This window comes from Toxotes jaculatrix, chromosome 15, assembly GCF_017976425.1.
Source record: "Toxotes jaculatrix isolate fToxJac2 chromosome 15, fToxJac2.pri, whole genome shotgun sequence".
Taxonomy (NCBI): domain Eukaryota; kingdom Metazoa; phylum Chordata; class Actinopteri; family Toxotidae; genus Toxotes; species Toxotes jaculatrix.
The window spans coordinates 12,805,802-12,944,808 of record NC_054408.1 but is presented as its reverse complement, the minus strand read 5'-3'; the positions used below and the strand labels follow the sequence as shown (position 1 = coordinate 12,944,808).

Sequence of the window (139,007 nt, the reverse complement as noted above, 5' to 3'; positions counted from 1 at the left end):
ACTTTAAGTGTGAAAGCAAGGCTGGGCTATATCCACTGCATTTTGTATTCAAAGAATATTTTAGTTATTTTTAAAAGAAGGTCTGAGTATGAACATCCGTGCATGAATTTTAATGGAGATACTTAAATGGTAATTATTCCACTCAGGCTCAAACGTAGGTAACAAATGGAATTCAATCAGTGTCCGTGCATAATGATGGTCATTAGGAGAAAGAAAATAATAATGACATCCTATCTGCATTAAACCTGCAGACACTTTACACAATGATCCTGCAGCCATTATTGATCTCCATGGAGATAAGCAGTTGTCACTTTTCAGCATTGTGCCTGAATGTTAAATACAGCTCATTTTGTTTCTCTGCAAACTATTTCAGCCAACACTAAATTTTCATTTAATTTACTTCACTACTTGAAATCCTTGGTCTCGTTCCACATGATTGTAATTTTGGTTCATTGTCAGAGCTGCCTCTCCAGTTCCCACTATGTTTCCCTCCATTTCAAGGTCTCATAAGGCTCGCATGAAATGAACATCACACCTGGATGTGGCTGTAGTCATACTCTATGAGCTACTCTGCAATGTGCTTGATATGTAAGTGTGCTATATGTAATACAGTGCAGCCATAAAGAAATCAATGCACACTCTAACTGCAGCTGCCTCTTCCTTATCACTGCATTATGTTTCACAAAGTAAAACTGAAAGCAAAATACTTCATGATTGAAGCAGCATTCATTAGGTCATAAAATGGAATATAACTGCTACACCAGATATTTCATGTATTCTCCCCAGACAACGCAGCGTCTTATTTTTCATCTTTCTATAACTCGTTATTAGTTGAATGTTGTAACAGTTGCTTACACATATTGTACAGTAGGCAGCATGCATTGAGTCCTCTCCAAGACGGCCACTTGGTTGAATAATTAAATAAGATCTCCAATCAAATGATCCATGATTTGCATGCCTTCTGTTGCCAACTAGCTCCATCTGTTTGGTTTTGAGAGCTCTGACACAGTGGCTCTTGTGAGTGAAACAGCAATAATGTAATTGTGGATGTGACAGATACACCAGATGATGCAGGGACTGTTCGAAAGTCTGGTCCAAGGCATACTGTACAGCACGGTGTCGTATGGTCTGAAAGAAAGCATGACAAAAACAGTTTCATAAAGGCTCTCTACTGTCTCCTCATCACGATTAACTTTAAAGAGCCTCTGCAGTGACTCGCTCATTCATTTAGATACACGTTCTTAATACTGGAACTGTGTTTAAAGCATCTCTTGAAGCATGGATCACAAAGTTACTATGTCTTAATTGAATAGCAGGCTTCAGAGCTTGGAGGGTGAAGGACAATAGTAGCTGGGCCAGTTTGGCTGGGTGCCAGTGGACAATGCAGAGCAGGCCTCAGCTCTCAGCAGCAGGCAGAGCCCATGCCGGAGTCCACATCAGGAGAGACAGGCTCTGCTGCTTTGATTGATCTGTGATAGCAGCCAGTGTCTACCCTCAGCTGGGGTTCAGGTATTCACCACCAATAACATGTTACTATCCCAGCTTAGATTCTAAGTGTTTTGTTTGTTTTTTTTGGTTTTTTTTTTACTTGTGCAAGGACAATACAGTACCTGTGATCTCTTTATTCTCAAGATATCTTGTTAATCAGTTAAAATAATTGCTTAATAACAGTTTTCAGATACTCTTGAGTTGTAAATGACTTATACTGATATTCAACATTATTTTTTTCCAACAATAAAAAAGCACTTAAGCTACAAAAGACCTAGATGTTACAATGAGCTGTATGCTAGTTATATTGATATAAGTCCACTTATTACAACCAATGATGCTAAACTCATTCAGTTATCATCCTCAGTGGTGATGGGCAAAAAGATTCAATGCCACTTTGCCCATTACCAATGATGAACACGCAAGTGCCCTTTTGTGCCCAAAACTAAAGCCCACTAGGATCACACACTTTTCCCCTTTTGTGCAAGCAGGGTATTATTTTAGTATTAATAATATTATCATTTATGAAAACAATTAATAAACCTGATAATTAATTACCAGGTTAACTTCAGACATACAGCACTGAGACGCAGTGACACTTTTTATTTGATATTGTTTCAGTTATTTGTTCATGTTTTTAATTCTAATATGGTTCCATGTTAATTTGTGGTTTATTCAGTATTAAATAAGCGATGGGTCTCCAAAGACCTCAGCTATGTCGGAATGTTTGGCCAAATGCCCACACATTTAAGAGTTAGACACTTTAAACACTTGTATTGCTTGTCCTAATCGACTCTTGTGTAAAGCCACATCCCCATATATCAGTCAAGAAACTGGTGAGTAAAATATTATGATAATGAAAATGAAAAAAACAAAAACAAAATAAACCTGATTTCCCAAAAATCAAAGATCCAGAATGCGAATTTTCCTTGTTATTGTTGATTCTTCTCTTCCCCAGTGCCATGAAAATATTTACATGAAACTAAGCATTAATAAACATTAATGCATATACCACTTTAACACTATGTAGGAAACACCACCATATGTGTTGCCCAGTATAGCGCAGACAAATGTGAGAGAAGCAGAGGCTTGTGAAACACATTGCCTGGAGTTGGATTCATTTTGCAAGCCAATGCTTTTCCAAACAGCTCCAAGACTTCCTGATCGGCTGTAATCCCCAGCTTTCACACATAAGTCATTGAGAGCGATGGAGTCCCCTCTGTTTACTCACTCCAAACCAAATGATCTTTCACAAGTAGACCACTTCAGATGTGAAATGGAATTTGCCAGGGTGTTCTATCCCAAGTCTATTTCTCTGTACGCTTTACCAATTCCCAAATAGGGTTCAGTCGCTCACAGATAATGTCTGTGAGGATTGAGCCTGGCTCCTCTGCTGTTTTAATGGCCCACGGGAAAAGGTATTTGACGGAAGTAAAGAAGTACTCTTAAGCACATTCACAGCACCGGATTTTATTTTGTTTTAGTTGCTGTAATGCATTTGTTCTTTGGATGGTGTTTATTGTAGTGTGTAAATGATTTCGCACTGTAGCAATTGCACTTAAATTACCTAAACTGTTTTGTCCAAATTCAATGCCAAAATTCATACAATTATTAACATGGAAAAAAAGAGGATGGATATTCACATAACAGTAGATGGTTTTAATGCAACACAAAATATAATTTCTTCACAAAAATAATAGCTGCTTACTCTGTCATGAGCTTACATGCTAGAGTTTAAAGGGTGTAGCTGATTGCTTTATCTTTTCAGCAGTTGACAGTGTTACTGCTTTGGTATGTAGTTATGATAAATGGTTGTTTTAGGAGGGCTGCATTTACTTTGTAGAGTCATTATGAGAATATTATGTATGAGAAAACAGTCATTAATATTCATTATAATTGCAAACTACTGAGCTGAATGCTGATGGAGTGTGCTCTGATGCTAACACAGGCCTGCGATTTCTAATGTATCTCTCATGGCATCTGCACAACAATAAATGGAGGCGTTTAGGAAGACGTCTGTAACAGAATCTGACTTTTACTCATTTTTCCACTCAGTCAGGAAGCTCATGACACCCTTATGGGGAGGAGAAATTAACAGTCATAACATGCACTTACAGTACAAACATCACAGTTGTCATGGTAAAATATAAATACAGCGTTATCAGTAAAGTATAAAATGCCTCATTCAGTGTGTATTTGACTCACTTCTGGTGAATTCAGTGCATAAGCTGCCTCATGGTCTCCAAAGGATACAGTGTTCCTATTCCAGTTGATAAGGGCTCCAATTTTGTTTGTGTCTGGTAATTGGAGCAATGTTGAAGTGAGGAGCACTGATACATTTCCTAGTCTATGTGTGAATGAGGCTGGCTATGGAAGGGAAAGGTCAGGCCCCGGACTTGCCTTTCTCCCCCAGGGCTCTGAACAAGAGGGGCCGGAGAACACCACAAACAATTAAACATGTTGCTTCTCAGGGTAGAGCAGCCGGAGTCCTGTTGGTCAGAGAAGTTTTTACCTTAGTGGGTTGCTGTTGGTCACTCTTCAGAGCAATAATCTGCAGGTCTGAGCAATCAATACCGCCACGACAGCTTCAGCTTCCATTAGTGCAGACATCTCTGGAGTGCCTGTGCATGAGCAGAGGAGCACACAATAGGCATCAACAAACACATCCACACACATACACACATACACGTACAAGCATATATATTCAGCCTCATGCACAGATTCACACATGAACATGTACCGATACACATGGCACATTGACACCTATACTGTATGCACAAGGACAGCAAATACACAAACATGAACACATAAAATACATACTCACATATTCACACAAAAATAGTAACAGTTTAATAATACTTTACGGTATTCATTTATTTATTTTATGTTTCACTGTGATTATTTCCAAATATTGCCATGGTAAATACATTCTGAAGGAAAAGTAATGTCACCTGAATAATATTTTATATCTCAACACAGTAAGGAAACATTTCAATTATCTGCTTAGCTGTGGCAAAACGTTCATGCTGAACTTCTCTGCAAAATATCCACAAATTAAACTACAATATATTTAATTTGTTTTACTACAGTATTCACTCTTGGAATACAATATGTGCTCATAACAAATTATGCATGATTAAGATTTTTATAATAATGGCTCAAAGCACTTGGTTAAGGTTAGAGAAAGATCGTTGCCTTGAATAAAGAAGCATGAGGCAGGATACAGTTACTTCAACATCTAACTGAAACCACCATTTCTCCCTATCCTTGGCCAAAGTTGCCTAAATCTGTAGTCCACATGATCTAGGCTGCAAAAATGTTTCTCACAAAATATAGTTGGATAAAACAAATTAATAATGCAAAAAAGGTAAAATCACAGGCAACAGAATACTTGTTCCTCTATGTGTCATTTTCTCAGAGATTAAACTTAAACCAAAATGACCACTAGGTGGGAACTTGAAGGGCACTGGAAACACAAATTGTGCACAGGTTTTTCCTTATCTCTTAAAGAGGCATTCTGAACATGCTTTAATCTGCATGAAATAAGACGTACAACTGTCTTTTCTGCTGTACATGATATATTAAATCTATCTTGCATTTACAGTCATCAGATAAATGTCCCAGAATTTACAGAGCTGTAGTTGTAAAGTATGTACAAAGAAGTCAAAAGCATGATGACAGAACCAGATTTCAACAATGTAAGGATATTGAGTGGTGCCTCACTGAGAGCTATATGGTAGTCATCTGTTGTTCCTGAATAGCAGATAATAACAATGCAGCCCTCTGGGCCTCTGAGACAGTGCTGTGTGTGCTGGGGCTAGTCCATCTGTGTGCTCTTGCTTGCTTTTGAGCTAGCACAGTAATGGACTCAACAAGTGAAACACCGCTGGCATATCTCCAACAAGACATGGCCCCAAGGAAGGCAATGCTACAGTAGCTTTACAATAACACAAAGAAAGAGATACCATGCTAAATGCTTCCTAGTTGAAAATCACAATATGGAATAGGATTTTTTTTTCAGTTATTCCTTCATTTGAAAAACACTAATTGGTTCCCTTGCCAATTGTTTGTCATCAGCAATGCAGTAGAATTGCAGTTGTCTTACCATTCTAAGTTCTTAGCCCCAGTAAGGAAGACGCCTTCTTACCTGCCAGTACATTTAATTTTTGGACCGCTTCATGTTGCAAAGTGCTGTATAGAGATGCCAAGGGTTGATTAGGAAAAAAAAGCAAGAATAAGGTTCACATTCACATAATCGTATATTATACCTAAATAATTTTAAATTGAAACACATTTATTCTTATGTGTTAGTGTTTGGGTAATAGTTTTCTGTTCTTTCTTTCTTTTATCGATGCGATGAGCAGAACATTCCACATCCATGCTGACAAACAGCAGAATGAATAATCTTCCTGTTTGCAAAGTCATTGCAATGATAGTAGGAGAGAAATCCTGAATGTAAAAAACACTCGAGGTTGGTTTAAAAGAGCCCTGTTTTTCTTTTGCGTCCTTATCATCAATACCTTTATCACTGTACTGACAATAAGGTGCTGAATAGCCCTGTGGGAAGGTGATTCACGATCTGGATACACACCACAAAATTACTTGCTTTTGTACTGCGGAGCAGATAATGATTAATAAAATGTTCAGAGTGGTTTAATCCAATCTAGAAACACTTTACACATCTATTGTGCAGAGGAGAGGTGTGACCGCAGCTTCCAGAGAAGCCAGCTCTCTATTTTATGATAATGTTATGCACTTGTCTGTCCTTTCTTTGGACAGGGATCTGCTTAAAGAACCTGTAATGCTAGAATCTCACCAGAAGCATGGGTAAAGGTTTAAACTGATAGTACTGCATCACAAAAAGAGCGAAACAGAAACGAAAATACAATTTAAGTTTAGGTTTTTACTGATCACTGTCCTCATAATTAACTTTTCTCCACTTAATCCAATTTGTGAGATATACTCATTTTCGTTTCTCTTGCATGAGGCAAGTTAAGTTTGTCTTGTGATTGTTTTTTTTGTTTTGTTTTGTTTTTTCTGTGGGCTGTGTGCAGTCACAGTCCCCAGCAGGTTCAATTTCACTTAATTGTTCAGTGACCTTTCTATATACCCTTAGCAATTAGCTGATGAGTTTGTCTGTACTGTGGGTCACTATCATTGAGCTATAATCAACACAAACACAAGGAGGATTTTCAGAGGAGGAACTAGCTTGACACTCAAGCACCCTTACCTTACTGCATTTTATTAATTACAAAACAATAATCAAATGCCATTTGATGAAGGGGAGGCCCATAACAAATGCTAACCTAGATGCAGTTTTCAGGAAGTACAGCAGGATCATCAGAGGTAACTCCAGATGGAAGATTTTCATCCCTGTAAGTCAGTGGTGAAAGGACTTGCTGAAATGTCCACATTGGGAAAGTTATTAGGATACATCATCTGGGAACTGTGAATGTCTGCACAAAATGTCATGGCAATCAAATGTCAGTCTAATCCAAAGTGGTGGACCAGTCGACATTGCCATACCTAGAGCCACGGTGCTAGTGGTGTGGCTAAAACAAAAGCACATCCTATCTGCGCTTCAAGTGAGCATCACATTTTCAGTTGTGTTGTCTGAATTGTTAACATGTTCTGTGAAATTTTATTTTCTTCTCTTTTGTTAATGTGTTTTGTCCAATGTTGTTGTGCACCTTGAGACCAGTGTACTGGCCCCTGGACAGGAAGAGGGAGGCAGAGAGAGAGAGAAAATAGGCTGTATTCATTACTGTGTAAACCAGCAATTTGGTGTTTGTATAGCGACAGAGTTGACCAGCTTTATTCAAATCAAAGGTTTGGCAGTAGAATTCTAGTAATAATAGATTCCAGATTTCCTCTTTGTGGTTCTGAACACTGACCCATACATGTACTGTCACCAGGCACTAGCTTAGTCCTAATTTGAGGGCAGCCCTGTTGGGGGCAGGAGCACCAAAGAACATTGTTATGGTCTTGGTCAGCGAGTTAGGCAGTCATTATTGCGTTACCATGGAAAAGATGTGTTACAAACATAGTTTTAACGAGGGTGCACAGCTCTGTCAACTACTGAGTGAGCTACTGTAACTGGGCCAGATTGCAGAACTGCTCCGTAGCTTGTTTAACGAATTCCTGGAAAATAAAATATGACTGGCTGTTCATAGTATACTGTACAAAGAAAAAGTTGTCAAATATTGTCTTCATTATGTGTTCATATAGCAGCTACTGGCAATTAGACGTTGGAAAGATGTTTATCAACATGACACACTGTGATCAAGCACACCCGTCGTTCTTCCACCACCTGAGTTGTGATATTCCTCTAAAGCTGCAATTATCAGAAGATTAACAAGTTCATGCTGCTACGACAGGATGCTGTGAGAATGAATTTTGGTTCCAAGAGCATTTGGCTGTTCGCCATCGCTGAAGGTGACAGAAATCTTGCCGATCTTGCATGACAGTGGAGGGGGATGGACAGAGCTGGCTGGGTGGAGCTTATGAATATGAAAGTCATTGCTGTTTGGGCTTCCACCCTGCCCTTACTGCCCCAGTCCACCAGGTCAGCTTTACTCAGCAGATTCCTCTCCGGTGGGAAACGGAGGAGACGCGGCAGGCGGCTGAAAGCAACCTAGGCAAGCACGTGGCCAAAGCCCCCATTGTCCTTACACTAATTATTGATCAGATGATTAAGGCAGATGAAGAGATTTTTTGAAAGTGAGAGCTGTGATTGTGCATCTCTGAGTTGTCTAGAGAGAACTGCCAAAAGATCAATACTTTCAATCACGCCAGAGAGCTCTTCTGTCAGTCACGCTGAGTAAGGTGATTACAATTGAGTCTTAAGACAATGAAGAACTTCGCGGGGCTTCCTCAGGCACACTCAGCCTCCTCACAGGGAGTCTAATGAACTCAGACCTGCTAAATAGGCCCGCCAAACCACTTCAGCTAAAGATCCCGAGCGACTGGCCCTGAGGCACCGCTGCCAAACTCAGCAGCTCTCACCTGTGAGCACATTCAGTGTGCATGCATGTAGACACAAACACACACAGGCTAGGAGCAGCAAAACTGAAACCTTTCATAAGAGAAGAAGGAGAAACAGCATTGATGACCACTGAAACCTTGCATGGAGCCCTTATACAAATCATCCTTTGCACTGTGTGGAGTTTTGAATGGGAAGTCATGTGCTGGCAGAAGGTTATCTGGTCAGATTCAGCAGGAAAACCTGACAGAATGATGGCAACCACTACTTTTTTTCTCTTTTTGACAAATGGTAGGTAGACAAGGATAGTGGTGTGTTTTTGTACATACTATTTCAAACCTACAGCTCCTCTGCCTCAGTGTCATTTAACAGTGGATGAAATGTTTCCAGGCGGTGCTGAGCTTTTTTAAAACATGACCTCTGAAGAAAATGAAAACAATTTTTGCCTGCTAGAAGGAAATCAAATGATAATACAAGATTGGCATATTGAAGATTAAATTTGTTAAATTTTATTTTTAATTCTTTTTCTTTTATTCTGATGTCCACCTGTCAGAGAACAAGAGGGAGGAATTTAGCTGAAAATATCAGCTCTATTTAAGGCATAAAAGTTCCATTTAAAAAAAAAATTCTCAGTGCGAACACAAGTAAATGTAATGATTTAACAATGGCAGAATAAATGAAAACACTTTAGCAAAAATGTAGAATTTCTCCTAATGACAATGAGAAGTAGCCACCTTGCCTTGATTGCACCATCATGCTGCGTAAAGACCACCTCCAACTGTGGAACAAAGATCCACTAGTTTTGTTCTGGGGATCTTTCTCTGTCTTTAACAGGCAGCATGTAGCAGCGTCCATCCCTCTGTGGCTGACACCAGCCTTTCAGGGAGCAGGTGACTTGTTAGTACTCTAAGCAACAACGGGAACAGATGTGTCCCTGACAGAGGATGGATGGTCAGGGTCCATCTGGTCAGTGCAGCCCTGGACAGGAATGATGAATACAGCTTCATCAGTGAATAGCTGTCATCAATCGCATGGCGTCGCGATGGCCGGTGACAGCCACACGCCAGCTCCAGGCCCCAGGTGTGGTGAGCAGAGAGTGGGCTGGCTCTGGAATGCAGGTCAATCAGGCAGGTCTGAGCCAATATTATATATCGCAATGTAAAGTGCACGCATTACAAAGCAGATGAAGTGCATTGCTTTGTTGAAGTGCAAAGAATCTGCTGGTTCTTTGATACAGACACAGACTGGGTCACAGATTTATTTCAACACAGGGCGGTTACTGGGCCATCGTGCTAAGGACGAGTACCAGGCGTCTAGACAAGTCATGGCTCTACATTGTCTTCCCCGGCGGTCCCAAATGAAATGTGTTGCATCCTTGTCTGCTTCACTGCATAGACATGGAGAGGTACTAAAACACTGACCTTGCTCTGGACCATTCTGAATATGTTATGGCTCCCGGTTCCCTTGAACTGTCACAACTTTAAATCGACCACTTCTAATGGTTTCATACACTGTGCGGTGATCATTATGCAGGATAGTCCACTGCTCTTGGTCTGGCTTTAAAACAATGATACTAGAAATCACAGCATACATCTCTTTAATTGTTTTCATTTATTTATTGCTGAAGGGAAAAAAGCAAAAGAATAATAGCAGCAAAATCCGGCATGTCCTAATGGTCAGGCATGACATAGTGGGTGTGTTCTAGGACCTTGGTGTCTGGTGAAAACGGGTTACTTGAATCTGTAAAAGGGAGACTCGATAATGCACCCATTTCTGACTGGCAACTGCTGCAAGAATTGTTAGAAGACATAAGAAATCTGCAATTAATACCTTAAAACACATATATAAAATGTCTTTTGAAAACTTGATATTTAACAACAAATAAACACACATGGTATGTAATCTTTCAGAATGAAAAACACAAGAAGTGAACGAGAAAAAATACATTGTACGTAAGACTGAGATCTTTTTTTTTTTTTTTTTTTTTTTTTACTCAATTACAAATTGAAAGTCATCCTTATACAGCTGTCACTGATATCATCCAGACCTCAGTGTCAGGATATAAATAGCCTGCCCATGTGGCACACTATCAAGGAGGGGGCCTAAACACAAGTGCACATGTGACCTATTAGAGAGCAGCAAAGTCTAATACATATTTATTGGCACATTTCACCTCCACTCTCGCTGAACACGAGTCTCCACCACTTCTAATCCTTTCAAGTCTGCTGATATTTAAAGGCCCAATCAATAATTTCAGGTCATTGAAATAACAGGTACAGTACAGAATTTTCAATTTAAAAATTGCATTTTTTTTTTAGTATTTTTAGTTGAGAATTAAACTTATTTGACATTGTATTTACAAATATAACTGATGTAAACAAACCTTTAACAGAAAACACAAACAATAAAGATTTAGTTGTTAGATGTTAGTGTGTGTATGACATGATCTGCTTCGGAGAGCCAGCAGATCTGTTCTAATCATAAAAATGTTTAGTATGTTGATTGCTTGATGTTTGTTTAAAAAATACTGGAAAACGTTTTGACAGTATTATCCGAAAGAAAAAAAAAAAAGTTTAAATCAATGCCTTATCATGTTTGGGGGTATTCAAGCTCAGTTTATTTGCATGACAGTGAACAGGAATGCTTATCAGGTTTTTTTTTTATTATGCCTTTGGCCTGGTTCAAGCATTTTCTCTATGAGCAGAGAAAGGTGGTTTAAGCCAGCAGAGAGCTGGTTTTGTACATTTTTGCTGCCCTGTCGTTTTCTCAGCAGGGTGTCTCTTGGGAAAATCAAGGGGAGGGGAAGGCCATGGGGGGAGGGTCTGGCAGAAAACACACACACATACACACACACACACACACACACACACACACAAACACACATACACACACACACACACAGGCATCACATCTCCAAAACACATCAAGGTGTTGGCTGTCTGATGCTGCTTACATGTGATTAGGCCTTTGCCTCTAAACAGGCTATGTCTGATGACCCTGCTGTTGTGTGTATCCAATGTGTTGTAGTGCTAGCTCTCTCTTACCCCCCCCCCCCCCCCCCCCCCTCCTTTTTTTCCTCCCCTCCGACAGATGCTGCAGATGACCATCTCAACAAGAATCACTCTCATGTTCAAAGCTACACTTTGCTTTGTGAGGCTCCCAGAAACTGACATTAATCCACTTTTTCTTCTATAGACTGACAAGAGCATGGAATGGAGGTGTCACACTTGCAGACAGTGGAGGGGGCAGTTCTGCTTTGACAGCCCAGCTAAAGCACTGCTGCTGCCTGTAACAGTCAGAGCACTGCAAATTGGAAATCCAGAGGAGATCATCTGTAAAGAACACGTCCACCGGTGGTGTAGGATACAACCGAGCCAAAAGAGGTGGGTGGTGGTGGTGGTGGTGGTGGAGGGGGCGGGGTGGGTGGGGGGAGCAAACTCCAAACAGCAAGGTATTCGGCTCACAATCTTCCCATGTGATATTACCAAAAGAATGTAACAATGTAACATAGAACAGGTAATATATTCTGTCATGTGTGGCCATTCAGCTGTTTGTCAGGAGAGTGTGTTTCACATCTTCCTGATCTTCAAACAAAAACCCTCCATCTCTCTGACATCTGTTGGGATGTTGAGTTTTACCAGGATCCCTAGGTATTTATTAGAACATGTGGGGCAAATTGCATTACCTAAAGGAATTTGACCAGGTCATATACAAAGATTAACTGCATGTATTAAAGCCATTCTTTTCTTAAGGAACTTATTGGCTTCTTAGCGGGAATACCTCGTTATGAGTTCATTCAATCACTAGCCAATATCTTGGGATTTCGGTGGCGTTACTGTATTCTCGTAATACGATACAGCTTGTTAGGTTGATATAAGGATCAAAAGCAGTGCTTGTTCATAAGTCAGCTCAGTGATACACTAAATAATTTCATGGCTGCAATCATTTGTTATATTTTAGATTTGTTCAGAAGTAGCCCTTTCTTCGTCCAAAATTTCTCTTGGTAATCATGATATGTTAAACATGTTCAATTTAATTCAGTTCAATTCAATTTCAGTTCAATTCAATTTTATTTATACTGAATGTAAAAGGAGGTTTAACCATTAATGTGCAATTGTAATTAACATGTTCAATTAAAAACAGATTAAGAAAACATCACAAGTTTTCCAGTGTAGCACCAGCAGTTTGAAAGGTTCAGTTTTGTGGGAGCATTCTTCTTTGGTTTTATTTCCCTTGTTCTGTGGAACACCAACTACAGTGACAGCTTTCCTCTGTGATCTAGGCCAGGATCTTTGCTGTTGGGTAGAATCAGTTGAGTCATTTCGATGCCTTGCTTATCTAATGGTTTGGTGATGGCAGAAGCCTTCAGTCTGCATTAAAGTAGACATCAGCCTACGAGAGAGAGTGGCCTGGGAGAGAGAACTACAGTACAAACTAACAGTGGCAGCTCCAGTTTTTTTTTATATTTATAGCGCCCAGCAGGTGTCAGCCACAGCAGTCTCTCTGCCCCCTTTGACACCCCATGGCTGCTCCGCTCCACCGTATGAAAGGAAAGCAAGGGAGGAGGAGGGGGTGGGGGGCAGCTGCCGCCTGGGATTAGGTACCTGAATCCAATCTTGAGGAGCAGTGGGCTCCAGTGGCGTTAAAGTGTTTTCTGGAGAATTTCTTATGTTCCCCACTAGCTGATTATTTCCAGATTTTAGTTCTGCCTCAGCGGAGATGAGCTCCACACAGTCGTGGTTAAGATGTAGCTTGACACTCACTGGCCACACTCAGATGAGTTGTATAATCTCATTTAGATAGCACATCCCACAAAACTGATATTAGTGTTTGTCAACATGTTTAAATACATTAAATGTCGACACTTCAATTCATTCTATGACTTAAGTGAGGTGGTGATTTTTCTTTCTACCATGTGTTATCTTTCTTTAAGCCATCAAAAACAATGGCATTCCCTTTTAACCTCTCCTTGCCTTGTTCTTTCACCACTGTCAGCAGTGCTCTGTCTACTCTTGCTCATTAACCTTGCTTGTTCTTCCACTTCATAGCCCTGCTAGTATAACCATCCACCCCCACCCCACCCCCCAACCAACTCTCGGAAAACTCCAAAACCCCTTGAATAGGATAAAGAGAATGAGAATTATTGCAATGTTACTGTGCAGTGATTGGCTTCCAGCAGAAATCACTTCAAAAATTCAAACTTTGTCTGAACAGGGCAATCTCATCCAAAAAGATGTGCATGGAAAATAGATCACTAAATTTGTTTTGCTGTACTCGGTCATCATAAAGTGGTATGAACTGTTACATGGTGACATATATGGTATGGTAGATTTTGAATTTTTTGGCCTTGACACCATGACAATGAGCCAGCATGCACAATACAAGGACCCTAGTATGTTTATATTCAGTGTTAGCCACAAAAATACACTATATATATTCTTAAGGGAATGAATGTTGAGTACATTTTCTTCCTAATAAATGATTTCCAAGACGATTTTTAGATGAAAAATATTTCTAAATGGTGCAATGTTTACATCCACAGTTGCTTCCTATCTGTTTGTTGCTTTGCTACTTTTTTTGGCCTGTTCAGCACAAAAATGTGAAACCAACTGACTATGTGATATAGTTAAATTCAAGCACTGATATGAATTTTAAGTAAATATGCTGCAGCATTTTTGTACATGCCTTTTGTGCAGTGTGCATTTCTTGCTGATTTGTCTTTTTAGAGTTGTTTTATTCTCTATTGGATGTTTGGATGCTTTCTTTGATGCTTTGAAGGCCCCACTCTGAGAATAGGAGACATAAACACCAAAACTGTCCTCCAGCTTGCACATTGTATTGTGGCTTTGAAATGCTGGTTTGTTAAAAAGGAAAATGCTGTAACCAAAAAAATTCCTCACAAGAAGCAAAATGACCCTTCTTTTTCAACACTGTGTATGAATCATACCTAGAATCATTACATAGTAGAAAAAAATGGTAAAAAAAAAAAAAAAAAAACTTCTATCATGTCATTTACATCATAAGATTATGTCATCACCCGTGACCTCAAGTGGGACCAACATGAGATTTGTGTTTGTTCCTTATTTTTATTGAGGACAGATGACTGTGTTGGAAGATGCACACTTTATATTCTTTTATGGTTTTAAACCTCTCCTTACATAATGGAACTTCACATTGTCTCATATGATACTGTAACACAGGTGGGCAACTGTGACCCCTTGGAAGAATTTCCATGCTTATATTCAGACATTCTAATGTCTCCTAGCTGCATTTCATAAGCTGTAAGCTTTTATTTTTGAACACTTTTTCATCTCTTTAGGTGCTCTAAATTCACAAAGACCGTGGAGTCAAAATTTGGTACCTCTGCAAATTCTCAGTCACTGAATGAGCCATTTCAACAGAACAATGAGCTTTCTCTTCATTGGGAAGAAGACGGGGAATACTGTAAGCAGAAAACTCGCATGTTAACTGTTCTTCAAACCATGTTTTCTAGTTGTGTGAAAAGCAAAGGGAACTATGTGGAGTAAACCAGAAATCATTCATTCATTCAGGCATTATCTGCATTTGCAAAAATGCACATCCTTTATATTCTTAACATCTCAAGATCACTGAGACCTACCGGTGAACCAGCAGCAGCAAAAACGGTTTGTTTGGAATAAGTGAAAAAAGTGTCTAATTTGTTAGCACAAACTAGAGTTTCCATCATGGATGAAGAGACAAAGAAAAGAGTCTAAAGAATCAATTAGTTCTATGTACTGGCTGCATCAATTGATTGACAAGTGATACCAGAGACACTGTATTTTTTGTCTTTGGTTTAGTAGACATACTGTATGTACTTGCTGTTGTTGAGAGATCAGGCACCTTAAATTGTTCAAGCAACTACTGGCTGTCAACATCTGATTTAAAACTGATTATGAGAGTAATCCAAAGTTTTTTTTTAATTTAAAAAGCAGAAATAAAATTGCTGGAGCAAAAAGCTGGATAAGTTATAGTTAGTGCATAGTAGAGCATGGCATACTTCATATCACAAAAATCTAATTACAGACAACCAAAGAGGATACTTTTACAGCAGGATAAATAAAATAATCAAACTCTTATCTTGCTTAAGCATCAAGTGTAAAAAAGCCAAGAAGTGAAACTCTTTAATGTCTCTATGCATTGCACGATGACTGCATATTCAACACAGTAAAAACCTCAGTGTTCTTGCTAATGATGACAGAGGAGGCCAATATGGCAGCAAGATCCAGGGGAATTTAACAAAATGCTCATTAAAAGGTCTAATAATTAAAATATTGATTAATTAGTCTTACATTGATTTACAGTCACACTTTATCAAAGCGTAAGGCTCTAATTACCGTGCCATTATGCCACAGGCTGACCTACTCCTTTTTTGTCACATGTAATGAAAAAGCACATTTCTTTAACTGCCTTTTAAATTTTTGACCTGTAAAATTTTAATGGGGAGTACAGTGGGTGTCGAATCTGGATTGGCAGTAAAGTCATGGGTGGCTAATGTCTGTGAGTCTGGTTAAGTGGCTGTACACACCGGGAGCTGAAACACCTCTCTAGAGGGATTGGTCAGGGTTACTCTGTTTAAACAAAATTGCATTCACCAGTCTCTGCAAAAGCACAATGAATAATTACACAAAACTTGACTTTTCTAGTGTTTCAGTGCACTTTTTACAAAGCATTAAAACATCTGTGAAATACGCCCCAAAATGTTTTCAAGAAGCATGGAAATGCAGTTATCAAAGTTCTTTGATACAAGCACTTTTTGTGGTTGGCATTTGGTGGTTAGTTAATGAAGAGGTGTTGAACAGGAATTGAATCCTATTTTCCACTCCATAGAGTCAGAAAATGGTACTTCAGACACTCAGGAATCCCAATTTTCCTCCTGAAATTGGAAATGTGTAGACATGAGTGTGAGGTGCAAATCATCAACAAAGTTTTGGCTGACCAGTGGCAGGGTGCAGTGCTAGATTCAACTGTCCACATAATCTCTGTCTGGCTACTACTTTGCTACAAATTATGCCGCATACAGTGATTTTCTATACACTGCATAAAGTGAAAATGCCAGTGCAGCTTTGGTTGTTTAAAAGAGTACTCCACTGATTTAGTATTGCTCTCCTATAACACTGTGGAACTCAGGATGGACTGTAAAAAAACTGATGGAGCAGAACCAGAAATATCATCTTTTTTATTCCACACATTATGCTTCCTTGTCAAAACCTTACAACTCTCTGCGCTCTGGTAGGAAAATGGTTATAGTGCATGCCACATGACTGCAACGTCCACAGTTTGATTTCGGGGACTTTTGTTGCATGTCACACCCCGTCTGTCTCCCCCATGTTTCCTGTCTGCCTCTCCAATGCTCACTGTCAAAAAAGAAAAAAAAAATATTAAAAAATCTTACTCAGCTCCACTGCAGACTGTTCTGTCAAACATTTGGTTGTTATGCTAGAGGAGGTATTGATGTGCAGCCGGTCTATTTGACAAAAAAAGTGATGAACCACTGCTGTTCAAGCATCTAGTCATGGTAGATGTTTGTGTGTTTACAGCTGGTAAAAACACACAACACACACAACTGGTAAAACACATTTCTCCATACTGAGTTCACTTTTTCAAACTTCTTCACTTCACTCCTTCCACTCTCGTTGCAGACATGCAGCTCGGGGCAACAGTTAATCTCAAATCTAAAAGGCACTAATGCAACCAAAACACTCCATACCCAGCTCAGGATCATTACACTACGTTGTCTTTGAAGTAGCTTTTATTTATTTTGCACAAACCAAGGTCCTATTACAACAACAAGAAAATGAAAGGCACTTCTTTATTGCACGTACAGTGCTTACATGTACATGTCACAGCTGCATAGAGCAATTCCTTATGTGCTATCTGAGAGAAACAGTCTGCTAAAGAGAATCCCCACTCGAGTGAGACATTCTCCCTTTAAAGACTTCCCCACAGTAGAGTATGTGAGCTCACTGTATGTGAGCATAGAACATTTATAAGAGTATTTATTCCTACTAACATAACTTCTGAACACATGTATAGAGATTATACAAGTAATGATAGGTTAATATAATGCATAACACATAATGGGGCACTTTTCATAAATTGCCTTCATACAATCACTTAAAACCTCCCATCAACCTCCCACCTGATTTCAAATGCTTCTCAGTGGCACAATTATAAGATCTGCTATTTAAAATACAAGGTAAAGGTGACTTCAGCACTCTGTAGCACAAATGTTTTTCTATCATTTAACCATAGATAGATAGATACATAGACAGATAGATAGATAGCGCAGTTGTTGATAGAAATGCTGGCTTTAAACATGAAATATAACAAACTTCGGCAGAAGCATCCAGTATCTGAGTGATGGAAATGAAACACAAAAATGTCAAATCTCATCCCAAAACCCTAGAATCACAGCAGTTCCATTAATAAAAGGCTGAGGGAATGATGTCTTTCATATTTTAATGAGACATGAACAGTATTACACCGCCATGATTTTGCTGCATCAGAACCTATATCCACCCCACCTTTGTTTGCACTCTGTATTTGCATTTCAAAGGGAGCCCCTGGGAAGCCACTTTGCATATTTACATCTGATTAACAACTTTAAATGAACATGTCAAAATCTGGAAATTGTTCGTCACTGACTTAGAGAGAAGCATGATGATTCTGTACCATAAGATGTAATGTAACAAAACGCTGAACACGAACTGTGATTACAAAGATGTGATGGTGGCTAACACACATACATGCTTCATAGAGTTGAATTAAAGCATCTTGTTAATCATATATATTTCAGGGGGAAATGTGGCAAACAAATAAGCAGAATGGAATATGAAAGGAAGAATAATATGTTGTTTCCTCTGGCCACATTTTCTAAAACCAAAAATTTGAAACTGGTAACTAAGTTATTCCATGTTTAGAAGGAGCTTAACTGGCCAAAAACTGGCTCTAAAGCAATGTTTTACTGATTTAGGTATACATCTTATTTCAAGTGTATTCCACCAAGACAGACTCATTCAATTTTTATGACCATCCCTTAGTGGTCCCATTATTATGTATTTTTTACACATATGCCCATAATAGTGAATTAAAAGGAGGGTGAAAGAATGGTCAAGCTACCGCATCATTAAAAAAAAATCCCAAATTCTAGCATTCAGAGGAAAAAGAAAACACAAAGTTCACAGTGTTACAGTAAAGCCTGGTTATGGCTGGAAAAAAGGGATATACATTTCTGATGGATGCTTTGTTCTGCTGAGCTCTCTATAAGATATAAGATATGAACTAACTATGTGATTATTAATTGGGCCCATTGTAATTTGAGGATTCTGTGCTGCATATTGTTGGCAGCTCTCCACGGGGTCTGTCTGTGCAGGAACGTGTCGAGGGGGTACCAGCCTGGATGCCTCAGCCATTTAGAGAGCAGCTTGCCACTCGCACATCGGCATACCAATGAGTGGGGTTAAAAAGGCACGGCTCCTCTCAGAGACAGCCCTCCTTCTCCAGCTCAGCTCCAAAGGGTCTCCACGGACTAATTTCCAAAACCACCTCTTAATGTGGGCTTGTGTCAATCACCTGAACAGACAGCTTCATCCCCTGATATGGAGTAGTCACATAGTAGAGCCAAGCAGACCAAAGGAAATACAATATTGCAGTACAGTAGCAGTCATATGGAAAATAATAGAGAAAATGCTTTAATCCCAGATGGATTATTATTCATAGCTTTTAAAGAAAACATTAAGAAATTAATATTATAATGACAAATGCAATGCTTTTTTTCTTAAAGACTTTTGTAAACTAAAATCTGCTTCTAGGAGATGTTTTGTTTAATACACTTTCATACTTTAAATTCTCTTTAATTTGTAGTTAATTAGTCTTGTCCTATAAACAAAAAGTGCATGTTTACTGATACAGACAAATAAAAGCATGCACAGAAATGATGTGTAATGGATAAATGGGTGACATGGACATGTACAAAATCCACTTTTTCATTTGTAGGCTGTGTTAATTAATAAATGTCCCAGCGTGTATCTAAATGAATCTAAATGAAGGGTAACATGATTGTCAACATCATCTTTTCTCAAATACTACTTGCAAATGTTTCGGTCAGCATTTTCAACTGCTTTCGTGTGAATATGAAAGAATGAATTATAGTGAAATTCATATTATAGCTGATGAAGAATCTTAGAAAATTGCAGGGTTACTGCAAAATTTGCTTGTAAATTGGCTGCTGCATTAATTAACATTTTTAGCGTTTTTCTTTTTTTTTCTTCCTTTCTTTCTTTTTGTTTGTTTGTTAGTTTAGTTGTAGCTGCCTAATCAGTAGATGACAATAACACTGATTGACCTTTGGCACCCTCTCAATAAAGAATATAAATTAAAAAGTCATATATATGGTACAAATAGAAAATTACTGTAGACAAAAGATGAAACACACATTTAGCTAAATAGTAAAAGATGTGGTTTACAGTGGCTGTGGAGCTTGAATAGAGATGCTGTTAGTGATACTCATTTCTGACCCGCAAACATCTACACACTCCTCTTAACTCCTAAACACAACTTATCTCACACTTCTTCTGAAAGCCTTTCACGCTCCGGCTTCTCTGAACATTGAATAGCTGAGAAACCATCCCTCACACTGAGTTTTGCTTTTTGTGTTACAATCCAAGATGACATACGACACGAGAAATGATGAGAAAACTGTGGGGAGGCTTCCAGTAGATTGATTCTCCCATCGCTTCATTCTTTTCTAGTTAGTCTTTTATTGGCTACAAAGGTAGAGTCGTTGTGAAGCCGAGTGAGAGAGGAGTGAACCAGCCTGCCCTGTTTAATCCACGGGGCATTGAAGGAGGGTGATCACTTCTTAAGAGCACAAAGGCCTACAAGGAAATCAGTGCAGTCTATGAGATCCCAAAGCTGATTTAAAGGAGAGATGTCCCAGCTTGGGCTCCAGGCCTTTAACAGGAATAAGGCCATCCTGTACAATAACAATCTAAGGCTCCAGAGGAAAGCACTATTCATGGTCAAATAAGAAGGTCTCAGGTTTGGATGGAAACCCTGCATCGCTTATAGAATGAAGACATTTGCTTCTTACAGAAAAAAAAAAAAAAAAAACACGAAGTGATATCTGAATTATTCACTCAATGCATCACTGGTATTACCTACTGCAGTTCCAGCTTGGTGTAAATCTACTGAAGTAATATAGTTAGATGACGTAGATCTATATGTACAACATACATTTCCAATGGCATGCATGTATTCTGACAGGCAGTAAGGAAATCCAGTCTTTTCTCTTTTTCTCTTAAAGGCAGATCATGTGTCTTTATCCAAAACCCTAATCTCGGCAGAACTACCTTGAAATAATAATATTAAAAAAAATAATAATAAAAAAGCACATCTTCAATTTAAGCACAAAGAGGAAGCAGAAGATAAGGGTATTATTTATTTGGCTATATGTTTTACTGGATAAAAAAATACAAAGCCATCAGATGTAAAAAGATTAGTGAAACGACAGTTGGCTGGACAGCCAGTGGCAATTTTAGGAGATAATCAGTGTTCTGCGTTTTCCTGCGGCTTTGTCATCGTTATTTCAAAGGCATTGATTGCACTTATGAGCTCTTATCTACCTGATGATGTGCATTCATTCACACAATGTTAACATTATCCCAGTCAGTAGTTTAGTTTATGTAATTTTTTTGAAATAACACATGCGGACAGAACCTGCTTTGTTGAAAATACAGGCTGAGGAGCAGAATTTTTTTGCGGTGCGTTTCCAAGTTCTAAAGACTGAGTGCAAAATTAATGAAGGGGAACTCTGACTTTTAGTCAATGTAAAAATTTCATTAATGTTATTATTCAGTCACCTCTGTGGTCTTGAATTTATATCATAGAGACCTCATGTGTTGAATCCTGATTGCATGTATTTCCATTTCTTCAACATCAGGGGACCCTGAGAGCTGAGGGGGGGGGGGGGGGGAGGCGGGGGGGCACACCTGGAATTCTCAGTACGAGAAAGGCATGAGCCACATTAGCGTAACTGAGTCGTGTATATCTTTTCTTTGTGCAGTACTCGACACGTGAGTCATTCATTTATCCAAAACACTTCTTTGTCCCATTTTTATGTTTATATGTCACATTACTTCATTTGTTAATGTGTTTGTTAAGGTGGAATCGATTATAATTTTTGGTGGATTACAATAGAATTGGCAATTTTGTCTTAAAGTAGTTTTTTAAAATACACATCCTTAGAGGGAAAGATTATTCATCAGATTTCATCAGATTACATCAAAGATTAAATTTGTTATAAAATTAAAATAGAAAAAGGATTTTAAGGTAATCCATGGCAACATGTGTGCTCATAATAACTGAAAAGAAACAGACTATTGCCACATTGCCCGACATAATGACATTTGGTATTTTATTCCAGTGGCTTAGTACAACAAGTGCATAGTTGAGGTGACCTTAGTAGGTTTGATTTAAGAACAAATAGAAGGAAAAGGCCAGCAATATGAAGGTACTGTACAGTAGCACTGTTGCCAGGTCCAGGCAGTGTTTAACTGACAGTGGTTTACTCAGAGGACAACCACTTGTGTGTCAAAACTACAGCACACCCCACCTTGCCATGAAATCAACTCAAAAAGCCCCATGGCCTTCAGGTTTTCTATCCTCTTCTGCTTTCAAACGTTAAACATTAAATGGCAAACAATCTCAAAAGCCTTGCCAATAAAATTGAGCTCGAGAGGCTCACCAAGTAAAATAGTCAGATGTCAAATCTAAATCAAAATAAAGACAAAACCTGCTTCCCCTCCTCACAGGACAAATCCTGTTCAAACAGCTGTGTACAGAAGTCAGTTAGAATTAGCGCACAGCAGAATCTATTGATAATAATAGAGTAACATTTTAACCTGTAATTTTTAAACATTATTTTGATGTAACTCATTAAAATGAATCATGATGACCAGATGAAGAAGATCAGATAAAGTCCTTTAATTGTTTTCTCAGGTATCACCTACATCTTTTCAAGCATAGCATAAGTGTTTAACAGCCCAAACCATTAGTAGAAACCTGCAACTGGAGCAGTACAGCACAACATATCATTTGCTCATCCAGCTCTGTGTATAATAATGGAAACTGCTGGTCTGTGCCTTTATTAGGCTCAGTCCTACACAGCTCTGCGTGGCCTAATTTGTCGTGTAAGTACAACATGGCCACATTATGTAGGTGTTTCTTTGTGCAAGATAAAAAATAAAAATGTATACTTTTTGTCAGGTGTACGCACAGTAAATATAGATGCTTTATTTGTTTAATATATACATACAACTTTTTTCCTTTAATACATGTTTTATATCAAACTCATATCAAATTCTATGTACTCATGTGTTACAGAAAGCAGCCAACTTTGCATTAGTTTTCATTTCTATGATCTATGATATACAGAAACAGTTTCTAAATCACCTAAAAACCTAGTTTGACACTTCTGTCGTGCAATTTTTTTGTTACTTATTGGCCAGCACAGAACAATACTGATACATCTGCAATATGGCATAACGACCTGGCCAAGTTACTGATTCTTTTATTTATGAGGAAGAAAAAAGATTCATTAGGCTCTAGAAAATGAATCCTAATCTCTACTAAAATAAGGTGTGGAAATGTATAATCTATCCATTTATTTAGTCTTTTCATTTTTAATGAAAATGTTTCTTATTTCTGACTCTAATTTAATCACACATTCAGAAGAAGACGTCCACATGGGGTAACTGTGTTAATGTGCCTCTTTTCATTTAAGCCACCATTCAGAGGTCAGGGCAGCTCCTGGATTTCAGTAGGCAGTACATAACTGTTTATATCTTGAATGAGTTGAGAAGAAGGCTCACTGAAGACCGTACGCACCTTGTCGGTGGTCAAAATATTCAGAACTGCTGGAAATCAGTGTTCAGCACTGTAAATGAAATGCATGCTTTTACTTTGGGAAATATTCCTTTGCCAATTGTGCTGAAATTGTGCTAGCCTTATCTCAAGTACTGATTCGTTCTTTGTATTTTCAATTTCCTGTGACATGGCTCTCCGATCCATGGAAAGAAGGAGACTGTTTTTGAAGTACCCGTACAGTACTTAGATATGAGTTTGAGCAAATTTATTACACCCTCAAAGTAAAAAGAAGCAATATAATTAAAATGTGTACAAAAGTAAATGCAGCAGAATAAGTCATGATTACACACTATAATCCTCAGTATCAGATCACCTCATAAATGATATCAGTGATGAACTGGCCATCCGCCATGCATAGGCTGAACAAAAAAGAAAAGTTCTGCACCATCACATCTATGAAAGCTCATATTAAGTGAAATCTGGTGTGAGAGTGTACAGCTGCATAAGACTATTGCAGCGAAAAGAAACTCTTCCCTGTTCAGCCATACATAGCTCCCAGCACAGCAGCACACAGAACATACTTTTTTTTATTGACCTGAGCATCTGTATTAGCAGTACAGAGACAGCACCGTGTTGCTGCTACGTATTTTGTTATTTCCATGTCTTCACATTGAGTGCACACTATTGATTGAGTACATCGTATGCATGGCCAAAAGTATGTAGGCACCCAAAAATGATGGACTGTGGATGACTTAATGTCTCATTCTCCCCAAATGTCTATTTAATATTATCATCATAGTTATTACATAGTATTTACAATAAATTTCAGCTATTTCAGTGTTTTATTTTTCATGCCTTTTTTTTTGTTTTTGTTTGTTTTTGTTTTTGTTTTTGTTTTACATAAACAACATAAAAAACATATCAATTTTGTTACAGTTTTTACAGCTATATTGTACACTGGTCAAACTGTCAAGTGATTTATATGGGGAAAGGGTGACTTACCCCACATCAGTCAGGGCAACATTCAGACACAGCAGGCTATGAATTAGATTATATAATTAAATTAGCTGACCCTATGCATGGTCAAATAAAATCTTTGGCCTCTGCATGGCCACCACAGGCAGTGTCTTGGCATTTATGTCTTTGGCAGATTTGGTTTAACAGAGGTCCTCCTCAGGACCCCACTCTGGCTCAGCTTTTTAAACAAACAAGGTTAATTAGTGAGCTTTTAAGATGCTGGTGGGCGGATGCTGTCACCTTGGCACAAAGCAGGGCTAGCTGTTTCCCCTTGTTTCCAGTCTTTGTGCTAAGTTAAACTAACCGGCTGCTAGCCCTAGATTCACTTTAAACAGACATGAGTTTGATATCAAACTTCTCATCTAACTTTAAAGAAGAATGTAGTGAAGAAGGAAGAATGAAGGTTGCCACAAAGCTAATAATCTACAATAGCTTCCAGAATTTTGGACTTTCCGGCTCTATGTTCCTTCAAAAGTCAGCACTGTCGAGATAGCTTGCTCTGCATGTCAAAGTGAAACAAAGCTGGCTACAGGACTTCCTCAGTGGAGTTTGCATTGTTTTCATGGAGAAATCATGTCTTGAACATGGAACATTGGTCAGGTGCGAAGAGGCAATCGTATATATGTCGTACAATACTTTAATCACGTGGTGACAACTGAAGTAGTGATGACTGAGAACTCTGACAGACTGTGAGATGTGCTGGAAAGCTCCATAAAGGAGCTTTTTTTCTTTCTTTTTTTGTTAAATTGAATTTAATTGTTTACAGCAGTATTAACTGATTTTTTTAGCCATCGCAGTGGAACAAGCTGTAAATGCCACTTTGACACATAATAAAGTTGACATGGCTAACATGTTAACAAACAACTGCCTATTTACCTCACCAGAACACACAAAGCAACATTAGCATTCATTTGGTGCTGTGTTTAACAGTGGTCACCTGTCCACTGTTCACTCTTCTTTTAGCTTTGGTTTAGTGTACAGAGGGACACACAAACATGTACAGGCAGCGACTATAGCTTGTAAATTCTTATTGCCATGTTTCAGTCGTTGGAGAAATATGACAGCAATTACTCCACCACCATGTGAGTTGACCACCTCTGCAAACCATTACACATAAATATGTTGTGATCCCTGTGTTCAACAGTCTGTTATGGACAAAGATGCATTCCTTTCCTTTTAGTGTGCAGTCATGTCTGAGGTCATGGCCAGTTTGTCCATATCCCATTTCTTGGTGTATCTTTAGCAAGCCAAGCAAACTGTGTGCTGTAGCTCACACTGAAGTCTTTCTCTGTTGTTGGTATATGTGGGTCAAAGAGGAATCTTTTGAAAACAGGAAGATAGGAATACTGCCCAGTGCTAAATGAAAGGGGTTTATAAAGCTAGAACTATTCTCTTTAATGTCTGACCAGAGCAAACTGATATTCAGTCGAAATACTCTAAGTGCAAATATTGCTACACCTACTCCATCACTTTTGTACCTTTATTCAGAGAGAAGCATCTGGAAGGCAGTACTGGAAAGAGATTCAATTAACTTGTGTTATAATAAGGGGCAAAGACTGGGAGTTAGCAGTACACAACTCCGGTCCAGAGGTATGATTGACGTTAGCCTCCATTCAACCTCGGCATGAAAGGAAGCGCTAAGTAAACAAATAGCATGCTCTCAAAACATTCTCAGTGTATTAAATTGTCCAAAAACCCTCATATTTTTTGGAAACATGAAATGGTGTTTGCACACGATTATGAAGTACCATTCCTGTCTACTGGATCAGTGCTGCAATGGGTATGCATTGTGGCTTGTGGATGAATTGAATAAGTCTGTGGGCCGAGCTGTAAATCTCTGAGTTGAAGGACGAGCTGTATCTCATACTGGCCTCTATCTGAGGGAGAGAAAGCCTCTGGGCAATGATAGAGAGGTAGAGAGGATGGTGGAGGGACAATTGGTAATTTCAACAGTATCTTATTCTGAATATTTTTCTTTACAAGAATAAAAACATTGTCCTTGTTATCTTTTCTTTTTGGTTTTATTTATTTATTTTTATGTCAAAAACGCCCACAAACACTGGTTGACCATGGCGGGTTTGTTTAGCATCATTGCACTGTGCTTGTGTTCTTGTGAGTCTTTACAGACAATACGTCCTAGTGATGCATTTTTATATGTGTTGAATGAATGACAGTGTCAGATCCTGCCTCAAACCTTTCACGTTTCACTTCACTGCACATTTCACAGTCTTTCTCTTTCTTTACGACAGCCACAGAACATTTTAGTCTTATTGTTTGTGCGCTTGGTCATGTTTGGGAGATGTAAACGTACTGTAAATTTAAAGCACACACCTAATTGAAGAGGCGAACACTTTCACAGCATGATGCAAACTTTCCTGACAAGGCATCTGGCACATGTGACACACCAGTTTCATGTAATTTGATTTAAATTAAAGTGACAATTGTCATGACAATGTTGCGAAACCAGTAGCAGCTTGCAACAGAAATACTAAAAGGTCAAAGTCATTTTCTAACAAAGTATGCTAAATATATTTACACTGTACAATCTAAAGTCCTCAGCTTTAACACTCAGCCAGTCAATCAAAGTAAGTGTGGTTTCTCTGTCATTAGCATATCACTGTGAGTCAAGTAATAGCTATTCATTGGGGTTGCGTAATATATGTTTGTGTTACTTTCAAAGTCCCATGTTTCTGTAGAAGTTGTGTGGGACAGTATCCACCCCAACAAGCATTGATCAGCATTAGCTGGTCTGATTAGTCAGCAAAGTCTCAGTACTGCAGAGTATAGACACCGTGCAGCGTGGTACAACTGACATCATGACTCTTATTTTGACATTTTACAATTGTTATAATTATTTGATCTTTCAGTTTTATACTTGCCTAATTTTCTCTTTCTTCCATTTCTAAATTTTAACTTTTGTAAAACATTTTATTTTAACATTTGGTTCTACAGATGGTTATCAGGGAGGAATGAGAACTAAAAATGTTATTGTGTTGTGTAATTCTGACTGACAAAGTAAGAATTGAATTAAGCTTTGTTTGGAAATTACTAAATGTGAAAGCATTTGGATATTGTTTCTGGATGAATCAGTGATGAAGCCATCTTCCCACTGTGTCTAAATTAAAGTTAAACTTACATTTTAGACTTTCTTATTTGCAATTTGTTTTCACTGATGGTGTAACACCACTGACATTTTAGTATTTTTGCTTCAGTTCCAAAAATAGTAAAATCAATCAATCATTGCAAATAATACTTTTCAATCTTATATTCTTTTGTTAATCTTTTAATAATTTGTAATAATTAGTGACATAATATAGAGATGCATTTTTGACAGCAAACTGTGTAACTGCATCGTCTTCACTGCCACATAAAAACACTGAATGCCTCTGCCTGCTGTCTCTCTATTCCGACAAAGAATCAAGGACATTTTCTCCAAAGTACTTCAATGGCAATAACTTAAAATAAGTAGACCTTTAGTGTAAATGCTGTTGGTATTTAATATAATGAATTGTAAATTCATTAAATTGTGTGTGTTTGGATACTTTCTGCCCTCTTGTGGTGGTACTTTGTAGAATGAGGTACATTTCACATCAATTCATCAGTAAGACAATCCAAATGAAAACAACTGTAATAAATAAGTTGATAAAAACATATAGCATGTGAATGTATGCATGAGAAAAACAGCAATGGGGATTTTGATGCATATAAAGCACTTTTGGAAATACACAAAAGAGAAATAAAATAAGATCTCGGATGTATTTACTGTTTAAATTATACAGGCAACTGTCATTTTCATAGTATGCAAATTCTTGCCCTGTGTATGTAAATTAATTATTTAGGTTCTCATTTCGCTAAATTTGTTATACACCACCTTGACTTATGATATTAAAACAAAAGATTATAATAAAGACAATGTACGCGCAGAATAGATTAACATAATTTAGAATCGAGAACATGATACAGTAACACAGATCCTCCCTGACTCTGAGCCAGATTAGACGAAGAGTGAATCTGTTCACAAATGCCCAGCAAAAGGTCAGCGCAGTATTGAATTTTTTCAAATATTTTTCAAAATACCTCCTGGCATTGCAAATATTTTTGACCACTGCGTAATACTTTGGGGAAGAATGAATCCCCACTACTCCATGCCCCCATCTCTCACTCTCCCTCTCTCTCTTTCACACACACACATATAAACACACAGTTACACACAGATAACACTACACAATGCCTGCCAATCTGCACAGAAAAACACCGCTCTGGGTTATTCATCGATTGACCATTCAAATCCCAACATATGCTGCTCTGCTTCTATTCCACTGTGTTCTCAGAAATGGACCATTTCCTAATTCTTCCACAAGGCTTCCTACTCTGTTCAGGAGTCACTCGCACACCATGTTAATGAGAGAAAAAAGTAGGCAGGAATGTAAATTGATCCAATACGTGTGTAAATGTGCTTGTGCACATGCGCACGTGTGTATCTGTGTGTGCCGTTGTGAACGTTTTGACCTATTTTGCAGAAAAATGCAAGGACAATATATCATCGCAAGATCTGCTCTGTAACCTTGAAGTAAATTGCCCTATGATATATATCATGTTGTTTTGAAGTTTCTTTGCACAATTACATGTTAAGGTATGAATGATAGTGAACACAGGAGAGTTTGGATTGGCTTCTAGAGAGTAAAATAATATTCACCCCAAGTACTGTACTGTCAAACATCTCAGCTTTACTTTGCTATTCATGTCTTTCTACCTTTAAAGTCCAAAATGTTTTCCTCTCCAAGACCCCCTCCTGGTTTTACCCCTGTCGTTTTCCTTTTCTTCTCCATCTTTTTGATCACCTAAAACATCAGTCCATCACCACCAGAAGCTGTGGTTTATGTCTCCCTGCTGTCCATAGCTCACTGTCTGCCTTCCAGTGAGAGCTCCTTCCCGCTGAGCCGCTGCCCGTTTGCCAAACTTGAGTGTTTGTGGGAGAAGTGAGCAGGTTTTACATGGAGGACTGCCTTAATGTTGTTCAGTTGGTGGGCAGCCACACAGGGCGCTGCACTTCAGATTCACTGTTTGTTCATCTGTGCGGGGCCAAACTCATTCCTCTCTCTCCCCCTCCCTCTCTGAGTCTCACTCCATCATGTACACACACACATTATATGCACAAACTCTACACACCATTGCAACCTATATCTGTCACAAAGAGAATGTTTCCAAATTAAATGATCTGAATGAAATATTTTGTCTTTTTTTAAGTCAGGATAACATCGATATCATGTAAACACTTGGCCTGCTGGGATATATTGTCTGAGCAGCAGAGGTATGCCTTTCAGCTGGGGATTAGGAAGGGACGTGGCCTCTATAGGGCTCCCTCAGAGCAAAGCCAGTCCTCCCATGTTAATTTCTCAAGGTCAAGAAGAACCTCTGCAATGTTTCAGCTTTGAAGGTGGACTGAAAATACAATAACAGGAACCCTGCTGAATAGGAAAAAAAAGAGCACACTGATTCAATACCACTTCAACTACCTGTTTGCTAAGATCAAAGAGGCCAGTTACAGAGTTGTTCCACGCCAAACGTCAAAAGACAGATAGGTCTGTTTAATGTGAGTTAATACACAACTTCTAGCCTCAATATAATAAAAGCAGTAACTCATAATACAATAAAAAAAACAAGCTGATCTGCAGTATTACTGTAACAAAGCACCCTTATGTTCTTGTCCTTGTTAGCTCAGTTCTTGTGGGAATAAGCATTGATATAACCATTCATCACTCACTGTCTTAAACAGTCATTTTAGAAGCTGCACTGTCTAACTCTAATTGAGCTACTTTACATTGTAATAAGGCAACAAAATGCAGCGGATTAAAGCAGACCCTGTTCCCTTATGTATTTAAAAATAGGGCTTTGGAAAAAGCTCCATTGCTTGCCTTTTGAGATTTAATGACTATCCTGTGACTCCACAGAGAATTACAGCCAGTAATTGATTATTAAAACTTGAAATTGCAAACCACATCCATTATTTGACGAGTGCATGTGTTATCCTTGTAATTAACAAAGCTTGGCACTTACCGTTTGCCAGTTCCAAGACCCCCAGAAAAATATATCAGAGGTTAGAAAGGCGACTTATAGAGCAAGCACTGTCTGGGCAATTATCTGAGACATAATACATTACCAAAGATGCTCAATACACCAGGAAAATCCCCTTCACACCACAGCAAGACCATGTTGTCAGAAAATATCATGCAGTGAGCAAAAAAAAAAATATGAAAGTCGTTAATAGTATGGTAGCCGTAGATTTGGTTTAAAACAAGATGTATCATTATTGTTGCTGCTGTTGTACATAATTTTATCCATTTTACAACCCCAGAGTGTTATTTGCCTAAAATTAACAGTTTTAAAGCATAGAAGAAATTTTGTGGCTGCATATATGACCTAGAGATTGCAACCCCTGAAAATCTTGCTGTAAGAGTATGTATTGAAAGTCTGAGATAATCTGTTGTTTGGCATTTAAAATATGTTGGGGAATTTTGGATTAAACTGGGCATTTCTTGCATAACTTGCAGCCAATACCCATAATGCCTTCATGGCACAAACAGAAAGTACAAATGGGGAAATAAAAACATTCCTGTAATCCAGGTAAACCTCTGGACACGGAATAATGTCTATTTTTTTCCTCTATTCTTTCTCACTCACCAAATTATTGGATGCATAATATAGATTTGCAAAGTACATAAAGATAATCAGCATATTTATCAAATTAAAACATATTACAAAACATACTGCACACTGCTGATGGATCACTGTTTTAAGGGGGAAAATATGTTACAGTACCTCTTAATTCTCACTTTATAGATACATAAAGAAAAGTGGGAGGGGGGGAGGCTTATCATCCACGTGTATAACCTCCTCTGCCTGTTGCTTCTGACAAGGTGATTGTTTGACAGCGAGTTTGACCAACATTTATGTAAAGTGACTGTTCATTGCTATAAAATGAATGAAACAAAAAGAAAGAATGTGCCCTAAAGTAAACCACAGTCCACAGACTAAATAAGATTTAACATAGGTAAATATGTAAACATTTTATTTGTGTTATGTGTGAATTGTTATTTAGGAAACACTGGCAACAGATGAAAATATTTCACACATTTAATAATTTTTTCAAATCGACCTGTGATTATCTCTGCTCCAGTCCACTGTGGCCACTGCAGTTACAGTAAAGAGCTGTTGGATTTGCTTCTGGCTTTAGATACTCCTGATGGGAGAGCCCTTTGCAAAGGAATAGTTAAAGCCTCTAACCTTCACTAAAGTGCATCCCCTAAAGAAACCTAGCCTCATTTCCTCATAGACTCATAACCAAACCCAGATAATGCCCTTCTGTGGATCAAGAGCAGAGCAAACAGCAAGGTCTTTACTTCACTGAAGATAATCAGTAATTGGCCGAAGACATCGAAGCCAGATAACTGAAAACAGACTAGGGGAATACAACAAGAGGGGCATTTATGAACAGAGTGAAGCTGACAACGCTCAAGTACAAAACCTGAAGTCATAAGAGTTTGAGTGCAGGCAGGAGTAAATCCAATGTAGTGGTGTGAAATGTTACGCACAGTGGTGTTGTCCATGAGGGCCGAGACAGAGCGGAGAGAGGCTTTCTTTACTGGGAGAGATTCTGTATCCACAGGCCGTTTGGGCTGGATGGAGCTGGATGAATTCATTAAAGGAAGCGCAGTCTCTCCCAGCTGCCATCTCTCCCCCTGCAGCCAGACTCCGATCAATGGCAGGAATACATCCAAAACAACATTTAGCACAAGACCTCGGAAGCAGGGGTGCATTTAAGACTTCTCTGTGTGCGCACATCTCCCCTGGATGTGAGCACTGTTTCAAAATGTGCTATTGAAGTATTGTAGGGGAGGTATGTGGGGCAATGTGTTTGTATCACAACAGAGATGATTGTTTAACACGGATGCTTCGAGTCGAGACATTGTGCTATTTACTGTTGTGTAGGGAACCGTAACTGTGTATGTTACAGTTAGTCATAGTGAATGCAAAAAAAATGTTTAAATATCAAATGGAGCTAAAAGACAGTTGTAAATGAAAATGTGATTAGCTCACATTCATTACTTGCAGGTGTAATAAAAATTTACTCACCATCTGAGTAAGAACAGGGACACAGGGACTGTGTGTGTACTGGGTGTAAATGGAAAATACACTTTCTTATTCTCATGCATCTTTTCCTGTTTCTTGGTGTATTCTCAGATAATTCTTTTCACATAAAACGTCAGAAGATCAATACCAACGAGGTCTTAGTTGCACAACTTTTAAGTATCTTAACTTTTTAAGTTAACATTAACTCTACTTTCCTCCTTGATGCATTTTATATGTATTATGTAATTTAAATTGCCCTGGACACAATATGATTTCAAGCATAACCCTGAACAAGCAAAAGCAAAATGCTTCTAGTACCATCTAGTGGTTGTAAAAAATATTTATGTGATGGTGTCATGGAGGACACATAAAGCATACAGTATGTATACAGAATCCTGCACACAGACTTGAGTAAATCATACCTGTTGTTATGCTAAGGTGTCCCATACACAGGCTATATAGTGTGACTGAATTTATCTATGTCTTGGATCCCATTAGAAAATCAAGACTTATGTATTCACTATAAGAATCTTTCTAAGAAGCGAAGCACCTCCACTGTGTGCTGATGAGATGGCTCAGGTAGACATTTCATTTTGCTGTTATATTTCACGTTTGTCATTGCATTTATATGATAACCATGTATGCCATATTTACTGAGAAACACACTTACACAAAGACAACAGTATATACTGTTTTATATATTTTTTTTTAAAAAGGCAGAGTTTATTAGCCTGGTGATCTATTACCTTAAGCTGTACCTTACTGTTCACTGAACTACAGCAAACATGAATAACACATTGCTGGCAGTTTTTAAACGTGACTGAAAGCTATTGTAATGTGAGTTAAATGTGACAATGATTTTCTAATAAATATTCTACAATTTTGCAAGTCTTTGGGAGGAAGAAAATACTAAATGTGACAATCAATCATACCAAACCATAAAATACAAACAGACTTTGTGTGTGTGTATTCCACGATATTCATTGATCAGTGCACTCTTGTCCAGCTGAAAAATGAATGAAACAACAAACACAAGATGGTCATTTCAATCATGTCACTGATTTAGAACACTTTGTTTTGAAAAGCTGATGCATTACTGGCTTTTCATAAACAAAACAGTATCTGCCACTGTTTACCCAGAGTAGTGTTAGTAAGATCAATCCAGGTTTTGCAAACTGTGCACCTGAATCTTTGGAAAATACAAAAGCTAAATTTCAATATACAATGAATTCAGACATGATCAAAATCAGCCATACAGTAGTTCTGATTTCCATCTTAATGGCTTATATCTAAAATTGGTGAAATATTTCACTGCCCTTTTACTAGAGCAAGTTCACAACTAATTTCATGTAATGCAAACATTTCATTTTATCACATACATTTAAAATTAATAGACAGTGCAGGAGAGTGAGGCTGTGGGGTCGCCTCTCCACCTGTACATTACCTCTCTTTTTCTCTCTACAGCAGTCTCAGTCCAGCATACAGCGCATGCACAGTGATACTTCCTGAGAGGTTATTTTATCTCTCAAGTAGAAAACAACAATCATTTTTCTTAAAAAAAAAATAATACCTGAATACTTAGAGAGATGCAATGACAATGAAAAGTACAATAGCTTAGTTTTACTCAAATTTAACAGAACAGAGGTGTTGTGTACTACAATCCCCAGCATGATGTGGTTGCAAATAAACCATTATGCCCTTGTTGGGATTCAACCATCATTGGCTTTGACAGACCCTAACTGACAGGTATATATAATTACTGTATACATACTGTTGTAGACATTCTATTGAAATGTTCTGTGTGAAAACGTCCAGCTACTGTTTGTGACTTACCAAGTAAAAACTACTTTTTTTTCATTGGCATCATGAAGTTGTTAGAATCACAAGTTGTTTGCAGTACACATTCAGCTTTACAATATACAGGACAAGAAGTCATATTTGAACTTTGCACAATGGATTTACCGCCACATAAGGGAACACTACAGGGCCGAAGAATCATGTTCACAGACAAAACTGCAACATCTTCAGTGCCCATAGTCTGTTATCATACAGTCCATTGTCAAATTCAGCTTTTTCTGAGAAATTAAAAAAAGGATGCACCATGTGTATGAATGTGGACTCTAGATGGAGATAACAGTGGTTTCAGTTAGCATGGCTGTTTAGTTATTGTGTATATCTTTCTCCTTCAAGGCACGAGAATACTGGGAGTGTTTGTCCACAAGGGCCCTGGAGTTAAGGTGCACATGGGCCCTCAGGGGTCTCTTGGCTCCCTTGTTCACAGGGTGATCCGGGCACAGTGGTGCTTGAGCTTGCAGGGCAGCACCCCACGGTTTAGCTGGTAAAACTCCACCAACTGGATCAAGTCAGTGAATTGTGTGTGACCATCATCCAGACTGTAGAATACATCCCCTTCATTTTCCACCTACATGTGCATACATGTACATCCACACATACAGGAATCATACACAAGAGATAAGTGACTTATTGAAAATGAAGCTAAAATTTTGGAGGATATTTTTGGATGAATGAAAAGGATTTTGGGACTGTATATCTAAGGAGTGGATTGTACTCACAGGTAATATCTGAAAGTGTTTGACTTTCTGCATGTGGCACAGTGACAGTACGAATGTTTTAGGGTTGCTTTGGCTGTCCCTCAGAAGAAATACTCTGAAAACAAAAACAAACTTTTCACTGTTGTTCTAAGTCCTCGCTTTTGAACACATAACGTGACATTTGCTGTTAATGCAAAGTGCTGCAAATGTCTTCAGTGACACACTGTAAAGAGTGCATACTGTAGCTGCTTACCCATCAACAAGACCCTGCTGAGTGATCAGACGCTGAGCCTCATCTCGAGACAGTTTGCTGTGGAACCATGGCTGAGCCAAGTGGATAGCTGAAGAACACAGGGAGACAACATGTTACAAATTATTTACTTCAATTTCATATTTGAACAAAATCAGAAAAACAAAAATGTGTCCCACAAACCTATGTTTGACATTGAACTCTGTGAAGTGGAGGGGCTCCCATGACCACTCAGACGGTGACAGCTTTTCCTCTGTGGCAGAAATGAGTTACAACCACAACATTAATCAAATTATTTTCTGAACTTAGTTAATGTGTTCTGTTTCTTCTTCTCTTCTTATTCTAGTTCATTGATGAGGATTGCTGTTTTTGAACAATACTGTAGGTTTTTCAAAAACATTAGGAAAATTCTTAATACCTTTGTTATGCTGGACATTAATATATAAGATAAGTTTGTAAATTGTTAGAACACATGACTAGAGTACTAGTTGTTCATTAAGTTCACCAAAATGTAAGGGGTTAGGTTTCCAGTGGGTGAAATAACAGTAATATGGCTGTTTACCCTTTTTTCTTGTGTACAATATTGGGAATCTTCACTAACTCTAGATTAAGAAGGAAGAGAGGGTTTTTAAATAAGACTCCTGACTTACCCTCCATGACAGGCCTTCCTCTACAGCCACAGACAACGCCTCAGATGGGTTCTCAATCACCCGGCTCTTTTGACCAGAAAAGTCCATGGCCACCAGTGAGTTCTCTGAGATGCTTCTCTAAAATGGTACAGTTATCATGCTGTCATTTGGGATGGACTATATGGGCTTATGTGTGTTTAAATCATATATAAACACTTCTTGCTTTATTTTCACATGAGACTTTATCACATTTATGGAAAATATGGAAAAACAAAAATATGTCTTATACTCTACAAAATAGCCACGGCTCTTCTTATTTTTGGTTTCCTTTGTATGCTGTGGAAAGGAAGAAGACTGACTTTTGCGGTCTTGTGGTATTGTATTGCCATCTAGTGTCTGAGTAACATGACTCCATCTTCATCATTTCTAAATGATTCCAGACAGAAAACACCATTGAAAAAGGATTAGAGAGGCTTTCAGAAGAATGACACATGGGCACATTTTAGTCCTTTAAGCTGCCATATAGTGAGTTGATCTAAATAACTGATCACACTGAAGAAAGTTCTTCTTATCAGGATTAACAAGAAGCTTTTAAATTACCACTTTCATCCCTCTACCACCTACTAAGCTTGCAATGTAAACAAGTGGGTAAAACAAAGTGAGCAGTTTACTTTGAGGATAGAGGCATTCCAGTTCCTCTTATCTACTCTGCCCCGATTCTAGTGATGTAAAGCTTTCTATAAATGTGTTACTTACAGCTGCACTGTGTTTAAATATGTCTTTTATTTCCTTTTCACCGTGAACCCATGAAGCTGTATTCTCAGGGTAGCATGTACAGCTAAATCTGTCGTGTAGCCTACAGAAGATTCAACAGCCTGACCCTGTTTTTGGCAGATTCATGCTCTCCTCTATCCTTCTAGCTAATCCTCTTGGCAAGGCTGTTGGTCAAATATGACCCTCTGACAGCAGAGAAGAGGTGATGAGTTGTTAAATCTGAGAGCAGCTGATCACTGTGTATTTTTAGAAAGCAGAGGGTTCATGAACATGTCCAAAAGCCATAAATAGATTGTGTTCACTGCCGCAAAAATATTCCCAGTAGAGTCTGAGGCTATTCTGGGACAAGAAACTTACATTACACACTGAAGGTGCCTCATTTGTCCTGTATAATTATATTATTACATTGCTATGTGTTGGCATATGTTAGCTCCAACAGATTTTTAACACATGGAAATTTGTCTTCAAAGCCGCATTAACTGCTTTTCTTTTGGTGGCCTGGGAGTAGAGGAGCTAGATTGCTAGTTCCTAACATTATCAGAGTGTCAATATTTCTAAAGGGGGTTTATCACAGCTTTTTGGTTGCTAGAAATGAGGCTGATGAGCTCAGTGTTTTGTGGGCCAAAAACCAAAACAATGAGCTAATGTTAAAAGGGGCTAAAAAGCTCCCTATAGCTGAAGCGGACTGCAAAGTTGTATGGTCTGTCACTACAATCAGCTGGTTTCATAGTCATTAAATTCACTGCAAATATATAAAATTACAGATTAAAGCAGCTTTAAAATTACATTTTTAAAAAAACAAGTGAGTTACAAGACAACAAAATAATAAGAGCTTTAGCTTACCATTGGTGAGGCTTTTTGTTTCTGGTGTGGCTGAATGAAGTTTTGGTACAGCTGCATCCCATACTGAAACAGAAAAATGTCAGCATTTTGAACTCTAACCTCCTACATATTAACTCTGAAATACTTTCAGTAGCCATGTTGCATAGTGATGAAAAGGGATAGATAGAAATAAATTACAGTCTGCTGTGCTTTACTGTACATTATTTATAGACAAGCAGGAGAGAGACTAATGCTTTAAACTGTATCCAGCAGACATTCAGACAATGAACACATGCTGCTTCTATCAAGAGAGGGAATGCTAATCCAGCATCACTCAATAGTTTCCCTTGACCTCCTCCCAAAGTTAAATCTGATTCGAGCATTGACTCAGCATTCCTCCTTTTAGACACAGACCCAAAGTTTGTGATCAGCAAGCCAACCTTTAACAAGCGGATGGCTGTGATCCAGCAGGTCCTGGTCAGCTCATCATCCGCACAAAGCAGCTTCAAGTCCCGGGCTGAACTACACTTTGTGGACTGGAGAGAGAAGTTACATTAAGACAAAAGGAGTTCAACATACTGGAAATCAATACTTCTGCTCCCTTTGTACAGTTTTGGCATATCTAGAAAGTGACGGTACCTTAACACAGAAGCCATAATCTGTAGGTGCTCCATGTAGTTTTTTGGCTGACAAGACGGCGTAGACATCACTGTCACTAAAGTCGGCAATGAACTGGAGATGCCTCGGTTCCTGTAAAATGAAAAGAAGGGATAATAACACAAGAGTTCAGTATAGGTATGAACAAATCATAAACTTGAGTCTAATATTCATTTCCACAACATGCCTGTAGAATGTGATTTACTTTTAGAAATGAAGAGGACGTGTTTTGTGCTTCTATTATAAAACTAAATCTGCAAGCAGTGGATAAATACCATACTGCATTTGAATTAAACCATGCTTACAGTCTAATCTTCTGGGTAGAAAGAACATAATAACTGATTTAGGCAGGCGGACGTGGAGGCTAGCACACTTGAATTTAAACAATGTATATTTATCTATAAACAGTCTTATCAGTAACTGAGGGTGTGGTTAACATATAAATGAAACGAAAGAGATAAGGATACATTTAGAAATATTGATAGGGGCTGTACAGACAGTATGAACAGCCACATTGTGCCAGAGATAAATTTCCAAGGAAAAAAAAAAAGCACAAGGACAACCATTGTTCTGCTTTCATGTGACACACCGTTCCCACTTCCTGTAAAGCCACAGCCGTTAGTGTCTTTGCTGACTGACTAGCAGTGTGTCTGACCAAGACCACAGATGAATGGTAAACCTGCTAGAGTAAAAGTGGGCACCATACCAAAGCCTTCCTGTGCTCGACAACAAAAGGTCTACTGTTGTAGGAAATGAAAGCAGTTCAGAAGTGGTTGTGTTGGCATAGCTGGTGCCTAGGTATAAGGTTCACTTGTCAGCAGCATTGAGAGCACTGTTTCTGCCTGACTGCTGTGCCAGCTGACCTAAGGAAAATCAAGCTCAACCTGTTCCACTGCCGTCTCCCAACATGAGTGAGATACAGTATATACAGAGGATGGAACTGGTGAACCCAAAGTGTAAAAACAGGAACAGGATGTATCTTCATAGATTAAGTCAAGCATTTTAATTTTGCAACTGGTGCAATGGATTTTTTTAATCCTCTGAGCTAAGGCGTGTGTGCATTTAATTCAAGCAGGGAAAATACATGATAGACCACTGTAATGCAATTATATACCAAAACAAGACCGCATGCAACTGAATGGTTTTAGCTGTATGCAACAAACAACCCATTGATTTTTTTTATTGCTTTTGATTTTGCTAAAATGCATAAAACATTCTGTGGACAATTTTGTTTTACTGACCTTGGAAGTTCCCTTATTGGAAAAATAAAGCCCTGACCTCCGCAGGACAAAGTAAAACTTCTTCCAAGACTTCCTGCTTTGCTCTTTGGCATGGAGGTGTCCATGTATCTCTGGACAAGTGCTGGAGTTGAGAAAGGTCTGTGTTGGGTAGAGAAATATTTGTCAATAGATGGGTGTTGTGCAGTAGATTCACAAGGTAGCACAACACATTTAGACATTTAGAGGTTGAGAAATTCACAACTGGCACTCAAGGGCAAAGAGAGTTCACTGTAAACAGAGAGAACCTGATACCTCAATAAGCTGAGAGTGATCCACCATCCCATTGGTTTCACTGGATATGGAGACCATGTGATTTGGGAAAAAGTCCTACCAGTATGAAAGCAGCATCAGTATTACAACATTCTTTAACCTCCTCAACCCACACCATGGTGGGAATACAGGTGTGTTAGTTCAAAGACAGGATATATCAAATGCAAAGTTACATGAAAAAAGTCGCCCCTCACCATGCCCATAATTTCACCACAAACTCACCAGGGGGTTCCTGAAGAATTCATATTTTGCATAATTCTTTCTAAAATACAGCCGGCTGTCTGTGTCCATCCCCCAGCCTGATAGCACCTCCATAACGGACTCATGGTCTTCAATGGTTCTCTCTGGTGAGACAAGGAAGAAAGAATATGAACGACCTTAACCTTAACCTGTTTTTCACTCTTCTGTGGATAAAAGATGGCAACCCAATAGAATCAGCCACAATGCCAAACCAAAGTTAAAGATACAACTTTAAATGCTCTTAAAATCAAAGAGAAATGTATGTCCTCAAAAGCTTTTCCTGCAAGAGTTCTATTGCTTAACTTTGAGGCACAGAGTTTGATTATTAACCTTGCATCAATGTGTAACCTCTGGATAAGAGTGTGGCTCTGAAGTGAAGAAGTACAACATAAACATTAATTATTTCCTAGAGCTAAAAATGATTGTTAAATTAATGGAAAACCTTTTTTTTTGTTCAGACAGCCATGTGAAGCAGTTGTTGAACAATGAACTATGAACAACATCAGGGCAAATAAGTCACCAGGCAAAGAGTAACTAGTCATGATTTATGTGGCTTATAAAATAAATGTGCAATATTACATATGCTCTGCTTTATAAATGATTTATTTGGATAAGCATTCATAGATATTACCCATAAAAATGAACTATGAATGTTGTGCAAAAAAACCCCCACAATAACTAACTCAATAGGTTCTTACTGGGCTATATTAGCTCAGCAGAATTATGTCAGGCCACAAAGGAGAATTTAATTTATTATTTTATCTAAATAAGTAAATAAGAAATATCTAGATGCACAATTTTCTCTTGAGAGCAATGGCATGTAGTTTTGACAAAAAAAAAAGATGACTGGAACAGAACAGATGGACATATTATATAATCTGTGCAGTAGGGTGAAAATGCAGTTGAGAAATGAGAAACCGTCCCCTTGCAGATCAGTGTTAATAGATCATTGACAAATCTATGCGTTTTTCACCATTGGCTTACTAAGAACTATATTTTATGCCATTCATGCATTATTATTAAATGCAAATGGAGGCGAAGTCTCTTTAACTTACAAATACAGACATTACAGTATATATTACATAAATGTTTACAGTTAGCAGCAAATCCTTTGAGAATGTACATCAATTCAAATGTTAAATCGACAGCAGCAGGTGATGCTGCTTAGAAATTCAGACCTTACTGCAACCTCATGCATTCAACAACACAAGCCAAGCAGACAGTTGCTAGTAGGGTTGAAAATGATACAATGAGAGAAAATCTATATGTCTCAGTGTAGACAGTGATGTCTTCATACATGCACTGCACTACTGTCTACTAATGCAACTCCAATAGAGGATGAGTAATAATATTTCACACAAGAAAGCTCTATAATTCTCACAGTGATAAAGACATAATCCAACATCAGCTCCCCTCACATTTCACACCACATGGCTTAGGATTCAACAGAAACAACCTGCAGAGGACAGTGCTTTGCTCCACTCTCATACATTTACACATTTCACCACCCCACTACCTACAGCTTCTCCTCCCCTCAGATCAAGCAAACCTCGCCCACTGGACTAACAACATTAGCATCACATGATTAATACTAGTACATACAGTACATTTGTCAAAATCAAAGACATACAGGTTTCATATATATTTAGACCAAAACCTATAACCTAAACATGCTCAGAACATTTTCTAAAACTCTCATAAACATTATATGAAATTTTGTCCTTTTCAGTTCATCATTTCTTTCAGTAAAACTATTTTAATTGCTGAAAAATATCTGAAATGTGTACAGTGATTCAGAGGTGTATAATCAGGCTAGGACGCCAAAGATGACATTGTAACATAGCAATTTGGTTTACAGATTAAAAAATTGTCTTTAAAAAAAACTTTGCTTTGTACTACAAAAATTATGATCAACACTGACGAACACAGCAAGATAACAATGACAATGAGAAGTTTATGTCAATATGGCTGCGATGTACAGTACAGGGGACCATGTGGCTCTGACTGCAGGCTACAGTGGGACCTTTTGATTAAACGCAACTTGAGCATTTTGGCATCTGATTAGGGTATTGACCATGTTGTTACTTAGATTTTTACATTCTCAAAAAAAAAGGTGATCATTTTGCAGAAAACAAAATCTTACCTATTCCCAGATGGGAGAGGTGTTCAAAAAGAGTCCAGCTGTGGTCATCAATGCAGTGGTTCTTCAAGACAAACAGCTGGCATATGTCCCGGGCAGTGATGTCACTGGGAACTTCTACTGCTCTGCTGGTGTTATCTTCATTATAAACTTTGATTACCTGCAACAGATGCATCGATTTAACAAACCCTTCACCAGGACGAGACACTTTTTACCTTCAAGGAGTCCAAGCAGACTGTTGTTTTTGGCTTGAAGTAATGCAGTGACCAGCATTAAAAGTGAGGCAAAGTATCAGACAAATTAATCAGTTTGACCCACATACAGCAGTTTGGTACCTCCTGTGTTCTATTACAGCAACAAAATATTCTGCAAATATTCATATTCAGAGTTACAGGATGTAAAGACTTCAGCTTGTGAAGAAAGGCATGCAGTAATATTGCAATACCACCTTGAGACATCAAACACTTTGTGTAGCAAACAAATTAATCCATCACAAAGTATAACTTACCCCCCTACTGTTTGGAGCCAAGCAGGGCTCTGAGGTTGGGCAAGCTCTGTAGCCTGTACATGGCTGAGTACACAGCATTGCAAAGCAAAGCTTTTGTAAGAAGCATAAAAACACGTATCAGACGGCACAGCAAGTGTCAGCTGGGAGGCAACGAGTCTCTGTCTCTTTCTTTCTCTCTCTCTCTCTCTCTCTCTCTCTCTCTCTCTCTCTCTCTCTCTCTCTCTCTCTCTCTCTCGTTCCCTCTTGCTCTGTGCTGCAGTGGAGCTGAAAGGAGGCAATTAGACCAAACTCCCTCTTAGCACAGCGCTTTTCTCACTCTACATATCTGTTTTGCTGGGGCTCAATACCAAATCACCTGCTAACTTTCCTCATCACGCAGAGTCAAGAAGCTAGAGATCAATCTGCTCATTCACTAGTGGGTGGAGAGATAGAGAGAGGGACAGGGAGAGTTGAAAGGCTCCAACCACCTCTCTATTCGCATTCACACCCATGGCAGGCAGAGATCCCCACATCATGCCTGCAAGGGCCAAGAGAGCAATTATAAAGGTGCTGGTTAAATGTAATGCTAGTTGGGTCAACTTGCCCTAAAGTTGACAGAGGCTGGTATGGAGGGGGGTGGAGGGTGGGGGCACAGTGAAGATCAAATGGCTGTCTCTTTTCTCTCAGTGAGTTCTATTGGTAGTTTAAAGCTGGCCAGTATAAGCCTGACTCCTTTTGTGGAGATAAAAGGAGGTCAGAGCTCTCCAACTGGGCTGAGGTTTGAGCCCTCAAGGAGCCATCAGCAAATAGGAGCCTTCAGCTATGACATCACCCTCTCAGTGTAAACCATTTAGTGTTTAATCAGCCCGCGTGGAGCCTTACAAGACAAATATCTTTGTTTGTCGACGTCTAACAAAGACGAAAGCCTGCATTAAACGGATTACTCCAGCAACCAGTGTGTAATATATTTAACCCTGCATCATAACACTGCATCACAACACTGCAGGTTAATTATCTAAAACATTTTGTGAAGAGACAGAGACAACAGCTGCGCAACTAGCTGATAACTTTGTCACAACAGTAGTGCAAAATCCTATTCATCTAAAACACAAATAACAGATAAAAAAACAAAAAAAAAATATGTATTCACTGCACTGTGGGCCACGGCTGCATGTAGCCTGGGCTTCAGTGAAGTTGCTCTAAGGAAGTGGCTCCCTGAGAATTGGCCAAATCAAATCACTGAGGCATCAGATTTCAACAGGAACAGGGTAGAGTTTGTCAGAGGGTGAGGAAACCTTGCAGATGTACTTCATGTTTGCATTACTTAGCACAGACCAACTGAAAATATTAGAGTTAGTTGTGTGCAAAGTTTAGTTCGGATGTCGAGAAGATGAATGCCCATCACAGAATAATGCTGTGAGGTTGCACCTTTGCAGCTGAAGTGTAGAGGATACCATTAAATTCAGCGCTAGTTCACACCTTTCCAGATCATTACGCAATTTCTAATTTTCATAGGGATTCCTTGAAAAAAGAAAATTTTATAAAGATTCAACACTGTATTTTAAGGATGTTGATTATGTTCGTGAAAATTTAGAAAATGGATAGAGACAGTGAAATGGAGTAACATGTGATCCTGATGTGACACATAGGGTTCTTGTGACAATATTTATAGTGAAAATATCTGCACTTACAATTGTTCAACCATGCTAGAGGCGTGGTTTTAGGGATTGTAAGGTCGGTCTGCCAGATGGTCCACCACCCTGATCCTCTGATTTTCCATCTACAGCCACAGCCAGGTCAAAATTTTAATTGTCTGTTATTTTGATTCATGACAAAATATCTGCAAAATTAATAACATTATCAGCCTCTGCTGTGCATTGTTAACAAATGTTACCACATGGCAACATGCTAAACCAAGACGTGGAAAATAGTAAATATTAAACCTGCTAAACATTAGAACATCAGCATTATCACAGTGAGCATGTTAGCATGCAGACTGTGGCACCTAGCTTAAAGGACTGGTGTACCAAGGTACAGCCTCAAAGAGGTGTCGACACCTCTTCTTGTTTTGGGAAGTGCTTTAGCACCGTGATACTCATGCTGCAGAGAGTGGACATCAGAGCAGACCAATTTCCTGTGCATGTCTCCATGGTTACCATAATTGCATTTTTTTTGGTACATTTGCATAATTATCACCAATTATTTGATGTCAAACAGTGGGTGTATGGCCTAAGGCACCAAAATAGTGTTCACATGGTTTGCTATCAAAAGCTATTAAAAAGCAAGGCACAGCACCAAGGAGAAGTGATTTCCGCTCTGCAGGTTGTTTTAGATTCACTAATTAGTTGATGTCTAAGTCATGCAGAAAAGTACCAGATGATATTTCCAAACATAAAAAAATATTATAGCATTATAGTGCTGTATCACAAAGATGTATAAAATTATATGTAACACATCCAGGATTTTCCATTTTATATAGGCTAATGGTGGTGTCAGAATAGCATCTTGTGTTTCAGTTTTTAACTTACTGTAAAATAAATTTCACATTTTGACCTTTATTATTCAGTGATATAAATAACAGCACCAAATCAAAGTGGGCCAAGAGCTTGACTGGCTTCTATATTTTTTCAGATTTGCAGACTACAGATACTAACTCTTTTACTGATGTTAGGTTTCAAATCAAAATACAATTTTCAGCAAACAGTTGAGAAATACATACTAATAGACTGTTCATAATATCAACATATAGGTCAAATAATTATAATTACGGCACTCAAGGTAACTTCTCTTGAGCTCTACAATCTAATTATTGTATCATGCATCATCATTTCACACAAGGCAATTGACAACATTGAGTAGATAGCGTGGTTAATCATTGTTTAAGAGTTTCCAATGAATGGCAGGGCAAGGCAGCACGCTGTGTAATCTGGTGATGTCTTTATCAGTCAACACAGAGCGGCATTCATCAGCAAGTAGCCCTGAACCAAATGTAAACATGCTTTCACCTGAAAAGCATTCATGCCCACCTATGTCATGTCAGTCATGTACACCTATTATGTTGCAACATGCAAAAATAAAGAATTTTAGCTGGAGAGTTACTTCTCTGATAGACTGTGGTTCCTCACTTTAAAGAACGAAACAGCACGTTGGCTTCAGCTGATCAACTAAAAATATGAATTTCTCAAGAGCTGAAAATGATTTAGAATGTGCGGATAGTTTTTTTGATTTGATCTGGTTTTGCCTAAATGAATTAAACAAATCTAAACATCTGCCAGTAGCTACTATTATTAAAAGTAATAGCATTAGCTGCTGTTGTTGTAGTAGCATCACTGTATCTGTAGTAATTATACATGCATTTAAGATATCATATTTACAGTGCGCACCATTTGGTTAGTTTGGTACAGTTGCTTGTGCATGACCAGAAAAAAAATTAAGCCTCCTACAACCCAAAGACTAAAAATGGCTGGTGATACAAAGTCTGCTGCTGTGGCCAGAAACTTTTTTCCTAACTTTTTCCTAACCCAGTAGTGGTGGAATATCCTCTAAACCAATACTGGTCTTAAGAGGATGGTACTGATCTCATTACTCAGGGGATTTAAAAAAAAAACTACATATTGGCCAATACTTGATTTTTACTATGACTATAAGTTAAGAATCACTTATTTGTGTACAATAGAATGGTGATGAATTAGTATACTGAAAGGGACATTTTAAGGTCCCATACGCAGCAGGAAGCAATGCACTGCTGTCTAGGAGTACCCCAGAAGGTGCTCCCACAAGCCTTACTGTTTCCTTGCTGTTTACATCTACCCCTTGTTTTTGGCTCAACTTTGTATACTTAAACTGGGGCATACTCTATGTGATAAGCTGATAGTTGCCATTAATGTTGACCCAACAGTTCAGGGTCTATTGCTACAACTGCAAGCCACATTCAACACATTTTGATGCTAATTGCTGGAGCACTGTATCATACAAGCAACGGGTAAAACATCAGGAAGAGCAACGTGCTGTGTTACAAAGGGCTCTTAATGAAGAGCAAAAAAGAAACTAAGAAAGAAAGAAAGAAACAGTCTACACAAGGCAGATTAAATCCAGACATGGAATATGCAGGACAATATATAGCTTTGTTGAATATAAACTCTTCTATTAGACCTTCTTATCTCAAGGACAGGACAGTGTGAGCCATTTTGCCAATTAGACAACTATGGTTTAACCTTGAACTCCCCTCTCACAGCTGCAGCTCAATCACCAAATGGTGGGGAGGAGGCCTCCAGCCTTGTCTATCTCAGAAAACCACTGAGAAATGTCCTCCCAACTCTTCACTGTTATAACACTGACAGGCTCAGCTTTATACAGGACTTTCTCTTTAATGGCCAGACCAGGTGCCAGATACACTGCCTACTGCATTATTAGTGGGTTACATTTGTTGACTTCTAAACATTAGCTAATCAGAATCAGAATAACTTTATTAATCCCCGTAGGGAAATTCTTACTGTTACTTACAACTCCCAGTAGAAAATGAAGAAAAGAGGAAAATTGCACATAGTGTGTGGCAAGAATTTTAGCACACACTAATTTCTAGAATAAATAAGTGAAGTGAAAACAAAATAAAAGTATCGTATAATGAAAATCAAGTAAAAATAGTGCAATATTATGCAAAAGCTAAGTAACAAGGGCTCTGAGTACTGAATCATAATTGGACCAATCAGAAATACAAAGTAATAGCCCAAATATCATTATCTTGACAGAGCATTCACCAATGAGGAGGTGGGATACAACAGCAGACAATTTTTTTCAAGCTACACTGATAAGCATGCTGTAAACCTAGTTACTACTTCATATAGTTAAAACTATGGTTGAGCTGCTGGGGGGTTTCAATTGTATATATATATATGCTAAATAAATGAGAAATAAGAGCAAGCCATCAAAAGATAGAAGGCAGAATCTTATCAATAAGAAATAATGGAACAGTTATAAAGAGACCACAGAATTTACATTATGTTGTTGAACAGACCAGCCGATGTTTTGAACATGAACAAGTCTTAGAAAACACACAGCCAACGCTCCAATTAGGTATGTCCTACCAATGTTGAGCAATAAAAAACAATCTACTGATATTCTAACTTAAAATGTGGGTTTTCTTTGTTGAGCATTTATGCTCCTTATTTAAGTGAACTGTACATTTTACATTTCCGTCTACTTCCAGAGTCCAGTGAGAGCTGGCTGTTTAATACAGAGTTTAATACACCATCTTTCAAATGATATCTTGCATATACATATAGATAGCCCTTACATAGTGCTCATCCAGCAACATCTGGAAAAAAAAACAGCTTAAATATAGAACAATCTTTGATCAGGAACAGCAGGCAGTGCTTCACTAATAAAGAGGAAAAGGCTTTAATGTTAACAAGACAGTACAGAGGAAAGCCATCTAAGATTCCTACCCGCTTCTGCAGACAAAGTGGGGTGATGGCAGGCAAGGTGATTCTTCTTGCGTGGAAATTCATGCTTTGGAAATTCTGCTTTTGCCTTAGGTGCACAATTAACTACATGAAAAACATCCATACATAGCAAATTACAATAAAAATATCGCACAAATTATGGTTCCAAAGATAACAAATAATAATGTATAATATGGTATTTAAGACAAAAGCATTTTAGGTAGCCCTGTTGGATACTACGGAAAACCAGTTTCAGTGAGATCCTTCACAACGAGTGTGAGAAACTAAGTCATGTTGCCTCCCCACAACGCAAACTCCTCCTTTGTCCTTGGGAATGTAAAAGCTTTTTCCTTTTCTCTCCTTTTAGAAAGGCAGTTCCAAAAAAAAACAAAACTGAAAGCGAAAAAAAAAAAAAAAGATTTTCTCATGGTGAACAGAGTTAAAATATACAGTCCAAGGCCAGAGACAGGTAAAATACCTGGAATCAAAGTAACAAATTCTGCCAAGTGATAATGTCAAAACCACAGCAAAGGAGCTGAGGATTTCCCAGAAACTACATGGAACAGATTGTTTTTGCTGACTTTGTAGGCAGACACTACATTGCTATTTTTAGTCCCTGACACATAATACATTTTACTAAACAAACATTTATAAGCATATTCATGAAAATCTTGCATCAATGTTGTATACTTTATGAGTGATGATATTATTTAAGAATAGTGGCATAAGGTCATCGCTAAACAATATGCAGTTTAATAACTGTTGTGTACTGAGGAAAATCAAAGAGTTGTATTCTTATATTCTTGCAATCACATTAGGGATACTCTCTGAACACTTAGATGTACATATGCCCTCACTTTACTTATTTATTTATTTAGTATCTTATTTAGTACTGTTCAAAATTGCATTTATTTATTCAATTTACTATCATAATTGTTTTTATTAACACTCTCTCTCTCAGTCATACACACACATAAACAACAGACATACACACACACCAACACACACATCTATCTCTATCTCTATCTATAGATAGATAGATAAATATATAGATAGATAGATAAGTATGAGCTATTTGTGGTTCCATGTAGGATGGGCCAGAGGTTTAGATAGAAAAATAAACTAATTAACACACTAATTATGCATTTTACTCTATACAGTGCTGTTAATATAATGGGCGTTTGTGCCAATATTCATACAATCCTTAAGCACTGTATATGGTGAGAGAGAGAGAGAGAGAGAGAGAGAGAGAGAAAGAAAAGTAGACATCCAAAATAGCCCTAACTCCCAAAGCCACAATTCACAACCCACATCTGTTTTACTGCAAGACTAGACAAAGAGGCCTTGTGAATATGAGTGTGCCATCTTTACACGACATAGCCATTTTCAAGCCTCAGCTTTCACCATTTGAGTATTATAAATTAGCGATCGCTGTCAATGTTTTAAAGGTTGACAGGTTTATTTTAGGTCAAATGTTAATTTTAATAGTTTGCCTCTATTTTAACATACTACAATGCATCTAACTTTTCATTTTACTAGTACTAACACTAGTACTACTCGGAACTATACTAGAGGAACCATTTCACAAGTTATAGTATGCAAAAGATACCAGATGCTATAGAGGCCAGAAACCATTTCCATAAAGCTATTAATGCATTAATAAGAAAGAGATAGTTGCAGACCACAAGGAGCTTGAAATCCATTGTCTGATGAAGACCACACACAAACTCTTTCAGCCTTGCTATGGTAATACTGTGTATCTGGTTCATTTTAAGACACTGTGTATAAAGTCAGTTCTCCCAAGATTATATAATAGCTGTGGTGTGAACACTGCCTGAATGAGAATATTTTGGCTTATTCATTTAGCTAGAAGTGAATCCCAGAGAGATAGAACAGCTACACTGCAAAACATCTCAGTCATCAAAACAAAAACTTGTAAAATTGCTGGAAAAGCCATTACACTGAATTTCAAAATATGCATGGATCTATATTTCTTTCATCTCCTTTCCCTATACACTTTCGCAGTATATGTTATTATATTTAACGCCACAGCACTGAATGTGGAAGTTTGGCACCAGTCATTGTCCTCTCTTTCAACTCATGAGAACAGACAGGAAAATAAGAACCTCCCACAACAGGGTTCATGTTTATCTGGAAACACAGCACACTGACTTGTGAGAGCACAGACAAACAGACGCTGCTAGTTATCACACAGCTAAAATGAATTGGAATTAATGGAGCCAGAATGATAACAGAGTCTCCTCAACTCTCATAACAAAGCCAGCTCCAGACACATTGTCCTTGACCACAGTTGATTCAATCAAGACCCCCTTGTAAGCTCTGTCAAAGAAACAAGACAGCGACCAGAGGTGCACATATGCAACTGTACAGAGCATACCAACCTCTAGGCAGGGGGTTCACAGTATACTTACTTAAAAACAGCCAGAGTTTCCATCTTGCAGAGCAAGGACAGTAGATAGTAATGTTTCAATCCTATCTGTAGAAGACTTTAGTTCCCCTATTTTAGATGTAAAGGCTGTGGGTGGGAGGTTATAAAGTGAATGATTATAGAATTATAAAAAACAGTAAAACAATAGTAGCTATTGTGCACATACATAACAACCAACAGAAAGCACACGAGTAAAGTACCCGTAAATTATGACATTTGAATAGATGTACTTGTTGCTTTTCCCCACTGTATCCAAGAAGAGCTGAATTGAGGCCAACTGGATTAAGTTGCAGATACTTGAAAACGTTTCACCTCTCATCCAAGAAGCTTCTTCAGTTCTGGATGAGAGGTGAAACATTTTCAAGCATCTACAGCCAAGCCCAGCTGCCCTTGATTCAACTCTTCTTGGATAACGATGACCTGGATGACTGAGAATTTTCAAAGACATCTTTCCATCATTGCCACTCACTGACATCCTGGCCATTACTCATGCCAAAAAATCCAAATTCAGTTAAAGGGTAGAACTAGGAATGAGGTAGTGGCAACCACTGTCCAGTGGTCATTAGAGGAACTGCAGCTTTATGCTCTATGGACTTAAAAACCTTGTCCAAATTGTTTGGCACAGGGATAGTAACTGTGCTTGAGAGGTGTACTGTGGCATACACAGATAACTGGGCCAACCTTCAGTCAGAAATGGACATTCATTTAAATATTTGACAAAATCTGAGTGAGTCTGCATTTTCAGTTGCATTCACACTGCATTTAGCGCTGTCTGGTTCTGATAAGATCATAAAAGAGGATGAATACACTATACTTGTCTTTGTGTTGTGTGTTTGAGTTTCGGAGAGAGACAGTGAGAGGGAGGTGCTACTTGTGTTTGACATGTAGAATGAACACACACTCTGCCACTGACCTATTCATATCACACTACTCTCACAATTTCATCCCTGCTTGTTGGTGTTTACATAAGACCCGTATCTGCAGCTGTCATTCCACAGACCACAGTCAAGCCAGAGAATAATACCACACCATGCATATTTGGTATGCATAGCTGGTAACATCAATGGTAACAATGGTAACATCAACCTCCATCAAGACAAAGCAGAATAAGAATACCTGGACTAAAAGCTGCTTCCAGTGTCTACTATATGTTTACTGAGATCCTTAAATAATTTTGCAGTAACTATCTAGTAATCCTATAGTTATTTTGCAAGACTCTGTTTATTCCTCTATAAAAAGCCAAGCAGTCTTAGATCTGTATCAAAGCCTTGATTAGAGAAGGTTTCTGAAGCCAGACAATGTGTTGATCCATTCAGACCAACAAGAAACATGATTTTATCCCACAGAACAGTCAGTCTTAAAAGGGTAAGAGAGACACATGCAGAGAAATAAAGGGGCAGAATGTGCATCTAACACCAGATGACTTCCTATATATAACACATACTCTCTGTTAGGCACAAGGAATGAAAGCTATGCCACTCCTCTGATTTTAACTCCTCCAATTCTCACTTTATCTACTGCATTACAATGAATTACTGCATTATTCAAGCACTCAAATCAGTGTGTTCAGCATCTTATGAAAAATCAGGGAAAAAAAACAATGAAATTGTTTCAAATGTTTTAATAAACAAAAAGTCGGTTGCCATCTCCTGAAGACTGTGGTTGTAACAATATTTCTGACATCAGTGCTACCAAATGTTGATTTGAGTTTGCAAAATACAAATTACTCATCAGCATAGCTCTGTTTTGTCGTTAAGCAGCTTTCTAACAAATGATTAAGTAGTACAGGGAACATGTAAAGATGGTTTATATCTGTTAAGTGTGACCCTGAGGACTGTGTGGCTGAAACTCAGAGTGAAAAACGTGGACATGATGCATGTTGCATCTGAAATAACATCTCTAAAGGGGCAGGCATTTCCTCTGAGTCATATGGTTGAACTGAGCACTCATCACCGTCTGGACACAGACTGTCTGTGTGCTTCTGGTTTCTGGTAAGAGTCCAAGCATGACTGCCCACTATATTCCTGGAGAGTGGAGGCGGTGCCAGGTACTTGAATTTCCCCAAAGACTGTTTATTTTGCCATTGTATTGTGATGATATACTAGTTCTTCCATGATGTTGTACTGAAAGTCATATTACACTGCCCTTATCAACAATATCAACATCAAATTGTCTGCACAATGACAAACTGGTGGAACAAAAGGTTTCTGAACTCTACAAATATTTACAGCACTATCATGTCATGCTAAAGTTTGTGTTTGTGTCTGCGGTGATGTGGTGCTGTGGCTGAGCCGGCAGTCTGAAAAGCTGAACCCTTGTCGTTGCCAGTGGGCTGTTTTCCTGAGCTGCAGCAGGATTTTATTTCACAAAGTAATCTCTCATGTCACAGTTGTATGTCTGAAACAGCTGAGGTTAATATAGGACACACACGCTGACTTTATTCACCATGGAAACCGATCTGTCCCTACAATCAAGTTGTTTTGACCTACTGCACTTATAACAATGCATTTCTATTTAGAGATCACCTGACTACACACTGACTTTATGTGCATCTAGCTATATTTTCCTGGAGGCTGTTGTGCTGTCTTCAAGTCTAAGTCCCCTCTTGAGATAATGTGGCTGTCATGACTCTGCGGCTTTGTTATGGAAATGAACCGTGACACTGCAAACACAAGGATAACAGAGGGCTGGGATAAACCAGTTTCTCACAGGAGAATTAGCTTTAAAGCCAGTGTAAAACTAAGAAATGTCAAGCAAAGGGTCCAAACAAGACACTGAGTGGCTTGAGATACTATGACGACAGAAATCAATGCCATTTTCCTAGCCTGCTCATTTCATAAACTAAGCTCCCTAGTCCCTAGTAGCAGATTATTACTTTCAAGTTATTGCAACTGATGTAAGAAATACTACCCAAAAACACACGAGTAAGCTAAATGGACAATTTTCTTTTATAGAAAAGTTGAATGGGCGAGTGAGGGACGAGTGCTTGGAACAATGATGTCACTGGGTTCTTGAGCGCTACTGAAATGAGGTCAATACTGCTGCTGAAAACTGCTGTAAGAGGCTGTCAGGCACTGGGCTCATCAACAAGATACATAACTATCACTTTAAGATTTGCTAACAAGAAAGCCATGTTGTTTCAGAGTGAGGTCAACTGGATGTCACTTTGCTCCTTCGCTGAGAAACCTAAGGATTATTCTCGCACTTATCAAAGAAAATGCCAAATCCGTGCAAATCCCTGACCTGTCTTCACAATAGACTGGTGAGCGCACAAGAGAATTGGCAATCACTCTGTAATTTTCTGATGTGAAACCTTGAGTTGAGTGTGAAGGGAATGGAACAGAAGGGCTCATTTGAGACGCTTCAGTGTTAGATAATCAAGCAAGCTTACCACAGTGCATGCAGAGGAACAAATACCAATTTGATTACATTCTTGTGCTAATCACAAATATACTACTTAGTACAATGGAAGCTTCAGAAAAGGAAAAACAGAAAACTCAGCTCTCTGTATGCATTTTTCATTCTCCACCCGAAAGCAACACATGAGCACAGAGAGGTCTAATACTGCTGATAGTCACTGGTAACTGCTGAGCTCTGTAATTTCTAGCTTTCCTATGAGTCATTGCTTTGAGCTGCCCCCTGCTGCCACACATGCACACACGAATACACATACACACAGACCACAAAGATACTGAAAAACCTGAAATCAACGCCAGCATACATTACAGGGATCCACATCCAGGAAATATCTAGTGGTTAACAAACCAGACTAATTTAACAGCCCTGGAAAATGTATAGACAAAATCCATTTTGAAACCCATGCACTTTTGAAGCAGACCCATAATTGTTAGCTTTCCAACATAATGAATGTGCTCTCTTTTTAGAATTTGACTGTGAGTTCTGCATAAACGTACAAATCAACTACAGATCACAGGGTCAAGTTAAATAATTTTTTGCTGTACATAATAATACATTTTCTCCTGACTTGCACTAACTGGTTACAAAAGAGAAGGAAATAAAATGAATGATTATTCATCATCACTTGCGAATCATCTGCATTTTGTCTGCCAAAATTAGAGATCACTACATTTTAGGGGCAAGCTACAATATCTGTAAAATTAATTGGAAAAAAGAGCAAAATATTTAAAACTGCGATTTTTCATGCTCTAATGCACTGATAATTGATAATTCACTAAACCCCTGTCCCTAAACAGCCACTGTCCAATCATACCTTAGAAACTGCAACGAAGCTTAAATGGCAAACCTGATAATAAGAGTGGTACTCAGTCTTGTCTTTTTTTTGGTAAAAAGTCAGCTGGAAACATATTTTTCAGCCAACTCATGGACTTACAGCTGATAAAGTCTGCGACAGTTGTGATTTCAGCTTACAAAAATCAACAATTGTGGGCTAACAATGAGAAGCCTTTTAACTTATGTGTGGAATCCAAGAGCCATCGTTTCCAAAGTCACTATACATTTCAGGTGGGAAATCTGGTGCTGTTATTGTCAACGGCATATGTGCTTTGCTAGATTAGAAACCCCGATGGGCATAGCCACACTAACTAAAAGGGCAGGGCTTAGTGAAGGGTAAATTGGTGACTGAAGTTTTTATTTTTTTATCAGATTCTGCACAAGTGAAACTGAAAACATTGGTTCAGCAGCTAGATTGGAATCCAGCACCAGTAGGCACTTCCCTACATTCAGTGCATGACAAATCACACACCTTGTGCTAAAACAAACCAACAAGAGTGGCTGTTGGGCACTAGGCCAGGTGTTCCTGGGTAAACCAAGAAGTTATAATAAAATTTCAAATGCAGCATCTACAGGAGGTATCATACTTCACACGTATAGCCTATATTTATGTTTTTTTAGTGGCCACTGTATCATATGCAGGCAAAAATGTGTGATCTCAGAAGTAATAACATTGTGTCTGTAGATTCTCTGAGCCTGCTGACACAGCACTTTCATCTCCTCATTGCAACTCATTTCCATACTCGCATAACTGGTTTAACCATCCATGTGCCCTGAAGTTTCAGACAAATCACAAGCCAAACATCATGTAACTATGCATTTCTTTAAATCTAAATACTGTATGTCCTGTAGCTGTTTTTCTGGCACTTGTTTCAGTTAGTTCGCATGACTTTGCTGCCTGGGGTAATATATAGAAAAGGTTACAACAGAGGCCTTATCTGTTTGTGTCACAAACACCCTAAAGTACTGTAAATGGAACACTCACCTGAGTAGCACTACTTTTGGTCCATGGTAATAAACATTCAGAGACAAAGGGGGAGAGGGTTGAAGGGATAAGCTCGGGAAAAGGGTTTGGAACGGGAGAAGAGAAGGACTCCTCTCCCTCTTTATTGCTCCTGAAAGACAAAAAAACAAAGACACAGTGAGAGAAAGAAACAGATGCTGCATAAAATGAGCCAAGCATTGTTCAGGGTTGATTTCAAATTCTATTTGAGATCCAATAGTTTTCAAAAGTACCAAGTATGTCAGGCTGACTTTGCCTGTAAGAGTCAGTCTAGACTGTGACATTGCAATGATGTGTTAGACTTTATGCTAGACTGATTTCATAAGTTGCCGCACAAAGAGCTGTTACAACGTATTGCTGGTTTTTCTGTTGCCTGTATCCCATGCACAGGAATGTGGAGAATAAATGGAGGAGAACACAACAGAAACACAAGAGTCTCTACTTGGACCCCTTGTGCTCTCAGCTACCAGATGACACACCCCAATCACCAACAGACTTTTGATAAGATGGCAGATAATGCCCATGTGAGCTGCCCCTGATTTCACCACTATAAAATACAGAAGCTGCTAACGTACATAGACAGCGCTCAAACTGCTGAGTGGAGGATAGCAAGCATGGTTGGAATCAAGAAATCTAATAACCAACATGTAAAGGAATTATTTTTTATCATAATCACAAAATATTATAATCTTCTGTGACCATTTGCAACCAATCTGGGATGCATCATTCCAACCCATGAGTGTTTGGCAGTAAAGAGTCAAAATGATCCATGTTTATTCTTAACTTCTAAAGTCAGACAAAACTGCATGAACACATAACCTACAACACAATATTCCATTACCTACATGATAAGGTAAGAAAGACCGAGATTTCAGTACACGTGAAGATGAGAAGGCCTCAGTTTCTGAAAAGCTGCTGTTCTCTGACTGACGCTTTCTTTACTGCACTTTAAAAACAGCAGTTACTGAGTTACTAATTATCTCCCACCAACTAACAGGTGCTTGATTTGATTCCAGGTCTTTAACTGCACTGTTGAAATCATACATTACACTTCATTGACAGCTGCATTCGGGTCGGGCCAACTCTGTTTACAGGTACAAAGTCTACACTGCAGCTTTCAAACAGACCTCTGTGTCTCGCTCCTGCGAATACAAAGAGTGTACTATTCTTCTGCAAGGCAGCTCACACTGTAAAGTGCAGAGTAGAAAATACTACCTTCAGTTTTAGTGCAAGTGTTTTTTTTTTAATCTTATAAACAGACTGGCATCATTCATGCCAAGTTTAAAGAAAAATGAGTCATACCTGTTCCCCTTGCAGAGCGTAGTCCTGGTCTTCTGGGCATTTGATGTTAGTAAAGGAGCTCGCAAAGGGATGAGGGCTGGGCTGGGAAAGCCACTCACATTACCCTTGCCACTCTGAAAAATCTCTGCTTTCTCTCCGAGGCGTCCAGAAGTGTGTATTCCGTCCAGTGTGTTATTCATATCACTCATGTGGGCCAGCTAAATCCAAGGCATCATCTGGAGCAGAGAGAAGAGACAAGCTGTTGGACTGGAGTGTGTGCAGAGCACAGTTAGAGCAAGCTGGCTGGCGAGGCTCCTCTGCTCACAGCTCAGCAGAGCACACACACACACACACACACACACAAAGTCTCTCTGGCTCATCTGCTGCCCACGAGGGTGGCCCAGTGGGGCAAAATGATCCCTCCTACCCAAACATGATCCACCACAATAAAGATATTTTTAACGCAGTGACTCCCAAAACAGTCATCCTTGCTCTGACACAGTAGCATATTAATAACCAACTAATTTCTTCAGCCTTATCATGTCTTTTGTTAATGTTGCTTTAATTTCCCTTTTTTGCTTTGGTTTTTTTTTTTTTACATAGTTCTCTTTGCAACCTGGAAGGCAGGAATTGTACACACAAAGCACACTTACACAAAAGGGAGTGTCTTTAGCACAGTAATGAGTCCGGGAGGGCGGCCAGTACCATAAAACCAACTGTTCTTTTGTCATGGACTTCGCACAGGGATCCAAATTGCACTTTAAACTTAGCAGACTGTAGAAGGCATGTGGTTGTACAGAGTAGCCAGCCCAGCAGATTGGTTGTATTGTGAGCTGTGTCATTCAGTGACAGGTTCCATGTGGGGGATGGTTGCGATGATAACATCTTTCTGAAAGGTAATGTGTAACAGAGTCTGACAGGCTACTGGAGATACAGACTAATAGGCAGCACAGGGTTAAAGCAATATCTCACTACATTAACAGAAGACAATGATAATTTGATTACTCTGGTAAATATGACAAGCTGGGGCTGTGGTCATAACCAAGTTCTTCTTGCTTTCAAAAGGAAGACATACAGACTAAGGAAAAGTGCATGGAAAAAAGCTGGGAAATCTCTTGCCTGGAGATGGAAAGCAGGCTGATCTGTATGACCTGCGTCCTTTTGTCTCCTTTAATCCTCACTCCCCAACATGCACCTACCAAAGCATCTGTCACAATAACAGAGCCAAGGATAACATTTTACCTAAGCTCTATTAAATGCACTAAAAAAAAAGCATACCATGAATATGCGAGAAACTGATCACCAGACAAATCAGAGCTTAGATGTGCCACTGCTGCTATAGGTTGAGAGGGAAAACCAGAAGGTGACTAAAAGTTTCTTGAGGCTGATTTTGGAGAGAAGAGAGCAGTAGGAGATGGGGGCAGGCAAATGGTCCAGCTAAGATCCTACGGTGGATTGATACAAGGACAAGAAACCCCCGGCAGCATGAGAGGGCCAGAAATAACTCATAGCCTGGAACACATTCTTTTGGTATCAGTCAATGCAAATGCTAATTACATTGGTGTAGGATGAATGCCAAATCTATTTTAGGGAGTTAATAACAGTGTCTCACATTACTGTAGGATATTGTACTGTAAAGCATTTTGGTTTTAGTTTTAGATACTGAATTTATTTGGATCACTTAATGTGTCACTTAATTATTAATTTACATTATTTTATATTTATTTATAATATTCAATAACTTCAAGAACGTTTTTTGTAAATATATATATTTACTGATCTTTATTTTTTTGTAAATATTTTTTATACATTTCTCTACCTTAATAGATTTATGTATAGTATGCTGGATGCCTGTGCATTGCTGTGGTAACAGTGAAACTTCCATATATCTATGATACACAGACGATGTATAATTTATTGAATTATTTTTCAAAGGAGTTTTTAAATACCTTTTTGCCATTATTTCATTAGGCATGTTGGAACGGATCTTTAAGGACAGGAGCAGATTTATTCCCATTGCACTTTTCCTAAGAGCCAAAAATGACATCATGGACACAAATTAATTGGTTAGTACCTCATCCATGCTAAATGCTTAGGATCTACTCCAGTCTAGGAGCCACCTCTTCACTTTTTGCTATGGCTGTCCTGCAGGCCATCTCTCAGCAAGGCTGCTATAGTACAATGCTCACCTTCAACTCAGAGAACAACACAGGTCCTTTGCTACAGTCTGTAGATACACTTTTGGTTTCCAACTGGCTCCACCAGGGCACCCTGTGACTGATGCTAATCCTGCCTGTCCACCAAAGTCTAGAGTATTCTGTTGCCAGCTTTTCTGCTTCTCAGGATGTTCTAAACCCACAGTGACGGACTGAGCCATAGCAGGAAGGGCCAACCAAGCATGTGTGTTTCTTGTCCACTTGCCTTGATAAGCCTGACTTTTTAGAAAGTTTGCATGTTTGACAGGGACATCCTGCACCATTCTTAGACTGTTCAGGTCCTTCTGGACTGTCATATTCATGTCAGGTGATAGGCTTGACTTCTGGGGCAACCTCTTCTGTGCACGAGGTCAGGATAAAATGTCTACTGGTAAATTACTTTGTGGAAACTGCTCTTGCCGTTGTATTGTTGCTTGTAGGGCAGCAACTAATGGTTATTTTCATTATTGACTTGTTTTGTCCAACCAACAGTCCAAAATCCAAAAGACATTCAGGTTGTTGTCATATCAGGCAAAGAAAAGCAGCAAATACTCAGAGTTTAGAAGCTGGAACTGGGGAGTGTCACTTTTTATTTAAAAAAAAATATTTGAAAAATGAATCAATTAGAAAAATGGCCAATGGTCAATAGTTGAATAACTAAATAATCATTTTTGTACTAGTTGCTTGCTGTGACTTCAGTCAGGAGGGTAAATAATTATCTTCTCTGTTGTTCCACCAGCTGATCACAGTACCTTTCAAAAATCTCTCTTGGGTTTATCAACATCATGGGTTTAAGTCAAGGTACAGTTGTCCAGTTCAGCTTGATGCACTCTAGGCATCTATTGAAATGGAAAGGTTAACACATTTGTGTACTGTGTGGGTTGGCTTATGTGGAATGCACGGAGTGAGGCATGGCAGCTGTTGGGAAATGCAGGCTAAGGGGGGTTGGTAAACACTTGTGCTGCAACAGCGTCTTCACAAAATCCGTGCTAGCCCATTCATAATGTGAGACACTGGGGGTCATGCCATTTGTCACCACTTGCAAGAATAACTACTTGTGTATTCTGAGTAAACCTCATTGCTGCTCCTAGCTGCCGTTTCTCTCTTGAATTCAACGTCTCCTTTCTGGCATGTTTTAAAGAGCTGTGGAGAGGCAAGGACAAAATTACACTGTTTTCAGCTGTCCTGATCTGAAATGCTGAAAATGTCCAGAGATAAAATATTGTGATAAAGCACCTATGCGTCTTAACTCCTGGCTGTGTGTTTCGAAGAACTGCTTAGTTTTGACGCAGGCCTCTTGGTGACATTGCATCTAATTTGAAAATCAAATAATTCTCTTGTCAGTGAGTCAGTGACTGCCTAATGGCATTATGTCCTCTACTCACTGAATCACAGAGGGCAAACAGAATACACTGTTGAAAAGAAAATTACGTATATTTTATGGAGGTTTTCACTCAGTGCCATTTTTCTGGGAGACAATCTGACCCATGTCCAACTGACAGTAATTAGGACCTTTTTTTTAATCAGTACATCAGGTAAATTAATTCTTCCTGTGTGTACGTGTGTACGTAAAAACACACACACACACACAAAACATTTAACGGGTTTTACTATATAAACACTGACGGTGTCAAATTCATCAGGCTTGATGCAGTTATATTTTTATAGTTATATTTTGCTAGCAAAGAAATTTCATGGTACTTGACAGAAATTAGGGAGTGCGGGTTCTGTGTTCATGGTAAAAAATATATATATATATATATATATATTTTTTTTTTTTTTTTTTGAAAGACAAATACTTGATAGTAGCCTCTGTAAGTTAGGGAGGTCTGTACTTAAAAATGTGTGGGAGGAATCACGACCTTCACGGTTCTTGATATTTCTTGTTTCTTTTTAACTATAATTGCAAGAAATGTCAAAGTCAGTAAAAGCTCAGTAACTGCCCCGGCGTCCAACTATTTCACAGATAATCACGACCTTCGGGCTGTGAAGCTACAATGTAAGAGAACTCTTCAAAGTAGGTGACTTATTTTCATTTACCAATCACTGACGCTTAAATCAATAGAACAAACACGAAGGTTAAACTTTAAATGATTACAAAAGAAGTAACACTGAAAATTCACGTCGGTCAGTGAATCCGTCACACACATCTTCCAGCTCCCTGTGAACCGTGAGAACCGACTCGATAAAAATCTGTTTGAAATGAAAGATCTCGACATGGGCTATTTTCACAGCTGTTCTTACCTTATGCCTCCTCAAGCGGAGTTTCCAACTCACACTCTTCATATCGCTGCTCCAGAGAGCAAAGGAAGTCAACTGTTCACACGCGCAGCACAGGTACTCTACTGTAACGCGCTTTTTGCGTCACAAACCGTGATCACGTTTTACCTGCTGAGGATAACGAGTATTCAACGGGGTCCGATTTCAGCTGTTTATGCAGTGGAGAAAACAAAATCATCTGGGCACCTGCTGAGGGCAATGACAATAATAAAGACGACAGGGATGATAATAAGCTTTATTCATAACAACACTGCTTGACAAGAGCAACAGATGTGCCGTCGTCGGTGTATTTCTGCCTAAAGCTTAATCAAAACTCTGTAATACTTAAATATAGATTTGGTGTATAATCTAAGGAGCATTTAAGTACCATAGGTCAGACCTGCTCTGTGCTATACATCCAGTATTATTTAGATAATACATTTTCTGAATAAACCCAATAATATTACAACTCTGGAAATCAGTCGAATAATTTATAGAATTGTTCTCATTTAATGTTCTTGTTCACAACAGTAATGCATTAAATGCAAGATAGACATCACACAAAAGAGAGCAAAGCATTAAAATATGCAGGTCAGCCAGGGATATTACTTTGTAACGTGTGAGAAATAAACCAAAATACAGCAATTAATTATCAAAATACATCATTTTATGTACACTGGTGGAGACTACCAAAAGAGGTAAAACAAAAGTTTCTGCATCTGTGTTGTGAGATAAAGGGTTCTGGAGAACTCAAAGTAGACAGGATTAGCTCCTCCTGGAAGAAAAAAAAAAAAACACATTTCATGCATGTGTTGTGCATACATTTATTTAATATCATACTGAAATGTGTTGGATTTTTCTTACAGTAGATGATAGGTTGTCAGAAGAATTAAGGCACTGCTATGGACTGCTCTCCCCTTCCAGTGGAGTAATCCCACTCAAAGATGGCGGTTCACCCTCTACTCCCTGCAGAATGGCGCCTTTGTCACTATCCACCTCTCTGTTTTCACCGTCCTGTGATGTTAAAAAAGAGACACAATGTGTGCAGTCACTGACTTACTGTTGACTGTTGTATCTTTTTACGTGTATTTTAAGAGCCAATAAAAAACTATATTGGGTCCAACAAAGGTAAATGCGGTACTTCTGCAGCTCAAGATGTGACCTATAGACTGCTACAGGGACTTTGCATTATATTATGGCTCAGCAGTTCTCTTCTATTTGTCTGGACTATGTGAACTATTTCCCACATTATGAAATTTTTTTAACAAACCATATTGTCAGCTTTGCACATGAGAATGTTGTGTTTTTTCAGGGAGTGAAAACTTTATATCCAAGATATTTAGTATGGTACAGTTAGTAAAGCATGGGGACATCACATCAAAGTATAAATTCAGAGTTTACTGGTTTTACATTGATCTGCATGGCAGGGTTAGTCCTGAAATCATTTATTTCGCTATTCGTGTCTTTAGTGAACGTGTCAAAAACGAATGCATAAAGAGTCCTAAGCAAACACTAAAGGACTGTGGATCATCACTCAGTCCAGACAGTCAGGATATGGAATCGACTTTGAACATTAACAATGCCAAATGTCACTATTTTCATTAGGTGGCATGTAGTGTAAGGCAGTGTCAGAAGTATCTGAGCATAGTACATGATAAAAGCCTGTCTCTTAAACCACAAAATCTTGAGAACCTAACGAAATAGGTAACTCATTTTGTTTTCTTTTCGTGAACTAAAAATGTACCATGAATAGTAGGTGATATAGGCAATGCCATATGTATAACATAGTTTAAGAAGTCATACTAGATTCTACATGTTTTTCTGCATTCAATTGTAGTCCACAGTCACAACTGCAAGTTCTCCTGACAATCCCTAAAGCTCAGATAGCAACGGGTCACGGGGTATACAGCCTTCATCACTCGGTCTATTCTGTGTGGAATACTCTGCAGAAATAATTCAAAATAGGGAAAGCGGTTGAATTGTTGTTTAGTTATTCATTGTCTGCAGACTGTGCCCCTTATCTCCATCTCCTCTTTGTCTCAACTGCCACCCCTCATCCTCTGTTTCTCTTTTATTATCTTCTGAAATACTCTATAAATTACTAGCAGACAAATTGATGCACCATAACCTTCTTGATCCCTAATTTCAAATCACCTAAACGGGATAAAAATTCTAATAGGTAAAAAAACATGGAAAGCCCAATGGTATTACCTTTAAAGTCCTTTGGAAAACAGAAGGTAGTTTATGTTTAATCCTGAGATGATTCAAGTCAATGGGTCACAGGAACTATTACAAAGTATTTTGCTACTTATAAGAATGTTTAATGTTCATGGCAGTCAATAACTCGCCAGTGGTCACAGTGTAAACGGATGAGACAGCACCAAAACGAAGCAGCAGAGCAGCTGCAAAAGTGTTTCTAGTTTCAAACTAAAGCTGTAGTGGGATAAGTCACACTCTTGTCCACTTCTATGTATCTCTTTTAAGCAAAAACCAAACCAAAAAAGCGCTTTAATCAGCACTGTAGAGTGAAGTACTAAAAAAAAGCTATGACCAGCAACAGTGGTCTTGTGAGTAGAAAATAGCTCTTTGCTGCTTTCATCCTTTTTTTTTTTTTAGATATTAGATAATGTAAGTACGCTATGCTATCACAACTCACCTTGAGCTCAGACAATCCTTTTGACTCTATGACTGGTGGGTGACTTGTAATTGGAGAGAACAGTGGTGAAACAGGCGAGTGAGGTGGCTTTGGACTGTGGGATAAGGACTGGCTCCTTTTCACTGCAGAGGACACTGCCTGGGCAAAGCGGGATGGAGTTGCAGGAGAATAGGGCCTAGGGGCTGCAAAGCTTCTCAGTTTTTCCAAGCTTAACCCCACAGCTGGCTCTTTACATGGCAAACTGCTTTGTCTAGTCATTCGCATGATGGCTACATTCTTGTCATCCCCTTTAGGGCTCAGCTGGACGTTAGTGGCCCCTGTTGTCTCCTCTTGACACTGCACAGGAGGTGGAAGAGGAGGCGGTGGTAACATTGCTCTCTCTGTACTTCTCTGAGCCTCCTTCTGGCCAGAGCCAGGACTGGCACTAAGATTTTTGTCTGCTGCTGAAGTTACATAATACCCAGGTGTTTTTTTGTGCTGTGGCAAGCGGAAAGAACCAGGCTTAGGTTTAGTTGCGGGTGGAATTTTCGTCTCCTTGACCTCTGCTGGCGAACCTGGTTGAGATGCCCCATTAGCAGAGGATGAGATCTTGTCATCTGCTTTAAATAAACTTGTTGGTGATGAAGAATGAGTAGTTTCAGGTATACTTCCATTAACAGTGTCTTGGGTAATTGCAGTGCTAGTCAGTAAGTCTTCCCTGGGTACAGTAGAGTGCACCTCTCTTTTTTCCTTTACGACCTCCGTCTGTTCCCTCGGTGCTGTGCTCTCCTCCAGCTTAAGAGAACCAATATTAAGTCCCTCGTCTGGAGCTGCAGGAGGCGTCTCCAGTGTCAGAGCAACTTCAAAATATCTGAGTTTCTCCAGAGATTTCTGAGGCACAATAGTGTATGTTGTCATCCCCACCTTCGGGATGTAGTCCCTTGTCAGCTCATTGGAAGGCTTGGGCTTTGGCTCAGAGTCTGGGGCACAAATATATGGTGCCTTTGTTGCGGCGGGGGTACTTTGTGTTGAGTCTTGGCATGATGAGGTCTCTGAGGTGTCGGGTAAGGCATGTTTTTCGAGGTCAGGTGGGTCCAGCTCATCCGTCAAAGTGGCCATATCTTTCTTCCCTGGTGATTCAAAGGCAGGCGCATTAGCTGCGGAGGGAACTTCGTCCATGTGTTGTTGTGGAGGCACAGGGAGCGATGTGAAATCTGTTTGCACTTGAGCATCCTCTCCAGTGGGGCGTGATGTGCTGATGGCCACAGGGCTTTCCAACCTGTCAGTCTTCTCCCAGAGGGTTTCAGTGTTTGCCTGAGCAGAGGCCTGTGCTTCTGCATCCTGCATTACAGGGTGAGGCAGGCTGCTGGGTATAGTACTGCAATCACCTTCAACACTTCCAGTTGTAGACCCTTCACATATTGGCTCTTGACTTGCATTTTCAACTTGACATGGACCACCATCTATACAGGAAATAAATTAAATTTCATGTAAGAAAGGTCTGTTGCGTTTCTTTAAGTAAAAATACACTGACTTTTAGTCAGTTTAAGATATATACTAGCAGGCATTTTTGCACCATATCTGCAGAATGGGTCTTAAAATACCACTTAAATCCAAGAGAAAACCCACTTGTATGTGTCACTTCAGATGACTCTGTCCCAGCAGTTGTCCTCACATCACTGAAAGTTGCAGAATCATTCACTGTGCTCTGCAGCTGACTGTAAAAAAAATCATGCAAACTTAAATAATTAAAATTATTGCTACTTCTAATGAAACAACATGGCTCAGTCTTGAGAAGTCTTACTAGAGTTCGTACTTGCCATCTGAGGACAGATCACAAGACTGATCTTCCCCATTGCCCTCTACTGACATTGTGCTCAGTATCTCAGTATCTGGGGACGGAGAATGCAATGAAACATCAGCTGACGTGCTGAGGCTGCTGTCCTCGCCCTGGGTATCACTAGCAGTTGCAGACATTACAGAAAGAGTTGTCTCCTCCTGCTCCATAATTTCCTCCAGTGTGTTAGCAGCTGCGCCCCCTGTAAAACATCATCACAAAGGTAAATCAGTCAAAAAGCATTCACAATTATTGTACCTCAAGTGGCATTATAAGTGAAGTGTTCCTAAATGATTAGTGGAGTATCCCACATCTCATTAATCTCTTTTGGCAAGGGCATGTATTGACTGTTATGAATAAACAATTGTTAATATGATTTTCCTACAGTAACTTAGTATGAATGTTTTGTTTTAGTTATGATTGTTTCCCACCTTGAAACATGAAAAACTACGCATCCAACATATATGAGTTTACACTTTCACCCTTTCTAACAAATAAGTTTCTTCTGATGAATGAATTCCCCTTCATAATCTTTTGCATATTTCCCTCTTGTCTGAGTCTTAATTTAGCACTTCAAGGAAGTGCATCACAGAGGAACAGAGAGCAAAAGGAATTTCAAGGCCACTTAAACAAAACTCAGTGTTCTTAGCCTCTCATCTCTATATCTACTGAGCCGCACTGTAAGCACCACATAGAAAACTTCCAGTTTTTTATTTGGGTGACCCTTTACAGAAAACAGATACAAACCAGTTTAAAGCTTTTAAATCACTTTAGCAGTAAAGAAAATGAAATCAGTTGGCTGTGTTGTTTATAAAACCTCAGTTAAAAATACTTCTAAATATTCCTAGTTTTTGCTTTAAATTGCTCTGTATACAGGACGGGTGGAGTTTCCCTCACAGGACAATACAGTGAGGGTCAGATTTATCGACACAATCGCAGGAAAGTATGTCAAAGCAAGTTAATAATACTCGACGAAGGAAAGTACCAAAGAATTCAGAACCTACAGTAACTTAGAATGAAGCAAAAACAAGCTTCTCAGAAACTGTAAGTTTTCCACATACATTTCATTGTAGCTTTGGATTTTTACACATTGTACAGATGTGTGAATCAGCAAGACTTGATCTCTAATTGGATAAAGTGAGTCTATGTATTGAAAAAATGAAAACACAAAATACAAAAAAAGACTGTCTCGAGTAAGACAGCACATGTAGATAAAAAAGGGTAAAGAGTAATCAGAGACCAGAAAAACATGCAAAGCTCAAGTGCAACATAAATGAATGAAAAAAGGCAGTATGAAGAACATACTGGAGGAACGAGAGCAGCACAGATTCTTTTTCACAGATGAAGCAGAACCTATAGAGTTATACATAAAATCTATTTAGATGAATAATTTTCCATGCTCTCACCACCATAAAGTTCCCATGTCTCTTTATAGGGCTGTAGCAAGTGCTTAAAATGAAGCACTGTTCAATAATGACCACTAGGAGGCAGAAGACTCAAATCAAATAAAAATTGTAGACTCAGGCTGCAAAGTCCTGTCTTTGTCTTTAAGGCCAAAGTGCACATGACAAAACATCACATTTTAGGCAATATTTCATATTCATAGCAGCAGTGAAATAATTAAAATGACCACGGCAGTTCACTGATTGAGGGATCATGAAAATTCTGACACTGACAAACAGACACAAACGTAAACAAAAACAAACCTTGCAAATTTTCATCTACAGGAACTGCCTCTGGGACAACAGCACTAGGGGACATGGGGGGTGGGGGAGCCTTGCGTTTGGTTCTTTTCAGTGAAGATTCTGCCGAGGACCCACGACTTAAACCAGCAATCTGCATAACAAGATTTAATTAAGTTACATAATCAATGCACCCAGAAGACATCGAAAATCTTATGGCTGTCATTTTACCCTTATATCCAAGTGTTACGAACTATGCTGAGATGAGCTTCAGCCTTAATATTCAGACCACTCACCTGATCACTGTCCAGTTGGGCGTTAGGTTCAGAGTGGAGTCTCCTGCGAGTGCTGAGGTCCGTGGGGCAGCTCTGAGACACAAGGACTGGGGGTTGGGGTGCACGTCTCTTCTTTGGCACATCTGTGGGGATCGTGGGAGAACTGCTTGGTAAGGCCATGCTGAGCGGTCGAGGCTTGCTCACAAGCACTGGAGAAGCTGGAGCGCTGGCCGTCACTGCCTTTAAAGAACAAACATCCAATCAGAACATGATAAGAGGACTGTTCCCAAACAACACAGTGCACGTCAACCAATGGCAAACCAAAGTAAACAAACCTCCCTCTGTGATGTTTAAAGTTGCTTTCTAATACAGCTGTGTCTTTGCATAATCAGTGCATCAAAAATACTGCCTTACCTGGTCGGAGTTTTTCTTGCTTTTTCTAAACATGCTGAAGAGGCCTTTGTTTTCTTTCTCCTTTTGATTTTTATCTTTTCCTGGTGTGACTGCCCCTGGGGAAAAAAACACATTGTAAGATATCATTAGTCAGAAATATAACAGGTTTGTTGATATCAATCATATAGTTTACAAACTGAGCTACTACCTGCATGAGTTGGTGAGGCTGGGCACACAGGAGAAGCAGGTTGTCCTGCAGAGCCAAGAGGCATGAGAGTTAGTGCAGAACAAGCAGTATATACAACAATAGCACACAATAAGTGAGCTGATGAAGTACAGTATGACAAACACTGGAGGGTAAATGTGCTAAACCGCAAAACCCTGTGTCAGAATATGATCTATTAATACTCTTCTACTTACCTTTTGTGTCTTTCGCATAAACCTCCCTTATTGCATAATCATTAAGAGAACCGGACAAATCCAAAGGGGCCAGTGATTGGACATCTTTCAACAGAACTGTAGTCTCCATGTCAAATTCACATTTCTCACATATCGCTGGTAAGATTTCAGCCAAGGGAACGCGGGGATTAACTCGTAGTATCGTTTTTTGGGTCTTTCTGTAGTTTATCACCATCCGAACTGTTGCCTGGAGAATACAAAATTAGTCCCTTAGATTAAAACTGTTTACCCAACATAAACAGAAAGAAGTGGTGTTTTCTGTATGTGCCAGCATGGCGTTTGATGCGTTTTAACGTACCTCAGGCATTTGAGGACTTGTCTTCTTATTTTTATCTTCCCCTTTGGGTTTAAGTATAATCTTCTCTGCATCTAAGGTTCCTAAGAGAGCATTAGGCTTGAGCTTGATGTTGTTCCTATGGGTGGTGACCAGTTCTAAGGTGTGGCTCGATGGGTTCAGGTGATATTTTGCACAGAGCATCACTAACAGATCCATTACGGGTTTGCTGAAAGAAATGGAAGGAAAAAAATTACTGTTTGGACCTAAAAGCAAAGAAGTATGGTGAAATCTGTGTCAAGTGCCAATGCAAAATATGACATTCTGATCAAAGCAATTTTGAAATCAAGTAAAAAAAATAACATTTGACATTTCTGAAGTCTCATTCCAAATTGGCATGAACACTGTCTGGCTTATCAGTTCATTCAATTCTTTGATTTATGGATAGTTTGATGGTTTCTTTGAAGAAATAACATAAGATTACATGGGTTGGTGCATTCATTGATTTAAAATAAAAGTTTAAATTCAACAAATGATGCAGAATGTGAGGAAACAATTCCTATATACAGTAAAGTTCCAGTGCCAACAGTAGCCGGATGAATCTTTCCTGACACTGATAATACACTTTAAACGTAACGCCTTGAACTTAATCCTCAAAATAAAAGCTTTAACTCTGTTGTGCAGGCACTTAGAACAGGTTTAGGGGGAGAAAAGAAGGTAAAGAATTCGGTGCTTAATCCCTTCATATTGGATTGGTCTCAGTCATTTCTCAAGAGGCCAAGTTTCAAAAGATACCTGTGAAAGAATGTTTGTAAACTATGTGCATTGTGAGAAAGATAATGATATCTTATGTAAACTCTGTTGATAGAAAATCCAAAGTGTGTGGGTGAGTAGACTCGCAAGGGGACACGAAGACCTTGTTTTAAAAAACTTAGTGTACTGCAGTATTTAAAAGAAGGATTTATGTGTGTAACACCCAATAATGAGAAAGTCTAAGGAGGTTGAGAATTAAAAGTTCATTAATTCTTGCTCATGTCATTTGATGAGAGAACCACATACGCATATTAACTAAAACCACACATTCAGGGACCCCACCTATCTGACTCAATCTGACTGGAACTGAACTTTATGTGATGACTTATTCTGACATCAGTCCCATGATGTGGTGTTTAAATGTAATTATTAAAATGTTCAGTCTGAACAAATACACAGTGGCGTTCTTTTGCACATATATTCAACCTATATGCAACTGTATGCAATTAAACTGCACACATCATGATTGTGAGATACTGATTGACACTCAGTGGTCCAACTGTACCTGCCATGGACTGTGGTCATTTTCTCTACTCCACCAGGTAAAACCACAACCAGAGACAGGTCTTTATCAATAAGGTTTTCTTTCTGGTCCATGGTTAATTGAGGGCTCCCTGGGTACCACTGAGAGAAACCTGGGGAATCCAGCGTCTTGAGTCCTGGCGGGGATGGTGCCTTGCTTTTGGTCGACACCCTGTATTTGAACAAGAGAGTGTAAATTTTTCTCGGTTGCATCAGCATTTGTGAAAATAAATAAATAAAAGTCAAAACCATTGTTATGACGCAGTCAGATACATGAACACTTGACTGGGAATGGTTTTCCACTTATGCGCATTTGTGTTCATTATTAAAAAATGTCATTTTTCTGCTATCTCAGACAATAATCTGATTGTAAAATCAAAGTGCACCAGACAGCATGAAAGAAATCCCTTTTTCCCTCAGGTTTTAGAAAGCAGTGAAGCTATTGCATGAAAAAACTCAAGTCCACTGCAAGCAAGTCACAAGACAACCAAGTGGACAGATTTACTCATTGAGCCTGAAGAAATGGCAGTGAATGGATAGACATGTGAGAGAGATGGATAATAAGACACAAGATAGAGATTCAGTAACTATAGACTATAGACAGTGTGTTACAGTGTCTATAGTTACACGCGATTTCACAGTGAACTGTGCATATATTCCTTTTCAACTGTAGACAACACCCCATGGATTACTCAATGTCACTTGGTACATTTCAGTTTTGAAGTGCCCTTTTGAGTGTTTGTCTAGGCTTGACATTCCTGGAAACTGTGTCAATAAAGTGTGGGAGAGAGCAGTGGTAGTTATGTGCGAGTTATAGACTCACCATGTATGCCACAAAAATCAGCTGGTCATCTGTTAGACAGTAATACATATTAAATGTGTGACACATTCACATGATTACACCATTCTTATAATGCTCCTGAGAAGTGGTGAACAATAAAATCTGCTGTCGGTAAACAAAAAGAAAAAAAGGTGTTTTGATCTGAACAGGGTCATCATTATAATGTTTAGTGATTAGCTGTAGCCCATTTTGTTTTGTGTTACTCACGTGAAAAGCTGCAGATGTTATGATGAAAAGAAAAGTAAACACAAGATCACATGAACTCAGTAAAGGTCACACTATTGTATTGCAACACCATCAAGTGATTCAGTGAGTCAAGGTATCCTTAACTTTAGAAAAATTCAAGTGCCCCTTCATTTAGTCAGTATATGCATAGATGAAAAAAAACAGACTTTGCAGACCCAGTGCTCTGAATTATAGCCTGTAAAGTCTCACGTGGGGGCACTGCTTATTCAAACAGAGGAATCTGAGCAATGCAAGGTCATAGGCTCCAATGAGGCATGTCTAGCAAAAGATTATTAGTCTTGCTATAGTAGAGGCTGTCCTTAAACAACATGACTATGACATGAAAGTACATGCACACACACACACACGCACGCACGCACACACACAACTAGATTTTCATTCAGAGTTACCATAATCAATGGATATGCTGGTCATGATACATCATGCATGTTATAGAATACAAAATGGCATCAGTACCATTCTGCCAGGATCAATCAGTCTTAAAAGTATAATTTTTAACACTGGAACCATGTGCTAAAAAATAATTAATTAGAGCTGAGAAATATACTGTACAACCAACTGTCATACTATATACTACCATGAAAGAAGACTCATTATTATAATGCTGACATTTTCTTGTCTTGAAGAGGAACTTTGCCAGTTTAGACATTATCCATTTCCTTGTCATGTGAACTAGTTGCAACATACCATGTTCATAAATCATTCTGCAGCAGACAGTGCTGTGAAAACTCAATTACTTAAGTCACGCTAAAGGGATAGCAATGAGGACTACAAACTTGAAATGAAAATCTCAAACAAACATCTTTTAACTTTTAGAACTTGTTTGTTGTTTAGCAAAGCCAGACTTTAGCAAAGACCTCTAAGACTCAGGATGTGTCTGCAATCATTGACTATTTACAATATGCTGTATTTGTCTGTTATCTTGTATTTGTATTAATATTCTCCAGTGAAACTTACTACTTCTAATATAGAACAAAATATGCCATAGTGCAATGTAACACCAAGGGAGCAAGTGATGGATGTCATCACAAACCATCACACTGTTCACTGTGTAACAGTTTCAGATACAGCATCAGTCATATCTACAAATGGAAAAAAATATATAGATTTTTTTTCATTCATTATTGCCTGCTATTCCTCAAACAACTACATGACAGGCTCTGAAATCCATATAGGCATGTCTGAGCCATGAGCACTGTTTAGAGAGAGAAATCAGCCATGCTACAGGCAGTAAAGAGGAAGATATTCAATTATTTGAGAAACTGCGAGAAGAGCTGAGGCAGCAACAGAAAAACAGGGACAGAGGAACACAGCAGACACACTCTTGTTTATCTGTTCATCTTTGAGCCACCAGTAGTCAGGATAAATAAAGCCACACGATCTAGCGGAGACATTCCCCAGTAAATCCAAATACTGCCATGAGTTGTGAACTGTTTATTTTTTGCTGATTCTGTTCTGGTGTGTGCGACTGTAACAAGACTGGATTACTCTTGAAAAATAAACTGAAAGGAACAAATGCCAAGTGAACCAAGGAAGAGGGTCCAACTGACAGACCTCTTCACGCTTGGGGACCCCAGGGTTGGGTTGAAGAGCTGTAAAAGTAACATCCAAATATCACAGCAACAAGTAAATAGAACAGTTTTAGGAGGCCAAACAATACATTACACTTAAGAGACCATTTCTATGAATGTTGGTGTGACTCTGGTATGGAGAAATATCTCCTTCAGAGATAATATTAAATATCCAAGTATGTTAACCTGACGTTATTTGTTCATCTGCTTAAACATTACTGGTGTAAAGTTTTGCAATTCGTATAGTGAATTTTTGTGAAATGTGAAATTTAAAATCATTATTGAACAGTATTTGGATCAATTGTCAGGTCAAATGTATCCACCATTTTCCATCACTTCTTTCATCCTTTAGTCTAAACAAATCATATATTAGCAAGATAACGTTAGTTGTGTCAGTTAAGTGTTAGTTAAGTGAGCTACAGACTAGTTACACCTGCCAGTTACTGGGTGTAGTAACAATCTGCTGTTTAAGAAGCAGTTTGTGAACAACAATAACAATACAATCTACAACAATTGACAACAGAATAGAATTCATAGACCAAATATTATGATTTGTGGTGTTTATTTGTCTCTGTCAACAACAACAGTGTATTGATAGTTAACAAAAGTGTGCCACTTGGCCATAGGAGAGGTAAAGGAAAAAGGGAAATAAGACTGAGGGGGTGTGCGGCTAGTTCAGACCCCACAGGGACCATATAGAACAACTGTTTTAAACAATGAAATAAAACAGCTACTCACATGAGATAGATAGATAGATAGATAGATAGATAGATAGATAGATAGATAGATAGATAGATAGATAGATAGATAGATAGATAGATAGATAGATAGATAGATAGATAGATAGATAGATAGATAGATGCAACCCCTGCTGTATTTTTCTCAGGAGTTGCTGGAGACAAGCTGAAGTTAGAGTTCAAACAAACTAAAGTTAGAAGTGAATAATGGACTTAACATTTGTCATGTGGCAAAAAAAAAAAAAATCCAACAAGTCAGTAAGCTGACACATTAGCCATAACTACGTTATAAGGTCAGGTTTTCTCGATGCATCCATTTTCATGGCTGTGTGTGTCTGTCAGCTTGTTTTAGAATTCCTCTGTTTCATAGTGGCTGAAATTTGATTCATCAAGATTTTGTTTTTGTTTTTTTTATTCAATTATGTACTACACACATTTGACTGATCTGGATAACTGAAACTGTAAGTAAATACCTCTACATGCCTGTCATCATTTCCACCAAATCAACCTACCAAAACCTGTTCCAGTGCAGTGCTGCATATCAGGGGGAAGAAGGAGAAGGCTGCAAACTCCTGACCCTACTGATATACAGTATCTGCAATCAACGTTACCAGTTTTTAGTATTTAGCCACCTATTTTCAATTATTTAAAGACTGTAGTCTCCAGTTTGAGAAAATGATAGCTAATGTGGATTCAACATGGGATTCACCAATGATTATCAATTAACAATAAATACTTTGTTGTTACTTTGGAGCTAGTGATGGGGTATTTGTATTTCAATCTGTTAAAATGATTAGATTAGAAAAATCAAAATGTGAAGCATTTTGATCTCTAATAGTTTGGATTTTAGCGAGACAAATCAATGTAGTCCAAAGTCCTGCAGGAACAGTCTGCTGATGGCTGAGCTTTTGCATTTTTTTCAAAATCTAAAGATCATACTTAAACATGCTCATGCTCCCCAGAGGATCTCTATCCATTTTCTTCATACCTTAACTTTGCTTTGGCTTTATCTTTCCAAACTTTTATTCAGACTGATATTTTTTGTGAATACATTTGATCTGTATTTGCACAAAGCTGACATGCACATTGGCCACTGTCAATGTTTCCTAACTGATATTCTCTGTCTCAGATTGCTTCACCTGAAACAATCTGTTTGTATGTTTGTGTTTTACTTCTGTAGATAATATTGCAATTTGTAATTGTTGGCTTTGTGTTTAATCTGAATGGCCCCAAACTCACAATTTTTTATGATGCTGTTTAAATTCATTGTGCCCATATGTTTAAACATACTGATACTGTCACACAACAGAATTTCCACTTCACATGTACTTGCATGATGAAACAGGCTGATTTACATAACATCTGCAAAGTACACAAATGCAGAGCTGGGTGGGAGTTCCACTCCGAGTTCCAGCATTTAATGTTTATTCCCCTGAGGGATCTAAAACCAGCTAAACTGTCTGTATGTTATTAATTTTATCCAACATTATCATACAGCATTATGGGATGTAACTGTACCACGGTAATTGCAACACCACCACCTCTGGGGACCAGCAGCCATGCTTTAGATATTTATGTCTTGTGAATCATATTGATGTGCTGAGAGGATACTCTTCTCAACTCAAACTAGGCAGATTAGAAGTGTGGAATCAGCAATGTGGCTATGAGTTCCATGAATGGTACAAAGTCCCAGTTTCATGGCTCTGGCTGTTTATTTGGCAATGGGATTAAAATCCTTGTCTTTTTCCACACATTTTACAAATGCTCTAAAACTTGTATATAGATTTATTAAATTGATACAGTCCTTGTGTGATTTTCAATGGGAAAAAAACATATTGTGTGATATTCCACTGTGAGCGCTCTAAATAGAAACAATTAATACATTTTAATGGAAAAAATACAGTATACCCGTGCCTCAGGTTCAGGGTCAGGCCAGTTTATACAACTGTGTCATCAGTGATTTTATCAAGACACCTCGAGCAGGTGACAGACACGGACACACAGGCCGGTTTGTTTTTGCTGTCCAGGCCTGTGTTTTTTCAGAAGCCCAGGATGTGTTGCTGAATGAGAGGAGACGTGTTGAAGCTTGACTGTGCTGATGCTTCATTCACAGGGTTTCCCTGGGAGGTCTGACACTCACAAACAAGCCCATTCAATACCAGAGGACATGTTTAACAGACCTGATCACAGACTACCAGGAAATAACAGGCCTGCTGTCATTCTGCCATTTGCTGTTGTTTCATCATACTCGTAATCTTGTGAACTTCAGTGGTGCAAACAAATGCACTGTGATAAATAAATACTGCGTGCTATGACGATTTGCAGTGATTGGTTTAACGGCAGCCAGCCATTGATTTGTGATTTCAGTATGTGCAACAGTTAAAACAGATGTCTGGTGTTGTGCCTCACACCTGACAAAATTGTGCAACATAACTAGAGGCAGGAAAAGGCTGTAAGTCTTCAAAAGTTCAAATATGCTTGATTAGGCTTTAGCTAAACCTCTACTGACAATCCTCAAAATGATTAAGGAAAACAAAAGTCCAGCAAAATATCCAGACACTACTTCTCATGTAAAAATACTTCAAATACTACTGTGAAAAGATCGAATGACAGAGAGAGATGGGGGAGAGATACTGAAAGAAAGGGAATGAAGAATGGTCAATATACATACCTGTCCATAAGTAATCACAAATGAAAATATCACAATATCAACAGGAGTCAACCCGCTGAACAGAGGAATATCAAAATTCCCTACATTCCATAACATTTTGTTCCAGCTGGCATGGCTTTCACCAGAAGCATTTCAGTCACTTCTGTGTGGGGTTTTTTTTTTTTTTACCCAATCTATTAAATTCCCTACAGGCAAATCCTGGATCAAATATAACAATGATGGAGTGGGAGCAGACCGGAGAAGAAACCAGACCAAAGCACTGGTAGAAATGTTACTTTCCTTTGAGGTTCTGAGAAGGTCAAGAATTAGCAAAAATGCCTACTGTGGTATGCTAGCAGCTGCTGAGTAGCAGGATGGCCTCTTGGGGAAGTCATGTACATGCTGGGTTTATGCACAAACGAAACAAAAAAACAAGTTTTTAAAAAAAGGGTCCTTATGCTCGGTCACACTTTCAGACAACACCCCGATTATTTTAAGAAACAAGAGCAACAATTCAATGCTCAAATGACCAAAGCACTCCCAAAAGTCTACTATCGGTGGTTTACTAGCTATCTGTACAGTCAAATGTACAGGCTCAAACATGCCAGAGTGCAGCAAGTCCAACACACCCTCCTCTTCAAGTCAAAACACATTGTGGGTTAACAGTCTGAATGAGAAAAAATAGTACACAAACACAATTCAAGGTCTTGTCCTGCACTTTAGAGGTAGTCAGTGACAGCACTGTTGTGCTGTAAAAATAATACTATACACACACAGTCAGTACAGTGAGAAGCCGAAATTAGGAGAGCAGGTGTGACAGACCTGCTTTTCCTTTCATTTTGCCAATATTTCATTCCACACTCTTACCTCTTTGTCTAAGTTGTCTCCACTCAGATAATTTCCATTCTGCTGTGTGTCTCCCATGAGTAGTCAGACAGACTAAACTCTATCAGTATGGCCTTAAAAGGCCCACCTTAATGCCACGCCCAAGCTGTGACATCACAAACCTGTCTCTACCCAAATCCTGTCTGCCCCCTTGCTGCGACTCTGAAAGCTCCGGCGCACAGTGTGTCGGCAGCTCTACCCCCCGGTCATGAGCAGGAAGGTAAGCAGCTTTGGCTCCCTGCGCAGACATGAACCTGTGGGTGGGGCCAATGGAGCAACAGTACACTGAAACAGACTGCAGCATGTGGACTCACAATGGTAACTTAGATCAAGACTACACTAAATATGCTGAAGTGTTTTAATCATCAGTGAGTCTTAATCCTGCACATGCTTGTCATGATGTGATTATAAGAATAAAGGGAGAATTATACTATCTCCGTTACTGTCTTCTCACAGTGTTGGGATCCTCCCCACTCCATAATTTAATCAGGTAGTTCTGTGTTTGCTTTTCATTAGGAAAAAAGAAAAACACTGCCAGCTTTTCAAAACCACACCTTACTTCTGCAGAGCTGACTCACTCCAAAACCATGTTAGAAGACTTGTCGGTTAAGCCTAATGACAATGATAATGATACTGACAAACAAAGGCATGAAACACATAATTTCCTAACAGCCAAGCAGTTCTTCCACATAAACACTGATGAGCCTCACAATGCAGATGCAAATGCAATATTCCTAAGTAAACATAGATATTAATGAAAGCAGTCAGGTACTATTATTAATAAAAAAGCTGTGAAAAGAGGCTGTCAGCACCTTGTACTTAACAGATCCAGGCAGAGAAAGCACTTCCTTTGGAGGGTTTGCTAGTGTTTTCATTGTTGATTTACTCAACAGATCCAAATTTTAAAAAAAGGAAAAGTATTCAGTCTAACATGGGGAAGAGTATCATTTCCTGATAAGCTGAGGAATGACGTACATATGATAGACTTAGCTGCCTAAATATTTATTTATGGTGCAGTGTATAAACCTCTTCATCTCTGCTTCCTTTCCTTTCTCTGAGCTAAATGAAAGGACTCCAACAGACAAAAGCAGGCAGCTATAACCTTGGCTTCAAGAAACATTAGTAGACCATTGTGACTTTCCTGTATTCCAAAGCATTAGATTTAATCAGTAAAGTTTCACACTTATTGTCTTGAACCCTCTGAACTACATTACGAATATTGTTTTTTTTTTTTTTCCTGCATGTGATTCAAGTGCATGATGCGATTTGGCTTTATTTAGCAAACTGTACACCGCCTGGCACGGAAGCAATAAATTTGACTTTCCATTATGAAATCAAGCGCTTCACAGCCAGTCCTTTATCAGCAGCCCAACACTTGCACTTAAGAATGTGCGTCCCTTTCTACAAACACCATCACCACATACCATCAAATGATAAGAAAGTTAAGTGGTGAATGGAGATGTTAGTGTGTAGGAGCAGGCTGGAGGGGTGGGGGGAGGTAGAGGGGGAGAGATCCCTAAGGGAAGACAAAACACAGGGCCAGAGCCACAGCTGGTAATTTGGTGAGAGGTTACTCAGAGGTTTTTTTTTTTTTTTTTGTTAAAGAGGGTCTGGAAAGGCCATTACCATTATCATAAGCAGTGTGGGATGGAAAGAGATTAAGGAGAAAAAGAGCACAGGGACCCTATGAGAATTTCCCACTTCTCATGTGTACTGTTTATTATTACAGACAAAACAAAAACTTTTTTCCCACAGCATTTTCCAGCACAGGGCTGGTTAAACTCAAACTCTCCGGAAGTCCTTAACACCATTACACAGAATTCTGATAAATAGTTAAGGACCAATCTTGTGACATTCTTAGCTTTTCAATGCAATATGTAATATCCGTTTTTCACGATCCACCTCATTTTCACTCAGTGTTATTACTCCCTGTGGTGCTCACTCTTTCACTATATGCTATACAGTACATAATACTATAGCAGAGCCAGAGTAAGCTAGCAGGCCAGTATGACTGCCAGCCAGTTAGGCAATGAGATTTAAGATTATAATGGGGTGATCTCTCATTTCCCTATACAATGCCCCATGACATTCTAGACTGTGAACTTGGGTCTGTTATGGTACATTACCCTCACCTTATCTCAGAGCAGCTCAAGTATTTTTACTCTAAACATTTCAATGAAACAAACCCTAGTTTTGCAAAGAAAAAAAAACGTATGACACATAAGAAAGAATAAAATGTGTGTTTCAGTTACTTTTTATACAAAACAAAATTTCTCTGAATTTAATAAACCTGTCTGGAAGGTGAACTTGGAAGAAGTTGTTTGGATATGCAGGCATTCTTTTCCAGATCCTCATAAGAGTCCTGCGTAGCTTGAATAACATGTACAGAAAAGATAAGGTAATTATCCCTCTAACCTCTGGTGACTTAACCAAATGTGTGCCTTTTTTAAGTGAGACCAACATTTAGATAAAATAACTTGGTGAAAGAGAACGCTCCCCCTCGAGTCATAATTATAACAATCACACTGTGCTCCTTCATCTGAAACAATGCAGCATTGTTTACGGTGGGGCATCTTTCAAAAAGCACACCAGCATGCCTTTCCCTCTTTTGCAGATCACATGAACTGAAGTTTCAAAAGTGAGTATGCACAAAGTGATTCTGCACTGAAACACTTTCACATTCAGTGTCCTATTTCATGGCTAATAGTGTAAACAGAACAGTTAGTGTTGCACAAACCTTAATGTCACTAGGGATACACCCATTTCTCACACGCAATCTCAAGGCAAGAGCACACACAACCGTCCTGATCGCTCAATGTCATAGTCAGAGGAGGAGCTTATGACATATTTCTGTTCGTAGAATTAACTAGATTCTTAAGTTTCAAGAAAAAAGCACCACCTCAGAGGCATGATACATAATGAGACACAGCTGAAATAGAAACAAAGTGACTGGCTCTTTAATACTAAGTTTCTCTGCTTCCTTCACTTACTAATGTTTGCTGTCTGGGTGGTTGTGCTCGTGGAAACTGCTGGCTGCTGTTTGTTTGTGTCAGGCAGTGGTTCATTAATTTGCTACACTGTACGTGAGGAGATGATGATGAAGGTTCACTATTTACCAGTCTGACATTAAGCTACATTCACCACAGACTACCCATGTGCACAAACATCTGGGTGGATACAACTGTATGGACATGTGAACTGAGACAGTGCCATCTAGAGAGACATTTCAAGGTGTGCAGCTTCCCATTTTATACCTATCGTTTAATGACCTAATATGTTTCATCTCATGATTTGTCATTGGTTGGATAATTGCTGGACAGCTTGTCAGGGTTTTGTCAAACAGACCAGTAGAAAACTCAGCCATTGCCAGACATGACAGACTAGGCCTTTTCTACACATACAGTATCTCATCTAAACAAGACAAACACTGATAATAAAGGTCAAGAAAATCAAGGCAATTTGTTCCTTTGTCACATAAAATGTTTCAATGTTATTGAAGATAAATAAAAGTTCCTATTGAGAGAACACAAAGGACTTATTCATGTTAGGTCATGTTACGCAGGCTGAGAGTGGGAGGCATTCAACTGTTATGCCCTGGACAAGTGCATAACAGACACAAAGAGGGGCCAAGACTTGCAATCTATTTAGCCAGTGTACAGGCAGCATCTGTGCAGCAAATCTATTTAAATCGGCAGCTGTGCACAACATCATTATTATATAAATGCATAATCATAATGTCTACTTTAAAGATAAAAAGAAAAAAATTGCTATAATGACCAACAAGCTGTGTTTCATAGTTTTCCTAGCAGAGAAGTAATGAGAAGTATTCACTGGTATTTACGGTCAATGCGTTGGCTCCAGTCTGGTAACAAAGACAACCCATTCTTCCCTGTTCCCTGGTTGTTAGCCATATTGTCTGTTTTAGCCCTGTGAGGCAGAAAGTATCCATGAGATAAAAAGTCCCAGTATTCAAAGGCGTACCAGCTCATTAGCAGAGCAAGTCTGCTGGGCCTTAATGCTGATTTTCCTCTTGCTTTATTACATCCAGTGGGTGGATACCTTTGAATGGCATCCTTTATCTGGCTTTTTGACCACAGATGAGCTGTGTAGGCTTTCTGAGGGTAGGGTGCTGTACACCAAATCATATCTTTTCCTGAATGCAGACAGCCTTGTTGTCTCTATATTTTCAAGAATCTGCTTCTTCAACTATCTCAGTTTGACCAGCCAATCTTGCCATGATTTTTCATCTGTAGACTCAAGTGAGCAGCTGTGCCCTTGGACTGCCTGCATGTCGGGAAACAGCTGTGGGGATTCACAATACCTTAACTAATTCCACATTCTGCCCTGAGGAAAGCCAGCCATGTGAGATCATGGTTTAAGGTGTGTCCAATTAGCAGGGCTCCAAGCTCCATGCAGCGCACCACTAGCATAGATAGGAACCAATAATTATGTGTCTTGAACATATACAATTATAAAAAATTTTTAAAAAAAGTTATCTTGCTGAATAGTTAGTCTTCTAAAAGTCTGGTCATTCAAATGACTGCATTAAAAAAAGTTTCTTGAAATTAGTTTTTAACTGAAAAATAAAGTAAAAGAAAAAAAAAACATGTTCAGTAATGTTTTTTAGACTACGTCAAATAATATACTATATGTGTACGCCAGTGTGCTAGCAACATCAGTGCTTGAAGAACAGCCAGCCCAGTGAATCTGGCAGAGTCAGTATTTGGATAACAAATGTGGCGTAGCTTTGGGGGTCATATGAAATCTTCACATATGACTGCGTTTGAAAATGTGAGAAGCAGCAGGTCTATTGGCTCCAAATATAAGAAGCCACAAATAAGACAGAGAACATGTGCCTTCGCCCACGCCCCAGCAGCTTATGGAAGAGTGTGGTTTACTTTTCCAAATAATAGTCAAACCACAGAGAGATTTAGGTAGTCTGCTGCTCCCCATTGCCAGGGAGTGTGGCTGTGCTCCCAGATTACAAAATACTTATGAAATATGAATAAAAGTCACACCAAGAGGGTGAGTTTTTTTTTTTTAGTAAACTGTATATGATGTGCCTGAATGCTATTTTTACAAAAGGGGAAATTACAGTATGCAGGGCAGGACTGGAAACTTAGCTATCATGGAATACTGGTTTGGAAACTCATCATATGTTAATATTCTCACCTCTAATTTAAATCTCAAAAACTCGGCAGATCTCCTCTGAATGCCAAAGGAGTGAGCAGTGACTCTGTTTAAAAAAAAAAAAAGCTTTGGAAACTCACTCCCCCTTTTTTTATGATTCCAACCACTGGAATACAAGCAGCTGACATCATCTCGAAGTCCCTGAACCAAAACTGATGGGAAATTCCATCATGTCATATACTCACAGCACTTTTTTACTGTGATTTTCTCTGACTATTACACATGACAAATCTGTATTTTATAGAGTATCAGTTTCAAGCCCAGTGAACGCATGATTTCCACAAGAAAGAGGATCATCAGGCTCATCACAGAGACAGAGGAGGTAGAGTGTTTTGCCTGCAAAATACTTCCCATGACCTCTACATATGGTCAAGGCAATTTCTCAGTAAGACTCTGGGAGCAGGAAATGAGGAGAGTTCAAAGGTTGAAACGTCTGCAACAACTGTGACTTCGCTGAGATGCACTGAGTGAAAGGAATGCTCGCTGGAAGTTGGCTATGCAGATGCATTATTTTACAAAGGTGGCATTATGCTGGCGCCTTTAAACACTTTGGTCAGAAAACAGCTGGTTCCCTGCCTCAAACTGTTGTCCTCTCACTGGCAGAAGAACTGGATTTTGGTGGCATTATATTGTGTACGGGGCGGCAAACACTTACATTTGCAAGCCTTTCTTTCTATTTTTCATATGTGATCTGTGTTATTTTATTTTCCACACAAAATTGACCCATGGAGATTTGGCTAAGTTGTACCTAAAATGTGAGCCATATTTATAACAGCAAAAAGACTCCTAGACACACATGGTCCCATTAGGTCTTACCGATTTTTCTCTAACGCTGACAAATAAAACACACAGAAACGACAGCTGGTAATGCAAATGACAGTTACATACCTCAGACCTGAGCTCCGTGGATGGGGCTGGGATCCATGATCATCCATGACTAAACTCATTGGTTTAACAAACTCCCTCGGACTAGTCAAATACAAACAAAAGGCACAATTCATTTTTCTTTTAGTAGCAGCTTACATACTGAGTTTTGCAAAGCCTGGTCTAACCTGCTGCTTTCAAGTGATGCAAACGCGCAAATACTGAAATATGGGCGAATCCCACATGAGGTCATCCGTTTTTCGGTCACAAGCTATGAACCGTTTTTTCCCTTCTTTTCACTAGAAACATGGCTAACGATTTTAAGTATTGAGTAATCACATCTTACCATGAATGCAGTTGGTTTTCGAAGCAGCAGTCAACTTCCATCAGTCTTTACAGGGGTAGCATTATTTGTAGACTGCCGCACACAGGTTTTCTTTGGATAAATGATCCATATCTCCGCTTAAATTCCGTATTTTGCGCCTTTAAGGCAGACAATTCCAGTGTAGTTACTCTTTTTTCCTTCCTGTCTTTAAACTATGCATAACATATATATATATGTGTATAAATCCTTTCCCTCAGGACATCGTACACAACTCTGCCAACTTTTCTCTGTGCATCCGAGCCACTGCATCGCAGATAAAGCTGTAAAAGTGGGGCGTCTCTCAGATCCAGTTTACCTTCCCTCCAGGATCCTGATGAGGCATTTGGCAGAACGGTATCGTGTCCAGGTCTACATCTTCGCCAGAACGCACAACGCAACAACCTAACACAACCATATCTTGAAAAACACAAAAGTAAGTCCACTCATTTATTGAGAAATAAGCCGTTTCAAAGGACGTCTGCGCTGTTGTTTTGAACTTCCTTTTAATAAATGTTTCATTTGCCTACAGTGACATAGTGTGGCTGGACATGGAAATGACCAATTCCTCTTTTGTCATAGAAATAATCCAGAATAATAAAAAAAAATCAACAGAGACTATGAATTCCAAAAGAAAAACTACAGTTTAAATATTTTCATGTACAATATATGGCCAAAAGCATATGGACACCTCAACAGTACGCTCATGGGTTATATTTTAAATATCTCACTGTTCCTGGGAGGGCTCTCCACAAGATTTTGGAAGCTGGCTTTAAACGCAAGGTTACTGGCGAATTTGGGCACTGAGTGTTTGATCAGTTTGGTCAGGGGTCTGTGCTGGCCACTCAACTTCTTCTGCACTCAAACTGGGAAAAGCATTATTTTATGATACAGCAAAGGGCAAACCGTTGCCACAACAACGGAAACACAATATTGTCTAAAATATCACTGCAGCATTAAGATTTCCCTTTGTTGTAATGTAACAGCCAAGTTGAAATCATGAAAGAAAAAATGTTCAAAACTACCTAAAAGCATGTGAGCAGGGGTGTTCACTTTGCTTTTGGTATGCAGTGTGTGTTGTAAATAATTATTTGGTGGGTGTTCCTTTCATACAGGTGGTACAGTGCCAGAGATATTGGCATCTGCACAGTAGAACATCTCCATACCGTGTGAGCAGTCTTGAGGGTAGAGGCCAGTCATGGTCAACCCGGTGATCATGACAAATAAGCCAATAATTATCAGTATGGAGGGTATCAAGTTTTCGCCCTGGAACCAGCGGCCAGTGGAGAGTTTGAGGAAGCACGCTGATGGAATGATGAAGATCAGAGGTGTGGCGCTCAGAACACCCTGGATGATAGAAAAACAACACCAGTAAGATAAAACAAACACTTAATCAGCATAGATAAATGAACACATATGTAAATTAGTACAGACTGGCTGAGTAAGTCTGACTTACATTCAGCTCCAAAACAACTCCGAGACAGTCATAGGCCAATGACACTGATGTGCAAACTGCAACTATGAGCAAGGTTATGGCCACATGTTCAGCTTTGGAAAGATCCCGACTGCAAATGACATTGGATACCACCTGAGACGGTAAACAGTAAAATGAAAATTAGTGTATTTAAATTTAGGAATTTTCTCTCAAATCAATTCTAATTAGCACTTTGTTTTCATGGTAAGACAGGGTAACACATTGATCCTTGAGGAGGACCTTGTAACTTAGCCTCTAAGCTGACACTGTTGTGCTGTTACCCACCGAGCAGCTCTGCTGGAGCAGCTGGGTGAAAAGTGCCATGCTTTCTTTTTCTTCATTTTGTTAACAAAGCCATTTCTGTAGTTCAAGCCCTCTGAATCCCACTTTCCCTCACATATGTTAACATTTAACTGTTCTCAAGACTTAGGTTCAGAGAGTATTACTTACCTCCCGTGTAACGAAACACTCCAGTGGAAATGTGGTTATTATGCTGAGGCCAAAACAGAAGCGACCAAATGTTGCCAGGTTATCATTTCTGCAGTAGTTCTCAAATATGTCTCCTGAAAAGTGGAAATTTGAGATCAAAATATATTTGTGGTACTAAAAAAAAAATTTAATCTTTGTAGCTCAATATCTGTCATACTGGTGCCTACTGCACAGTTTGTATTGGTACCTTGTGTGTAGCCGGTGAAGGTGGTATAGCCAGCAACAGCAAATACTGCACTGATTATTAGCGCAGAACCGACCGAGACATGGGTGACTCGCGACCAGTTTGCTAGTGTGGACTGCTCCAGGGAACCATAGATAAGAAAGCTGTTGTGGTGGCATATAAAGGCTAAAGAGACAAGGAGGTCCAGAGCATCAGAGTTCTATTATCCATTTAGATGAAAACACCACAGTTTGAAGTATTTCATGTCTTACGATTTGATAGTAAACTGAGCATATCCATTCCATTTGGGATTAAGAGTCTGCCAACTATCCCTGTCTTACTTCAGGCAAAACAGCACTGTACTTTCCTAAGAGCAAGCACATGCCCATCTAAATGGCCTCCTTTGTAGCACTACAGTAGCTATTATCATCAAGGCACTGGATTCAGGGCCATAATTTTCACCATAGTGCGTGAGTGTGAAGGCTTGGTGGACAGGAGAAGACCCAGCTTTCTAATCTCAGTGTAGCAGTAAGACGGTATAGACGACAGACATTGTTTGAAATCTCATGCAGTGATTTACCAAAAGCATAACAATAAGTAGACAGTGTTCAAACTAAATGAATAGCCTTGATCTTCTTACAGTCAGGCTGTACAGCATGTCTTATGCTGACTAGGCAATACAGTACATTGAGATAGTATTGTAGTATGTAAACTGGTTTATGGGAGATTTGTGTTGATGTACTTGACCTCTATTTCCAGGTGAGAGGACACAACTTTTACCCTTTTTTTCTGGACTTTGTGGATAGTCTGTCTTGATTTTCACAATTAGTCTTCCATCATATAAGTGTATACAGCAGTCATTTTGGCTTGTATTTCTGTCCGTGGTACAGACTTTTTGAAAACGCAGCTTCTGTTAGGCAACAAAATACTGCTTAAAATATTCTAGACATCTCCATCATCTGCATCAACGTCACGCAGACAAACTCACCAAAGGACATTACACCGACTGCCTGAATTGCATTCCACTTTGCAAATGCCCATGCATTCTCTGTAGGGAGGCTAGAGAGTGATATTCACATTCAGTCATCAAGGAACAAAGAAAAATAACATGATAATGTTTTTATAACAGCATTTTTGTGGGTAGTCATTAAAAAAGAACCCCATGGTTCACACACAGCAACATTTAAATTAAAATCACTATGGATTAGCAAATTGCAGACTCATACATTTGGGGTCCAAAGGTAGCTGCTCTGATGATTACAATGATGAGGATGGTAAGTGTCAGCACCATTGACAGGAAGGACACCTGGTAACACACATGAATGTTTTACAGGCAGCTTTGAAATCACCAAATTACACTGACACGAGTCTTACAATCAATCTTACCTTCCCAAGTTTCTCTATGTTTCGATAAAGTGAGAGAGGCAGTGTGAATGCAACCGTTGAGAGCAGGATCACAAAGTGACGCTCTGCGAGTATATGATCTGGACCAACTGCAAACACAAGACATCACAACACATTAATTAAACAGTTGAAGCATTTGGATATGTACTGCATGTTTTATTCAAAGAACTTTATTGCACAAATACTGTCATTTGGCTTTAGTCTGAGCTGGAATGAACTATATGCAGCATACCTCCTGGTATTCTCTGAAATACTTTGGTAAGTGTGTCACCAGTTGTGATGTTGTAGCTAATCATAGCTGAGGAGTTAAACAGAGGTGAAGCATCAATCTATTATTCATATTCATCTGCAGCATCATGTAGGGAACAAATGCCATAGAACAATGGCAAGTATGGAATAAAGGCCTCATTGGCAATTTGACATAACATGCCGCATGATATAAAATTAAACTTTGGGTTGAGCTACTTTCGTGCTTTAAACAACTTACCAATGAAAGGATAAAGGAACTGCAGTCCAGATAAAATCAGAAATCCAGGGAAACCAAATGTGCTTTGCACAAGTGACTGATAACTGTTTGTCCCTGACAGGTTGCCTCCTTTAATTAATAAGATGATTGAGTAGTCTGCCAAGAAATGCAAGCACAATGTTAATGATTTGTTCATTTGGAAAAATTATGTCTCTGTTTTCTTAGTAACACCTTCAATATGCCCACCTGTGATGAACGCAACAACTATCAAAAGCAGGAGGCCAAAGGGGAGCCCTGCCTGGCTCAGTGCAAATGGTAAACCTGGTTTGAAAAATAAAATAAATAAAGCACACTGGAGGAATGTAGAGGAGAAATAAAAGATATTAAGAAAGCGACAAAAAGCGGAAAACCAGCACACAACACAAATTCATGTTAAAGAAACAATGCTCACTTGACATTCTTGGTAGACTGAGCAAAAAGATTTTGTCATACTGTGCTCCATATTTTAATTATTTGTATTTAAATGCTGCATTTAATGATTACTTAATTTTTTTTCCCAAAACTCATATGGACATTGACTTTGCAATTCTATGTTTCTAGTTTCACATTAAATATAGACTTTGTAAACAGAAGAGCTGAGTTTACTGATCTGCTTTCTGACATGTTTATGGACTATTGCGGATGCTAGTTTTGGGGAAATGCTGAGGTAAATGAAGAAATCAGCTGATTACACAGTATTAGGACTCATTCTGCACAGATTACAGAGTAGAAACTTACACTTTAAGACACAACAACTGTTTTACTGTAAGAAACAATAAGTTACGTTATAACTGCATGGAGCAAAAGAAGTTTGAAGGGTTATGTTTACAAGGCAAACATAATAATTGTTTTAAATTCATTTATATACTAAATATAGTTTTTAACCTAAAGCCATTGTAACAGTTTTTGTTTTTGTATTATCAATCAAAACACAAAGTAGTACAGCTACAGTCAGTTCCTGTGTCTTCAGCCATCACATGCTGCTGTTATTGAACTGGTAAGTGAAGTATGCACATGGACTCAGGCAATTTTTGAGTATGAAAGAGTTAAAGAGGAGAATGGGGGGGCGACAGGCGCTAGTCATATGATGCGGAGGGTTTACCACTGCAGAGCTCGAATGGTATGAAAGCTTCTCCTTGTTGAACAAAAATTAGCGGCTGATTTAACTGAATAATCTCAGAATTAAGAGCTTGACATCTACGACAGATTGTCGATTGGTCATAATTTAATTTATTTAGGCTCTGTTAGGCAATGTAATGCAGGTTACTTGAATTATGAAGTAAATATTTACCTATGATTCCCGATCCTATGATGGAATTGATAAAATTGAAGGACGCTGATATCATTGAACTTCTTGATTCTCCAGCAACTTTTTGCGGAGGAATTAATGTGGTCCCTTCTTCAGTGTTCAGCTGGAAAATAAGAAAAAAATAAATAAAGAAAAGTAATAAACAAAACAAAACAAACCTATCATTTTGTTATTTAAATTCTACAACAACAGCATCCCTCGGGATCTACCTGCTGAGCCATATTGAGCATGTGCAGGTCGCTGATTTGGTTCCTCTTGTCTCTTCAGTGTTTCACACTCACATATCGGCGGCGTGAGTGAATTAGGCGAAGTCTGTCCAAAAAAAAATTCATTCTACTGAAGCCCTGAGCCTCCCAACAGCGCCCCTAGTCGGTGAAACTTCTCTACAGTGCAGTGCGATGGATGGAAACTGAGCAGCGCTGTAACATATACTGACTTTCTAAAACGTATAGCGACGCATAAGAAACATATAACACTGTATCACACAGGTGTTAGTTCAACTAACTTCTGAGAAAATGGTTTGCATTTTGACCCTTGATGCCAAAACATGTATAGACACGTGCAAGAAATTTTGGAATTAAAGGATTTATTAAAGGATTATTCTGTAAAGCTGATTGTTAAAAAAAAGACCCCTTGGTGCTGGCACGGAAACGATTAAAGAATAAGGAAGGGGCTGGAGATATCCTGCACTGAAAGAAAAAGAGACAATAGTTTCTCACAAGTGAGAAAAAAAATCATAAAACACTGAAGGGTTTTGTGATTTTTTGTAGATTTGGGTCAGAGGTTCCCTGTGTTTTTCTTTAAGTAATGTAACGTTCACGTTGTAGAGAAAGCGAGGGCCACCACAGTGAAATTAAAAAAAAATGTATATAACAGCAAATAGATATTCTAATATTTTCGTAAGCCTACTTACACATAAACACATGAAAATAAGCTAGATACACAAGCATTTCCTGACAAAGCCTTAAGTACTGATGTGAATTCATTTAGTAAAATTCGGTCCGAAGTGCTGTGCTATGCTATTTATTATGAGGGTATTTAAAGTGTTATGTTTCCCCTAGTTACCTTTTCTAAGGTGTATATACACATTTAATACTTTATAACTCACATAGTTATAAACATATTGACCATTGGCCATCTGAGGTGTTTATTAATGTACAGTATTTGCCAACAATTATAACTTCTCCTGTAAAGACAGATTTTATGTAATTAAATCCATTTATACTAAACCAAACCTTTATGTTCATTTTTCTTAGAAGAACGTTATGTTAAAAATATTGAATCTTAAGTAACCAAAAGGCTTTAAGAATATGTTTATGTTGCTTTTATTTAATCCCTCGCTTTTTGTTAGTTTTTTTTTTTATATCTTTTTCAGTGATTTTTGTATGTGAAACAGAACATGTCTGGCAGATTTTTTTTTTATAAATCTCTCTTAAAATGTTGTCTGTGTCCAGCAGGTGGCATTAGAGTCACAGGTAATATTCTGGCTCACAGGCAGGTTTATCACCCAGCTTTATTCATGTGCAAAACGTGTGTTTCTTAATGTGGTGTTTTCTCAGCGACTGTTGACAGTTCAAGCAGTTGAAGTAATGACTGGATACTTGATCCGACATTTGGATAACTTCAGGCTCCTAAAAGAAAAAATTGCCCCCACTTACACACACACACACACACACACACACACACACACACACACACACACACACACACACACAGAGAGAGAGAGAGAGAGAGAGAGAGAGAGAGAGAGAGAGAGAGAGAATATCAGAACTTTGTCTAATTCTTCACTGTGGCTTTAGCTTTTAGTTTGTGAAGTAATCAGACAACAATCCAGACAATCACGCAGAATAATGTCCACCACCACAGAATCACAACCATAACAGCCATTCTGGCATCTCTGCCCTCACTTGGTACCCTTGAACCTCCGGAAGCACAGTTCTCTGACTCTACCGCACGGAGGGGCGGATTAATCTCTCTCTCTCTCTCTCTCTCTCTCTCTCTCTCTCTCTCTCTCTCTCTCTCTCTCTCACCCTCTCACCCTCTTTGGGCTTTCCTGTTGAAATCGTGGAAATGACCAGTTCTGCGCCGGGACAAGCGTCAAACATCGTTAAAGGAAGAACAGGTTTATTTCTGAACAATATTTTATGCACCCTGAAGTTGATCCACGATATTTACTCTAGTGTTGGTCACCTGCCGAGGATGGAAAACTGATGGTGAGTTGATCAACAGAATCTGTTAAAGTTGCTGCTGAGTGCTTTTTTCTCGAAGGTAATAGTCTAAAAAGTGACTAAAAAAGTCAGTTTATTTCTGTACATGTTTTATGGAAATCTGTAGCTATGAAAGTTTTGCTAAGAATCTATCTGTCTCTCTATCTGTTTCCTTTAAAATTTTTTAATGTCCTTATATTTAAAGAACTATGCCTGAGGGGTTTCATATGTCACAATATAATGCCTATAAAAGCCTTTCTATATCACATTTTATTATGCTGCTGTTAAATGTCATGTTTTCTGTTAGTAACAGTGTTGGAAGATCTGTATGGGGAAAAAAAGGGTGATTGATCTCCTGTAGCTCATATGAGCAAAGACTAGAGTGCAAATCATGGGCTACGACATATAACAGAAGTTAATGGATATGGCAGCAATTATTAGCCCACACTCCATCGTAGACTACTTCCTGCTCGCATGATTGTCAACATCATTATTAGATTGCTGTCAATTAGAGATCATCCTGTTCTGTTTGCTTTCTATCCAGAATGAACACGCACAGTGTAGCCTGGCAGCTTGTACATAAAACAAAAAAGAAAATGACGGTATCATCAGCTATTTTGCCAACGCCCTGAATGAGCAAGGTCTGATCTGGATCCTGTAGTCTGTAAGAGGCAGCAGCAGACATTAGTTCTGAGCACTTAAGAGCTGTAAGTGTGTTGGTCCCTTAGGAGCCCGCAAATACTGAGGTGTGATCACTCTGTGCACATTATAAGTCAAAAGACCATGTTATTTGCAATCTTACTGATTAATGAATGTCATACTACTAACTATAGCTTTAATCATTCTAGTTTTTATTGTTTTGCAGATCAGTCATTACTCTGCTGGGCTGCTCAGCATAACAGATGGGGGTCAGGCAAAAGTGAGCTTTAGTGTACTGTACAATAATCTTTACCTGTACTGTTTATTAGAGAAAACAACCTCAAGCTAAGAAGAAAAGCTTTTATCGGTACTTCAGTCTAAGTTAAAGGACAGTTTAACTGTCCTTTTTCAAGTCAGTGGCTTATCAAAATAGTTGCCAGTCAATTTTCCATTGATGGATTAATCACCTAATCATTGCAGCTCTAATTGAAAGTCAGTGGAATTATGTCTTATAATAATCTGTCAGTATGTCAGTAAGTACTTGTCCTGCAGCAGCTTTACCCGGCATTGGCTCAATTTGGTTTTATTTGGAAGCTTGAAGTAATGGGCTATGGTCAGTGGTCAATCGCATTAAGTTTTGATATGAGTAATGTACATTAGATACTCAAGCTGGGCCTCCTTTTGACACCGTGTGAGTGTTTAATATACATAGTGTTTAATAGGCCAAGGGCAGTCATCACTTAAAGCTCATCAGCAGGACTCAGTGAAATGCTTTGAGAACAGCAAATGCCAAACTACTGTGTTGACAATTCCGTTCCACCGAAAGTTAGTGGAAACAAATGCATCCATTTTAGGTTAGTCAGCACAAGGTCATGATGCTGACAGGTTGCAGATAAATTGAAGTGGGCCTATTTGAAGCTTCAAAGTGACAGTTCATATCTCAAGTTGTGTGTGAGTTGGGAACAGATTGACAGAATGAAGCATACCTCTTTAGAGGTTAGTCGCTGTAGGTTGACCTTGTCGGATTAACATCACTACAAGGATTGTTTTATTTTATGTTTTCCGAGAGTGATCAGACAGTTAAGAAGTTTGTGTTGCTGTTGTATGGACGTTGTTCCTCAATTGTTCAGTTTTTCCTTTTTACCAATACTGTGTTGTATTCTCCTAAATAGGTATAGTGCTACAGTCATAGTGACTGTGGTCTTTTACACTTAATTTAAGATTATTGCATATCAGATGCACTTTATCAATGCACTTGATGCAGAAGAAGGGCATGGTCTTGAGTGCCTACTGTACTATACATTATGTAAACCATATGTGGTGTATTGTAACAAGGGGCTACACTTTTTACTCTGAACTACGACAATATATTTCACATTTATTTATTTATTCCGTTTCATTCTCAAAGGCCACAGCAGAGCAGAGTATTTGCTCACTTCAGAAGTGAGCGTCTGTCTTTGAAACACTCCATCACTAACTAAAACTCATTTAAAGCCTGTAAAACTTATCCAATAAGAAAAACTCAGTGGTAAAATACAGTTATTTCATGAAAAACATTAACTGGTATTTTGTGTGTTATCTCTCTGTCCAAGGCAAAAAGGCAAATCATTTACCAATCAGACGCAATATTACTGCAGTTGACTACAGAAGTGTCTTCTTAAACTTGATTTTGTACCATACCACAATCAGAACATTGTTTTTTGTAATGCTTTGCTTTGTTTCAGAATAAACCAAATATTCTAGTAACTATGAAAACCATGTGCACAGACATACATTAAAACTCAGAGCTTTTTTCCAGGAGTTGGATATCCCTATGTTGTTACAATTACATCACAAACATGTACAATTCAGTGCTGAGGGCAGTTGATTGATCAGTACGTTTGCAATTGATTTCTTGCATCACAGCACAACGTGTGGAAGTATTCTATTACACTATCACATTCAGATCAGGAAAAAGCTCTCAGTGGCAGGGCACCCAGAGAGATGCCATGCAGTCTGTAGTGCATTCATATTTAATACTGCAAAGGTCTGGCTAACACATCATACCAGTCAGGCCTATTAGTAGGATGGATCTTTTCCTCCCAGGGCTCTGTCTCAGGCTCTGAGGGAAAAGTGGGCTCTTTTCATTTTGAGGGAGAGGAGCAAGAATCTTACCTGGAATTGATCATTGTCATGTCAAATCTTAATTTTACAGACAGAAGAGCAGATAATGAGATCTAATTTTACCACAGCTGGCAGGAATTCATGTGTGTGACAGCCATCTCTAGGCTCATTATAGCCTGCCACTTCCTGAGATGACGATCTCTGACCAGAGAACTGTATCACACCCAACTTCCTCTTCTCCATCTGAAGCTGTTCACATAGTTTGTTGGTAGGAATTTGTTTCCAGAAATAGAGATGATTAGCCTGAGGTTAAGATTACACATTAATCATTAAATATTATTTTCAATTGAATAATATTTCAATATAAGTGACAATATAAGTCTGCTTTTCAAAGCGATGTCAACCTCTAATCTGAGCTCCTTATCTATTCTGACCCTCAGGCCTTTCTCATGCTGGAGGCTAGCTGTTCACTCTGAAGGTGCAGGATGAAAAGATGGCACAGCTGCTTGTACCACCAGGTCCAGACAGCTTTGTCCCCTTTAGTCGTGAGTCCCTCAAAGCCATCGAGGGAAAGATTGCTGAGGAGAACGCCAAGAAACCCAAGGGCGAGAAGAAAAAACGCAATGATGAAAATGCGCTCAAGCCCAGCCGTGACCTGGAGGCAGGCAAATCACTCCCTCTTCTGTATGGGGACATTCCTAAAGGCATGGTGTCGACGCCGCTGGAGGACCTGGATCCCTACTACTGTAATCAGAAAGTAGGTTTTTTAAATCAGGATTCAAATTTTGATTTGATTTTGACCCAAAAAAAAAAAAAAAAACTTTCTTCTACAAATATAGTTTGCTCGTCATCATTTTCATAAGACCTAAGTACTGAACTGCTATTTCAGAGAATAAACAAGAATGAACTTTCACAGGGGCATTTTATCTTAACTGTGTTCATTCATATACTTTATACGAGGTTAAAAACTAAAGAGGCTGATATAGAGTTCTAATGAGGACTCTCATTTATCACTGTGTGCATTTGCTATTATGGCAGCGCTGTCATCCAGAGGCTTTGAGTCTTAGATGAGAGGAATACGAGGCGAGTAAAAAGGATTTATATGAGGTTCATCAGCAATATACAAAACATGACTAATGATTTGTACACTGAAAGGTGTACTGTAAATGATGGGGCTAAAGTACTCTTTGATTAGCATTTGTAAGTAATCGTATGATTCTTTCAATTATTATTTTTTTAAACCATACTGAGACATTGCAAGTCAGTCTAATAGAAATATTTTCATATATCTCTCTTTTTCTCTCAGACCTTCATAGTATTAAACAAAAGAAAGGTCATCTTCCGCTTCAACGCCGATCCTGCCTTGTACCTCCTGAGTCCCTTCAACCCTCTTAGAAGAATATCAATTAAGATTTTGGTACACTCATATCCTTTCATCACAATATTAATTTGATACGCATTAATTATGTTTTTGTTGAGCCCACACTAAATCTGTGGTTTCTTACCTATACCCGATTACTTTGTCAAAATAAGCCAAGGGTGTACTGTTTACATTGCTCCTTTGTTGGAGATGTGATAAATTATACCCAAAAGGTTTTAATTCCACAGTAAAACAAATGACTTCCTTGACAACTGCCTGTAAATTGTTCAATGTGGTGATCATGTGCACTATCCTCACCAACTGTGCATTCATGACACTGAGCAGACCACCTGAATGGGCAAAGAATGTAGAGTAAGTTTTCTATGAGTTTCACATTGAATCACATATACATGCTGTATCATAAATTTGTCACACACATGAATGCCATGTAGACTAACAGATGCATTATTTTTTACCAACAGATATACATTCACTGCAATCTATACCTTTGAATTCCTCGTTAAAACTTTAGCTCGAGGGTTTTGTATAGGAAAGTTCACATTTCTAAGAGATCCCTGGAACTGGCTGGATTTCTGTGTCATTGTTATGGCGTAAGTACTTTTAAGTCACTTGAAATAATGCTTGAACGGCTGTTGCACTTTTTCTTGAAAGGTTCCATGGCAAAGAGCTATCATTTAGTTCAACAGCATTTTTTAGGTCTTAAAGGATAAAGCTGGTGTTATTCCATGTTTTTCTCACAAAAACAAACGAGTTTGGGGCCTAGTGCATATCTTTTACTATTACTCATCACAGTAGCCTTGTTATTGTTTTACCTTCACCAATGTGCATGTCTCAGTTCATAGTGTTGCTTCACCTGATATTGTATGTACTAAAATGTAATCATGTACTTTATGTATTTACAGTAGGATTGTTGGCTTCACTCTATGTTAAATGTGTTACTGTCTGAGTCAATTCACCAGATTAATTTTAAGTTTCCCCGCAGGTATGTCACAGAGTTTGTAAACCTAGGCAACTTTTCAGCTCTTCGCACATTCAGAGTGCTGAGAGCTTTCAAAGCTATTTCAGTCATCCCAGGTAAGCAGTTGGAGCGAATGCGTGTTTGTTTGCCTCTTGCATGCTGCATCTCAACCTCCCCTTCTCCAGCAATTTCCTCTCCTCTTGCAACTGTCATGATGTGTGTGTGGGATGCTCCGTGACCCCACCTGTACACCTCCTTATCACAGATATGTCACAAAGTTTTTGAGAAATCTGAACATCCACGATCCTAAACACAGTCTTGGGCATCCCAGGTGAGAGCTAATTGATGAATGAATCAGTGTCTTTGGGTCTTTAATGGATCAGTTTCTGGATCCAGCTTTTTGACTGTCATACCACAGCCTTGTGTGTTCCCCCTGAACAACCTTTGCTCTCCTTTGCCTGTGGTTTATGAAGGCACAAAGTCATGTAATCTGTGGTGAGGGTGTGTCCCATTAATTGTTGCATGTACATCACTTGACAGACAGGCATGATCCTAATTTCCTTGTGTTACTTTCCTTGCTACACTGAGTTTTGACTGGTAAACAACCTCCATTGTCATGAAATTGAGGACAGAATGTTCTAGTGTTTGCTATTGAAACACACCATAATTGTGAAAGATCCTCATCTCATGGCTTGTTCTCTAGTATTGTTTGCACATGCGTACGACTTTGGTTAACAAGTGATACTACATCTGTCAGGCCTGAAGACCATCGTTGGTGCATTGTTCCAGTCAGTGAAGAAGCTTTCTGATGTGATGATCCTCACCGTCTTCTGCTTAAGCGTCTTCGCCCTCATAGGGCTGCAGTTGTTTATGGGCCATCTAAAGCAAAAGTGTGTACTGGTCCCCAAAAACAAAACAGCCGTCAACTGGACTCAGTACTCGCTCAATGAGAGTGAGTATATCTCTGTTCTGCTGTTATTTGGTCTCCAAGAAGATCCTGCTTGGAATAAAAGCATTAAAGATACAACATATGTAAGGGATAAATGGGAAGTTATGTGATTAGGAATGCTTGCACTGTTGAGACTGCTGGCAACCACAGTCCTCACTGCAGATAGCAAAACAGTGGTTTTCCTTCTCTGCTCACCAGGTAATTATTATTACCTTCCTGGCAAACGAGATCCATTGCTTTGTGGAAACGGCAGTGAAGCTGGGTAAGTTTATTCCCTGACTGCTGGAAGACTGGATAAAATATAGAATGTAATGCTTGGATGACGCATCTGTTTTGGTACGGAACATTATTGAATGAATAGGCAGAAATGTAATTCCTTCAGAGCTTCACCGACTCTCTGTTTGTTACAGGCAGTGTCCGGAGGGGTTCCTGTGCTTCAGAGTGGGAAGGAACCCAGACTATGGTTACACCAGCTTTGACTCATTTGGCTGGGCCTTCCTTTCTCTGTTTAGACTGATGACACAGGATTACTGGGAAAACCTTTACCAGCAGGTAGGCAGTAGAAGTAGGAAGACCAAATAATTTATAAATGTGATTTTCAGTTGTGCTTTTTTGATCAAGCTGCAACAATGTAAATTACTAAATGTAAATATAAATTAAAACTCGAATCAAAGGAATATAATGACTGGTTTAAAGAAAATGTTTTTGAAGAAAGCCATAAAGTCTCAGAATATGTTTGGAGAATTATAGCTGCTGCTAGAAGTGAGTTGCAGTGAATGATGCATGATGAATGTATGTATAACAGTGTTTAAGTTTCTGAATGGTTGAAAGACTGCTGTAAACTTAAACATTTCTTGAAAAAAAACAAAAAAACAAAGCAATTAGGACCCTGTAAGGCTCAAAAGGTGTTGACCTGATGCATGGTTCCAGGTGCTGTATTTGTACTGTCTCCATATCCAAACACATAAACAGGTCGTCCTTGCTGTCAAAGACAAAGCATTCTCATATTACAATATCGGGATTAAAGGGAACATTTTGAACATCCTGTTCAAACAAACCTCGAAATAAAGTGCAGGTGCATCTTGGCCATAGGTAACAAAGATGAGTCCCACCATGACTCAGGCAAACACACAATGTGAATGGCCTTAAAAAGGCATATAGGAGTCCAGTGAATAGGCCTTTGCTTAACTTTGTAATATCAACAAGGAGAACAAACAAAGCTGCCATGAGAAAGTCTTTTCACCACGGTGTGTAATTTGGTAGCATCATCTGTTTGGGACTATCAACAAGCTGTCTTTTGTGTCAGTATCTCTTGGTCATGCACTGTGATTCTATTTTTTTTTTTTAACTTTGATAGCAGTTACAAATAGTGTAATTGCTATTTCTTACAGAAGAAAACAACAGTGGGTGTATAATGAGCACAGCAACAACAGGCAAACAGTTTGCTGTATGCATTAAAACATGCATCCTGATTCAGTTATCCTGCATGTTAGTTACATTCGTGGTCAATATTGTACTGGGTACATGAAGCAAAAGTTTGACCTATGAATCTGCACAGCAGACTCATCAGCTACATTGGCCTCATGGTGGCACAACAGCAAATCACAAAGTATGTGTGTGTGTTTGTGTTCTTCCAGACATTACGGGCATCTGGGAAGCCCTACATGTTGTTTTTTGTGCTGGTGATCTTCCTTGGTTCCTTCTACCTGGTCAACTTGATCTTGGCTGTAGTGGCTATGGCCTATGAGGAGCAGAGCCAGGCCACCATTAAGGAGGCTAAGGAGAAGGAGGAGGAGTTTCAGGCCATGATGGAGCAGCTGAGACGGCAGCAGGAGGATGCTCAGGTACACGTCGATCCATTCCCATATATGTTATTATTTCACCATACCATCTTGTTTGCCTATCTTGTTCTATAGTACCGGAAATTAGACAGATTATGCTGAAGTTTGAAAAGAAATATTTTCATGGATATCATACACTCTTCAACATGTTTAAAGACTACACACAAAGAAAAGACAATTTTTGTTGTCTTTTGTAAATGTTTTTCCCTAAGAAATATATGTGTAATACTTGCCCCTCAGTTACCTACACAATAGTGAGTATATTTTTATATATATCTTTTATTATATCTGAGATATGATTTTAAATGCTTATATGTCTTTGTATACTTGATAAAAAGGATTCCACCACCATCTTGTGTGGTTTCCAATTGGTAAAGAGTATAGATGATGTGTGTAGGATCAGAGCCAATTCTTTTGATTTTTTATCAGTATAATAATGTTTATTAAAATTTTGCCAACCAACCATAAACAACGTATTAAGATAATAAAGATCAATAACCTTTAATAATCCCGGAGGGAAATTAGTTTGCCATAGCAGCACATATTTACATAACATACAAAACAATACAATTATAAATAGACAGATTAAGAACCTAAATGAAATTCAAATAAAATTCAGTGCACAGTTCTGGAAGCTACAAGTGTATTACACAGTCTGATGGCCTCAGGCAGAAAGGACTTGCTGTAGCACTCCTTTAAACATCTGGGCTGCACCAGTCTGTTCCTAGAACAGCTGTTTCTCAGGTGTGCCAGGACCAACCTTTCTATGACCCTCATTATGTGGGAGGTTAGAGCTAGCATGTAGTCATTCAGTCCCGCAGGGCGTCCTTTCTTAGGCACTGGGACCAGGCACAATGTTTTCCATAGCTCTGGGACTCTCTGGTGGTACAGGCTCATGTTGAACAGGTGCTGCAGGACTCCACACAACCGGCTCCCACATGCTTTAAGTACATGTGGGCTTATGCCATCCTGTCCAGGTGCTTTTCCGGGATGGAGCCTCTCCAACTCTCTCCTCACTTGATCAGCAGTAAAACTTAGAGTAGCTGTACTGTCAGAAGGTGCAGGAGAGTCATTAGGTGAGTGAAGGGGAGAAGATGTCAGACTCTGGGCCTGTGGGCTGCAACTGGTGAGTGGTAGGTGGGGCAGTGGCTCAGTGATAGAGCTGGCCTTCTGTTTTTTCATTAAGTAAGCTATATATAGTATAAAAATGTTGTGTGCTCTTGAATTTCCTTGGTTCTCAAAACACCAAAGTACTCGGAAGCTTGAAATTAAACCTTAACATCTTCATGAACACGTCTATGAAGTTGAACATATCTCCAACACAGAGACAATATAAGAATCACAGAGATTTATCCCGCCCCCCACCCCTCCTCTATTTCCTCCTCTATTTCCTCCTCTATTTCCTCCTCTATTTCCTCCTCTAGGCAGTGGCAACTGCAGCTGCTGCTGAAACCAAGGAGGTCAGTGACAAACCGGGTGGCACTGAGAGCTCCTCTGACACCTCCAAGTTCAGCTCCAAAAGTGCCAAAGAGAGACGCAACAGGCGAAGAAAAAGGAAGGAGGAGGAGGGCAAAGGGGCTGATGAGAAGTTCCCTAAATCAGAGTCGCAGGACAGTATAAAGAAGGCTCGCTGCCGCTTCTCTGTGGATGCAAACCTGCTCAACTATGACATGAAATGCTCATCCGCACATCAGGTTTGTTGCCAACACAGTGTGATTTGTCTGAGAAAACAGCATTCAGTACTGTACACGTTCAATAATTCGCTATGTATTTTTGCTAATTTTCCTAATTTTCCTCATCCCTCATGAGTTGCTGACAGATTTTGTGCAAACTTTCATGACATACAGCTAAGCTTAATGCAATGTTTCTTTCACTGCTATCGCAATGACAGTTTTTTTTCTTTTTCGGTATCATAATCACCATCATCATCATCCTTGCAATCATCATCTTCTTCTTCTTCATCATCATCAACTTCTTATATTCTTGTAATTTTCAATCACCATCAGGATGCATTTTTAATTTTACAGTTTTCCTTCTTACAGTCGTCATCATCATCATCTTTTTCTTCATCATGATCACCATTGTTACCGTTCCTGGTCATTACCAACATGTATTTTTAATTTTGCATCATCATCATCATCATCTTGCAGGTTTTTTCTTCACCTCATCGCAGAAATCACTTTTTTTCAGTTGCACAGTCATTGTCATCGCCGTACTTTGTTCTTTACAGTCAGCATGTATCATATATCTTCTGAAGAATATCTTTCTTTCCTAGTCCTTTCTGAGTTTTCGTGGACCCCTGTTCTCATCCAGACGCAACAGCAGGACCAGCCTTTTCAGTTTCCGAAGCCAAGCACAGGACGTTGGCTCAGAGAATGAGTTTGCTGACGATGAGAACAGCATTTTTGGGGACAACCTGAGTCGAAGGGGCTCTTTATTTCTTCCCCAGAGGTTTGATCGACGCAGCAGCAGTATAAGCCAGTGCAGCTTCTTGTCGCATCTTCTGCTTCCACCCAATGGAATCAAGCACAGCTCTGTAGACTGCAATGGGGTCGTGTCTCTGGTGGGTGGGAATTCTCTTCCATCGTCACCTGTGGGGCTCCTTCTGCCTACAGTGACACTAGATATGGCTTCCGTCGGAGACAATGTAAGAAAGGGTTGTCTAATCCAGCTGGTCTTATTTCAATTTCCTGTAGCTGTGTCTGACTCACACCATGTATATTTCAGGCCATTGAGAACAAATCACACTAGCAATACTTGACGTAATCACTGATCATTTTCCAAACCATGGAAAAGGTTTTAAATTGTTTCCTATGTTCCATGCAGCTATTGGTTAGCTGTGTTTACTTATTGAATTGTTTTGTGTTAAAGTTACATTTGCAAGCAGGGACTATTTTGAAAACTCTTTTGGTACACTCATGGTACACTGAGAGAAGGTGGTAGTTGTGTGTTAGTTAGCCGTTACATTTTTAAAAATTTGATATGAGCTTTACAGTAAGATATTCTTATTAGAAATATGCAGCTTTCTGATGAACAGTTAATTTTTGCTGCATAGCACGGTGTTAGTAACACAAAACGCTGACCCTTTAATTCTTGTTTGTAGCTGCTGTGCATCCACAGCCATGTGTTAAGTTATTTTCTGTAACACAGTTGGATCTGTAACAATCATCTCTATCTCTAGGCTGACACCACTGACACAGAGTACAAACAAGATGGCGGAGAAACAAACCAGGAGTGTATGGACTTCCTTGATGGCCCAGAGGCCAGGCAAAGAGCCTTTAGCGTAGCTAGTGTCATAACCAGCACAATGGAGGGTAGGTATACTACAACAAGGCATGAGTATCATATCTTTATTAAAGCGTGGATAATAGATAAGATAATATAATTTTTTCTTGTACAAATATACTCATTTTTGTTCTGTCATCATCTGGTGCATCAGAGCTTGAAGAGTCGAGGCAGAAGTGTCATCCTTGCTGGTACAATTTTGCCCAAACCTTCCTCATCTGGGAATGTTGTCCAGCATGGTTAAAGATCAAGAGGGTGGTGCAACTAATTGTGATGGACCCATTCGTGGACCTCACCATCACCATCTGCATTGTACTCAACACATTGTTTATGGCCATGGACCATTATCCAATGACCACAAATTTCTCCAAGATGCTGTCTGTGGGGAATCTGGTGAGTGGAGTGTAGAGTGTAGCATGCTGAAAATGTTTTTCCAAAATAGGTATCATGTTTATTAATGGCCAGTATTTCTGTTTTTTTAAATAAAGGTATTCACTGGCATCTTCACTGCTGAAATGGTCCTCAAGATTATTGCACTGGATCCATACTATTACTTTCAGGAGGGATGGAATATTTTTGATGGAATCATAGTCAGTTTAAGCTTGATTGAGCTTTGTCTGGAAAAAATGGGTGGCATGTCTGTTCTGAGATCATTCCGACTGGTAAGGCTAAATATTTACTGTATGTGTCATGCCTTATGTGTTCAGCTGCACTTCAGAAACGTGTGAAATGACTGATGATGTTTTCTTTTCTTTTCTTTTTACAGCTGAGAGTATTCAAGTTGGCTAAATCGTGGCCCACTCTTAACACACTGATCAAAATAATTGGGAATTCAGTGGGGGCTTTGAGCAACCTGACCTTGGTGCTGGCCATTATCGTCTTCATCTTTGCTGTGGTGGGCATGCAGTTGTTCGGAAAGAGCTACAAGGACTGTGTGTGTAAAATCTCTCTTGACTGCACTCTGCCCCGTTGGCACATGAATGACTTCTTCCATTCATTCCTCATTGTGTTCCGAGTGCTTTGTGGAGAGTGGATAGAGACCATGTGGGACTGTATGGAGGTGGCTGGGACGGCCATGTGCATCATTGTCTACATGATGGTCATGGTTATTGGAAACCTTGTGGTACATTATCATCTCTTATTGTCAATTCATGAGTCCAACTCGTCACAGCCTTTTAGATGATGATGCTGATTGATTTAAAGAATAACCATTCGTAATGCAGTTTTATAGCTACATGTTTTGTTCTTATCATAAAGTACAAATGCTAGAATATAACACAGCCGTACACTAAGTAATGTCATTATCTACTAGGTGCTGAACCTGTTCCTGGCCCTGTTGCTGAGTTCATTCAGTGCCGACAACCTGGCAGCGACGGATGATGACAATGAGATGAACAATTTGCAGATTGCCATTGGACGGATTCACAGAGGCATTGCCTTCGTCAAGTCCGTGCTTCGAAGCAGGTGCAGCAGTCTCAGTAATAAAAAGAAAGGGAAATGTGATGACAAAGCACTGGATGAGCTCCACAAACCTTTAGGGCCGAATGGTGTCCCCAACCATACCATCAAAGACTTTGCTAAGAATAGCAATGGAGATGTGACTGGCGTGGACAAAAATGGAGACAAGTACATAGTCAGCAGCAAGAGTGATGATTCTATAATGTCGTTCATCAACAATCCTAGTCTGACAGTCACTGTTCCTATCGCTGTGGGTGAGTCTGACTTTGAAAACCTCAACACGGAGGATTTCAGCAGTGCCTCATCTGATCCAGCAGGATGTCATGTGGTAAGGATGCTTTTGTGGATCGGCCTGATTGGTCAAGTTGCCTTTACTGTCAGAAATAATACTCCTTTGAAATCACGTCTTATCATCCATATCACAAGCAGGATATAGAAGGAAGTAGGATGTTCCTTTGCAGAAGTCACTTTTAGGCAGTTAGCCATGACAGCAAGGTATAAGTGTGCAATGTGACATTTCCCTTTAAGATCCCACATACCATGACCCTTTAATGAGAGGCCATATAGACAGGAAGATACCAGTGCGCAGATTATATTGTGCCATTTAAGTCTGAGAGCTGGTGAGCTGAATCTTCCTCTTAAGGGGGCTGTTTGCTGTGTATAAAAGCTCACAGTGTGAAAGAAAAAAAATAAACACACGGACTGTCTATGTATAATTGTTGCAAGGTTATCGTTGCTAATTTGCAATATTTTCCGTGAAGATCTGTAAGCAGTGTCATTGGTTCTGCTTGCTTGCTGCTGCTTTTAGCAACACTTTACCATATAGTATGTTATACTCATGTCAACAATTGTTTGCCTCATTTACATTAACCACTCAAGGATATATATGTACATAAAATTAAAAAACAACACTTAACAACATATTCAATTTCCACAGTGTAATCTTGACTTTACTCTAATTTAAAATGACGCACCTCTGACAGAAACAGAATAAATGGAGTGGCAACACAACACTGAATTCAGTGCTCACAGTATATGGCAGTAACATGCTTACATCATTGCCTGCACTGCATTAGCTGGTCCCAGGACAGCCCACTGCTCCTGCATTCTCCAGGAAGGCATTCAAGCTGTTCTCATCTATCAGCTATTAGGAGACACACCCTGTAGAAAGCCATACAACAACAGGCTGAAGGAGAGACGATGTGGCAACTGTACAACAGTTAGCCTTCTGACTGTTGTACAGTGTCTCTAGTTTTTATATATATATATATAGTATACATTATATAGGACTGACTGCAAAGTACTGTGTCTCTTTTGTCTCTACCTGTCAAAAAACTGTGAGAGTCTGGTATTTTCTCCACATAAATAGAGTTGATGAGTGTAATGTGGACTCCTTATTGGCTTCTGTGTTTATGAGCAACAAATACTGATTCATGCATGTTCTTCAATTTAGCCATCATTCATTTGATTCAGTTTTGAACTGACTGCATGTCAGTGAGTCCTCACAACTTCCTTAAACAGACAGCAGATATCTGTTTCAGTTGCAATTAAAACATACCAAATACATGTCTTGTGCAAGCGTTTTTTTTTTTTAACTTTTTTGTAAAAATTACTTTGAGAAGAGATGTGGAATGACAGGCTCTCAACATGTCAGACCCTTACATTTACCATGGTTCTATTATATTTGCTCACCTAAGACTAGTTTTACTCTGCTTCTTCCGCAGATTGTAGAAGACGATGAACAGCTCAGCTCCTCCGAGGGCAGCACTGTGGATGGTATGGCAGCTGGGGAGAGAGAATCTATAGACATCGAACAAATAGAGTCTTTGGATCCTGATGCCTGCTTTCCTGATGGTGAATACTGCTGCAACCACAGCCGCCACCACTGAGTCTACTACTACAGCATTGGTGTTAATCTGATGCTTACACTAAATCACTATCTCCCCTTTGTCTCTGCCAAGGCTGTGTGCAAAAGTTCCAGTGCTGTCAGGTAAATGTGTATGTGGGCTGGTGGAAAGTGTGGTGGAACCTGAGAAAGACCTGCTACCTAATAGTGGAGCACAACTGGTTTGAGAGCTTCATCATCTTCATGATCCTGCTTAGCAGTGGGGCGCTGGTAAGTGTCTGCCGGATGTAAAATGTCCGTAAAGTTATTTTTGTCTCAGTCTCACCTTTAACAGTCTTTTCTGCTGCTATGGTTTTGGTACCAATGTAGAAAAGTTTGCTGTGTAATGTAAATTTGAGATTTTGAATAAGACAAGGCAACTTTCCCTTGTAATGAATATATTTTGGATGTCAAGCATTTACAAGTTACTCCTCAGAGCTTTCTATAACATTAACAGGGACGGTTTCTTTCAGTGATTGTTTTTGCATTCCTGAAATTGTATTCAGATTCACAGTTATTTATTCACTATAATTTTCTTCACATCAAGGCATTTGAAGATATCTACATTGAAAAAAGGAAGACCATTAAGACGGTGTTGGAGTTTGCAGACAAAATCTTCACCTACATCTTCATTCTGGAGATGTTATTGAAGTGGGTGGCATATGGATTCGCCAAGTACTTCACAAATGCCTGGTGCTGGCTTGACTTCATCATTGTTGATGTAGGTTGAAACACCTTTGCTCTTATAGAAACACTCAAGTTTTTTTTACACAAGTCGTATGCGTTTATTTACTTAGAATGAATTGCGTGTTATGTGTCTCCTTACTGAGAGTAATGTGTCTACTTTCAACGTGTGTGTGCATGTGTTCCAGGTCTCACTGGTCAGTATGGTAGCCAACATCATGGGATATTCTGATCTCGGTGCCATCAAATCTCTGAGAACCCTGCGAGCTCTGAGGCCCCTGAGAGCCTTGTCACGATTCGAGGGCATGAGGGTAAGGGTCATTAGATTTCCTCATCCACTCTGAGTCATGGTGCACTGTCTGCCGCCAGCTCACTGCACTGATACAGAGCACAGGCACTCTGAAGTCTCACTCTGCAGAAGAGCAGCAGAAACCCCAAAGATTTGTTGCATGTAAATGAAGCATTCCTCTCTTTTCCTTATCCTCTTTCTCCAATGGTTTTTGTATTTGTCCTCGGGGTTTTCTGAAATATTTAAATGATAGTTTATTATATGACTTTCTTTCAAATTATTCTCTAATTATAGACCAGTGACACAGGATTTTGATTAAAACAATAGTTTGGCAATTTGAGTTTCCCTGTTCTGAGTATGAAAATATACTCACTATACAGTACCCTTAAAAATTCCGCAAGGGAGCAAAAAAAACAAAAAAACAAAACAGTAGCATCTGTGACACACTGTACACTACTTTCTGATAAGTATCCAACAATGCAGTGGTCCTTCATATTTAACAGACAGATACAACAGTGGTATAGCTCCACCCCTCTAACTCTTAGCAAGAAATCAAATAAGCAGATTTCCCAGAAAGTCCTTTAGGTGGTGCCTTGTCTGTTGTAACAAAAATAAAGTAACAATTTTGTTACTTCTCATACCATTACAGTATTTTGCTGTGCAATGCAAGCACAGTCTAAACAGGAGTTGGTAACTTATGTAACTTAAAGGGGAGGGTTGTCAGCTGCTGAAATCAATGTAACATATTGATTAGTTGCTTTCATACTGTGGTGGTCTAGATTTACAGCACTGTTATGATGATGGTCTTTCCTCACGTGGTAGCCAGTGAATTCCCTCATTTGCATGAACAGTTTCTCATGTGCATCAGTAGCTCTACATTCATTTCACTGTTTTGGATATTGTTTGCTCAGTTCTTTAACATGATTTCTTCATGTTTTATTTATGTTTCTGTTTACAGTAAGCAAATTTTGTGGCGTCCTCCTGCCTCTACAAGGTGTTTTGTTTCAATGTTTCTCTTAAATTTAGATGTAACCCATTAAAACCACTTTAGATACATAGAATACTACTATCTGATTGATCTCCTGCCTCCTCACCTAATTATTTTCCCACCTTTACCATGCAGTTACCATTGTATCGGAACTTTAGTCTTAGTCATAGCTGTGATAAGCTCATGCTGATGTGTATGTTGGCACTGAAACATCCACTCTTGTGTTTTCCTGTTCTTACCATTACCAGAGTATGCAGTGTTGTGTATCAACCAGACATTCAGAAGTCTCTGTCTGCTGTACAAACAGGGTTTGTTTCTGTCTTGGTGTACAGGTAGTTGTCAATGCCCTGCTAGGAGCCATTCCTTCCATCTTCAATGTGCTGCTGGTATGTCTCATATTTTGGCTCATCTTCAGCATCATGGGAGTCAACTTATTTGCGGGGAAGTTCTACCATTGTGTCAACAGAACCACAGATGAGCGTTTCCTTCCATCAGACGTGCGATACAAGAATGAATGTTTGGCTCATGGCAATGCTACTCGCTGGAAGAATGTCAAAATCAACTTTGACAACGTGGGAATGGGTTACCTTGCATTACTGCAAGTGGTAAGGAACTAAATAATTTGTAAATGTTAGATAATCACACAATTTGTTTTTATTTTATTATAACAATTGTATGTTAATGTTGTAAGCATGTCAATGTGTTATTTGTGGAATTGGTGGAAAATTGGCAATGATGGAAAGATCAAAGGGTTAGTGCAGTATATTTAGGGCCCGAGCACCGAGTGGTGCGAAGGCCCTATTGTTTTTCTAATGTTTATTATTATTATTATTATTATTATTATTCCTCCCAAACAACTGCATTTTTCAACCCCTTCCCATGCTCTAAAACGCCTGAAATTTTGCACACTCATCAGGTCTGGTGAAAAATTTGATATTTTGTGGTCGTTGTAAATGGGGGGGGCCAAATGGCTCCGCAGCGCCCCCTTGAAATTTTCAAAACCCCCCTCCCATTGGGCTTAGTTTGTCATAGGTGCATGAAAATTGGTACACATGTTGATCATACCGAGACACACCAAAAAGTCTCTTGACACCATGACCTCAACCCAACAGGAAGTCCGCCATTGTGGTCGGAAGTTGGCGATTTTGGCGAAATACACCATTGGTATGCGGACGAACTCGTGCTAGGGATTTCACCTGATCCACTTCATATTTGGTGGACCTCACCTCAAGACTATGATGATCAAAAGTTATCAAAGGCTTTTCTCTAAGTTAAAGGGCGTGGCCTCTGTGGCCCGCCAAAGTTTGGTGGCGTTTGGTGAATTTGCCATGACATTTTGAATGGCTCTCACGTCCACATACTTTATCCAAACATCTTCAAACTTCATGAGCTTGATCAGGGCTCTGCCCTGAACGCCTCCATATGTCAAACTCCCGCCTTACTCGTGGCGTCCCCTGCTGGTAACAGGAAATGACCTATTTTTACTCTGAAGTGTACTGCTCCTTAATAGTTGACACCATCGGCTTGGTTTCTGCTCTACAACCTTCCCAACTACTTGGTGAAGCTACATTATAAAGGCCGTGAAGCTGGGTGCAATGGCATCTGTGTGGCGGCGCGGCAACTGACGATCCCTCGCCGTGAAATTACGTTTGGATTTGTAATGACCTTAACCACCTCCTATGATCCTAAAAATTCATACACACGTTCTTGGGGGCTGGTCCTAGACTCTGATGGGGTTTTTGTAATTGGGCGGGGCAAAATGGCTCAACGGCGCCCCCTTGAAGATTTAAAATACCCCTCTCCATATGGGTTTTTTTGGAGTACGAAGATGAAAATCGGTACACATAAAGAACACTTCCTGACGCACAAAAAAGTCTCTTGACACCATGACCTCAACCTAGCAGGTAGTCGGCCATTTTGTTTTTGGCGGCCAAATTTCAGTGCTTTCCACCATTGGTATGCGGACGAACTCGTGCTAGGGATTTCACCCGATCAACTTCATATCTGGTGGACCTCACCTCAAGACCATGATGATCAAAAGTTATCAAAGGCTTTTCTCTAAGTTAAAGGGCGTGGCCTCTGTGGCTCGCCAAAGTTCGGTGGCGTTTGGTGAATTTGCCATGACATTTTGAATGGCTCTCACGTCCACATACTTTATCCAAACATCTTCAAACTTCATGAGCATGATGAGGGCTCTGCCCTGAACGGCTCCATATGTCAAACTCCCGCCTTACTCGTGGCGCCCCCTGCTGGTAACAGGAAATAACCTGTTTGTACTATGACGTGTACTGGGGAGAAGAGGAGAGGACATAGGAGGACTCTGGTACTCTTGGCTGCGCCGGCTGCGACTCCCGCGGGTCGCAAGGGGTGCGAGGGCCCGTCATCGCTGCTTGCAGCTTTAATTTTTATTGATATTGTCCATGTCCATACAGGCTACATTCAAGGGCTGGATGGACATCATGTATGCTGCTGTGGACTCTCAAAGCAAGGTAATCCCATTTTTGATGTACATCTCATCCTGTTTATATTCATTAAATCAAAGTAGTGCAGAGCAGCAGCTTGGACATGGCCTGGAAATGACTGCTGCTTAACATATTGTCTTAAGGGGCTATGTTTCATTCACTGTTTCATACTTGTTCTGTTGTCTGGCAACAGAAACACAAAAAACATGTAGGTGAGAATAATTTTATTGAGAATTCAGCTGTGAAATGAAAAAATGCTGTGTGCAATGTGAACTCAGATTGCGGGTTGCGGATCTTGGTAACTAAGTTCTTTATTAAAACAATGTGACCTTGTTTGGCTTTGCTGTAAACAAAGACACCAAAGGTCTCATCCAGTAGCGTTTGCTTCCTTTAGAATTCTAGAGCCTGTAAAATTGCACTTTTTACCACCAGTGGCCAAATCAGCCAGGACTGAAATCTTAAGTCTTAACTTCAACATACTAATATCTCTGCTTTCTGTCACTTTTATAGCCAGAAGAACAACCTGAGTATGAGATCAACCTGAGGATGTACTTGTATTTTGTTGTTTTCATAATATTTGGCGCCTTCTTCACACTCAATCTCTTTATTGGTGTCATCATAGACAACTTCAACCAACAGAAGAAAAAGATAAGTTTCAAATCTACTTTCTAAACAAAATTTGATATTTGTACTTGATATTCTAAGGGAAATGCAATTATGAAATACGTTATGTCCAGTTTCTCTTTCTGCAGTAACTCCTCATCACCTTTGCAGTGATTTAACATGCCTCACATTCCCTCTTTACTTTGGAGGTCAAGATATCTTCATGACTGAAGAACAGAAGAAATACTACAATGCCATGAAAAAGCTGGGGTCAAAGAAACCACAAAAACCTATTCCCAGACCATCAGTATGTAACTCTATTCATGACTGCATGTAATCTGCATTGCTAATCCACAGGAATTTCATAGCACCTAAAATGAATTCTGTGTTTCTGCCCTGTGTCTTTTTCAGAACAAGATTCAAGCATACATCTTTGACTTCACCACAAAACAAGCATTCGATATTGTAATAATGATTCTAATATGGCTTAATATGGTAGCCATGATGGTGGAAACCGCTGACCAGTCAAAGCAACAGGAAACAATTCTCTACTGGATTAATGTCGTATTCATTTGCATGTTCACTGGAGAGTGTTTGTTGAAGATGATCTCTCTTCGCCATTACTATTTCACAAATGGTTGGAATGTATTTGATTTCATCGTAGTCATTCTGTCTATCATTGGTACGACTCACCTCCTTTCGCTTGCCATAGATCTATATGCATAATCATTCATTTTCTCACTATACATGTGTTATACATGTGTTTATTTAATGTGTTCTGCTTTCTTTCCCTAGGTATGTTTCTCTCAGAAGTGATAGAGAAGTATTTTGTTTCACCAACCTTGTTCAGAGTCATCCGATTGGCTCGGATTGGCCGCGTCCTCCGCCTTATTAAAGGTGCCAAAGGAATCCGCACTCTCTTGTTTGCCTTGATGATGTCACTACCTGCCTTGTTCAACATTGGTCTCCTGCTCTTCTTGGTGATGTTTATCTATGCCATCTTTGGCATGTCGAATTTTGCTTATGTCAAGAAGGAAGCAGGCATTGATGACCTTTTTAATTTTGAGACATTTGGCAACAGCATGATCTGTCTGTTCCAGATCACCACCTCAGCAGGGTGGGATGGCCTACTAGCTCCCATTCTCAACAAACATGAAGATGATTGTAAGACTACCACGGAGCATCCTGGCAGTTATGTTAAAGGAGACTGTGGGAATCCTCCTGTGGGAATTGCCTTCTTTGTGAGCTATATCATCATCTGTTTCCTGATAGTGGTGAATATGTACATTGCAGTCATCCTGGAAAACTTCAGTGTGGCCACTGAGGAGAGTGCAGACCCACTAAGTGAGGATGATTTTGAAATGTTTTATGAGGTCTGGGAAAGGTTTGATCCTCGTGCAACACAGTTCATGGAGTACCATAAGCTGTCTGAATTTGCAGATGCTCTGGACCCACCATTACGCATAGCTAAGCCTAACAGACTTGAACTGATCTCCATGGATCTACCCATGGTGAGTGGGGAGCGCATTCACTGCCTGGACATCCTGTTTGCGTTCACAAAACGTGTTCTAGGCGAGGGTGGGGAGATGGACATCCTAAGAGAGCAGATGGAGGAGCGCTTCATGGCTTCCAATCCTTCCAAAGTGTCCTATGAACCAATCACTACCACTCTCCGTCGCAAACAGGAGGCTATGTCAGCCACTGTCATCCAGAGAGCATTCAGACGGTATGCAAGGGATCATGCTACTGGTAAGCCCTCTGACACATCGAATGATAATACTCAAAGGAATAAAACGCTCATTCACCAAGAGGTTGTTGTCCCAGACAAACTCAAAAAAAAATCTAGCATTGATAAAAGTAAATTAGCACCTTCATCTGCCTCTCAGTCATCATGTAACAGTATGACAACAAACGGAAACAACAAATATGAAAAAGACAAAAGTGAAAAGGAGGTTGTGAGCAAAGATGTCAGAGAGCAAGATATATAAAAGAATCTTGGAGGTGCAACAAAGACATTTTAATTAATGACAAAATGTTTACAACCTTTGAAAATGACTAAGACATCCACCGGGCTCCCTTCCTTAGTATGGATATCTATGCCAAACTGACCAAGCTTACTTGAGTCTAAAGGTTGGTGCCTAAATGGAAAGGTTGCTCATTCAGACTGCAGTGGGACCATTTTGGCTGTGTTCAGGTGCCAGGATGAATTTTGACTGTTTGTGATGATGGGCAACATTTCTCAAAGTGTTCTGAAAGACACATTAGTTAATGCTTTAACTTCTATTGCAGCTAGTTCTGCTATCCAGTGTCTTGAATTATTGTTATATCACTCACTCTTGTATTACCTTACTGACTTATTTTTCAAGCAGAAAAAAAATGTTTTAATGTTATTACTTTATGAATTCGTAGTTTGGTTAATTAACTTTTTATATACTTTTTTTTTTACTCTTCAAAGGGGTTGTTCCTTCAGAGGTAGCCTTTATTATGAGCAAAATTGCTTTAAGGCTAGTCCTGCTAACTCATAGCACTTAGAATACTTGACAAATCCAAGGAGACAGTGTCAGAGTTGTGGCAGTTAACAGTAAATGTAGACCTGCATGAATGTTTCTCCATGATTATGCATGCTAGAGTGTACTGTTTTCATTAGGCTCTCTCCCTCTCCATCATGCTTCATGATGCAAACTATACAGTGATGATGACATGGATGTTTTTTTTTACACATGACAGAAAGAGGACTTTAGCCAAACAAATCCAACAGAGTATGTCAAGTATGTTTGAGTATCAGTGTCAGAGCACTAACACTTTGCAGAAATTCTTTGTACATCCAGTTTTATTGAATCACCGAAATCATTCACATACTTCATCTCTGCTTGCTATATGCTGTTAATACAATTTATAATTTAAACATTTCTAATTATGTTCAAATTTTATCATGAAACTGTGCTAAAAAAAACAGACTCCTCAACTGAGGGTTTGTCCTTCAAAAAAAAAAAACCAAAACTGTGTTGTTTGCACACTGTAACTGACCCTGTTATAAGTTACCTCGCTTAACCACAAACCTAGGACAATTTGCTCTAGGGGGAGATCATCTGTAATATTGTAGCACAGCAGCATCAGTTAAAGTTTCTTCATTTTGTCTGTCTTCTTTCTTAGTTGTTTTTGATGATGAACCTCAGTGTGTATTGTATAATGATTATGCAATTATGGAATTTATGAAACATTATTACTATTTATTACCTGTCATATGAAACCAAATATATTCTCCATGTTTTGTTGTATTTGGGCAGATAGGAATATACATCCAGCAGGAGCTGTGAGGTGAAAAATGTAAATGTTATATGGACAAACTCCTCTGTTTGATTACTGGTGATGTTTTATGATTATGCTGTCTAAGCTCTTTTTATTCAAACTTTAACTGCATATTTTTTTTTGGAAATTGTGACCGTAAAAAAAAAAAAATTGGTAGCTGCTCTTTTATGTTTTTAGTCTGCTTTGTAAACTGTTTTTACACAGTTTACCTCTCAGTCTTTATCATGATAAATATCTAAATTGGATCAAAGATGGCTCAGAATATTCTGAATGATTGTCTCAAGGACATGGCATCACACATCTCATGTGCCCTTGCCTGTTTCCTACCGTTTACATTTTATAGTGGCAGTTAGTTGTGTAACATTTGTCAGTTCTTCCCATTACATCCATCCGAAACTGTGTCACAAGAACACCTGTCGTTCCATATTATAAAAATATAATTCCATTCATGTAAGTATATTGCATGTAATTAAAACTTTCAATACTTACACTATACTTTATGCATAATGAAAGAATGTTTTGATTACATAAAAATTAACATCTCCCATCATTCATATGCATAATGCTTGTAGTGTATAAATAAAGTGCATGCGAGACACTGCTATAACCCATTTCAGTGAAAAGCCAAAAGAATAAAGATTACATGTACCTCAAGTATGCCTAAAATATTCATTTATTTTATCAAGATATTTAAAATACTTTTATATATTACATGTAAGGTCCTATTGTAATTACTGTTTGGTATTTCTTTTTTGTGGGAGTTGGGTTAGAGGTTCTCCCAAAGTGAGCCAGTATTTATTTATTTATTTATTTATTTATTTATTTATTATTTTTTTATGAGCCTGAGCTTTATCATTTATTATCCACATTGTTTTGGGTCTGAAGTTGTCACCAGCTGTGTGCTTCATTTGTTTTTTGTTATATGCAGGCACATTGTGTGCCTTATTTGCCTATGCAAATTGCTTATGTACCTTGAAGTTTCAAGTTACTTATTCAAACACTAAATGTGTATAATATCCATAATATACTGTGATGTGCACAAGCGCTTTCACTCACAGGAAACCAATGCAAAGATTCTAAAACTAGTGTGACAAAATATTTTCTTATTCATTGATATTGTACATATTTTTTTCTGGTCAGAATTTAGTCTGTGTGATTTTGAAAAAGCTCTTATAAATCCACAGTATTTTGTTTATAATGACCAATGAAAAGAGTAGCAGGGGTCAGAGAGGGCGAGTCTTATATGTCTCCAAGTCAAAGCATAGAGGCTGATGTCTGTTGTTGACGAGGAATGGCAAACCAGACCTGCACCCAAGACAAAAGTTTATGATTGAGTGATAGAGGAATTCCTTTCTTTTCCCACAAGCTTCTTTGTTTTGTTTGTTTGTTTTTTTGTTTTTTTGACGTAGAGAGGTATTTTATTTTACATATTCTGTGTAAGCATGAGTCTGCACATTAATCTGCGCTCAGTCAAAATGATATGTCAAAAACTGCCCCCATCTCTCTGATATGCATAAATCAAAACATGTCTGGTGACACTGTTTCATAATATCAGATTAATTTAACTTTCTCTCTCTTGGAGATTTTTTTTAAAGATCACATACAGCTGCATTTTTAGTAGCCAGTGCCCTACTGTACATTACCTTTGTTTGCTAAACTAATATATGATTCATGATCATAGTTGGATGAAGTTTATGAGTAATTGTCAGACCATTGTGGTAACTTTCAGATAGTATTTTGAGAAATGGATCTAAAGAGCTAACAACAGAGATGATTCAGATGCATTAAGCATTAGCTTTAGCAGTTATAAACTTTATGACTGTTATAATGGTGAGAGCCACAAAACTACAATCATCAATCATTAGTGTCATTTTTGAACCTGTAAAAAGTTGTCAGTGTCCTTTTCAAGTGCAAAATGTAATGAGCACTCAAACTGTTAATGGTTCAACTTACATTGATCTGATGAATCTCTAGGGAAATTGATCAGGTCAATCATCTTGACTGACGTGATAATACACAATATGTAAACATTTTTTCAAAATGTTTCAGTCACTCCTGCCCAAGAAGGGAACTTCAGAACTGAAAATGTGTACAGATATATATCATATTTTTTTATTTTCAGTGTGCAGCCTGTTTAGCAAACATCTATACAAGAAGTTAGTATCTCATTTCTGAGTGTGCTTTGTGGCTTCTGCCGGAAACTATTAGCATCTTAAGTGGGTGGAACATTTTTATTAATTATTAACAACAGTCCAAATATTCATTACAGTCCAACATCACTTTTACCTTTTGTGGATGCTAAATCCTGTGGGCAGTAAACAGAAGGCGGATGGCAAAGTGCTGATTATTCCAGCCATTCTCTCTCACAAAGATGATGTGATTATCAATTTGTGCCACACCCATTCACAGTGGGTTTATGGCTCACATGTTGTTTTCCTGACAAAGCCAATTAGCAGAACAGTTGAGCTGTGTCTGAATAAATGTTAGCCAGCATGCTCTTAGAACTCTGAACATTATACATTATAATAGAAAAAAAAAATTTTTAATGAAAATGTCAAAAAAAAAAAAGAAAAAAATTCATCAGAGAGAGCCAATATCCCATAAAATGTAGCCTATGGCTGAAGTCAGCTCACAGCTCCATTCATGGCAACAGGTGGGTTACAGACTGCTTATTTTAATGACCAGTGAATCAAGAGTGATTCTGCAGATTCTCCTTGCCGGTTGCTCAGCAACAGGACATCAAGCTCCTTTGTTAGACTGCATTAGGGTGGAAGGTCGGAAATTGGTCTGCTGTCCCCGCCCCAGGAGTCTCGCAGGCTGGGCTACAATATGTGGACATGATATGTGAAAGGATGTCTACTTGGCATGGGACCTCGCCACTGGCATGCATGGAGGAGCATGATGAAAAACAATTTAGAGAGAAATCTGAGAATGCTGCCCATAACAGCTCTGTAATTGCATTTGCTGTAGATAGATGGGAAGAAAATCCCATTAGATAAGGTAGTGGTGAGTTCCCCCCTACCTTCACTTTGTGTTAATAGACAGACACATGGACTGATAGACAGACACACACGCACACTCTTTTTTTTTTTAAATCTCAACCACGAAATTGTACACACACACACACTTTTTCAACTGAACCACTCCCTCAATAACTCACAGCAGCACACACAAACACAAATACCACAGTTTACAGACAACACCTCAATCAAAAGATATTACAAAAATATGATTACTGCAAATATATGAGAAAACTACTGCCTACTACAGTTAATATAGTACATTTTAAATTCAAATTAGTACAAGTAACTTTTTTTTTTGCAATACACATGGAAAAAGAAATAAAAGAACTCATTAGTATTATTGGGCATGGCTCTTTGATCAATAATGGTCTGTACAAACCACAATGGATATAGCCATTAGAATGCTATAGCAGTATATCCCAGGGGGTACATATTCCACAGTATTTCCTCTAATAGGTTTTCAGATGCATTCTTTGTAAGTGCAACAACACATGCAATATTTATTGTTCTTTGCTAAGTACAACACACTGACTATCTTCCATGTAACTACTACGTATGAGTATTATCAAAAATGTGATTTTTTAAATTTGGATTAATAAATGAATAAAGACAAAATAGTTAATATTCTTTATCATGTATATTTATATGTTAAAATAAACAGTGGGCTAAATTGTGTGGTACAGCATACTGACATTTCCCATTGCTGCACATGCTCAGAGCTCGATACCAACCCGATTTACTCTTCCATTGATGTGTGCTGCAGAGAGTAATGATTATGTGCCAGAGTTAGTGCTAAACAGTATCTGACAAGGCATGGAAAGGTCTCTCCTGGAACAGTTGCACCCATGCTGGACACTGGCTGCTCCAGCCATGGACTCAACACTGTAGACACTGGGAGAGTTCATACTTAACAGTCAATGCATGGTGTTGCATAACATTGGGCCACCAATTACCACAGGCTGGGTGGAAATATGTTTCCACTGCACATGATAAACTATACAAAGCTGTGTTAATAGGTGACAGTTTGCACAAACTTTCTTGTTTTCTTGTTTGGTTGAGACAATAATATGTCTTATATTACACAATAGGGCCCAACAAAAATGAATTAAGATGTTGACATTATCTTTCCTAAACTGAGGGTGGTAAATTATGTAGGCCTGGCAAACAGAAGTCTTCTCTACTGACCACATTTATCCAACCTTTGTGAGTGTAATCCAAGCCAGTGAGCTCCCTTAAATGATTTCCATAAATTCAAAGTAGGTTAAAAGTACTTTGACATGCAATATTTTTCTGCAGGTTGCTTCAAATGCCCCAGAAGTAAAAACTTGCTATCTTATACATTTATGGTGCATGATAAAATTCACCTATTTATTCATATTTATTAAATTTGAATAAATCTATGTTCCATATTTCCCCACATAGATGCTTCTACTAAATTTGTTATTATTATTGCTATTATTGTTATTATTACTATTGTTGTTGTCGTTGTTGTTTGTAGTAGCAGTTGTGGAATTAGTTTTTATAAAAGGGTGACTGCGCCACCTAGAGGTATTAGGCGAAACTGGCTCAAGTCAAAGGTAAAGATGGCGTCTACACAGATCTAGTGTTCCCTGTGTTTGGTCTGTCGGGCTTACTGCCAGGTGGACAGACCCAAAGCACTTTACCAATCATCGGCCAACACATTTTAATAAAACATTTAGGGATGTAGAAATGTGATAGACTGTAGTTAGGGATTAGCTCTGACAATATTACTAATTAAAGAGACGAAATATGCAAGCAGCCGGCGTTCAGTTGTTGCCTGAAAGGAAAGGCTCAGGGGAAAACATCTATTAGTGTTACTTAGTTACCAAGCAACGCTGAAGGAGTTAGTGCAAGATGGCGAAAACACAGCGAAAGCTGCAGTAACATCGTTTTTCGCTGAAGTACGGTGCAGACAGGGTAAATCGGTAGTTATTTTCACGTCGGTTAGTGTTTAAGCACAAAACGCCCTAGCCAAGATGGAGGATGAGGAGACAACGTTGGTAAGCGCACACGTATAAACGATAACAGCACCCTGTTAAAGTCAGCGTTAACTAATATAACTATAGTGCTACTGGACTGTGGCAAAATGATACAGAGCTGTAGTTAGCGAGAAATGTTTGTAAGACCTTTCTAAACGTTCAACAGCAACAGTAGCTGTCGGCGAGGAATGATATCAAAGTAGCTAATGTTATGTTATTGGTGACCTAGCTAACATGTTCTGAAGCTAAACGCAGGGTTCCTCTTTTAACGTTGGTTTGTGTGTTACTTTGCTCTGTTATGAAAATGACATTGATTGCAGCATGTGACTGGTATTTCACAGGTTTTCTTCTACTGTCGCCACCTTCTAATACTTACAAACGCAGTGCCTTTATATTTTTTCACAGGCTTTGATCAGGTACTATTGCTATGAAAAGTATTTCAATCACGCTGTAAACGCTGCAACAGCTGCTCAGAGGAGATTCAGCAGTGATCCTATCTACAGTTTTTTCCATGCGTATGGTACCCTAATGCAAGGTAAGCTTAAAAGGATTAAATAAAAGTAATAGCATTAGCCTTTTTCTGGTCAGACTAGTGTCTCTTACACACATGCACTTATGTCGTTATTTTACTTCAGATCAAATTCAAGAAGCCTCAGTAGAGTTGGACACAATAAGAGATAGTCGAGATGTGTCTCTCTGCACGTTGATGGCTCTTGTCTATGCTGAGAAGAAAAAGACTAACCCAGGTAATCCAGCATACAGTCATGTCACAGCTGTTTGCTCAGAGTGTTTTAAAGGACAGGACGCACTTGTTGATAATATTCTTGTGTCATTGTATTTACAGACAGAGAAGTCATTCAAGAACTTGATGCTAAGGTCAAAGAGGACCGTAAAAGTGCATCTCCCAAGAGTCTTTACTATGCTGGGATGTTTCTTTGGCTGTTGGGGCGAAATGATAAGGCAAGGGAGTACACAGAGAGAATGATCAAACTCTCCAATGGCTCTAGAGAGGTGAGATGGTTCTGTCATATTTTTGGAAAAAAAAAACACCAGTGTTATTTTTTTCCATTTTATGCAAAGCACTTCAGTGTATGAAAGATTTGCACTTATATTTGTTGTTAAGGGGACAATTCTAAAAGCCTGGATAGATGTGACATCTGGTAAAGACACCTATGCCAGGAAGGCTGGAAAATACTTTGATGAGGGACTGAAAGAGAGAGCAGATGTTTTCGGCCTGATGGGAAAGGTGAGATGGGAAATACAAATTCAAATTGAATAGTCTTCCTCAGCCACAGCTGAAAATGTTATGATGCTACCATTTCTCCTTTTTCGTACTTCTCTGACACTGTTTGTTGTGTCTGTAATTGACTTAGTGCTTGATTTAATGTGTCCCTTGCCATCATCAGCTATTCCATTCACTGCATTAAATATTTTCCAGTTCTCATGGACAGTACATCCTTTTGACTATTCTTCTATAACTTTGGAGATATTGCTTCCTCGGTTTCTCTTGACAGGTTTATTACCCAAAGGCGGTTAGGTGTTTAATTCTTTGTGTATTTTTACTACCCTTTGCATATGATAGACTCTTAAGTGGTGTTTGGTTTGTCCTAGGCACAATACTATGAATATCGTCAGAACTACTCCGGAGCATTGGAGATGGTTAACCAGGTCATTGTTAGTTTCCCTGGGTTCTTGCCTGCTCTCATCAAGAAGATGAAACTGTTGCTCAGCCTTCAAGACTGTGAGCAAACCATAGACGCAGCAAACAGGTAATATTTGGGATAGTTAAGAGTTTTCTCCCAGATCGTAAACAGAGGTCACAGCTCTTTCAGTGCAAGCCTACCTGAGCTTTCTTCCTCAGACTCAAAGAGTCTTAACAAGCGGTTACAATCTCTCTGGTGAGATCAGAAATTGCAAAAAACATTTGTAATCACCACCAGGCATATAAGAAAAAGCACAGTCTGCCTTTACAAATGGCTTAGCATTCAAGTGCAAATGAAACACTAGCGTGATGCCTCAAACCAGTGCATACTGACTAAGCCATTGTTTGTGCTCACCCCTCTGGACCTTCGCCAGTGTCAAGACAGCATGAAAAGGCCTTTGAGCCAAAGTGCAGAAGTCTAACACAATTCCATGGAGTTGTAGATTCAGGTTTACGGAGGGGTCCAAGCAGCATACAGTATACTTTACAGTCTTTGGCGGCCCTCACAGTTCCTTTCAGTTTTAATTTTATTTGACTGGAAGCTCAACACAGTACTGCAGCAGTATCAGATGATCTATTACTATCAATCAAAGAAATCCAGGCTTATTAAGTGTAGGAGATGGACTATATTCACAGTATCTTGTGTCATGTTTCAGGCTTTTACAGAGGGATAAAAATAACCTGGAGGCACTACGGATGTTAGCTCTACATTTTTTATGTAGAGAAGGAAATATTACTGAGGTGAGGTTCACCCATTTTCACATGTTCTTACTTTGAACTAATGGGTATGCAATTTACCAGGAACCAAAATAATGGCAAATACTGGCATTTAAGACTGAGCTGTGGCAAAGTGGTGATCAATTTACAGAAACTGTTTTATGTGTCCCTTGGCAGTCAGTAAAGCTGCTTTCAAACCTCATCAGCAACTTGGATATTCTGGAACCACGCAACCCTGAGCTTTTCTACAGAATGTCTCTGGCCTTCACTCGTGTTGTAAGTAATGATTTTCAGTATTCTCTCTAAATTCTTAATGCTACAGTTTTGGGCGTCTTTTCTTTCCTTCACTTGTGAGGAATTTTGGCATTTACTCTTCTTGTTGTTTTTGTTCCCTTAAAGTGTGGACGAAATGAGAAAGTAATTGAACAGACATTCAGGATGGTGGAAAGAGCCTTCTCTGTGGCATCAGGGGACTCAGATTTAGCCACAGAGTTGGGCTACCAGATGGTCCTTCAGGGCAGAATCAAGGAGGCCATGAAGTGGTACAAGACCGCCATGACTTTGGATGAGACCAGTGTTTCTGCTTTGACCGGTAACATGTTACAGTGATTAACCTGTTGTCTACTCACCACTCAGGACAGATACATTCATTTTATTCTGAGAATGTGATCATTTGTCATTTCTTTTACTCAGGCATAATTCGTTGCCAGCTGATAGAAGGCCACCTTGAGGATGCAGAACAACAGTTGGAATTTCTGACAGAGATTCAACAGTCTATTGGAAAATCAGGGGTAATGTCTCTTATAAATGTTAAATTACAGAGGACAACACAAAATGTCTTTTTAATCTATAAGAGTATCCCAGGGAAAGAGACTTAGTATGGTTTAGAATACTTTACTTAAAAACTATATGTTAAGTACTAAAAAACAGCACCTGGCAGGAAAAAAAGCCGTTGCTCCAGTTGTTCTTCAGTATTTACTCCTCTGTTATTCTTCCTCTGAGACTTTTGTTTTTATGCTTTTGTCTTCAATCCGTCTTACACAGAATGTCCTTGTCACGTTTTCCACCCTCCAGTCTTCCGCTACCTGTTTTCTTTTATCCAACAATTTTTGTCCCTCTGTTAGCTATTTTCTGTTGTTTATTTCCACCCAATCAGGAGGTACTGTACCTGCGTGCTGTTCTGGCAGTGAAAAAGCGCAAGCCTCCAGAAGAGGTTACCAACCTGCTGAACGATGCAGTGGACACACACTTCTCCACACTGCAGGGTCTGCCTCTGGGAGTGGAGTACTTTGAGAAGCTCAACCCTGACTTCCTTTTGGAGATTGTCAAAGAGTATCTTGCTCTGTGTCCTGCTAAGGTACAGCTGGTAGACTCATCAGTGCCAGGGTCTCTGATGGTCCTTCAATTTTGGGCAGTGCGAGAGAGCCTCTGTCACATATGCATTTATTTTTCCATTAATTTTTGTTTTTTTATTCCACACATTTGGGGATAGTATGTTAGGGATAACACACTTAATCTTCTTGTAATGAGATTCATTATTCAAGCAGTTTGAGAATCTTTACAGGAAATAACACTGTTATTGTTTATGTTTTAGCCTCCAGCCCAGGGGCAGCCTCCTGCTCCTCAACTCCAGCACTGTGCCACATTGTTGGAGACTGTCATCAAAATTGTTCCAGGTCTCCTCCAAGGGGTCTTCCTGCTAGCCAAAGTCAGATATCAGTCTGGTGAGTAACACATTTTAATAGTGTTTCGTTTATTTGTTTTCCAGTTGCTTCTATTCTAAACTGCACTGCTTCTGTGTTTATTCAGGCGACACTGACGCTGCTCAGAGCAATCTACGTCACTGCTTGGAACAGTGTCCTTCTCATGCAGATGCTCATCTGCTAATGGCACAGATCCATCTGCTGCAGGGTAACTTCACTTTGTGCTCCCAGTCTCTTGAACTCTGCCTCAGCCATAACTTTGAGGTAAGATCACCATTATAATGATAATATTACTGGTTGCTAAATTGTTATGAGACACTTTACGTTCAGGCTGTTATTTGACCCCTTGCAAAATGTACAACTACATTGTAGCTTTGCCACTTTTATCCATAACATAGGCACATTAGCTTTTCTTTAGCGAAGCATGTTAATACAGCAAAGGATGTAGATGAAAGGAAGAATAATGCAGCATCCAGTCTAGCAAGGGACACAGGTGATATTGTCAGCAATGACAAGACATCAGTGTGTATTTTTAAATGCCAACAGTTCAGAAATATTAGGGTACGTTGTCAACTTTTAGCTTATTAAAAACTGCAGTGGTCTGAGTATAAGTCAGGTTAAAACAGAATCAGCGTCCGCGGCATCAGTGACAGTTCAGCTGAGTTAGACTGATCAAAAATATTTCTGTGGGGAATGTTATTTTTTGTCACCACAGATTTATGCTCAAGGTCTTCAAAATACTGATATTGTGTAACTGCATGACTTTCTTCCTGTCCCCAGATTCGAGAACATCCTTTGTACCACCTAATCAAGGCTCAGACTAAGAAGAAAATGGGGGAACTGACAGAGGCTATTCAGACATTGCAGATGGCCATGAGTCTTCCAGGTGTCCGCAGAGCTGGATCCTCATCCAAGTCCAAGAACAAGAAGATTGAACTGAGCTCCACTGACTGTGTCTCTGTCTTCTTGGAGTTAGCTGAGGCCCTGTGGCTCAATGGCGAACAGGTAAAGTAGTGAGTGTTGACTTCAGAAGGCTAGTACATGATAGAATCCTTTTGGTGTTCCACCCATGTCTGGCCTTTATGAAAAAATACAGTATTTGCATATGAATTGATTGATTTAATATTTCAGCATGAAGCAGCAAAGGTGATGCAAGATGCCATAAATGAGTTCTCGGGCACCCCTGAGGAGCTACGTGTCACTATTGCCAATGCAGACCTGGCCCTGCTGCGTGGTGACACCGACCTGGCACTGAGTATGCTTAGAAACATAACACCTGAGCAACCCTACTACATCCAAGCCAAGGAGAAAATGGCAGACATATATCTGAACCACAGAAAAGAGAAACGTCTGTACGCCAGCTGTTACAGGTGAGCAGCAAATTTGAATCCAAATGAACAAAAAAGAAAAAAAAGCACAGTGGTCTCTGAAAGCGATCTTGATGTAAAGATAGTAGCTAAACATATGAACGCATATACTCCATTTGAAACCAGTATATTGTAGATGTTTGTCTTAACAGTAATGGCTGAAACTTAATTAAATATATGACTCTAAGATATCCAGTCATACTGCACGTTTCATCCAGCTGAGCCTGTAGTAGGATTTAGAAGACCACAAACGTAAACCAATTTTAACTGAAGCCATTTGTGCAGTAAAGAAGAATTGTGCAGTTTCCTCCAGTTGCCTCCAACCTTCTACTTGTATTGACAGCTGAGACATAGTAAAGCATGACTGAACCGCAGACCAGCAGAGACACACCGTATGTCTGCGTAATGAAGTGCACCATATGTGATGTGGTATTTCTGTCTTTTCTCCAGAGAAATGGTGGAGAAGCTGCCCAGCCCTCACACATATCTCTTATTAGGTGATGCCTACATGAACATTCAAGAAGTAAGTGGGAGATGTGATTCAGCTGGGTCTTATGACACTGTATCCCATAACTTTAAATGGCTTAAAGGTGCTACATGCTTCAAATAACTAAATTCTTGTGGTTTTATTTTGGCCAAGTCATTTATACCTTTTCCAGAATCGTAAAACTCAAAGGCATACTGAAAAGCTGGATTATAAGTAGAGGAGTTATGCAAATGTTTAGCCACCATGTAATGTAATCAGTGCTTTTCTGAGTTTCATAATACTTCTACATTCCTGTTTCCTGCTATTCATGTAATGGAGCCTTGCAGTGTTTTGATTTTTCTTCCCTTTTAATATATAATGATGTAGCTGTATTGAAGTCCATCACCAAGGTCTTACCTTGGCTAATCAGTGTCTGAAAGAAACACTGGACATCCTCCTTCAAATCCTGACCCTGCAGCTGAGAGTAGTGTGATGAAGCAGGCTTGTTTGGGAATGCTGCTTAGTAAAATTTTGAAAACATGAATGCTTCATAATGCTACTCAATATATTTCTGAAAGAGGGGTAAATTTTAAGGTGGACCAGAAATGACTCTTTCTGGTGAAGTACGCTACCAAACTAAGAGGATATGCCTTGAAACATTACCCATAATTCACATAATTTTGTTAAGATACAGGGTGCCCCAAGCTTTTATAATCAGATAGTATGAGCATCCCATCTCACCCTGGGCATTAAGTAAGCAAATCTACTTCCCTTCTTGGCAGAGGTAAATGCATTTATATTATTTATAATTTGGCTGACAATCAGTTTTCCATGTGCCCTGGCAAGCCTGGAAAATTGTAAACTAGTTTTCAAGTTGATATTTCACATATGGAAGAATAGACTGAATATTCTTGAAAATAATGTGTTGGGAATGAAAAGGGAGAACAAACTGTTAAAATCCTGCAACAGCAAGAAGTAGTTTCTAAACACTGCAAAAAACAGGTTAACAAAATAACCCTAAATTCAGGTAAATGGGTAGCGACCCAAGCTTCCTCCTGAGGTCAGTTTTATTGACGCATACTCTGGTTGTGGGTGAGATGGCATCATTCAAGGCCAAATCAGACCATCCCAACTCAACAATCAGATATGGTATCTTTATCCAACTTTCCCAGCAGCTCTAAATTTGAAGCATGCGGCAGCCTTTAATGTGTTTACCAAATGTTCACCACATTTAGCAAAGAATGAAACATATCACACTGCTTGAATAATATTTACAAAAACCTAAAACCAACAACAAATTTTGACATCACTTATCGTTGCTTGTGTTTATCCTCAGCCAGAGAAAGCCATTGAGGTTTATGAACATGCACTGAAGAAAAACCCCAAAGATGGTGCTTTAGCCAGCAAGATTGGAAAAGCCCTGGTCAAGACTCATAACTACGTCAAGGTTTGTTTGTACACTCATTGAAAGATAAACAAAATTGACATAGAGATAAACCACTGTTGACACAAGGCTGCTTTTAAACAGGCAATTAATTATTATGAAGCCGCCTTGAAAACTGAGCAACAGAACTTCCTACGCCATGATCTGGCTGAACTGCTGATGAAGATGAAGCAGTATGAGCGCTGTGAAAGAGTCCTGCATGAAGCCCTGGCCCATGAACCAGGTACTTAAACTGTTCAAGCAGTTTCACACACACAGTGAACTCCTGACGTCAAACACCACCGACATGATGATGCATATAAACAACTACATACAAAGATGGAAAGAGCATATCAGAAAATATTGTTCATTGCACTGCCAAACTGCTTTGAATTTGTAAACTAAATCAAAACATCTCTCTGCTGTGTTTTGGAAAAAGTATGTACTGATTGTTTTCATTCGTTTGCTCTGTTGTGTTTCTACCCAGTGAATGAACTACCGGCGCTCTCAGATGATTGCCGTTATCTGGTCCTGTTGGCAAAGATCCAAAATAAGGTTGACAAAAATGAGGAAGCTTTACTCTCCTTACAGAGAGTAAGTGGTTCCAGTTGTCTGGCTCATCTCTTCACATTTTGTATCAGATATTTTACATGATTATTTCCAAGCATTACTTGGTCTTGGTGATAATCTTTTACTTGTTTCTACAGAGATGATAATGATGATGATCATTACTGTTGTTACTTCTGTAATAAGATTGTGTATTTGCTGTCCATAGGCCCGAGATGTGCAGGCCAAGGTGCTGAAGCGGGTGCAGATGGAGCAGCCTGACGCCTTCCCCATGCAGAAGCAGCTTGCTGCAGAGATCTGCGCTGAGATCGCTAAATACTACACAAGTCAGAGGGGCTATGAGAGAGCGGTCAAATTCTACAAAGAAGCTCTTGTGTATTGTGAGACTGATCGCAAGGTCAGTGCAGCTGAATCAAAAACGTTCTGTGTACTCACTGCAGCTGTGGTTAACAAGCTCTGGCTTCTTTTAGCATCACAGCCTTGTGTTTTCAAAATTTTGCGATCATAGTTGTTGATAGTTAAAAAGCCTGATTTATCTGCCCTACATTATTCCACGAATAATCTTGTCATTTAAATGAATGCACTCCCTGTTCCTAGGTGATGTTGGAGTTGGCTCGGTTGTACCTCACTCTGGATGAGGCTGATGCGTGCCAGGAACAATGCAGCGTCATTCTGAGTAATGACCAGTATAATGAAGACGCAACTCTGGTTTGTTCTGTTTGTCTGCCACAACAAATGTGACCATAACTTTTCTTTGGAACTACTATATAGAACTAATATCCTACATCTGTGTGTCCTCAGATGATGGCTGACATTATGTTTAGGAAGCAGGATTATGAAAAGGCAGTTTTCCACTTTCAAAAACTCCTGGAGCGCAAACCAGGTGCAACAGGGTCACGTTTCTTTTTTTTCGTTTGTTTCTTAAACCAAAATTTGTAGTGAATGTAAAAGTGAATTGTTGACTCCTCTGAAAGGAAAGCATAAGAGATTACACCTGTTATTTCAGACAACTACCCAACTCTGTCACGTCTTATTGACCTCTTGAGGAGGGCCGGGAAATTGGAAGAAGTTCCCAGATTTCTCGATATGGCAGAGAAACATTCTACCAGAACTAAGTTTGACCCTGGGTTTAACTACTGCAAAGGACTTTATCTTTGGTAAGTTTGGAAGAGTGTTTCCTCGACATCATGGCAACATCTGCGCATCTTCAAGCTTAGTGCATTGTGTGATTAAACGTGTGCTTGCTGCTCAGGTATACGGGAGAATCTATTGAAGCTCTGAGACACTTCAACAAAGCACGTAAAGACAACGATTGGGGTCAAAATGCTGTGTACAACATGATTGAAATCTCCCTAAACCCTGACAATGACACCATGGGAGGAGAAGTATTCGAGAACTTAGATGGTGAAATTGGGTGAGCGGCAGTAGGAGCTTATAAGTGATAGAATACACAGTCTATACACTCTTGTGTTTTAAACCCTCAAACTTACTTGTAGTGTTCACTTTTGTCTTCTATCAGAAACTCCACAGAGAAGCAGGAGTCAGAGCAGCTTGCTGTGAGAACAGCTGAGAAGCTGCTGAAGGAGTTAAAGCCTCAGACACCCGGCGGACACATACAGCTCCGCATCCTGGAGAACTACTGCTTTCTGGCAACTAAACAGAAGGCCAATGTAGAGAAAGCCCTCAGTGTTTTCACAGAGATTGCAAACAATGAGGTAAGTAAACTCCAGATGGTGCATATGATTTACATCACTCTCTCTGTGTAAATATATCCACACCAGGAGCCGTGCATTTCTCAGACTCTCTACATGTCAGTCATTCCATTTGGTAATAAACTGCACGGTGTCAGGCTGAATTTAATGGATTGTGTTGTTCAGCTTTGTGAATTTTATTTTACATTTACATTTTATTATCTAACTTTATGTGCTGAAGTTATGTCAGTATGGTTTATGTGTAAACAGTTGGCAGTGTGATGTGTTGTAAGATCAACCCCGTCTAACCAGATTTCTTTGGTTGAATTCAGAAAGACCATGTCCCAGCACTGTTGGCCATGGCAACAGCTTATATGATGCTAAAACAAACTCCCCGAGCCAGGAACCAGCTCAAACGCATTGCTAAAATGAACTGGAGCATTGGCGACGCTGATGAGTTCGAGAAGAGCTGGCTGCTCTTGGCAGATATCTACATCCATTCGGGGAAGTATGACATGGCCGGGGACCTTTTGAAGAGATGCCTCAACCATAACAAGGTCAGTATTGAAGATATAGTCACGGCTTAAAAATGATGTAGTTTATGACAATTTAAGGCAATTTAATTCACAAAAAGCTCTTTTTCCCCCCTTATTTAGATTTGTCAGGAGGTTGTTTTTATAATGTCTGGGCCATCTTTTATTTTAAGTACTTTGTGATAATAATGACACTTTTTTTCCACAGTCATGCTGTAAAGCTTATGAATATGTGGGATACATAATGGAAAAAGAGCAGGCATTCCGTGATGCAGCAGTCAACTATGAACTGGCCTGGAAATATGGAAATCGGACTAACCCAACTATTGGTAAGTCAACCAAAATCACTTGTCCAGTTCTGTTTATAAGGACAAAAGGAATAAGAGAGTTAAATTTCTTACATGCAATGTCTGTTTTTATTTCAGGATACAAGCTTGCTTTCAACTACTTAAAAGCAAAGAGGCACGTTGATGCCATAGATGTGTGTCACAAGGTGAGACACCTGTGGATGCTTATAGTTTTAAGAGTTTCAAACTGTTGCTATCCCATGAATCATGCTTGCTTTTGTCCACAGGTTCTGGCTGCTCATCCAGATTATCCAAGAATGAGAAAGGACATCCTGGACAAAGCTCGTGCTGCCCTGAGATCTTAGTTTTGGGCCATTTAGACGGTTTATGTGAGACGTGGAGCCAAGGTTTCTGAAGTAAAAATTAGTGTACTTTGATTGAATTTGCTTTTATGGTTTGCCTTTCACTGTTGGATTTAACGAATGTGCAGTTATCATTTCTTTGGGAATGCCTCTTGAACACTATGTAAATTTACTTGGTAAATAAATAGGTGGGTGCTGACTATCCTGAGGGAAAACAGAGTGCAGAGAGGTTCAGGCAGGTTTTTCTTTTCTCACAAAGGTGTGGTACCTTCTAAAATCTAAATTTCAACTTATTTTGGAGCTTAGAACATAGGGGCTCTTGCAGAAGGGCAGTGTCTGAATTAAAGCTTTATTTATCAAAACTGAAATCTTTCCCTTATGTGTTAGAGAATCTATTTTTAATCTTATACATGATGCATGTATTTTGTTTTTCATATTATTCCCTTTAGTTCATTTATGTGAAAATCAATACTGAAATATATGTTGTGATAAATATTAGGATGTAGATAATTGTGTATATATCTTTTTTTTTTACTTTTCAGCTTTTGTTTAAAATAAAGTTATATAGAAATATGACTTCTTTTTTTTTTAATTGATGCTTTTAAGACAGGATCTAAAATGACACCATTAGTATCCACACAGACAACTGCCACACAAACATTTCCAAGCGTGACTGGAGAAAAAAAAAAATGCAGGACACACAGTGAACATTTTAATGGACACAATAAACTGGATGCCTGCCGTGGATAGGAAGTGCCGGGGAACACAGTCACTACAGATGGACTCACTGTGCAAGTCAAAGGCAGAAAGACTTCAAACTGGGCAGCAGAGCAGGCTCCCTGCGGCTGGGATCCGCGTTGTTACTCATTAAGACCATCCGCTGCGAGAAACCTGGGAAATTAAAGGATCAGACAAACTACCGACTCCACTGGTGAGTGTCAGTTTTTACAACTTTTATCACTAACGAAATCTCTGATGGGATTAATAACAATAACGTGGGCAGATCCGCCTCCGCGCGAAAAGACGCTTTAACTTTTCCAAACACATTCTGAACCATGTGCTTTTTTTCTTTTCTTTTTAGTTGATCCATGTGTTCACGTTGATAAATGTAAGCAGTGTATGTGTAAGATGTGGTGTTTTCTCAGAGAGCCTGATTGGATGCGGTGGGCTGTGTGTGGGGTATAGTGCGTTCCTCCGTTATTTGTAACCCAGCAACGGTCCCAGTGAATGGCCAACTGAACAAATCCTATTAATGACACCATCGTTGAATCTGAGCAACTCCGTGACGAACAGTCTGCAAAATTCCTCTTGACAAAGTGACTGCTTTTGCCTGAGGTTTGTCGGGATACGTGTTTGATTCAGCTGTGATTTAGGTCAAATTATTTTTTTAAAAAAAACATAGGACGTAGGACATAGCTGTAGCAACAGTTAAGGCAAACAGTGCCGTCATCAAACTCGTTTGTCGGGATCGTTTCTTGTAATACTTGCTGTCTCATTTGTATCCCAGGTATGGCTTTTGATGCGCAAACCCCTCTCTGCGCAGGCGCGCCACCAGGTCTCCACCTTCTACCTGAGGGAAGCTCACCTTGATCCAACGAGACGGAAGTTTCGCGAGGGCAGAAAACGGAGCAAATCTCTCTTTTTGTTTTTTTGTCTCCGCGGAAAGTTCGTTTGGAGTTCGCGCAACAAGCAGAGGATATCCAGTCAAAGCAGGATGCCATGCGTTGGATTTAATAAGAACTGTGTAAAGGGCTTTTTTTTGCAACCTTAATCTGTTGTTCAGCGACTCATGGTACGTGGTCTTTTTCCCTGAAGGAATCCAGAGCAGTGGTTGTTTGCAGATTTCTTGTGCCGATTTTAAAATATGTGATTTGTAGATAACAGCAGACTACTGTTAGACTCACCAGGAACTGCTCCACAGATGTGTTCTTTTTATTTATTTCAAAGACCAAAAGTTTTAAAGTTGCTTTGAGTCTAAGATGTTGAAATAGTGACATGGCAAGTAATGTAGCACTACTTAGGCTACCTGTATTTTTTCTGAAATCCAAATACCTTAAATTTCATAATTACATGAATGCTGGTTGCTAATCATCATTACTCGGCGGGTTATGTTCATGTATTGCAGCTGAATTTCAGTCCAAAGTCAGTCTGCTCTCCATTCAAGAAGAATGACAGCTTTCCGCAGAGTGCTCCGAAGGCGATTGCACCCACTTAAACTGGTGATAGTGGCCCTGGTCTTTGTCACATTCGTATTCCTCATACAATGGGAAGTGGGGAGCCAAAGCCAACAGGAGGACCCTTGGCTGAAGGAGATGGCAGTGAAGCGGGATGCCATGCTGGGCATGATGATGGGAGCTGTCAATAACTTCAGGGATGTGATGCCAAAGATGCAGATCAGAGCCCCTGTACGACAGCAGGACAAAGCAGACAGCACGTCCTGTCTGCCAGGTCACTACACAGCCGCTGAGCTCAAACCAGCTCTGGAGCGTCCACCTCAGAGCCCTCTTGCTCCCGGAGCTGCTGGGAAACCTTTCCATACAGACTCACTGAGCCCAGAAGAACAGAAGGAGAAGGAGAGGGGAGAAGAGAAACACTGCTTTAACCTGTATGCCAGTGACCGCATCTCCTTGAGCAGAGACCTGGGCGCAGACACAAGACCACCAGAGTACGTCAGCTTGCATAATCTTTATGCTTTTGATAAACTTGTACAAAATAATTCATGTTTCAAAGAGGGGAAGAAAGAACTTAGTTGATCCAATTTTCCAAATGATTTTGATATAATGTGTGTGTGTGTGTGTGTGTGTGTGTGCACCACCTAGTGGGTGTGAATGCAGCTTTGGTGCTGTACAAGAAGTTTTCCACTTTTGCTCTCACTACTCCATGGATTCAGAATATAACTTAAAGTCACTCACTTAGTCACACACTGAAAAACACCCACAAAGGTAATGCTAATATGGATGGAGTGATGCAAAACTGACTGTCTAACCCAAACAAATTCATCATGTGAGGAAAATCTCAGGCAGAAACCACAACAGCAGGGACTTTGTTTCAGCATGCCTGCCCAGTTACTGTGGCCAGTTCAGAAAGAAACACAGTTATGTTTGGCTAATTACAGTACATCCAAGTACACGTAAGTCCAAGTACATGGCAGTACATAGCCAGTGTACATGACACAGAAGTAAAGCCTGTCCATGTACTGGCTATCTTATAAGGGTGAGTTACAAAGTCTTTCTCACTCTGATATGGCAGGTATTTCAAAGGCTGCCACACATGTGGTGTCACATTTGAAACAGACACCCCACAGGGGAGAGACTGCAGATGTAATAACTAGACTATTGTGCCACTCAGGAACTATACTGGACAGTCAGATCTTTGTGTCCTCTTTTTCCTCCTGCTGCAGATGTATTGAGCAAACCTTTAAGCGATGCCCCCCCTTGCCGACCACCAGTGTGATAATTGTGTTTCACAATGAAGCTTGGAGCACTCTGCTAAGGACAGTATACAGTGTCCTCCACACCTCCCCTGCCATTCTCCTCAAGGAGATCATCCTGGTGGACGACGCCAGCGTGGATGGTAAAACTCAATAGGGCCTTTCAGGACCGCCCTGCTCTCTTTTGGGTTCGAATTCATGCTGCATATTGGGTGGGCAGCTCTTTGGTGTGCCACGAATCGTGCAGAGAGGAGCTCCCCGCTCCTTCTGTGGGCCATGAAGTGGGTTACAACAGGAAGTGAGAGGCTGCTAGTGAATACTTTCCTAAGAGGAATTAGCAGTGGTTGCGCTAAGAAATGAGTCAGAGTTAAGTCTTGTTAACAAGTCCAATGAAGGTAGGAAACAAAATGCTGGAGAGGGGAGTTTTCAGGGAATGCAGTCCATCTGACACTCTAAACTCAGTTATTTGTTGGGATCAGAGCACAGATGGGACCCTGCTGTACAGCAGTTGTCCTGACAGCCAGCACTATTAAAGATGTTAGGAAGACAGCTTTGTTCTTTTTCATCTGTTTTGAGTCTTATAAAGGCTGAGGACTGTGAATATAATATACATGTATCACTTTAGCAACCAGTGAGTCTTTATGAGACTGTTTATATTAGACTGTGCACAACATTCAGTCATGTATTACTTATTTTTCAGAACCTCCATCCTCTAACTTATTTCCATGTCTCTGTGGTCATCCCATACTTTCAGATGTGTTGAAGGATGAGCTGGATGAGTATTTGAAGCAGCTGAGCATTGTCCGAGTAGTCCGACAGCGAGAGAGGAAAGGACTCATCACCGCTCGGCTGCTGGGTGCCTCCGTGGCCACCGGTGACACACTCACCTTTCTCGACGCCCACTGTTAGTCAACACCACTGATGTTACTCACATTTTAAAATCAGCGACTTAGCCACACCCTTATTTACACAACCGCAGGCCAACAGCACAATTCTTGCTCTTCTTGAAATCTTAGACATGGCTGCCATGGATTTACATTCTATAATTAGCCACTTGCTGGTTATTGTTAAGCAAGATGTCATGCAGTGTATGTCATGTACACTTGTTTGTGTTTCAGGTGAATGCTTTAATGGGTGGCTGGAGCCTCTACTGGCAAGGATAGCAGAGAACTACACTGCAGTAGTCAGTCCTGATATAACCACAATTGATCTCAATACCTTTGAGTTCATGAAACCGTCCCCATATGGCCAGAACCACAACCGGGGCAACTTTGACTGGGGCCTGGCTTTTGGCTGGGAGAGTCTCCCAGATCATGAGAGACAAAGGAGGAAGGATGAAACTTATCCTATCAAGTAAGCATAAATTCTGCATGAATATAAAATATCAGCTTGATATGAACTCTTGAATCTTGCTGGAAATAACTTAAAAACCTTTAACAAACTTTCTCTGCAGGACTCCCACATTTGCTGGTGGGCTCTTCTCCATCTCAAAAGACTACTTCTACCATATTGGAAGCTATGATGAAGAAATGGAAATCTGGGGTGGGGAGAATATCGAAATGTCATTTAGGGTAAGATATCACTAAGCTGTCATTGTGGAGGTTCAGCAGTCTTGTTATTTATCATTGAGCCTTTTAACCCAGTGAATGAACTAGGGATGCATCGATCCACGTTTTCACTTCCTATCCGATCCCGATGCCTGAATTTGGATATCTGCCGCTACTATTCCGATACTAGAGCTCTGTTTGCTTTAATATTATTATTATCATTATTGTTGATTTTATATGATGCTGTAATAAATATTCTTTATAGGCAAGTATGATATGTATGAATGTATGCATGTATGTCCCAAAAGGCAACTTAAGTATAAAGTCAGAAAAGAAAGTCAGAAAAACAGGAAGTTCTGTTAACAGTCAACAATTATTAAATTCAAGAGATACTCATAAAGGGTAACCTTCTTTTAGACTACCCCTCTCCAAATAAAATAAAATAGAAATAAAAAGGGCTACTTGATCTGATCAGCACAAATTAAGTATACTGGGTTTTGTAGCAGCAACACATAAAGGTTTTTCGAATCTCAAACATCCCAAGGGGCGGAAGCTCACTAGGTTCCTGCCGTACCTAGAAGGGACATAAGTCTGTGAGTAATATATTGTTGGTGTGTGAATTACCTGTATGACTCACCTGTTATGGTGTCCCGCTTTGGTTTATCGTTTAAGTTAATAGCAAGACCGATGCTAATGCGCTAGCCCGTCAATGGGATTCTCCATATTATGTTAGCATCGAGCTTATTATTACCACCTGTAGGTCGCGACGGAGCTTCTGCCCCTCGGTACAACGGCTTTGCAGACATTGCATGTTGCTGTCTTGCTTTGGGGTGTTTCTAGTGCAAAATATTTCCACACAGCAGACATGTTGCGCTGAAAAGTTGGCTAGCCACGGTGCTGCTCGATGCTCACCTGCTAGCTGGCTGCAAACTGTGGAATGGATTTCCTGAATGGAGGCGTGTTTCAATGAGACGCAGAGTAATGAGACACGCCGCCGTTCAGGAAATCCATTCCACATTTTGCAGCCAGTTAGCAGAGCAGCCGGCAGGAATCACTTGTGGAGTTATTTTAGCAGACAACATTAAATAACAGACATGGTCCATGGATCGCAAATCTCCCCAGGTTTGATCGGAAATTTCCGATCCGTGATCCGATACTGACACTGGATCGGATCGGCCCTATCCCTAGAACTCTGGATCCAAACGTCTGCGACGGTGTGTCTAATTGCATCTCATTGTGCATCTGTTCAGCGCTGTCTTCCATTAACTTGCAGGTGTGGCAGTGCGGAGGACAGCTGGAGATCATCCCATGCTCCATTGTTGGTCATGTTTTCCGCACAAAGAGCCCCCACACCTTCCCCAAGGGTACACAAGTGATTGCTCGCAACCAGGTACGACTGGCTGAGGTGTGGATGGACGACTACAAGGAGATCTTCTACCGTCGTAACCAACAAGCTGCGCAGATGGCAAAAGATGTACATACTACTTCTTACTGTGCCTCTGAAATCCTGTGTCTATCCTGTCATACTTTCAAAGATTCTGTCAAATTCACTGAATTCTATGGAGCAGCAAATTTCTCTGCACCATTATCTTTCACTTCTATGTCTTGTGGTCATATGTAAGTGGCTTTTAAGACCACTTATTATCCTGCCCCCTTGAGACAAGTCTGAGTAAATTCAAATCCAGCCTTAAGTCTGATTACGACTTACTTAACATACTCCACAGGAAAAAGCAAACAGTTACAGGAGGACTCAGCATTTCATGACTGCTTCTCAGTGCATGGTTTCTGTAGAAATGAAATGCATTCTTTGAAATAGAGAGACATAGATTAGCTATTAAGGGCTGAAAGCTGTTAAGCGACAGAGGAAAAGGAACCTGAAGGAAGTCAGCTCTGGTAAATGACACAGGCTCTTAGCATTTCCCAACATGTGGTCCCATAGGTGCTATAAACTGTCCCCTCAGGGCTATACCTCACAAAGCAGGCCAGCCCTCTCCCGCTGGCTTCAAACAGACACGCTGTCATCAACAACTTCAAGGAACCCACTGTAGTAGCTATCAGCATGCTCTAGTGTGAGCGACAGGCTCATCATTATAGTAAGTGCTCTCATTATTCAAGAGCACGAGGTGCCTGCAAATCCTTTTAAATGTGCTGTTACACTTCAGTTTAAAAGGAACAGTGATCAAATACACTTGTCTGTTGTTAATTTGTTTAAGAAAGGAGTCATTAGACAACGGGAACACAGGGATTGACTTTAGAAAAGTAAATTGATTAAGTAGAATATCTAGTATATCAGTTTTTTTTTTGTACAATGGTTTTATTTCTGTAATTGGGTGATAGTTCAGAGCTCCGTCTATGGATGGAGATGTCAGTTGATCAGTGGGTCCACCACTTTGGTCCAGGCTTAAATATCTTAATAACTGCTGGATGTTGGATCATAAAATTTAGCACAAAAAAACAATGGTTTCCAGAGGAAGACACCTAATGACTTTGGTCATCCCCTGACTTTTTCTCTTGTGCCGCCATGAAGTTCACGTTTGCATTTTAGTGAAATATCTTGACGACTATTGGATGGATTGCTGTTAAATTTGGGTGCGGACTTTCATGGTTCCCAGAGGATGAATTGTAATAACTTTGGAAGTCTCTTAACTTTTTCCCTTCTGCAATAGAAAGAAAGATTTGAAGAAAAATTGTGGGGACCAATTGAACACCTAAACAGTGGCTGTGTTTCCTAACCATAGGCCTGGGCCCGGCAGTGTTTTAGTCCCACATTTCACAATAGTAATGAATAGTAAAAAAAAAAAAAAAAAAAATCACTATTTGTCGTTAAACCTTGCAAAATTCGTCCTGTTAGTATCCAGCATGCCTGCAGTATGAGTTGATGAACGATATAAAGGAGCTGCCTGTGATTGTTTTAACAGAGGACATTTGGCGATATCTCCAAACGCGTGGACCTCCGGGCGCGGCTACAGTGCAAAAGCTTCTCCTGGTATTTGAAGAACGTTTATCCAGAAGTCTTCATGCCTGATCTCAACCCACTTCGCTTTGGCTCTGTAAGATCACGCACCCCACCACCAGCTCTTCTCTTTCCAAACCTCAGAGCTCTGTCTAGCCACTGTGGGTTTCCACTTAGGATCTCCAGAGGGTACTGAGGAGTTCCAATTTGACACCACTGAAAGCACTCCAGAGACTAAAGTTGTTTGAACAGCTTGCGCTGGATGTTAGTTTTTCATTTTGTTTCCTTTCACTGCTTTCCCCTTCCCTGCTCTCTCTCTCTCTGTAGGTGAAAAATGTGGGCAAAGACTCATGTCTGGATGCTGGAGAGAACAATGAGGGTGGGAAACAGCTCATCATGTACCCATGTCATGGACTAGGAGGAAACCAGGTCAGTTTAAAAAAAAAAACCTTCTATCGCTTCTATCACTTATTGACAAAACATTTTAATCTCAGTGATTCATTGGAACTTTTTTCTGTCTGTTTCTTGTGCTGTAGTATTTTGAGTACTCCACACATCACGAGATTAGACACAACATTCAGAAGGAGCTGTGTTTGCATGGGTCGGAGGGGACTGTGAAGCTGGAGGACTGCCAGTATAAAGGCAGGAACACATTTGTAGGAGCAGAACAAAAATGGGAACTGAAGGATGTGAGGGTTTTTTTTGTGCATTTTTTTGCATTTCTCCACTGTTCTGTGATTTCAGATTCTGTGGTTATTATTTCTGTTTAGGAAAGTAATAGCTTTGTCTTCTCTTCATATAGAACCAGTTATTCTACATCCCAGGACTGAACATGTGTCTGAGTGCCCGTCTTGAACATCCCTCTCTTGCCCTCTGCAACCCCTCAGACAGATACCAGCTGTGGTCATTTGTTGTTTGAGTGTGCTACCACTTCACAAATTGTTACTCTGCATAGGCATACTAGGACCGTGAGTACACTATACTGTATGCAGTTTTTTTTTTTTAGATCAACAACATGGAGTTTTAATTTATTTTTATACATAGAAGAACTGAACTGCTGCTGCATTAGGAAAAATACAGTGTGCCACTGCTGGAAGGAAGCATTGAAACGATGCCCCCAATCAGACTGTGAA

General features: G+C 39.3%; 6 protein-coding genes across 19 annotated transcripts in view; 3 read left to right on the top strand and 3 right to left on the bottom strand.

Moving 5' to 3' along the window:
• Positions 1–32,682: 32,682 nt before the first annotated feature.
• Positions 32,683–61,541, bottom strand: grb14 (growth factor receptor-bound protein 14). Of its 5 annotated transcripts, XM_041056483.1 has the most exons (16): positions 61,469–61,486; positions 58,979–59,056; positions 57,051–57,265; positions 55,731–55,860; positions 42,121–42,277; positions 39,960–40,081; positions 39,720–39,794; positions 39,429–39,566; positions 38,170–38,280; positions 37,971–38,066; positions 37,552–37,614; positions 35,956–36,072; positions 35,489–35,558; positions 35,309–35,396; positions 35,077–35,170; positions 32,684–34,925 (listed from the first exon to the last, which is right to left on the bottom strand). In XM_041056483.1, the coding sequence occupies exons 3-16, from the start codon at positions 57,236–57,238 to the stop codon at positions 34,779–34,781; spliced, it is 1,596 nt and encodes a 531-aa protein (XP_040912417.1). In that variant the 5' UTR covers positions 57,239–57,265; positions 58,979–59,056; positions 61,469–61,486; the 3' UTR covers positions 32,684–34,778. The 5 variants fall into 5 exon arrangements, with proteins under 5 accessions (XP_040912418.1, XP_040912417.1, XP_040912416.1 ...); XM_041056482.1 differs by lacking the exon at positions 58,979–59,056 and having other exon boundaries at positions 61,469–61,541; XM_041056480.1 differs by lacking the exons at positions 58,979–59,056; positions 61,469–61,486 and having other exon boundaries at positions 57,051–57,360.
• A 184-nt stretch (positions 61,542–61,725) lies between these two features.
• On the bottom strand, positions 61,726–84,176 carry cobll1b (cordon-bleu WH2 repeat protein-like 1b). 4 transcript variants are annotated; one of them, XM_041056441.1, is made up of 14 exons: positions 83,704–84,176; positions 83,382–83,462; positions 70,357–70,545; positions 69,063–69,267; positions 68,726–68,951; positions 68,514–68,558; positions 68,327–68,421; positions 67,934–68,152; positions 67,662–67,791; positions 65,923–66,157; positions 65,748–65,836; positions 64,140–65,581; positions 62,348–62,497; positions 61,726–62,258 (listed from the first exon to the last, which is right to left on the bottom strand). In XM_041056441.1, exons 1-13 carry the CDS (start codon positions 83,742–83,744, stop codon positions 62,384–62,386), a joined length of 3,111 nt encoding a protein of 1,036 aa, XP_040912375.1. In that variant the 5' UTR covers positions 83,745–84,176; the 3' UTR covers positions 61,726–62,258; positions 62,348–62,383. The 4 variants fall into 4 exon arrangements, with proteins under 4 accessions (XP_040912375.1, XP_040912376.1, XP_040912377.1 ...); XM_041056442.1 differs by having other exon boundaries at positions 65,935–66,157; positions 83,704–84,174; XM_041056443.1 differs by lacking the exon at positions 83,382–83,462 and having other exon boundaries at positions 83,704–84,175.
• A 649-nt stretch (positions 84,177–84,825) lies between these two features.
• slc38a11 (solute carrier family 38 member 11) lies at positions 84,826–91,167 on the bottom strand. The gene is made up of 14 exons (XM_041057845.1): positions 91,093–91,167; positions 89,693–89,751; positions 89,272–89,323; positions 89,045–89,165; positions 87,961–88,035; positions 87,736–87,870; positions 87,481–87,546; positions 87,231–87,337; positions 87,071–87,150; positions 86,833–86,903; positions 85,869–86,030; positions 85,643–85,755; positions 85,175–85,306; positions 84,826–85,065 (listed from the first exon to the last, which is right to left on the bottom strand). Exons 1-14 carry the CDS (start codon positions 91,165–91,167, stop codon positions 84,826–84,828), a joined length of 1,488 nt encoding a protein of 495 aa, XP_040913779.1.
• A 3,337-nt stretch (positions 91,168–94,504) lies between these two features.
• On the top strand, positions 94,505–114,722 carry scn1laa (sodium channel, voltage-gated, type I-like, alpha). 6 transcript variants are annotated; one of them, XM_041056426.1, is made up of 27 exons: positions 94,505–94,768; positions 95,318–95,436; positions 95,654–95,743; positions 95,854–95,982; positions 96,375–96,466; positions 97,108–97,324; positions 97,466–97,561; positions 97,710–97,851; positions 98,937–99,143; positions 100,565–100,834; positions 101,416–101,611; positions 101,783–101,787; positions 102,322–102,454; positions 102,580–102,818; positions 102,914–103,087; positions 103,192–103,548; positions 103,738–104,208; positions 105,608–105,737; positions 105,845–105,999; positions 106,316–106,489; positions 106,641–106,763; positions 108,062–108,334; positions 110,162–110,218; positions 110,702–110,839; positions 110,997–111,101; positions 111,206–111,476; positions 111,590–114,722. In XM_041056426.1, exons 1-27 carry the CDS (start codon positions 94,505–94,507, stop codon positions 112,780–112,782), a joined length of 5,820 nt encoding a protein of 1,939 aa, XP_040912360.1. In that variant the 3' UTR covers positions 112,783–114,722. The 6 variants fall into 6 exon arrangements, with proteins under 6 accessions (XP_040912360.1, XP_040912359.1, XP_040912357.1 ...); XM_041056425.1 differs by lacking the exon at positions 101,783–101,787 and adding an exon at positions 104,375–104,386 and having other exon boundaries at positions 97,108–97,380; positions 97,501–97,561; positions 101,416–101,703; positions 103,738–104,203; positions 105,618–105,737; XM_041056423.1 differs by lacking the exon at positions 101,783–101,787 and adding an exon at positions 104,375–104,386 and having other exon boundaries at positions 97,108–97,380; positions 97,501–97,561; positions 101,416–101,754; positions 103,738–104,203; positions 105,618–105,737.
• A 4,283-nt stretch (positions 114,723–119,005) lies between these two features.
• Positions 119,006–130,451, top strand: ttc21b (tetratricopeptide repeat domain 21B). The gene is made up of 29 exons (XM_041056435.1): positions 119,006–119,147; positions 119,532–119,661; positions 119,762–119,872; positions 119,971–120,137; positions 120,250–120,372; positions 120,738–120,895; positions 121,485–121,569; positions 121,723–121,821; positions 121,945–122,137; positions 122,239–122,336; positions 122,702–122,902; positions 123,140–123,269; positions 123,355–123,512; positions 124,029–124,253; positions 124,380–124,618; positions 125,066–125,138; positions 126,418–126,528; positions 126,610–126,748; positions 126,992–127,098; positions 127,280–127,468; positions 127,669–127,779; positions 127,873–127,954; positions 128,078–128,228; positions 128,324–128,485; positions 128,591–128,786; positions 129,095–129,319; positions 129,504–129,624; positions 129,721–129,788; positions 129,870–130,451. Exons 1-29 carry the CDS (start codon positions 119,124–119,126, stop codon positions 129,945–129,947), a joined length of 3,954 nt encoding a protein of 1,317 aa, XP_040912369.1. The 5' UTR covers positions 119,006–119,123; the 3' UTR covers positions 129,948–130,451.
• Positions 130,452–131,532: 1,081 nt separating this feature from the next.
• Positions 131,533–139,007, top strand: part of galnt3 (UDP-N-acetyl-alpha-D-galactosamine:polypeptide N-acetylgalactosaminyltransferase 3 (GalNAc-T3)) — an 8,033-nt gene continuing 558 nt past the window's right edge. The window contains exons 1-11 of one of the 2 annotated variants that reach the window (XM_041056473.1): positions 131,533–131,736; positions 132,070–132,609; positions 133,345–133,517; positions 134,129–134,278; positions 134,493–134,727; positions 134,828–134,945; positions 136,195–136,311; positions 137,840–137,971; positions 138,202–138,303; positions 138,411–138,563; positions 138,677–139,007. The exon at positions 138,677–139,007 is cut by the window's right edge and continues 558 nt beyond it. In XM_041056473.1, the coding sequence (XP_040912407.1) occupies positions 132,113–132,609; positions 133,345–133,517; positions 134,129–134,278; positions 134,493–134,727; positions 134,828–134,945; positions 136,195–136,311; positions 137,840–137,971; positions 138,202–138,303; positions 138,411–138,563; positions 138,677–138,793 (1,794 nt within the window). In that variant the 5' untranslated portion in view covers positions 131,533–131,736; positions 132,070–132,112 and the 3' untranslated portion in view covers positions 138,794–139,007. Of the gene's footprint in view, positions 131,737–132,069; positions 132,610–133,344; positions 133,518–134,128; positions 134,279–134,492; positions 134,728–134,827; positions 134,946–136,194; positions 136,396–137,839; positions 137,972–138,201; positions 138,304–138,410; positions 138,564–138,676 lie in introns of both variants that reach the window. The other variant, XM_041056472.1, reaches the window with a different exon arrangement.

What these genes read in the sequence shown, in the direction of transcription:
- grb14 (XM_041056482.1), bottom strand. Translation starts at nt 57,238, where the DNA reads ATGAGTGATATGAATAACACACTGGACGGAATACACACTTCTGGACGC. An exon ending in CCAAAAGTAGTGCTACTCAG is followed by an intron (nt 42,278 to 55,730) that starts GTGAGTGTTCCA and finishes CATCTGTTGCAG; the next exon opens with GTAATCAAAGTTTATAATGA. An exon ending in AGGAAGGCCTGTCATGGAGG is followed by an intron (nt 35,559 to 35,955) that starts GTAAGTCAGGAG and finishes TTTCTGCCACAG; the next exon opens with AGGAAAAGCTGTCACCGTCT.
- cobll1b (XM_041056441.1), bottom strand. Translation starts at nt 83,744, where the DNA reads ATGGAAGTTGACTGCTGCTTCGAAAACCAACTGCATTCATG. An exon ending in TTATGCGAAAGACACAAAAG is followed by an intron (nt 68,559 to 68,725) that starts GTAAGTAGAAGA and finishes TTGGCTCTGCAG; the next exon opens with GACAACCTGCTTCTCCTGTG. An exon ending in TGTAGATGAAAATTTGCAAG is followed by an intron (nt 66,158 to 67,661) that starts GTTTGTTTTTGT and finishes GATGTTTTACAG; the next exon opens with GGGGCGCAGCTGCTAACACA.
- slc38a11 (XM_041057845.1), bottom strand. Translation starts at nt 91,167, where the DNA reads ATGTTTGACGCTTGTCCCGGCGCAGAACTGGTCATTTCCACGATTTCA. An exon ending in GTTCCTTTATCCTTTCATTG is followed by an intron (nt 87,547 to 87,735) that starts GTAAGTTGTTTA and finishes TTAACTCCTCAG; the next exon opens with CTATGATTAGCTACAACATC. An exon ending in GCTACCTTTGGACCCCAAAT is followed by an intron (nt 86,904 to 87,070) that starts GTATGAGTCTGC and finishes ATCACTCTCTAG; the next exon opens with CCTCCCTACAGAGAATGCAT.
- scn1laa (XM_041056421.1), top strand. Translation starts at nt 94,505, where the DNA reads ATGGCACAGCTGCTTGTACCACCAGGTCCAGACAGCTTTGTCCCCTTT. An exon ending in GGGAAAACCTTTACCAGCAG is followed by an intron (nt 97,852 to 98,936) that starts GTAGGCAGTAGA and finishes GTGTTCTTCCAG; the next exon opens with ACATTACGGGCATCTGGGAA. An exon ending in TTCTGAGATCATTCCGACTG is followed by an intron (nt 103,088 to 103,191) that starts GTAAGGCTAAAT and finishes TTCTTTTTACAG; the next exon opens with CTGAGAGTATTCAAGTTGGC.
- ttc21b (XM_041056435.1), top strand. Translation starts at nt 119,124, where the DNA reads ATGGAGGATGAGGAGACAACGTTG. An exon ending in CTGTACGCCAGCTGTTACAG is followed by an intron (nt 124,619 to 125,065) that starts GTGAGCAGCAAA and finishes TCTTTTCTCCAG; the next exon opens with AGAAATGGTGGAGAAGCTGC. An exon ending in AGACTCATAACTACGTCAAG is followed by an intron (nt 126,529 to 126,609) that starts GTTTGTTTGTAC and finishes GCTTTTAAACAG; the next exon opens with GCAATTAATTATTATGAAGC.